General features: G+C 42.0%; 1 protein-coding gene and 1 long non-coding RNA gene across 5 annotated transcripts; one reads left to right on the forward strand and one right to left on the reverse strand.

Moving 5' to 3' along the window:
* Positions 1–14943: 14943 nt before the first annotated feature.
* Positions 14944–24565, reverse strand: LOC119001445 (uncharacterized). The gene is made up of 3 exons (XR_005069576.1): positions 24442–24565; positions 15827–15939; positions 14944–14975 (listed from the first exon to the last, which is right to left on the reverse strand). It is a non-coding gene; the product is annotated as an uncharacterized LOC119001445 (long non-coding RNA).
* A 4280-nt stretch (positions 24566–28845) lies between these two features.
* On the forward strand, positions 28846–91535 carry SOCS5 (suppressor of cytokine signaling 5). Of its 4 annotated transcripts, none has more exons than XM_037066531.1 (3): positions 28846–29055; positions 46321–46519; positions 87309–91535. In XM_037066531.1, exon 3 carries the CDS (start codon positions 87321–87323, stop codon positions 88929–88931), a length of 1611 nt encoding a protein of 536 aa, XP_036922426.1. In that variant the 5' UTR covers positions 28846–29055; positions 46321–46519; positions 87309–87320; the 3' UTR covers positions 88932–91535. The 4 variants fall into 4 exon arrangements, with proteins under 4 accessions (XP_036922426.1, XP_036922425.1, XP_036922427.1 ...); XM_037066530.1 differs by lacking the exon at positions 28846–29055 and adding an exon at positions 29205–29386; XM_037066532.1 differs by lacking the exon at positions 28846–29055 and adding an exon at positions 29205–29386 and having other exon boundaries at positions 46326–46519.
* The last annotated feature ends 52644 nt before the right edge of the window (positions 91536–144179 follow it).

The raw sequence follows: 144179 nt of genomic DNA on the forward strand, positions 1-144179 counted from the left end.
CTCACCCCAGTCATGTTCCTTCATTTGCCCTGAGAGACCCCTGCGGAGACGTGCTAAAGAGGGCAAGCACTTCCAGTTTATCCTCAGTGTGGGGAAATGATACACTGACTCATCCACCTAATACCTGGAGACCCCTTTTCATAGAAAGGCAATATCCCAAAGGCATGTCTAAAGTGAGGCAAAGAACTGGCTAAATTATTCTGCAGAAAGAATCGCTAGACATTGCAAGTGAAGGAGCAAATGCTCGTAGGGCCCTGGAGTAGAATGAATGATGAAACAGGAAGCTGGAGCCTTGGGGAAAAGTAGCCAGTAAGAGATTCCATATGTGGCATGGACTTCTGCTGTTCATTTTTAATTTGTCTGAAGTGGCACAATATGGCCTCTTCCTTGCTCCAAATCTTGATACATCTGTACAGCTCTTGTGGTGGTGACATCGGGGGTGGGAGAGCAGGACAACACACAGAAGTGTGGCCTGCTCCGCTCACCTCTGCTGAGACTCCTGTGGTGCTAGCAGCGCTGCATCTCGATTCTAGGCTGTCTCCTCCAGTTCTTGGTGAGCAGTGGCTACAAGCAGGGGTGGGAGAGCAGGGAGGAGGGCCTGACCCAGCAACAACAGCCCGGTGCACAACTCAGGCAGGGACATGCATCGTACCCCATTTGCTAGACACACTGGAGGCTTCGAAGGCGACTCGTAGGAGGTGGCACTGGGTTATTTCAGGATTCGGTGTTGCTACACTCCGGCCATCGGAGAGAATTGGATTCTCTTTCATTTGGATCCAATTAACTCGAAATCTGTCCTCCCCTGGTCAGAGTTTGGGGGAAAATTATCTTTCCCTTGTCTATGAAGAAACAAACCAGAAATAGAGACAAGGTGGTAGAGTAAATGTTTTACCTTTGTAAGGGAACAATTTAGTAATTCTTGCATTCTGCAAATTATGAAAACATGATTTGCAATACAGGCATTGATCATTTATAGGGGCTTATGGTTTTAGAGAAAAAATTTAAGTCCCCCGTCCTTCTTTGTACAGTTTGGTTTGAGGAGAGTTCCAAACCTCTTCCTAAGCACTCATCCTCCTCTATTCCTCCCAAGCAGACCTGGTGTGGAGAGCCAGGCTGCCATTTTTTTAAAACGCCCCCCAAAGCATCCTGGAATGGGACGTTTTCTTTCTCCTCTCCAAATAAGTGCCTGTCACCAGGGCTTTGATGGGCAGGATATTGCAGTGGGAACAGAAAGGGAGGAGAGGAAAAGGTTCTTGCGGAAACCATCCCCTTTCTTTGATTTGTTCCTAGTCCAGGAGCTGCTGGAAAGTGTCTCTCAGAGCACACCTTGATCCTTTTCCGGAGAAAAGCAAACTTGGAGGTGACTAGCAGGCCTAATTGTGTCTCTGCGGAATCCAAATTCTGGAAGGAGACAAAGAGCGGTCTGGAGGCCTCTGACTGCAGAGCCTGGTGGATTAAGTCCAAGCCTCGAAGAGTCCCAAAAAGCTGTCCGGGTGCCTGGGCAACGGGGAGCCGAGCTGGACAATGCATTCCAGATGGTTTGCCTTCTTTCCTTGGGTCTGGGACCAGTTGGAGCTCCCGGGCGGTCTCCCAAGGTGGATCCCCAGAGAGCCCAGGGCAGCTGTCCAGTGGGAGGGACTAGGTTCAGGATGACTGTGGCAGGCTCGGAATTAGAGGAAGGGCCCCCTCCTTTGTGTGGAGCATCTGGATATCATTTTTCAGGCTATTAAAAACACTAACTGTGCTCTGCTAAATACAGCCAATTCATTAAAAACAAAACAAAACAAAAAAACAAAACAAAACAAAAAACCACTCAGGGGACAATTGCAGGCCAAGCAGTTGCCCCCAAAGAGATCCAAATAATTTCGGGCTATCCTATATGGTGAAGCTCAGAGAAGGGCTCCATCCTTCTCCAACAGGAGTCCAGCCACCACCCCCATGCTGCTGCCCAACCTCACTAGCTCTTAAGCAATGTAGCTGCCCAGTGACTACAAAGACTCAAGGGCAATGGCAGGGTTTTGCAGTATATTTTGGTGTTTTGTTTTATTTTAGCTTATGCATAATGCACAAGACAGATGTAGAAGACTTTCTTCCACGTTCAAGTGTTTCTAACTAGTTTACAAAAAATTAGCATGAGCTAGAGAGAAGGGCAGGGACAGAGAGAGCATGTGAGAGAACAGAGAGAAGGCACGGACTTGATGCATGGGCCACCTGACAATTCCCAGCAGACCTCAAGGTCTGTGGATTAGCTTTTGCTGTGGCAGTTTTTGTACTGCGAAGAAAAGGCTTGTTTGCCTGTGGTCCTGTTGCAACCATGTGGTCGGATGGTAATCTGAGGCTGGTCAGCTAATAGCAGCCCCCTCTCCAAGGAGCCTGGGGTGGAGGCGGGAGGTGGGGAGTATGCCTCTGCCCTGTGAGTGTTCGTGGCTGCCTGGGGGAGAACCAGTCCCTGATCTGGGGAAATCCTGGTGAACAAGACAGCAGGTCCCAGAGCTGGAGAGCTTTTGGTTTACTAGAGAAGAATTACTGCAGAGCAATATGTGCTGACAATTCCAAAGGAAATGAGCCCGTGAATATTGAGGGGACACAGTGAGGGAGTGAAGAGAATAGGCTGGGGCTGTCTGGAAGAAGAGCTGCTGAAAGAAAACACCCCTTTCAATCTGACAGTCACACACAAAAGAAGTCCAGGGGGAGGTCCTACCCGAGCATTCCAGCGTCTCTTGTGTTGCTTTGGAACTGTGCTTTACTGAAACTATTTTGGACACGTTTCAGAGAGGTAAGTATCAGAGAATTAAAATCTTACACATCCAACTAATCCCCCCAAATTGCCTTATTTGAGGAGTGGAGGTGTCTTCTGTGTATATCCCCCGACTCCATGAACTACCTCTGATGGTAAAGCATGCTTCCTAAAGGTTTCAGCATAATCCACACTGGGAGAAAATAATGACATTAGTACCCACATCTGTAAATATGTATCAACCTACAAAGCAAGCTATGGATAGTCTAACATGTAAATCTACAGATGGCAAACTTCTGGTGATGCACCCCCGCAGAGCCTATCCATGTGCCTCTCACTGCTTTATCTTACTCTGTCCTCAGGAGTGGGACAAGAGGATCCTTCTCCCCATTATTCAGAGACCTCATTTGACCCCGGCCATCCTGGTGCCTCAGCACGCAATTCTACAACCTGAGGCTCAGATCCTCGCCCGTCTTGACAGGGATTTTCTGGGCGGCCAAACAACACCCTGCCGCATTCCAAGGTGTTATTATTAATGCTGCTGTCACTCAGGGCAGCGCCGCTGCGAAATGCCAGTCCTGTTAATAGCTCAGCATCGGGCTCTGTGCATATCTTTCAGAGTTATATCTCAGGCCTACCCTTTACCTTCTTTTATGAAGTTAGGACATTGATAGACTCCCAAATGCCAATAACAATAATTTTCTGAAACTCATCCATCTCGTGGTAGCTGGCACATGTCATGAGCACCAGCCAGTCCTTCTGGGATAATATTGATGTGACAGGCATACAAGGAAATGACAGATATTTTTACCTGCTGATTTAAATGCGAGGGGTAGGGGGGGTTGACATTGTTTCCTGGGCCAAGAGACTTACAGGGTGGTGAACTTCCCTGGACTAAATGTTTCTTGCTCACTGGAATTTTAAGAGAAACTTTCTCAAGAGGAACTTTCTCGAATCCTTTCTACGGAGCCGTGTTACTTTTCATCTTGTACGTACCTGGTAACCAGCGACGTTAGGTATTTCCCATCACAGTCGGACCGCTCCCCTCATGATTCATTCTCTCAACCACACGCTGAGCGGAGGAGCTCAGGATTGCCCCAATAGGCACATCTGAGATGGCCCCAGGTGGGCTTGCCTAAGGAGGAGATGCGGCAGAGGCGGGGCACATCAACCCCTGCTCCGAATTCCAGGGCCACCCGGTCCTCATTCCCTTTCCTGAAACTGCCCATAGGTTCAACTCGACGTAGGGGCTCCAGGGTTTGCTTAGGAGGAAGACACCTGGGGAGCTACTCCATGATGGAAACTGGAGTCCTTGAGGCTCTGCTCTAGAAGGGTTTGGTCTAGATTTTCTAGAATAACTCACTGTACTGTGGGACATGAGCTCCTCTGGTCATGGACCTGAGAGATGGCAATGACTCCGGTCAGAAGTGCCAAGGAAAACTCCCCGGAAGATCGCTGCTCCTCCCTGTGGCTTTGGTGGCAGTGCCACATGGATGGGTCTGTCCAGTGGTAGGTAGCCTTCTCCTACCCACAGAGTGTAAGCACCAAAAGAAGCCACATTCCCCGAGATCTGCACAGGGGAAGTCTGGGTGGGCCCCTGACCTGATTCGAGTCAGCACATGAAAATCCGTCAAAGTATCATTGGTGTAATGTGGAGCTGTTCTCAGACTCTGACCTGGTAGAGTCCACTCTGGGACTCAAGGGCTGAGGAAAGCTGGCTGCAAACAGCAAGACTCATCCAATAAGCAGGACGGAGGTATACCCATCCTGCCCTTGTGGCTGGCTGCCAAAGTAGATTGGCTCCAGAGAAGTCACTGGCAAAAAGGAGCATATTTCTCCCGGCTCTGCATCAGAAACCTGTGCGTGGGTCATGAGCTGCTGGAGCAAGGGCACGGTGTAGAATTGGAAGGACACCAGGAGGCTTTTGCAATCTGATGATATTCCTGGGCTCAATGAATTCTTCTATCCGATCTCCTGCTTCCAGGCTGGCTTCTCTCAGGTGCGGTGATGGGCCTTTCTGCGGCTCTTTCCACACGGTCTGTCCATGCCTCCATCTAAGAGAATTTGTTCAGTTCTTGGTTGGCCCAGTTGACCACAGTCTGGGCTTTCCCCCTCTCCCCTGCTTCTTTCTCTTGTGAGAAGTGAGATCACTCTGCAATGAGTATTTTAGGAGGAAGGTGCAGAGATTTGTTGTTACTAAGAGCATCTAAATGTAATGCTTCATTTAATCCATAGCAATTTATGTTAGGAGAAAAGGCATAGCAATTTTCCTTTTCCACAAATTTTCCTTCTGATCATTCATTTCACCATGTAACTCTCAGAATCATGGAGGGACTACATAAATTACCTCCCTCTGACAGCTGAAACAACACAGCCCCATGGTGAACTGTTTGAGGCAGTCCAGAGAATTGGTGACAAACTTGGCGTCTGGCCTCCTGATTCCTGTTCTGGGGCTCTTTCTACCAATCTTCCTTATTTCGTGTATTCAGTGTGGCACTAAAATGAAAAGGGGCCCACTACATGCCATGGAAAAAACAGGTTTCCAATCTCACCTCCCACAGCCCACCCACACAAACCATCTGTCCAGCCACACAAAAATAGCTGGTGTTTTCAGCCTCTGCACCTTTGCTCCTGTCATGTGACTTGCTTGAACTGCCTTCCTCCAATTCTCTGCTTAATGAAACTTAATCATCCTTTAAGCCCAAGCTCAACTGTCCTCTCCTATATTTCTCTCTTGATTATTGCAGCAGGAAGTAACTTCTTGCTGGGGATGAGGTTAATTTTAAAAAGGCAACTGTGATGCCACCATGTACTGCTTGGGATTATAATATTTGCAGGTGAATTTTATCTCCCCAAGGAAACTCTGAGCCTTAAGGGAGCAGAAACTGTTGCACACATCTCAGTATTCCACACAGAGCCTTGCTTATAAGAGAAGCTCAATATTTATCAAATGAGCAGAGACACGGGGAAGCTAAGTGTCTTCTCTCAAGTCTGGCAGAACTCAGAACTCCAGGGTCCGATCTCCATGTACTTTCTACCATGCTGAAAACAATGCAGTTTCCACTATGATTAACCTCCTAGACGGTCAAAAATGGTTGAAAGTAGGTTTTTTCATACAGCTCAGTCTCACATAAAGCACATTGAGTGGTTCAGAGAGAACAGAATAGTTTGAACGGTTGGGCTCAAAACACTGAAATTCCTGTGCTGTTGGCTAGTGTGAAATGAGTCGCTCTCTCCCAAGGATGCTTTCTCCTTTTACAAATGTGACTTGATTCTCACCATGAGTCAGTGTAATAATAAAGTACGGTGGGCATTAAGGTGCCTTCGTGGGCCAAAACAAGAGAGGAGAATCAGATAACCCAGTGTTATCTTCCTTTGATCATCCCTGCACTGTTTCCACCAGCATTGAGGAAGCACGCTCTGTCTGCCCACACTGAGTGAGGTGTTGTGGATACAGAAGTACCAGAAAATCTCTACCCTCATGGAATGCCAATCTGGTGACCATGGTGACTGCTGTAGTAGTAGCACTCTTCCTTTGGTTTCATCTGAAGAGTTGAATTAAGGGTGGAACTCCAGGCATCATTCTGCACATGAAATGTACACTTGGTCTGCATACTGAATCAGCAAGTATACTGAAGTGTAATGCAATAGAGATCGTTATGCTTACTAGGATCTTTCTTGGGGTGGGAGACTCCTAAAAGAGTTGATCAAGTAACAACAGAAGTCCACTCACCTGCCTTCAAAGAGGGACAGGGTGTAGTTAATTACAGAGATCTTCTGCTGAGCAGAGGGTACAGGTTTGGGTTGGAACTACACTGTTCAAGCCAATAGAGAAGAGACTGATCCACTTCCCCCTGTGGTTCTCAGGCTGTCTTTAAATAAATGGTAAGCATGTATTTAGAGAATGTGGGTTTAAGGCAATACCAAACTGACCTGTTAAGGCAGCCATCTGTCTTGGTCCATCCTAGTTTATCCGTGTCATTTTATTTATCAAAGGTAATGAAACATTTTTGGGGAATAGCGGAAGACACAGTGGAACTCAGTAGTTCTTACCCTAGTATCACATCCTACACATTAACATCCCATCACTATTAGCAATTCATTCCGTTTGTTTATTTATTAATGACAATTACCTGCATTGCTCAAAGGACTTCCTCATCCAAATTAAATATTAAGATATTAAGTCAACAACACCAACTTTCTGAAGGCTATACCTCTCTGAAATACAAGAAGGATTCAGCAAACCGAGCAAAGACCAATAGCCAACTTTCCACCAGGCACTGTGCTAGGTACTGGATGTCACAGTAGGTCAGACTTAGTATGGTTCATTCAGCAGACTACTCTGATAGACAAACCACAAAATGTCTCTGTAGAAGGATAAAAATAACCATAAGTACATTGTTTTTTAAAAAGTTATAGATATATCCTAAACAGCCCTAGCTCCCTTTAACAACTCATTATATGTTCTCTATCTATGTGTTACTTAATTCTCACAGCATTTATTTTGTTCACGTCACTGGCACTTCTTGGTATGACAGAGTTATAGCTCATCAAGTAGAATTTTCTCTTGCATGCTCTAAAATTACTTCTTCAAAGTTCAGGTGCTCCTTCTCTCCCTTAGTGGTAGTGTTGGTTAATCTGGTGGCTCGTTCTTGATTACACAGTATATAAACTTCATATTTTCATAAAATTGAATCATGTTTTTGTTCAGTCCTCTTTCCAGAGCTTTACCCACTGCAGTCAGCCACCAGCCCTCGAGTGATTTCTGAGGCCTTTCTGGAATTTTTCTAGTTCTTCTTGTTTGTATTGGTGAGTGTGTACTTTCCAAAAGAGCAGATGATAAGCATGCAAAGTATAGTCTACCGTGATCCTGTATATATCCAGGTTGGTGCCTACATGATTCTTTAATGATAAATAGGTCAGCATTTCACACAAGCATTTGTCACCAGTCCCTGTTTTTATCCAGGCACTTCCTTGCTGGACGAACTTCCTCACTGCAATAACAAACAAGAGAGCCCTACTGTAGCAAACACCTGCCTAGGACACGCCTTTAGAACCCTTTGCCTGGTGCTGCATTCTCTTCCCTGATTTTGGTTTTCTTTACACATTTAAGCACTCATCTATATGCTCAAAATAAAATTTAAAAAAACATGCAAAAATCCCTCATTTTCTTCTGCAAAATACTAAACAACAAGCTGTCTCCTTTCCCTGTATGCTTTATTTTCTCTTCAACACTTTCTACTCCCTCACTAAGTTCCATGTTCTTTTCTGACCACTAGAGGTTCTTTTTCATCTTTTTCTTACAGAGTAAATGTTAAAAATACAACAAGAAGAAAAATACGTCTCATTCTCCAGCTACTGTGTAATGAATGCAGAGAAGAGAAAATAGGTTTCTTAAGCCAAATAAATTTTAGCAATTAACAGTATCTTCTGCTGTGGAACTTAAAAATACAGTTTTTGATACATTATATTTTAGGGGGGCCAGCTGGGAAACCTGCATTTGGGTAATAATTAACTGCTTTAAAATTGGACTCCAGTGTTGTGGAGTCGAATTTTAAAGTAATTGATGTCTTTGATGGATGGATGGGGATGCCATGATGGACTGGTGAGGAACGGGGAGGCAGCAGGGTTTTAAGTTGTGAGAGGGTAATAATCCCTTTGGAACCTTCAAAATAATCTATGGGACAGTATTCTGTGGAATTAATACAACTATGAGAGCAATATACATTGAAATATATGAATTAATTCTAGAAATTGATGCCTTTTAATATTTTGTTGGAATACCTTCAAAAAGGCAGCACTATACCCCTTCATTCAGGAAAAGCTTTTTAAAAATTAAAAACAAAGTAGATGGAAATTGGTAGTATAGGCGATCCAGGATGTCTTCAATCTTTCCCTGATTTATTCATTCTAAGCACTTTAGTCTAGACCCATCACTGTTCTGAACACTTCCCAAAGAACGCCCCTATTGAGCTTTCAACCCGAGTTTTCTAGTGACAGGTTCAATGGCAGCAGGCCTGCATGCTGAGCGACTCTTCGCCTTCACATGATCAGGCCACTGAGTAGCTGGCATCGTATTTTGGTGAGTTGGGGGTCCACATAACATTCACAGGGACAAGTGTTGATCCAGGCACAAGGAAGGAGATTGCTGAGTCTCGTATTTTAAAATACTAGAACTCTTCCTTCCACACATCAGTCTGGAAAGATAAGTCAAACACAGAATGTTTTCTTTCTCTACTTTAAATATCTGTACTAGATGACTAGACGATAGTATGTGAGCTGCTCATTTTAAAGGTGTTGGACTCATTTTTACCTAAATAAGAGGTCCAAAACAAGCTGGTTTTTTTTTTTTTAGAAGCTAACTAAAAGTCCCTATCAGAAGCCACCTGTTGTTAATGAGATGCCTGCTGAAATAGAAGAATACAATAAAAACCAACTGTCCTTCCCAGCTGACTTAATTTTTGAAGAAAGCTGAAAAAACAGACATGTGACCTGTCGTTTGTGAGATGCCAAGTAAGCTCCGCCAACATATTTATACTCAAACTTGACCCTGCAGAGATCTTCAGCTTCTGCTTCAAAGACACTACGGCCAATAGAAGGGTTCATGTGCATCATCCTTCTGAATGGGTCTCTGAAAGTCAGCGTGCTCCCCATCCTCCAGCTGCATTCATCATCTCAGAGCAGCCCACGAACATTCTGTGATGGTTCTACAGAATTGAAGATCCTTCCAGCTCTCGTTTACAAAGCTGTTTGATACCTATTCACAGACTTTTGGTTCAGAATAAGAATGCACAGGATGCATGGCCTCTTCCTAGAACATTCACTATTTTCCTTTTGCTGATTAGGAATAGGAGTCTATTAATTTAAAGCAAATGTCCACAGGAAGCACATAATCCTACAGGTAGTTTGGTAGCATTTACCAAATTTTTAAGTTAGGAGGCGATTCTAGAAAGATGGAAGGGGTGGAAGCATAGCCTTGACTCTCCCCAGACCCCTGCATAAAAACAAAAGTAACCGGATAGTAAGACTAAAAAATTCTTGGAATATTTACAGGAAAGCTAGATGACACAATATCTCCATGAACTTCAAAAAACAAGCAGAATGGGGTAGACACAGACCTGGATGTTATCAGCACCCATGCAGAAAGAGGCAAAGGGAAGGAACAGTATATCCAAATGATTTAAGAACAGAAAAGCTCCAATGCAGCCAATGGGTACTCAATGGAAAATACGGCGGACCCATGGGATAACAGTAGCTAAATCTGGAGGAATTTTGCCCTCCATAGTGGGTAAGTGCGTGGAGCTCACGATATGAAAAATGAAAGGGCTTGAACTGTGTAAACCCTGTGAGCTCTTGAGACTGATAAGCCAGGGTATCTTTCCAGGACAGGGCCACCTACCCCGAGTAGAAACTTTGGAGAGTAGCATCAAAATTGTTCTGGATGAGGACAATAGAGACAAAGGAAGAGAAATTTCAGATAACAATGGGGAGAACAACAGAGTCAGAAAAATCCCAGAAAGCTGGCCACCTTGTTTTTCAACACTTCATAAAAACAACAAAAGAGGGGGACCCTGCTGGAGTTAGCTTTTCTAACTCCTGAGCCATGCTTTTTAACTAAACCATACCTCTTTCTAAAAGTTCAGAAAAACTAATCTTACATAGAGATGAACAACAGAATAAGATGAAGGTCAAATCCTGTGCAAATATCATTAGAGAAAAGAGAATAAGGAGCAGAATAACATTCCTACAATGAAATCCCTCTACTAAGGCAAGTCCTCAAGCAAGATAAAAACTAACCTACCATTTCAAAATGAAGTGAAAGACAGTAGGAAAGTTACACATGAAAGGGTAACATAAATCAAAATTAGAACAAAACCAGAAGTAGGTAGAACTGAGGAAAAATTAGAAATAAAAACAATTATTTCAGAATTAAAAATGAAATTACAAGAAACACAAAAGGAAATACAATGACAGTACTTTAACATAAATATAAAATAAAAGGAGAAAAAACTTTAAAATCTACATAAAATGAAGAAAGAAATAGAAAGGTTGCGGAGAAAGTGACCAGTACTGAAAATAGGCAAGAAGATCCAACATATAATAATAGGAGTCCCTAAAGAAGAAACCCAAAGCAAGGGACCACAACAAATATTTCTTTTAAAATAATTAAGAATCACCCTGGCTGGTGTGGCTCAGTGGATTGAATGCTGGCCTGTGACCCAAAGGGTCATCAGTTCAATTCCCAGTCAGAGCACCTGCCTGGGTTGTGGGCCAGGTCCCCAGCAGGGGGCACAAAAGAGGCAACTACACATTGATGTTTCTCTCCCTCTCCTTCTCTTTCCCTTCCCCTTTCTGCAAAATTAAATAAACAAAATCTCTTTTGAAAAATAAATAAAACAAAATAATCAAGAATCTTCCCTGAAATTAAAAAAATACATACAGAAAAAGCATACCATGCACCTAAGAATATTGATTGGTGACTTAAGACATGTTCTAATAAAATCACTGAATTTAAAAAAAAAAAGGTCCTTTGGGTATATAGTTTTTAAAAGACAGTATTATAAAGAAAAGAAAATTATGTTAGCATCAGATGTGTCAACAATAATACTTACCTCTGAAGAAAATGGAGTAACGTATTTAAGACTCATGATTAAACTGAGTATTTTTATATTCAGAAAAACTGACTTCTGAGTACAAAGAACACAAGGGAATGTGGTTCCTCTGAACCTTTTTCCTGTGTATCTACCAGAAAACAAGCTTCAGCATATCAGCAGGATTTATGAGGGTGAGAAGATACAGCTACCATATTTTTCAGACTATAAGATGCACCTTTTACCACATTTTTTGCTTCAAAAATTTTCCCCCATTTTCCTCCTCTAAAACCTAGGTGTGTCTTTTGGTGTGGACCCCAGATACACCTAGGTTTTAGAGGAGCAAAATAGGGGGAAAATTTTGAAGTAAAAATGCGGTAAAAACGTGCATCTTATAGTCTGAAAACTATGGTGCTTATATGAGTAAAAGTAAGGGATAAAAGGGAGAGAGTACTATGTGCAATGGCTATACACTCAGAAATGTAGATATAGTAGAAATTACTTTAAAAAATAGAAGTAAGTGTAGAGTGCAAATGGAAAAATGTAACTCTGAGCAATCATATTGGTGGTGGTGGTACTAGTATTGTTCTGAGCCTATTGCGTTTTTAAACCTATGGTTCTAAATTCAAATTAGAAGTGTCAAAATGAACTCACCATGTATTTTATTTAAATATATATATATTTATTATATATCTGCAGCACTGTTTGTAATTGCTAAAAAGTTGGGTTAGTAGTAGAAATGTCTGTTAAGTGGGGACTCATTGAATAAATCATGGTATATCACATATTGGAATATTATGCAGCCCAGAAAAATGAGATGGGTGTCTGTCTCAGACATATCATCAAGTGAAAAAAAAGCAAGATGTAGAATACTATGATGGTCTTCTGCATGTATACACATGCACACACATTGTATTTACATTGAAAATATTTCTCAATAAAATATTCCAAATGAGAAAACACGAAAGACAGAAAGGACCAGAGCAGGAAAAGCACGACAGGATGGCTAGCAAAAGTAAACCCCTGGTGAATTCCACCCTGAGAAAGCAGATTTCCTACCGTGTACAAATCAATCTCACTGTGTGTAAATTATACTAAGTAAACAAGCTCAACTCAAGGTCATCTTACCACTGATGGTTCTTTAGAGTCTTCAGGGCACAGTAATTCAACGTAAACTTGGAGGCCCGGTGCTGTTGGTGGACAGGAAATTCAGCTTCGGTCAGCTGAAGCACCTTGTGGGCACTCACTGAGGGCTCTGGCAGGGACCTGGCATCTTAAGAAGTACAAGAACATTTGGAGGTCCTTTCCATGATTACTCCACACAGGCACGTCCCAATCTGCGTGGTCCCCTGGGATTCACTCCTCTGCTATTGTCTAGAAAAGAGAGACTCTTTGGCAAAGACACGGCCTCCCCGAGGCATGCATATCAGGGGTGCTGTCAAGAGCAGGGTGACATCCTTGCTGCCTCTGGGAGGTCGGATCCTACAATCTGGGGAAGTTCAGCTCTCCCCAAGCCATAATTCTCCCCGAAGGGTTTATGCAGAACTAAAGCCTGGAAGTTCAGCCGCAAGTTTCTCCTGAGGCAAAGACACAGAACCAGTTAGCATGGGAGAGGGAAAGGGGAAAACACAGAGAGGGAGAACAGAAATAAACATTTCTTAAAAGCATTTCTCACCAAATGCCTTTCATTTTAGGGTTGAGGAAACTGAGATATGAGCATAATGACCAAGGCACGTGACTAGTTACTGAAAGAGCTAGCTCTTTCTACCGTCTTATAACGCCTCTTGACTTTTCCTAATTCCCAGCCTCTGTTCTACTCTAAATTGCCCTTATAAATTGGCACTTACATTTCTGCACCTAGAGTTTTAGACGTATTCGGAGACTTCTTTTAAACATGCTGATCCACTCAAGGGCAAGAACATTTCCACCCTGGGACATAGTCAGCAGGATGGGGGACTCAGGGATAAGTCATGAGGTATTCTATTCTTTCTGGCTTTTGATAGTTCCACACAAGATAAATCAGGCTCCTGAGAGAGCACAGGCCCCAAAAGGCCACCCTAAGTTGTCTGTGGAGGAAAAGGCAAAGTTCCATGGGTCCAGCATGGGTCACAGGGAAATTGATTCCTCCTGTGATGATGATGCACGTGGACTGGATGACTTGGGAGAGGTAGGTGAATGAGCTTTATAGATGTAGTTGGTCCTTCTTAGCGACAGTTGGCGAGACAATGCCCTTTTTCTACTGCCTCTGAGAATCACTGTTCACCTGCTTCTGGGCAGGAAAAGGAAGAAGGGGTGGTATTGCATCTCATTTTGAGAGTAAGCATTACTTTATCAGCATGCAAAAGACATGCTCCAATGGGCAGTGTAGGAGTGCACAGGATTGTCTAGCTATTTTGTGTATTTAGGCATGGTCTAACACTTTCTTCTAATAATAAAATGAGAGAGAACAGGATGTACCATGGAGTTTTATAATTCAAGCAAACAATACAGGTATTGGCTTGCATGGTTTGACATGCTTTTTTTTAAAAAAAAAAAAAAGCCAATCTGGCAGCAAAGCATTGGGAATTGCATTGGACCTTCCAACCTTTTTCCGTCCAGTCCATTAATCAACAGCAGAGTAGCCAAGAGACCATGTACTGTTCTGGAGGCCAACGAGGTCTGTGGTTGTGAATGAGGTGACTGGAAACAGTTATATTATTCCAATCCTGATTGATTAATGCTGGAGTCATTGCTAAATAATGACTACCAGTCCCAGTTTCCACAGACCATTCAGTGGGTTAATAAGGACTATGTTAGACACACTTGGGCCTGTGAACACAGAGTTTTCTTGCAGTGGAGGCAGAGATGGTGGGGAAGGGAAGAGAAAAAAAAACTGGATCTGACAATGAGCGAACAAGAGGGTTTGGGTTCTCGTGGTGCCTGGGGCACTTCCCTTCCTGCCGCGGTTGCCCTCTCTTGTGGCTGCATTCCCCTGCTCTCTGCAGTCAGATCGCCTCTGAATGCTGCCACTACTGTCACTCCCCTCTGCCACCCTTGGTTCCCTCCTTACAGATTCCCCTGACAAACCAGATGGAGTTACTGCCTCCTCAGATAGTTTAAAGCTCCCCTCTCTCAGGCTTTTCTACCCAAATTCTCTGACTCCCCTTACTTTTTCCCAATTCCTTGTTTCTAGCAAAGTACCTTATGTATCATTTCCCTGTCTCTTTCCCTTCGTGTCTCTTTTTTAGCACTCCCATGTCCAAGTATTTGCATGCGTGGAAAGATAACATTCTAATATTGAGTGCATTTCCACAAATTCTGAACAGAGCATAGGTGAGATATTAGAATCACAAGAATATTTTGGACAATGTCAATTTTAAATCTTGTTTGTGGTTCATTGAGACATATCTAAACAATTAATGGGAAAATGTTTTTAAATTTTAAGTAAGTTCTTGTTGCTTTGGTGTCCACAGCCTCTAATGTCCCTTCCTGATAGCTTTCTACTTGGTAGAAGGTGCCTCCTAAAGATGCATTTATGGGAAGTCAGAACGAGCATAAACTAAGCCAAATATCGGTCCCTTTTTGAAATTACAAACACATAATGTTTCTCTTCAAGAATGCCAGCATTCAAACTTCCAAGAAATGGAAGCAAGTGAATTTCTCTGCACCTTAAAGTAGAAAACGGTAATATCATATGGATTGGTAATAATACTATTTATGATTTCAAAAATGAGGTCCTTCTAAATTTATGCCTAGGTGTCAGTCACAAACTAATGCATTTCTTAATTTCCTACTACTTTCTTTCTTGTCCCAGAATTTCTGAATGATTACTACAGTGCTGAAATTTGAGTTGAAATGCAGTGTTTCAAAACTCAGGTAGACATAAATGATAATTTATTAATGTGAAGAACACATTATAGTTGCAATATCTCTTGTTTGGAAGTTGCTAAATATTCTAGAGATGACAAATAAAGATTTATGAGGTGTGATTGCACAAGGAAAAAGAAGTATTTTGATGAAAACTTCTTTTTTTGCAGGTAAAATAAGAAATCATGAGAGTATTTAGGTGAACCTCTGTGGAAATCATGTGCCAACTTAATCATACAAATGAAATTCATTAATCTTTAAAAATCAAACATGTATGTTTATCATTCAGTTTCTGGTGTTGGGTTCCTTCTATTTTTCTACAGAGTTGATTTGTGGGACTATTATTTTGAGAGCATGCTATTTTACTGTGGGTGGTCACTAACTTGATCCTAGTACTAGGGTAGAAAAGGCGTGAGGTCAGGCCCCGCAGGGCCCGAGTGTCATTGTCACTCTGCTTCCCACCAGGTTTGCGACTTCGGTCTTTCTCTTCTGTGGTCTGGACCTCCATCTTCTCCTCTCTTCAACAGGAATAAGAAATACCTGATCTCCTTGCCTCTTAAAGTTGTTGTGAGGATCAAATAAGGCCCTCATTGTTAAATCTCTTTGGAACTATAAAGTGTTATACAATACAAGGCGTTCTAGTCATTATCACCTCAGAATTCCTCTCGAATGACATTGCCTCAAATGCATTATTTAGGAAAAGTGCGAACTTGAATGCCATATGGAGTCCTTGTTGACACTGCAGATGTTGGTTAATTTTAGATTCTGAAAGAACAAAAGAACAGAAACACAACCAAGCAAATTATCCTCTTTAGCTTTTTCTTCGAAATCTCCTATTATACGAATACCAAACTAAAAATGGCAGGCTAAATATTATAGAAAATTACATCATTTGAAGCATTGAAATTCTGTATATCCAAGCCCTTTTGCAGAACGTGAGTTCATTCCCTCCAAAGCACATGCCCAATAAATTTAATGCTATCGGATAAATTATGGCTCTACCTTCAAAAACCAAGTAAAAGGAATTTAATTTTCAACTTTAAGTTCAAATAACACAGAGCCGAGGAAAACCTGTAAGTCTCAGAAGAGTCACAAAAAGATATGCAACCCATTTTGGTGGTCACAGTTGCTCTTGAACAAACGGAAAACTGAACTAAGCTCATCTGGCCCTGGGTTCCAATTCTGAAGATCTGTATTTGCGAGGGGGGATTTCTTTGCAGAGCAGGTGTGACAGACATTCACATACCCATGACAACTGCTTTCACAGCCTTGTCAGTTTGGGAGACCTGTCCTGCTCACGCGGCCATCTGCAAGACATCTCTTCACGTTTGTCAAAAATGATTTTCTGCTCTCATACATAATAAACAAAATGTGTCTTTGTAAAGTATGTAGATGGAATCTGCCATTCTAGCTCTTGTTTGCATACCACTAACAACAAAATATCCTGAAACAAGCTGAGCATTTTGTGTCTTAAAATTATTTGTATAGATAACATAAATATTATATAATATTATATATTAAATTATAAGTAATATACTTATCTTATATAAAATAAATATATTGTTTCATTTATACATATGAAGCAGTAAAACAAAGGATACTTCATATCAGAACATACCCATTAGATTACCTGAAGTAGTTTAAAAATTGTCCAGTTGATATTCTGAGCCTAGATTTTTAATGACATTTTCCTGAGAGTAATCCTGTCTCAAAATTGCTTACTAAGTCTCAGTGCCTTAAGACATTGACAGAGTATTAATCTAATTAGAAATAATTTTCAAATAGAGGCCATAAATACAGGGAAACTTGTTTCCCTATATAGGGAAAGTTTCTAGAGAAACTTGCTTCTCTGAAAGAGGCAAAAATTTCAAAAAGATCTTTCAACCTGTCTTTTAGAAATGTGGTTGATACTCCATGACACGATGTTTCAAACTGTGCTGTCCCGTGGACTAGAAATATTAAAGTAGACCCAGGGGTAGATTTTGTGACACCACTTACCATGGATGCAGTCTAGGCTGGTTACTTCAGCATTAACTACACTACTAACCACCTCCCTGTCCTGCCCATATGCTACCTCTGTTAGCACAAAAGGCCTAATAAGACAGATGCAACTTGATTCCATTTCACATACTTTTCTCAAACTGGAACAAAACTTTAACCCCCCAAAATATTTTCCCATGTGAAGGACTTTGTATTGCTGCAGATGATCACAGGCCTGAACCAGAAATGGATTCGAACAAATTTCATTCACTGCTGAAACTGAACTGGAACTGACCCTCAAAATAAATTGGCTTAATTCCCTGTAAGAGGAATATGAATCAGGTTGCCATCTGTTCCCTTCCTTCTTTAACATCACCAGTGGGCTGGGTTAAACATATAACTGAGGAGTCCTTGGGGGAGGGGGAAGAGGACTCTGGCTTGGTGCACACAGGGTCTGCTTCAATGGTAAAGTCATCCCAAGTGCAAGAAGAGAGGAGTCTTGGAATCATCTGGGGAAATCTTGCAATTTGCCAAACCATGGAAACAACATTAGTTTAATTTGCCTAATTTTGTTTGAAGGTATTGCATCAACAAAAGCTCTGTTGCTTGCCAGAGATGAAAAAGTAATCAAAACTAGCTTAATCAAAGGTAAATTTATTGACTCATGTAGTTGAATAATTTAAAGTTTCTGGTTCAGGTGAAGCTTGATCCAGAGCTCAGTGTGACCCAGGACCTGATTTCTCTCTCTCCATTTCTCTATTCAGCATCTTCAATATTGACTTCAGTCTTGGGCCAGCTCTCTCTTTGTGAAGCCAAAATGGATGCAAACCACTCGTTGCCTCTAGATTCAAATCCAGAGACAACTTTTCTACTAGGAGGTTTAGTGAAGAGGATAAACTAGATGAGGGAGACTGAGGCTCACGTCCCCCTCTCCAAGCTGATGGATTAAAGGTAAGAGAGAACCATAGTCCCCCAAACAAAACAGAGTGCGGTTAGCAGGAGCAATGTTCTATACAGAAACTCAGGGACCAGACACACAAATAATTTCATCAAGTATTGTTTTTTCTCTTAAGAAGAATTTCTGGCTATATCCTAAGGGTAGTGTCCAAGTCTTATCAGCTGAGGGGGAAAAAAGGTAAAGGCCAAAGTGAGAGACAATTATATGAGACATTTTAAAAATGAAGGACAGTTTTGACTAGAGCTGGGGCAGCTACTCTTCAGAGAGATTGGACAGTTCTACAATTTGTACGTGTGATTCCTAAGGAACGAAGCTTTAGAGCTACGAGAAACCTGGATAACAATTTGCTACACCTTGTAAACCTCATGAGTTATTTTAATTGCTTTCTCTCATGCTATAATTTTTTTAAAACCTCTACACATGGAACAAAACCAAAGAGAAGAACTATATGGAAAGATAACTTTACTTTCTAATAATAATAGTAATATAGCTGAGTTATGTATGTTAAATGACAGCCCTCACTGCCATGTCACTTGCACATATTTCTGCGTCCGTATATGTTATTCCAAATGCCTCATAAACTAACTGCCTTGGGATTATTCTATCATGCTCTCATGTACCCAGAATCTTATTTATTAATAAGAAAAAGTCTTTGGGCGGCAGCCAGTGTAAAGATATAATACTCACTTTACATGACTCAGTGATTAAGCACATTTTACCAAACCCTTAAACCTATTTTCCAAAAACAACTATGGGAAGATGAAGAATTACTAAAGAAAATGAAAAGGGACACTAATGAAAGGTAGCCAGGGGGCATTTGGCCCCGGAGTTAGGGTAGCACTAAAGCGGTTCGGGGCACTGTCCACCTTGCACGTTCTAGACTCCAAACCCATCATCCCCATGGAGACTTCATTCTAGAGATGCTTCTATATATTGAATTAAGAAAACTCAAGTATTTTCTATAGCTTGCAATTCATTAACTGGGGCAGTAATCAAACTGAATTTTATTCTGTCCTTTTTTTAAAAAACATCATGCCAACTACTTTTCAGGAGTGGCAGATTAAATATGAAAAAAATTTCCTCATTGTAAAAAATACAGACATAATTTATAGGCCCAAAGAATGAGGGCTATTCTTAATGGACTGTGACAGTTAATCCTTGGAAAGCTGAGGTGCTAATTTGGAAACTTAGTCACACTGTATTAGAACATCTCTTTGGAAGATGTTACTAAGTGTTTGGGAGACTTCTGGGAACTTATCCTAAAGATACACCTGCAGACATATGGGCCAGCTTGTTCATTACAGCATGGTTGGTAACAAACAGCAAAGCTTGGAAACACCCCAAGAGTTCATCAATAGGGGAATGGCTGGATAAACCATGGCACGTCCTGCAGTGCAGTGCCAGGCAGCCATTTAAAAGAGTGAAGTTCTCTTAGTACCCGCAGGAAAGCTCTCCGAGAGGGAAAGGTGAGATGCAGATCAGGGGATGCAGTATGCCACTCTTGTGTAAGAAGGAAAAAGAGAAGAAATAGAATAATTTCTTATATTTGCCTGAAGAAACACTGGAAGGGTACATAGAAAAACCCATAGGTGGAGAGTTACCCCCACCGATGAGGGTGTGTGGGTGTGGAGAACTGGGTGGGAGGAGCAGGGCAGGCAGAGACTGTTCACTGTATACCGTTTTCTTTTGACTTGATTTTTTTTAAAGATTCTATTGATTTTATTTATTTTTTGAAAGAGGAGAAGGGAGGGAGAGAAACATCAATGTGTGGCTGCCTCTCATGTGGCCCCCACTGGGGACCTGGCCTGAAACCCAGGCATGTGCCCTGACTGGGAATTGAACTAGTGACCCTTTGGTTCATAGCCTGCACTCAAGCCACTGAGCTACACCAGCCAAGGCTTGACTTTGATTTTTGAAACATGCAAATGTATCAGCTAGTCAAATATAAATAATTAGATAAATTCCAGAAAGAAAATAAGCTTGAGGGAAGTCATTCAGTAGTCCTATGGTAATTTTATTAAAGTTACAGTTTGCAATTCAAACAAACAAACAAATGAGCTTGAAGAAGGCACACAGAGGAAGGGTTTGAGCAGGGGCTGCAGCAGACGTCCAGGCCGTCCTGATGCCTGTTCTTGTTAGCTGAGCACCTCCTCTCTGCCCCGCACCATTAGCCTCCTGGCTCTTTTTCCCTATCCTCCTTTCCAGTTCTCTTAAAAAGAAATAACAGAGCAGAGATCCTGGAAGATGCTACTGACAACCATTATACTTTATCTATAGTTAAAGCTTTACCTAGAATGTGGATTCTGCACGTATTCACAAATTCTGAGAAGGTCCTTAGTTATGTTCCCAAAAGGCTGGGACTCCTGGTTCACTTAGCTGGACCAGGCTAGGGGCTCCTTCCTGATCTCTCATTGTAACCTACACATAGCTCTGTCATTGTCCTTATAGGGGTGTCCAAACTGTGGCCACCAAGCTGTCTGCGGCCCAGGGTGGCTATGAATGTGGCCCTACATGAAATCGTAAATTTACTTGAAACCTTGATATTTTTCATTTGTTTGTTTTCATTAGCTTTTGTGTATTTAATGTATGGCCCAAGACAGCTCTTCTTCCAGTGTGGCCCAGAGACGCCAAAAGGTTGGATGCCCCTGGCGGGGTAGGGGCAGTCCTTCCCCACTAGACTGTGAGCTTTTTGAGGACAAGGACTGGGTCTTATTCATGGAGCTTTGTATTACCAGAGCCTAGCACAGCACTTCTATCTATAAGCACTGTGTAAACTCGATAAGCTGAAATGTCATTCACCTGGTTGCTTAGACCATAGTCCTAAGAGTCATCTTCATTGTATTGCGTGCTCACCACCCCAGTCAAGTCTCATTCCACAACCATTTATTCCCCACTATACCCTCGTCTACCTCCTCCTACCCCACTTTCCCTCTTGTAATCACCATACTGTTGTCTGTGACTATGAGGGTTTTTTTAAATTATTAACTTTTATAGAGAGAAGGGAAGGAAGAGAAAGAGGAGAGAAACATTGATGTGAGAGAGATAAATGTGTCCTGACTGGGAATGAAACTGGTGACTTTTCCCTTTATGGGATGACACCCAACCAACTGAGCCACAGTGGGCAGGGATTTTTTTTTCTCTTAATCCCTTTACCTTTTTAACCTGGTCCAGCAGCCCCCCTTCCTCTGACAGCTGTCAGTCTGTTCTCAGTAAGCTGAAACTTCATCCAGCTAATTGCTGAGACCACAGACAGCCCTAAGAGTCAGCTGTAACGTCTTTCCCTCCCTCTGTCATTAAACCCACTGTTTAGACATGACAGTTCTTTCTGCCAAACAAACTCCCAAATCCACCGCTCTTCACCAATTTCAATACTACCACCCTGATCCAGACCACCAGCATCTCCAGGTGGGATCAAAAGAACTAGTTTGCCTTCTGTCCCTCTCCCACTGCCCCCAGAATGCATTCTCCACCTGCAGTTTAGGACAATCTTTTCAAAAACAAATCAAATCATACGGCACTGCTGCTTAAAACCCTTCAATGATTTTTATTACAATTAGAATATAATTTAAACTCTTCACCCTGAACTTCCAAGCCCCACATGATCTGATCTGGCCCCTGTATGCTTCTTTGACTGCACCTCCTACCTCTGCCCCTCACTCCCTCCACACCACATGGGCCTCTTTCAGCTCCTCACACCCACTTTGCCAGCTCCTGCCTCAGGGCCCCTGCCTGGGCTCTTCACCTGCCCTTCTTTCTGTGTGGTTGCCTCCTTCTTATCGCTGATGCTCAGATGCCACTTTCTCAGGGAGGCCACTCTGGCCACTCCAGCTACAGAGTCAACATTGTTCTATTTGCAGCACCTTTAACTACACAGACTGACATCTTTATTTGGTGGCTTCTGCTCATTGTCCTGTCTATAATGTAAGTTCTATGAAGTCTCTCCTATGACCAGTGCCTAGAGCAAGGCTGGGCATATAATGGCTCTAAAAAGTTTTGTTGAATAAATGTAGGAATTTAAAATTAATTGTGGATGGAATCTTTATCTCATTTCCTTTTATTGTAATTTTTTAATCATAAAGGCAATAAAGAATTATAAAAAGAAATGAATGTCATCACTGGCTTTTGAAGAAACATTGTAGATAGTAGGCTAAAGGAGTTAATTGTGAGAATGTGATTCTACAAAAAATGGTAACCTATGCCATAGGCCATTCTAGGTCACAGGCAGGCCTAGGCACTGTGTTTGGCAGAGGGACAAAAGATGGCCAGATGTTGGTTTTGGACTCCAGGAGTTCAAAACCTATCCCAAAATATAACTTTGTCATTATAATATCTAATAACTATATAATGCATATCACATTCACATTTTAATTACTCTATTTGATCACCACAAGAGTCATATGAGGTAGAGTATTATTATAATTGCTATTATTTCAATTTTATATATTAAATAACTGAGACTCAGAGAGGTTATGTGACTTGCCTTGGATGACACAGCAAGTAACAAACAAGATTTTTAAGTTAGACCCTGATATTTTGACTATCTCCTGTTCTATTCGGTGTGATAAATGTACATGCAACCTGCTATGGGAGGTCACACATAATGAACGGACTTTTCTCTGGAGAGGTCTGGGAAGGATTTATAGAGGAAAAATGAAATACATGGAGCTGTGAAAGGTTAGCAAAAGTTTTCAGGGGGAGAAAGAGGCATGTTTTAGACAGAGATCTGACAGAAAGGAAAAAGAGAGGAAAACGTATAGTGTGCTCCACGTGGTAAGGAGCAGAGGTGTCCACAAGGAGAGGTTGGGGCTGAACTGTGAAAACTATTCAGTGCCATTTTGTATGCAGTTGAGTAACGTCTGAATGCAGAAAATTGAAACAGGCAAATCTGGGTTTCAAAAGAAAATGAGAGTGGCAGATTGGTGGATGAATTAGAGCATGAAGAAACAAGTTAGGCATTTTTTTTTGTGATCATGCAAGCAAGTCTAAGTTCTGAGGGAGGATAGTGGAAATGGGAAAGAACAGATTAGAAAATGTGTTAACTTAGAATCACTTTTTAGGAAGTGGCAGAAAGGGAAAAGTAGAGATTATTTTTAACATTTTTAGCTTATCTGACTCGGTAGATGATGATGATCTCAACCAATTTAAAGAATACAGAAAAATGACGTGAGGTGGGAGATGTGGGTTTTCTTGTGGCTACGATTTATCTTTTACTCACTTTTGGTTCGAGGTGCCTATTTATCAAGTCCAGTTAGATACGTTAAGCAGGTAACTAAAATGACAAGCCTAGACCTTGGAGGCTATGTCAAAGCTAGAGATCTAGTTTTTGGAGTCATCAAATTATAAGTTGCATAAAAATTCCTATTGCAAAAGGGGCACAAGGGAACTTTTTGGCACGATGGGAATGTAACTATGCTCATAGTTGCAAGGGTGTACATGTCTCAAAACAGATCAAATTCTACACATAAATGGGTGTAATTTATTTTATCTTGTAAATCCCTTTAAAATCAAAGTGAACTGCTTTATACAACATAGTAAGTGACAAATCAATTGTTTTTTAATGGTTAACCTGTGGTTTGGGTGGGAGGGAAGAGAATGGGAAATTGTTCTGCACACATCAGTTAAAAACAGCTGACTGGCAGCATGGGAAGCTGCCATGCCTTCAGCTGTTCTGGAGCCAGTGCTAGCTGAGCCCATTTATGGGCCATATGGGAGTTCTCTGCTCAAAATTGTATTCTTTCCCCAACCACCCTCCTCCATCTCAGCCCACCTTGTACCACCTGCTTTGACTTCTCTATTTGGAAGGGCTGAGATAATAAAGGTACTTGAAGAATATATGACTCATTGCTGAACAAGAAATCTTCCCTTATTGATTGATTTTAGGCTGAAGGCCAATTTGGCCTCTTGTATGGCACCATTCCCTCAGCATCACTTCCGAATTGTCCTTTCAGTGCTCAGCTTAAAATCTACTTTGTACAAAAACCCATTTTTAATCTGACAGAAGGAGGTGCAGTCTGATATCTATATTCATCCACCAGTGTTGACACACCTACCATTAGTATACAGCTATTAAATTCGTATCTTTATGACAACGTTTACCTCTCAGCTCTGTCATTTACTAATTTTTGGAGGCCGTGAAGAAATGAAGGTAATAAAACCTACCTTTGTGGGGGAGGGGGTGTGTGTGGATTCAGTCAGAGAGCATAAGTGAAATACTGAATATGGCATTGAGTAGGCACTTAATGAAAGGAAGATGTCTTGTCAAGCCTGACTACACTTTCTGAATTATTTAGTCTGTATCAGAAGTTTTTTTAAAGTAAAAGCACTCTTACCTGCGCTCTGTACTCTCACCCTAACTAATACATCCTCAAGAGACATAAGGGAATAATGTTCAGGAAGTTGGCAGATCAAGAAGAATGTTGAAAAGGATTTACACCATTCACATATAGATGAGATCATTCTGGGGAGATGGAAAAAAAGGAACTCAATTCAGAGGTGGTGGCAAAGGTCTTTCCTTACATTTCCTCTTTCCACTTATTTAAAATGTTATCTTGCTAAAAAGAGGGCAGAGAAGGACTCACCTTGATGAGTGGAGCTGCGAGTCTGCGAGCCCATGCACCTGATAGTGGCTCGTGCCAGCTGGGAGAGCAGCCTGGCTTCTCAGTGTTTTGCTACTGTGGTTCCCTGGGCTGGGCAGCTGGGCATTGAGTAATGATAAAACCATAATAATACTTCATGATTATGTACTGCCCTTTGCCAGATCTCGGGTTTAATTATAACAACTATGCCGGAACTGGTGACATCTTCCTCCCTGTTGGGGTGCCATACCCAGGGGCCTGGAAACGCAAAGTGAAGTGGCAGCTGCAACCTTCTCCTGCAGAGACTGCCCTGGCGATTCAGCCGAAGTGCTCTGGGTTGGAAGCTGATCATCGGAAACAAAGATTACTTTTAAATTGTCCACATGTATTGTACTTGGCCCTGTCAAGTAAATAGTGTTTATGAAGCAACTACCACCACACATGGGGCACAGCGTCATGTAATCCCAGGCCTGGAAGGGACCACCCCAGATGACCTCATTCATTATTACTCTGACCCTGATTTGGGCAGGGGATGCTTTTGTGGCAGTGTGATTCAGGTGTCAGGGGATTCACCCACTCATTCAACACTCATTCTGTGAACTGCTAGTCTGAGCCAAGGAGCTGAGGAGGCACAAAGTTGTATAAACTAAGGTTATAACCCCGCCCTCAAAGTAGCTTATTTTCTAATTGGGGGATTTGTATTCAGGCAACTGTACCATAAAGACAGAGGAAAGTGCTGGCAGATGAAAGAGCATGAAATCAAGACCCCAGGTGAAAGGGTGTGGGGCTCCTTCTCTTTGAGAATAAGAAGAAAGGACGAGTGTTGGGAGTGTGGGGGCAGACTGAGGTGAAAAGCTCGGCAACAACTTCAGGAGGGTCTTGCAGGTGTCCCTGTCTTTTGTTGTGGTGGTGGTTGGTTTGATTTTTGTCTTCATAGCACTTAGCACCCCCTGAATTATCTTGTTTATTTGCTACTTTACTGACTTACTCTTGTACATGTCTCACCCCATTCAGGAACCTTGTCACTGTTGCTCATCACTATATCTTCAGCATCTCAAACAATGCCTGGTACATAGTAAAGCGCTTAGTAAATATTGGCCTAATGAATAAATGGCCCAGGTGAGGCAGTGGCTATTTAAATGGAGAGGAAAGGGCATATCGTAATTATAATCAAAAGGATAAGAATTGAAGGGGTAGGGTGTCTCACAGTCAGAAACAATATGCAGATAGGGACCTCTTTAAAGGTATACCCAGACTTCCAGCCAAGATGGAGGTATAGGTAGTGCCTCCTTGCACAAGTAAAAGGACAACAACAATTTAAAAACAAAGAACAACCAGAACTGACAGGAAATTGAACTGTATGGAAGTCCAACAACCAAGGAGTTAAAGAAGAAACATTCATCCAAACTGGTAGGAGAGGCAGAGATGGGCAGCTGGGCAGAGAGGACTCACAGCAAGGTGGTGGCTGGTGGACCCAGCGAAGCAGCGGATTGTGGAGTGGGGTGGGCAAGGCTGCAACTGGCTGGCAAGACAGCAGCTTGTGGACTGGGTGGTCCTACATTCATGTGCAGATAAACTGGGAGGAACAACTGGGGAGTGAGACAGACTGCACATCCCAGGGTCCTAGCTTGGGGAAATAAAGCCTCAAACCTTTGATTGAAAACGTCTGTGGAGGTTGAAGTGGCAGCAAGAGAAACTCCCAGCCTCACAGGAAAGTTCATTGGAGAGACCCACAGTGTCCTAGAACAACACAAGCCCACCCACCCAGGAATCAGCACCAGAAGGGCCCAATTTGCATGTGGGAAGTAGGGGAAGTGACCAAAAACCATCAGAGAGCAAGCAAGCACCATTGTTGTCTCTCAGACCCCTGCCCCACATATAGCGTCACAACCCAGTGACGTGAGTTGCCCTGCCCTTGTGAACACCTAAGGCTCTTCCCCTCACTATGTAACAGGCACGCTGAGACAAAACAAAATGGACCAAATGAAAGAACGGATCAAAGCTCCAGAAAAAATACAACCAAGCAATGAAGAGATAGCCAACCTATCAGATGCACAGTTCAAAACACTGGTATCAGGATGCTCACAGAATTGATTGAATTTCGTCACAAAGTGGATGAAAAAATGAAGGCTACCCTAAGTGAAATAAAGAAAAATCTACAGGGAACCAACAGTGACGGGAAGGGATTAGAAAAAAATTAGAAACATCCAGGACATCTTTAAAAATTCCAACATCCAAATCATACAGGGTACCAGAAGAAGAAGAGGAAGACCAAGAAACTGAAAACTTATTTGAACAAATAATGAAGCAGAACTTCTCTAATCTGGCAAAGGAAATAGAATTCCAGGAAGTCCAGGAAGCTCAGAGAGTCCCAAAGAAGTTGGACCCAAGGAGAAACACACCAAGGCACATCATAATTATCTTAGCCAAGATTAAAGATAAGGAGAGAATCTTAGAGGCAGCAAGAGAAAAGGAGAGAGTCACCTACAAAGGAGTGCCCATAAGACTGTCAGCTGATTTCTCAAAAGAGATCTTGCAGGCAAGAAGGGGCTGGAAAGAAGTATTCCAAGTCATGAGAGGCAAGGACCTACATCTGGGATTACTCTATCCAGCAATTACTCCATTACTCTTCCATTCTATATCACTTAGAATGGAAGGGTAGATAAAGTGCTTCTCAGATAAGGTCAAGTTAAAAGAGTTCATATCATCATTATCAATTATTTATGAAATGGTAAAGGGATTTATCTAAGAACAAAAAGATAAAAAATATGAACAGTAAAGTGACAGCAAACTCAGTTGTTAACAACCATACCTAAAACAAAAACAAAAACAAACTCAGCAAACAGCTAGAACAGGAACCGAGTCACAGAAATGGAGATCAATCACATGGAGGGTTATTAGCAGGGGAGTGGGAGGGGGAGAGGGGAGGAAAATGTTCAGAGAATGAGTATCATGGGTGGAAGGTGGAAAATGGACAGGGAAAGGTTGAGAATAGTGTCTGAGATGTAGAAGCCGAAGAACTTACATGGATGACCCATGGACACGAACTAAAGGGGGGGGGAGTGTGGGTGGGAGGTGGTGTGCAGGGCAGAGGGGAATAAGGGGTGAGATGGGACAACTGTAATAGCATAATCAATAAAATATATTTTTAAAGAAAAAACAAAAAGCTATACCCAGCCATCAAAATGATTAGATCACCTATGACACAACAGAATGACTAAGGATCAGATGCTGGAATGCTCTTCAAGAGCCAACAGAGAATAGATGATTTACATTAACTGAAGGGAAAGACAACCTGAGCGTTTACGGTTTCAGGGACACTGGGGTGAGGGGTATATTAGGGAGGTGAAAAGCTTCACATGTATAGTCCATAGAATCTATGGCAACAGAGATCAAGTAAGAACTAAAACGTGACTCTTGAACTTGGTTACATGGACATCACTGAAGCTTTAAGATAAGCACTTCCAGTGGTCTAGTAGGGAGTATAATTTAGCCTGTACCTGAAGCATGATTAAAATGAGAGCTAGACAGCATCTCTTAAGTAACGTTTTTTTTTGTTTGTTTTTGTAGTTGTTTGTGTTTGGAGGAGTTAGAACAGGATATTGAACATGCCTAACACAGATGTGGCCATGAATGACGACAGGTTTCTAGAAGGCCACATGGAAAGAGTCCTGGCAGTGTCATAATGCCTCAACTACGATGCTTCTAACCTTTCAGCCATTTCTAGTGCAGGCAAAAAAGTGGGAGAGAAACACCTGTCCCTCTGATCTGTGACTCATGTTTATGACAGCTGACAGAAGGGCTAGAAATACTTGAAGTGTCCAGGTTCCAGCAGGTCCCAGAATTCTATGATTTGGAGGCCCCTTGCTGGAAGCTAATGAGACTCATTCACATTTTCCAACCCGATGCTCACACTATCCATTCATTTTTCTTTTCCTTTTCCTTAACAGCGTTGAAACCAAAGTCACGTTTTCTTCCTTCACTTACTTCAGGTTAACCTTCCGTCGCCAAGCCCACCGTTAGCCTACTCCGACCACGTGACCATTCTCAGTCCCCGTGACTCGCTGCTGTCGACCCCTCCCCTCGAGCCTCAGTCCGCTTCACCCCGCCCCTCAAGCTCACGTGACCATTTCTCCCCCACCTAACTGGCTCCTCCCTGTCCCCTCGGGCTGGACCGGGCCGCCGTCTCTCCTTCCCGACTCCAAAATGGCAGCCGCGCACTGCGCGCACCCGAACGGCTGGACCTCCCTGACTCCCGGGCCACTCTCCTCTAGCTCCTTGCCACCCTCCTTCGGCCTTCACCTATATGCCTCTGGATTGGTCACTGGAAACCCCGCCCCTCCAGAGCCCCGCCTGCTATTGGTCACGGTAGGCTGCCCTTCAGAGAGGCGTGCCCCCACCGCCCCCCGCCCCGGGAGGTATTTTCCATTCCGGTGGGGGTTGGGGGGAGGGGGGAGGGGAAAAGGGTGTAGAGGGGGAGGTGGCCGGGGAAGGGGGTGGGGGCCTGGTGGGGGCATCCGGCAGAGCTGGGGTATCCGCGCTCCGTCCGGAGGGAGGGAGATTGCGCTCGCTCGGGCAGTCGGAGGGGACGGGATCGGTGGGGGCGGGCGGACTCGCCCTCTCGGTGACTGCGCCGTCCGGGCCCATCCTTCCTGGCCGCAGGTGCCCCTGGATGAGGCCGCCCAGCGCGTCCCGACCGGTGAGTGTCCCCGCGGCCCGCGTCAAGCCCGGTCGGCACCCGCTACCCGGCCCCTGTGCCGCCCTTAGCGGCCGCCTCTACGGTCCCTGGTGCTTGCGCCTGGCGCAGTCCGCCTCGGACCGGCGCTTCCACACCCGGGTGGAGGCAGTGTCGTCCCTCTGGCATGAGACGGCGACCCCTGTGCCGACCGGCACGGTCGGACCGGCGCGTAGTGGGAGCTTTTGCTTAGTAGGCTCTCGATGCATTTCTATGGAATTATTTTCTGGTTGGAAGAACGCGGGGTGCCTAAGGGGAAGTGGGTCGCCCGGGTCTTGTAGGAGGGCGTTCCTGATTCGGGGGTTCAGGTCGAGGTGGATTGGGGAGGCCACCCGGGACTGTGGGGCAGTGCGGGCGCTGCAGGGAAGGGGGTATCCGCCAACTCGCTTGGGGCTCTAAGGCTCTGATCCGGAGAGGTCCTCAAGGTCGAAGAGAAGAGGTCCACTGGGAGATGAGAGGGAAAACTGGGGCGCTTGGATGTGGCAAGTGCCTGTAGCACCTCCGGATTTTAACTCGAGATGGAAAGGGATGTGCAGGCGGGTTCTGGAAGACCCCTCTGCAACTGCTTGGGGTCCTAAGATTCTTGGGTGCTGGAATTTGGACATTCAAGTAGCTGAAGCTAAGTGACTTTCTGGGAGAGGGAGTTGCATTTAAAGAAGGATGTTAAGAAACAGTTTTAAGTATACACCTTGGTTTGGGTCTCAACTTTGAAGGCTGGGGGATTGGAGTCACGGGGTGATTTTGACATTTTCTTTTGGCATTCCCACCAAAAGGAGGCTCGCAGCTAGACCTTGTCAGTTACCTTATATTTTTAAATGTACGTATGTGTTTGGTGGTGTTATACCAGTTATTAGTTTTGCCGGAAATTTTCGAAACTGCACCTTGAAATGCTTGTAGCAGCCTCTCCATCTGCTGAAGATCCTTTCTTGAGATCTCTCCATTTATAACAGTGGCTTTGTTCTTCCCAATTTAACATTTAGACTGGACTGTACTATTATAGTTTGCTACTGATTTTTACTATACAAAATGAATAAATACTTCGCACACTTTCTTTCCCTTCCTTTCAATTGTTTCTTTACAAGGTCATGGAAAATCAAACCTCAAATTCTGTAGAAGTTTTAAGAAATTCTAACTTTGTGTTGAGCTGGGAAGCTGTTAGTAAGCTAGCAGTCTAGAAACCAATACTAAAATCAGGTTGAGTTTTTCTAACAGTTGCCTCCTTCAATTTTAAGAATCTTGTATTTGCATAACACTCTTGAGAGTGGGTTGGGAACCTAGAAAATGCATGCCAGGGTTAGGCAGTGGCGGTCCGCAGAATCTGCCTCTCTGGCAGCCCATAGAGGTTTTTCATGCCACTGAGAAGCAGCAGCTAAGAATTGCATGGCTAATCTTTTAATCTTGTAAATATTTCCTTAATTATATGTGTTATCTTACTAATTTCTCATAATTTATAAAATAAAAGCTTTTTAGGGAGTACTTAAAGGTATTGGAGAAAATTGTGCAGATCAGATTTTGCCTTTTAATGCAATTCATCAGTCAGAGAAACCACTTCTACAAAAAGTTAATGTTTTCAGTTGACACCTCCTTAGTTCTTGAATAATTAATGGATAATTACATTTTTTCTCCTAATTGTCCTTGAATTTCACTATTCGTCCTTAGGGAGAATGTACTGGCACACAGAACAGTAGCCTAAAATATTGAAACCTAACACCTTTTAACATTATAATACCTTGTACATTTTTCACTTTAAGACTCATCTGTAGCAAACCAGTGGTGGGAAAGGCTGTCCCCTATCACCTGTGTTTAGAATGGGCTGTTTTCTCCATTTGTAGAACTAAGGGAGAATGGGAAGCTTGGACAAAAAGTATGTGTGTATAGTCATACCTTTTCTTCTAGAACTGGAAGAGTAGATCATGGAGATGATTAATTTGCAGATCTGGAAACCATGGCCCAGAGCTGTGGAAGGAACAAAATTGCTAGTTAGTGATGCAGCCAGGTTTGGTGGACAGATCTCTGGACTGTAGTCCAGGGTTTTTCTATTTTATCATATTCACAGTGTTTATTTTGTTCTTTTTTCCTCGTTGAGACATTTTGTTTGCACAAATGTATTATATCCCTGGAAAAGGAATCCCAGGATTTTCCCCCCTGTTTTTGTCTTTTCTTCATGGTCTGTGATGCCCACTGAGTTGGCAGTACAGTGAAACCAAACTGGCAGGACCTGAGCAGGTTGTTCTTACATTTTCTAGGTCTTTGCACATTACATCTGGGGCTGATAACTCTACGCTTGTTTAACCTAACCTGCCCATGAGGTTCACAACAATTTCCCCAGCTCTGTGATCATCGGTGACTTCAGATTTGCCAGTGTAACCATGCTTCATCATCACAGTGAGAGACAGACGATGACTTTGGAGCACAGCCTAGCAAGAACCTGGAGTTTGGGCTCTGGCCCATTGGCTTAGTTGATTCACGAGTGTTGCCCTGATAGCCAAGGTTGCAGGTTGGGGCACATACAAGAAGCAACCATTGAATGCATAAATAAGTGGAATGACAAATCATTGTCATTCCCTTTCTCCCCTTTTTTCTCTCCCTCTCTCTCTCAAATCAGTAAATAAAAATTTGGAAAAAGAACTTGGAGTTCGCCTCTCTTTTCAGCATCGCTGATGCTCTTGAGAGCATCTGCCAGTACATTCACATTATGGTGGCATGGGGAGATGGCGGAAAAGCAAAATGTTATGTCTCGAGCATTCTAATGCTAACTATAAGTGGTTTTATATTATTTGTGATGTTCTCTTCTTAAGATGGGGAAGTTTGAGTTGACTACTTTTATACACAAAATGATGCAAAACTGGGTGAGTTTTACTGAAAATTTTAAAACTACACTGCATTGGTAGTGGAAGTGTTGGTATTTCTCTCTTATTGGAAAGAGACAAACTGTAATCTAAGTTTAAAATATTAGATAAATTTCCTAGAGTAGGCTAGTGTTCTATAATTTTTATGCTAAAAATTAATTGCTTAAAAATTTCAGATTTCAAAAGACTCATTTTCAAGATAAATTATATATTTAAATATTTTCAGTAAGTGTGGGGGTTTTGTTAGGTTAAAATGGATTCTAGTACCCTTTAACAAAGAGCAGTAGTAGAATTACATGGTGATTATGAAAACATAATTCCTGTTCTAGTTGTAACAGAGAAAAATTGGATTTGTTTTTCAGCCACTTAGTGACATTATAATCTCTGGCAAGTGATTTAACCACTGTGTACCTAGGCTTCCTCGTCTGTACAGTGGGGGTAATAGAAGAACCTGTCTCACAGGGTATTAGTGAGGATTACAAGTGCTTCCTTAGCACATGATAAGGGTACAACACTTACTAGACTATTCTTTATGGCTCCGTTGGTATATACAGGCATTGTATGCCCACTTGTTTCCTTGCTGTTAATGAAGTCACCTCGAGGCTACAGAAAAAATTCCTAGGTAAATGCATGATTAAATAATCTGCCTTGAGGGCAGTTAGTGCAAATGATGCTGTCTTTTTTTCCCTCCTTCCTCTGTTCACCTTGGACCTTTAATTAGATGTGCACATTCAAGGTAGGCTGAATGTGTCTGTTTTTCTGAATGGCATCAGGAGACCCTTATTACAGTTTCATTATTCTAGAACCAAAATGTAAAAATTGGTTTGCAGGTATTCTGCTGAGTTCCAGAGACATACTTGGTAAGCTTAGATAAGGAAACCAGGAATGTATAAGGTCTGTTACTCATTGCAACCCCTCTCTGCCAGTGGAACCAGGAGATCATTGAACCTTGCTTTCTGTTAAGTGAATATTTTTATGACTTCATTCATTGAACTGTTAGGTTTTAGTGATAAATTTTGTGTGACTCCAGTTTTGTAACATTTTGTTCTTTGGTTTAATTAGTGTTACGAGCATGCGGTTTAGCAAATGCTTTTTGTGGTGACAGTGGTAGATCTCTTTTGGATATTCTTTGGTTCTACCTTAGGAAGTTCCTCTATTGCCTTGATATCAGCTCTTCTGTTTATAGTCTTGTTTGATTTTCAAGCATCTTTGTGGTCTTTCCTTCTCACAACGTCTTCCTGTAACAACATGTAACTTCTTACCATCTGTCACATACGAGCTTATTTTTATGCTTCTTAAACATTAATTTCAATGATTTTTAAGTGTATTTCACATAATATTTTTAATTGTTCTTATTTTTAGAGTTATTAAATTGAATTTATTTTACGGTTAGAGATTAAAATCAGAAACAATTTATAGCTCCAGAGCCTATTCATTATGGCAATAGTAGATTCGTGCTGTGTTGTTTTAGATCTCAGGCAGGCATTCTGTGGGTGGTCCTTTGGATGAGGAATACATGGGGCATCCCTTTAGTCTGAAATAATGCTGGTGCTGGCAGGGCCGAGAGTTACATGGAGCCATCAAAGTTTTCAAGGTTGTATTATTGTTTTAACTGATAACAAAGTTTGAATGTATGAGAGTGACCAACCCCTAATGTTCTTTAGATAAACTATTATAATAAATATTATGAAATTATTATAATTTATGGTACTTTTTTGGACTCATGACATGCTTTTAGAAATTTTGTAGAATTTAGACATACAGATTTTTTGTTCGGGTCTGTTATGTTATCTAATTATATGAATAAAAATATTTAGTTAAGTATGATTTCAAAAGACATCAGAAATACCATGTTATAATAAATGACAACCACTGATCAGTACTTCATTAAGTTGGAATTTTCTTAATATATCTTAAAAAATATGGCATTTCGAGTTGCCTGGTACTCTTATTCAGAATTCAGGCATATGTGAACTAGGTAGATAAGGGCCATGTAAGTTATTATACTTTCTTAGCTTCAGTGTAGATGTTAGAGAATAACAGAAGGAAAATAGGAATCCTTTACCTTGCCTGACCTAATAAAGTCTTCAGCTGGGTTAGCTGGGTTAGCTGAAGATTACTATCCTCCTTTAAGGGGCGAAAGGGCTTTTTGAATCTGGGTGGAGGAGAAGTAGTCTTGAAGGATAAATGAGCTGTTGATTCATTTTAATATTAAGTAAATTTATATCTGAGTGCTTTAACTGAAAATTAGTTGCCTGGCTTTATTCTACATGTAGGTGACAAATTCTAAAGAATGACTTGAGAGAGACCACAAGTATACCATTGCCAAATACAGTATAGTGAGAATATTTTCACAGGTTCTCTAATAATTCATAAGCGTTTTACTTATATACTGTTTAACACCAAAATAAATTTACCTTGACTTTGATAAAATATACAGTAATCTTTTATCAAAATTAAGAGGAAGCAGTGATGAAGATAATTTTGAAGAAGAAATTTTTGAAGTGGGCTTATCTGCTCTGCACAATAGGACTTTTTTTTTTGAAGACTACTATAACAGAATACTATCCAGTCTTTTTACTGGGAGCAAGATTCTTCAGCTAGAAGTGGTAATCAAGTATATGATACGTTGTATTTCAAAGAATTGAAAAGCATAGAAGCTTATTGAAATACTATGCATACTTACACCAGAATATGAAAGACAGAACGGAGATGATTTGGGAGCTGAGGAAGGAATGGGAGATGGATAGAGAAAAATATTGAGGGAAATGAGGATTTTATGGGTGTGTAGCCTTGGCATAGATCCTGGGTTCTATAGATGAGCGTGTCTTTCAGGGAAACTGCTAAATTGTATTCTAAAGCTAAAGGATCAATTTACTAAACATTACATATGATCTGTTGGGAGAAGTCCAGGTGATTTCTTAAGGGTTAAAATATGCCTGTGGCCAAAGGGGAGTTGATTTATCTAATTATTTATTTAGTCTTTCACTTTGATTATTAATATGAGATACCAGTCCAGCCTCATTAACCTTCAGGTGATCATTGCTGGAACCAACTTGATTTCACATTTTTTAACAAGTGATTAAAAAAACAGACTGGCAGTAAAAGTTGCCAGATTCCCAACTGCCTCTGTGTGCTGTTCCAGGTAGTTAAACGTTAGGCCAGTAAGGAGAAGCTATGGGAACATCTTTTGATGAGTTTTCATGTGGCAGAGAACAAGGTAATGCATTGGGGAGAGGATATTTCAAATTATATTTCTAGAACCTGAGTTATGACCCAGGAAGGGGGTCCAGAGGTCATGGAAATAACTTCCTCGAAGGCATTTATTTTAGTTACTGCTGGGCCAGAAAAATCCAAGAACATGTTAAGGGTTTTGTGCATGGTTCTGAAAACAAATGATGTATATAAAAATAAGCATAAAAGGGTGACCATTTTTTGACTATTGAGTTCCAGGCTAAGGGATTTGCAGTTATTCTTTCATTTCATTTTCTTAATAATTATGAAAGGTAGGTGGCATTATCCAATTTTATCCAAGTGAAAGTTTGACTCAGGAAGGTTAAGTGATTTTCCCAAGCCAGCCAAATATGTGGTGGAGTTGAGACTGTGGACCTGGTCTTTTGATTGTTTATCCTGAATATTTCCCAGGATATTCAGAGGCATATCTTAAAACCTGTAATAGTTTAACTTAGGGATCATGAAGTGCCCTTGTGATCCTTTGCTGTGGCAGCCTTGGATGTCATTACCACGAAAGATAGTGTCTAGATATTTTCAGAGGATTTAGAGACATTCTGTAAATTCCTGATTTTTAAGGAAAGCCAGGGATGTTTTGGTATTCAGTTTTACCCTTGAGATTAGTAAATCATTGCTGACTGTGCATAAAATGTTTCTCCTTCTGACTTTATAAAATGCTGGATAATTAATGGGCATTAATAAAGGTAACACTAGTTAATAAGAAAAATATTGTTTGGTAGAAAAAAAACCAGAACAGGAGTTCAGAGACCTGTATCGTTCAGTGGTTTGAAATAGTGGTATGAAAACATTCTGGTAGCACTGAAACCCGCATAATGACCTTCTTCTGGGAGGAGGGGAAGGCAGCGGCTGTGTCTTAAGAGAGGAACAGGTGAAGAGGTGTTACGGAGCGTTGGGCAGGAGGAAGAGCAGTGTGTTAGATGGATCACTGAACTTGTTGAACTGCGGTTTCCTCAAATTTGAGTTAAAGTGTAAGAAAAGCATCTTACATTTTACTTATAAGGGCAGCATCTGCTGTATATAAGACTATATATGCATACACATATACTTTATGTTTGTTGGTTTTGGAATCCCCAAAAATGAGGCTGTAAGAACCAAGTGAGTAAGTAGATGTGAAAGTGCTTTGTGAAATTTTAAGTGCTCTGCTATTAAAAGTGAGAGACAGATAGTACTGATGTTCTTGTGAAGGGTGAACAAAGAGGATACAGCGAAAACTTAGCTGGAGGAGAAACGTGCAAGAGGAGACACAGAAGTGGGGAAGAGAGGTGTTAAAGATGAAAGAAAGGAAGTGGATAGACATACAGAAACTTTGTGCCTGTGAATCAGAAAACGGGCAATAAGCCTGTAACTGAAGATTTTTAACATTAATTTACAGTGAAGAAGAAGCTCAGCAGGTAGTTGAAACATTCACTTGTCCATTTAGTCTATACTGACCATGTTAATAAATAAGCCGGAGGGTGGCTGTATCATCTGATTGTTTCTTCAGGCATTACTGCCGTACAGGTTTAGCTAATGGCTTTAAATAGTGTAAGGGTGCTTATAAAAAATAAAATAAGCTGGACTAAGTTACTGTTTATTCTGGATTGTTAAAAAGAAGGGGCATAGTGTATTTAAGGAAAAGGGTAAAGTTTGATCTGCTGAAAAAAATTAGTGCAGAAAAAAATTAGAAAGTCAGACTAGAACCAAGGTAAAATGGGAACAAATTATGAATAGTTTTATATGCTATACTAGGAGTTTGGGTTTTTATTTTGTTTTGTAGTTGGGGCAGTGACACAAATATTTGGTGTTTTATAAACTGATTATAGCAGTAATAAAAAGAACAGTCTGGAGGAGCAGAGATTGGAAGTATTTCATCAAGTAGTACTAAGGCAGGGTGAGTGACTGAGGCAGCCTCTCTGGCCTCCGATAGGTAGATCACAGTCAAGGATGTCATTTAAGGTTCTGCCCTAGTTCAGGAAAGAGATAATGATGGTCTGAATTAAGGAATTTATAGTGGGGATAGAAACAAGAGCACTGATTTCACAGATACTTAGGAGTTTAAGTCTTTCAGGCTTGGTTAGTGTTTGCAGGAGACAGAAAGTTGAGAATGAGTCTAAGGTTCCTGACTTGGCAGTGGAAGCGTATGTGTAAGTTTGAGAGAGGGGAGATACAGAGTTTACTTTCAGATAACTGGTTATGCTTTTTACATAAGTAACATGATGAAGATCTCAGTTGGAAATAGGGGTCTAGCTCGGGAGCACGGTCAGGTTGATGATAGGTATGATTTGGAAGGCGTACCTGCTAGTCGAAAGTTGTGGAATTAGATGAGTAGTACCTCAGTAAAATGTGTGCAGAACAAAAAGTATTGGCACTTAGTGTGAGAGTAGAGGCATTTTTTGATATTTACCTTTTGTACACCTCCACTCAAACCTCCACCCCCCAACCTTATAAAGAACCCATTGAAATTAATTTGCTTCCAGGAAGCCAGAAGTATTGTAGTGACCTTGAAACAGTCTATTGCGTTCTGTCTGGCCATCCATTACAACACAGGGCGTTCATACTCAAACATAACTTCCTTATTCCTCATCTAAAGTCTCTTTTTGGAGTCTGTTTTGCTTCCTGGTGCTGGTGAGGTAGTCTGAACGGATACTGAAGCCTAATGGCTTTTTTTGCCATCTTTAAAATCTGGTCCAGAGTAGCCCTAATCATCCATCTCTTTGCCTTTCTTTCTCTTCTTCCGCTCCAGAGGTATAGAGTTTAAGCCTCTGGCAAATAGAATTCCAGAGAGAAAAGTAAAATCAGCAAAAGAGGATGAACCTTGAAGAGGACTGTAATGTTTCTCATTCATTGAACCCAAAGGTTATACTCTCTAAGCCAGGGTATGGACTTAGTGAGTCCATTAAAATAGAAGAGATGTCCAGATTAGCACTTAGTGAAAAAGATGACTTTTTGGTTCAGTTTTAAAGGAGGTAGAAAGACAAGTCTGTGCAGCGAAAAGTAGGAATAACACTATTAAAGAGGTGGGAAAAACAATACCAAGGAAGTGGAAGAAAAAGCAAAGGAACTGGTGAAGAGGATTCCTTATCTATTTATAATGCACAGAATGGGTTGGGATTAATGAGAATTTGGGGTAGTTAGTTGATTGAAGACTAAAATTTGGAATTGGAACTCCTTGAAGCATGTAAGTAGAAATTGAACATGAGAGGAGTATTGTAACATGATTTAAATGGCAATTAAACACGGAAAATGACAACTGTGATACATAATTTAAACGGCCTAAATTCCTTATGTTTTTTTCTCTTTGTTTTCTTATGTACTTCCACAACCATGATTCTCAAACTTTCCTGGGCATAAAAATTATATGAAGCTTTTGTTTAAAATATCCATCCATCCATGTTACATGTAACTTCTTTGTAGTTACTGACGAGTATTTAATTGTATGGATGTACTATAAACTCATTATTACTGCAGGAAGGGTTGATTCCAGTTTTCAACTGTTAAGAATAAACTTGCTATGAACATTCTTGCACAAGGCTGTTTGTGACATCTATTGTCGTGGATGAATACCTAGAAGAGCAGTTTCTGGGTTATAGAATATGTGTATATTTAATAGTGTGAGGAACTGTTAATTCCAAGGTGGGTCTACCATTTTACATTTCTACCAACAGTTTTCTTTCATTCTTTCTCGTGTGGAAGGAAGAGTTTGGATACAATTGATGTTCTTCCTTGAACATTTGCTAGAATTCATCAGTGAAGCCACCTGGGCCTATAGTTTTCTTTATGGAAAGATTCTTAATTAAGGGTTCAATTTTTAAAAGAATGGGTATAAGACTATTCAGATCTTCTATTTTTATGCTTTTTGAGCAATCAGTCCATTTTATCTAACTTGTCAAATTTATTAGCTTGAAAATAAATCATGTATTTTATGAAACAGTATTTCCTTTTTATGTTGGTAGGATCTGTATTGATGCTCCCTTTTCCGTTCCTGATGTTGGACTCATGTTCTCATTTTCCTCCTTGAGTAGTCTAGCTAGGGTTACCAATTTTACCAATCCTTTAAACTAACCAACTTTTGGTTTCATTGGGGTTTTTCCCCCCCCATGGTTTATCTGTTTTCTGTTTCATGATTTGAGCTCTCATTAATTCATTCCTTCTTCCTTATTTTGGGTTTAATTTGCTCTACTTTTTCTAGTTTTTAAGGTAAAAGCCTAGATCATTGATTTAAAATTTTATTTTTTAAAGATATAAATATTTGAAGCTAAATATTTTCATTAGCATTCCATTCAAAGTATTTTCTAATTTGTCTTGTTAATTTTTTTCTTTTTGATCCATGGATTGTTCTGAAGAGTGTTTTCAGATATTTGGGATTTTCAGGTATCCTTTTGTATTTTGCTTTCATTTAATGCTGTTGTGGTCAGAGAACAGATTCTTAATTTAGGGTGGGGCAAAAGTAGGTTTACAGTTGTGAGTTTCTGAAACACAGTTTTTCTTGTACTTAATTATTGTGTTATTTTTCATATGAACAACTGTAAACCTACTTTTGCCCTGCCCTATATTTTCAGCCTATTGAAACTTTATAATTGTTTTATGACCCAGCATATGGTACATGCTGGTGAGTGTTCAGTGTGGGCCTGAGAAGAATGTGTGTTCTCCTGTTGCTGGGTGGAGTGTTCTGTAAATGTCAGGTTAGGTCGGGCTTCATCTAACTTCTTATATTTTTAATAATTTTCTATTGACTTGTTTTGTCAGTTACTGAGAGAGGAGAGTCAAAATTTTCACCTACGATTGTGGACTTGTCTGTTCTTCCTTTCAGTTCTATCAGATTTTGTTTCATATTTCTAGCACTGTTACAGCATTTTAGGTGCATGCACATTTAAGAATGTTAAGTCTTATTGATGAATTGACCCCTCTGTCTTTATGAAGTGCCCCTTTTTATCCCTGGGAACTTCCTTTGTTCTGAAGTCTCTTGTTACTGGTACTAAAATTCCTTTCGATTAATATTTGTATAGCATATCTTTTTCTATCCTTTTACTGTTAATCTATTTATAGGATTATATTTTAAGTGGATTTATTGTAGAGAACAGTATTGGATCTTGTTTTTTATACATTCTCACAATATTTCTTTTAATTTGGTGTGTTTACACGGTGAGTTGGCAGACTTTGGCAGAACAAACTCTACCTACCACCTGTTTATGTAAATAAAATTTTATTGGAACATGGTTGTGCTCACTCATTTACATATTGCTTATGGTTGCTTGTGTACTACAGTGGCGAGGTTAAGTAGTTGGGACAGAAACCATATGGTCCTCAAAGCCTGAAATATTTTCTGGTTCTTTGCAGAAAAGGTTTGCTAACCACTAGTTTGGACCATTTATATTTTTATGTTTTTATTGTTGACACTATTATAGATGTCCCCCATTTTCTCCCCTTTACCTCCCTCCACCCAGCGCCCCTCTATCCCCTGACCTTCACCATATTGTTGTCTTGTGTCCATGGGCTATGCATATATACATATGTGTTCTTTGGCTAATCTCTTCCAGTGCCTCTCCCCCACCCACAAGATCTGTCAGTCTGTTCTGTGCATCCATTCCTCTGGTTTTATTTTGTTCATTGACTTATTTTTTTCATTAGATTTCACATATGAGTGAGATCATATAGTATTTGTTTTCTCTGACTGGTTTATTTCACTTCTCATAATAATAATCTCCAGGTTGTTGCAAAGGTTAAGTGTTCCTTCTTCTTTACAGCTGCCTAGTATTCCATTGGGTAAATGTACCACATCTTTTTTACTGTTCTTTTTCCTTTGTTTTCTGTCTGCTTTTGGATGGTTTTTTTAAATTTGTTTTTACTTGATATGACTGTTTTATTGTAAGAAACAAACTTTTTTGAGAAAATGGGTTATTTTTTATTACTCCATTTTTATTTTTTATTGGTTTATAACATCTCTTAAAATTTTTAGTGCTGGCCCTTGTAATTAATTAATTAATAACAGTCTGCCCTCAAAAATTACGTTACTCCCTGTGTGATGCAAGAATCTTACATAATAGTGTACTCCCAATTCCTCTCATCTTTTGTGCTTTGTTGTACATTTTGACTTTATGTATGTATGCTTTAACCATTGCTGTTCTTTCTGCTTTTCGTAGGCAGTTACCTTTTAGAGCAATTCAAAATTAAAAAATTAATATTTATCTTCATTTTAACAATCTTTTTCAGACCTTCATTTCTCTGTGTAGATCCAAGCTTGTGTGTGGTGTTATGTATCTTTTGCTGGAAAAAAACTTTCTTTTATGTTTCTCATAGTGAAACATTCTCTCTCCCCCCTCTCATTTTGTCTTCTGTTTTGCAAGTTATTATTAGTGCACATAGAATTCAGGGATTCCTCCCACTTTAGCACCTTAACAGTATTATTCCACTATCTTACTTGCATGGTTTCAGACCAGAACCCTGTCAGGATTCTCATATGTGTCCCTGTGTGTAATCAATGCTGGTTCCTTTTAGCTGCTTTTCAGGTTTTTCTACCACTTGTTTTCAGCAACTTGATGATGATGCCTCTTGGTGTGGCTTTGTTTCTGTGTATCCTTGGGGTTTATTGAGCTCCTTGGATCTGTGTATTTTCTTTATCATATTTGTAAAACTTTTAGTTATCTATCTTAAAGTTTTTTTATTCCCAAGTATTTTCTTTCTTCTCATATTCTCATGTTACATGTTTGACCACTTAATATTAACTCATAGATTACTAAAGCTCTGTCTAGTTTTCTCTCTCTCTTTTTTCATTTTCTTCATTTTTAAAAGTTTCTGTTGCCCTATCTTCAAGTTCACTGATTTTAAAATATTTCCTTTGTCTAATAATGCCGTTAGGCCCATCTAGTAAGGCTTTTTAAAAAAAGATATCAGTCTTTTTTTTTAGTTCTAGAATCACCATTGGTGTTTTTAAAAATAATGTCCACTTCTCTGTTGAGATTTTTTTATTGTTATTACATTCCTCTTTCCCTTTAAGCCTTTAAATTCTTTTCTAATAGCTATTTTAAAGTCCTTATATTAAAGGACTTTATCCCTGCCAGTTCTGGATTTTGATTATAGGTTACCACTTCTTATTTTTTATTATGTCTGGTAATTTTTTATGGAGTTATTATGTTGAATTCCTGACTTTTTTTCTTTCTTGAATATTAAGTTTTGTTTTGGCAGGCAGTTAATTTATTTGTGGATTAGCTTGATCTTTTGATTTTTGTTTTCAAGGGTTTTTTTGTTTTTTGTTTGTGGTGGTTCTAGAATAGCTTACAATTTAGGGGCTAGTTTCCACCTACTACTGAGGTGAGCTCCTTCTGCGTCTTCCTTGATTGCCCCATTTATTCATCCTGGCTGGTGGGAACTAAGTGATTCTGGTAGTGTGAGTTCTTGGAGTTGTTTGACTTAGAGATCCCCGGTATTTGTTATTTTCTTGGAAAATTTTCTCTGGCCTTTTAGATTTACGCACCACACATGCAGATTGGAATGTAGCTAGACACTCAAGGAGACCCCTTTTGCAGATATTTGGAGCGTTTGTTTAGTTTCTTCTTCATAGTAATATGCCCTGAAAATTCTAGCTGTCCAGATGCCACAAACTCTAAATTCTGTCTCCTTCATTCAGTGGCTGTTTTTGGGTTCCACCTCCCTGTGTTGTAGTTCCAAACAGAGTTGGGACAGTCTTGGGGGTCACCTCATTTGTTTCCTTTCTTTCAGGGGTTATGTTTCCACACTGCAAGTCATCCAGTGTCTGAAAACAGTGGTTTCATATTTGTCTAGTTTTCTACTTATTTATGTCAAAGGACAATTCTGAATGTTGTTACTCCCTTTTACTTTCATTTTTGTAGGATATTTATTCTGGGTATTGAATTTTAAGTTGAAAGCTTTTTTTTTTCTTGTGGTACTTTAAAATCATTTCAGTATCTTCTGGCTTAAATTTTCTTATTTACTTACTTATTTATTATTGGTCAACTACAGTTTTTCCCATTTTCCCCCCACCTTAAATTGCTTCTGATGAGAGTAGCGGTCATTCTTACCATTGCTCAGATGATGAAATTGTACCTCCCTGCCTCCCTCTGGCTGCATTAAAGATCTGTTTTTTCCCCTCTTTATTTTTGGTTTTAGCAGTTTTATTTTATTCTAGGGCTAGCTTAGCCTTAATACAGAGGCATGACCTTTCTGGGGTTTCTGTGGACTGTATGTAATATTCAGTGAGGTCTCTCCACTCAAGCTGCCAGGAATTTGAGTGACTCCCAGACCTTTGCAAGCTCAAATAGTTAGTTGTTCAGCTCACATTTCATAGGTGTTCTTTCTCCAGCATTTATTCCTTGACTGGTCTCATTGAACCTTGCTTCATGCATATGCAGCTTAATCTCCAGACAAAGAATTAGGAGATTTCTGTACAAATTTCTGAAACCATTTTTCCCCACAGTTCCCTAACCATATTTTATCCCTTAACTTATAGGTACTTTATAGCCTCAAACCTTGAGCTCTGTTTTTGCAACTAAGTGAGCTGTCTGCTCTTTGGGGTTTTCCGTCCTGGCCCCACCAGCAGAAAGCCAGGCATTAATGAGTATTCGTTTTCCTCCTCTTAGAAATTACTATCCTGTGTCCTATTGTCCAACACCTGAACATAGTGTTTTATGTGTATTGCCCAGTTTCATGGTCATTCACAGCAAAAGCTTTAGCCCAGTATCAGTTACTCCATCATAATGGAAACAGAAATGTAGAATTTTATTTTAATGATTCTTTTAAAACTTTTTAGAGTATGGGTTCATTAAAAAATATAATACTAACTAATATTTTGGTTTTTAAGCCATACAGAGAAATTCAAAGAAGAAAATTTGGAAAAAAGAAAGAAAAATATTCAGTATTCCAAAACACGAAATTTACCATGGTTATCTTCATCATTTCAGACATCTTTTATTATAAATATATACACAGAATTTTACTTTTAAAATGGATTTATACAAACAATTACTATTTTTAGTTCCAAGCATTTAAATTTAATAGGTAAATTTATTAAGTAAAAGTGACACTGGAAAAATTGCTCAACCACAGATAAATATTTATTTACTTCAAGATATATTACTTCTTAAAAGATTTTTCTCTAAGCTTATGAAATAAGATTAAGGAAAAAGCTTATAAAGCTAGAACCATTATGTTATAGATTACATGCTTCAATAGGTCTCATGTAAAAAAGAATCATGTGTTGACAAATATTTGCTGTTGGTGGGAGCTTAAATTGGTGCAACATTCTAAATAACTATCTTAGCTCTGACTGCTATTACAGATTACCATGAATTTATGGTATTATAAACAACAGGTGGCTTATAGACAACAGAATTTATTTCTCACAGTTCTCAATCTCACAAATCTGAGATCAGGGTGCCAGCATGGCTGGATTCTGATGAGGACCCCCTTCAGGGTTGTAGACTACAGACTTCCTGTACCCCCACCTGGTGGGAAGAGAGCTGGCTAACTCTCTAGCCTCCTGTCATAAGGGCACTAATCCCATTTATGAGAGCTCCACTCTCGCCCACTTCCACATACCGGCGCATTGGGGATTGGACTTCAACATATGAATTTTAGAGGGACACAAACATTCCACTACAATGGCAGTTTGGCAATATTCAGAATCTTTAAGAATGTTCATACCCTTTGTCCAAAATTCTATTTTTTGGTTATTGAAAGGAAATAAGAGACGTACACAAATTTATATGTGTATGTGTTACTTATTCATACCAGTGCTATTTATAATGTTAAAAAATTGGAAGCCACCTAAATGATTAAATCATATAACCACTACAAAGCCATTAAAAATGTTGTTCTTAGCCCTGGCTGATGTAGCTCAGTGGATTGAGCACAGGCCTGCGAACCAGAGGATCACGGTTCGATTCCCAGTCAGGGCACATACCTGGGTTGCAGGCCAGTTCCCTGCAGGCCAGTTCCCTGCAGGCCAACTCCCAGCAGGGGACGCACGAAAGGCAACCATACATTAATGTTTCTCTCCTCTCCTTCCCCTCTAAAGATAAATAAATAAATAAATATTTTTTAAAAATGTGTTCTTAACATTTTTTGTTTAGTATACTGTTGATACAAATAATTGGCAGTTGGTAAAAATCATGAGCTTTAGGATCTTAAGAGTATGTGGTATAATAAAATGTTTACATACAATAAACTTAAAAGGATGCGACTTGAGTTTCTTAGAAGGGAAATATTTATTAAAAAGATAGGATAGAAAATAAAATATGCTAACTTTGAATAATTACATTTTTCAGTCATCTCATACAGGGTGGGGCAAAAGTAGATTTACAGTTGTTCATATGGAAAACAATACAATAATTATGAAGAGTGATACAAGAATAAACTCTTTGCATGCCCACAACTATAAACAACTGTGAACCTACTTTTGTGCCACCCTATATGTTTTTTCATATTTTTTTACATTTTCTACAAAACACATGTATAGTGCTCATAGTCACCCCAAAAACCACTACTTTAGTTTTTAAAATTCTAATAAAATGAATAACAATTTTGAGGATAAGGGAAAATGGATTTAAATGATTTTAGTTTTTCTCATTTTAACCACGCCTCTTTTCCATTTTTGCAGATATTTTAACCTGAGCTTTATCAGTAGAGGTTTAAAGAGAGGCATTTGTTCTTACACTATATGTGTTATGTAGCTTCTAAACTTTTTCCAAACTGAGACAGTGTCCTGTGTTTCATAGTTTTAAAGTGTGGGTTTCTATTAAGTACTTCTTCATACACTTGAAGATATTTAATATTGCTTTTCTCTCTCCCTCTCTTTTTTTCCAGAGCAGTTTTTTAAAGACATTTTGGTCCTGGTTTCTCAGCCACTGTTACTGCCCACCTCCTTGCAGATGTGGACGTCCTTATGTTAAAGAAAGAATGGAAGTCATAGTCTCTAGTTTTTTAATAAAATAGTATATTTGCTGTCTCTGTCCCGGGCATCTTAAGCATATGGACCTGAGGCTCTTCAGGAATTCACTCTAAGGTAAAATTGTTCTTTTGAAGAATTCAGTAGTGTTTGCTTTTCCTATTCGGCATTTCTAAAACAGTTTGATATTTCTTGCAGAACAAACAAAGTCCAGATAACAGATTTAATAAGCTGTTTTACTCATAGCTGACGACTTAATGAGGCTTGTTTTCTATGGTTAATACTTCTAATTTTTAAATTCATAGATCGTGATGTTGTAAAGGACCTGATCCAGTTCCCTTTTAGATAAGCTAACCAGACTGAAATTAAGCCAGACAGCTGATGCATCATTGTGTGTGTGTGTATGTGTGTGTGTGTGTGTGTGTGTGTGTGTGTTGGGGGTGGGGAGGGGTTCCCTGGGACTGGGAGGTGCCAGTGCAGCTGGGCCCAGGACAGAGAGGCCCTTGATAGAAGAGTCTTTGCTCTGGAGGAGGTAAGGAGAGCTCCTTCTTTTGGGTGTTGGAGTCCTTTCACATGGTTGTGAGAAGGAGGTGGTGAATTCAAGCAGCAAGCTTGCTATAGTCTTGAGTTGCAGACATCCTGAGTGAGTCCCTTCTAGAAGGAGCCTCTGTGTGCCCCCTCCTTTCTTGTTTAGCTAAATCCAGATCAGTGGTGAATGAACCCAATGTCCTTTTTGTATCGGTACCATGCCTACTAACTGTGCACTGTGGAGCAGGTGGGACTTACCCAGGAGTTTTTAATGGCAGAGCTGAGACCGGTCTCTACTCCAGTGTTCTGTGCTCACTGTATTCCAGTGCCTGTCTACATCGTATGCAATTATTTTCTCAGTTACCATTTGACATATATATGTTTGACATAGAATGTTTGACAGAATATGTTTGACATATATGTTTGACATAGAATGTTTTCGTGTCTATTTAGATGTTACTCTGTAATTGTTCTCCATAATACTTTTCTTACTACAGTATGGTGTCTGTCTCATGGGTCTGTATTGTCTCCTCAGCTAAGTCCTTAAGGACTTAGACAATTTTTTATCTCTTTTGTATGACCCGCAGGACCTGGAATATTGAAGCACTCAGTAATTAACTTGTTTAGCAGTAGGTAAATTTTTGTTGTCAATTTTTTAATTGCTCCAATATTAACATACTTTTGGCTCTAGAAAGAGCCGGATTTGCTACTTAAAGCACATATCCTCAGAAGATTAAAGATTGAAAAGTTGTGAAAGTGCTGAAAGGAATTTGAAAGGAATTTGAAAGGAATTGAGTGCCCCCCCAGATACCTTACATTTAATGCTTTAAAAACTAGGACACATTTAGGAATGATGAGGTTGGTTACTTACTTAAATAAATGGCTTTGGTCATCTGGCTGTGTTCTGTTTCCTAAAACTACAATCTGAGATCTACCAAGTTTTGTGGCCGCCATCCAAAAATATATATAGTTATAGAGAGTGGCTATCTCAAATTACAAGTTCTTTGTGTTTTTTGGTAAACTGGTTTATTTCTTGAGGTTTAAAAAAAAACCAAATATTTCATGCCTTCTTAGAATGGTTTACATAGTGCAATTATAAGCAGTCTTAGTACTTGGTCCCAGTCAGCATTTCCTTTCCAGCTTTACTGAAGTATAATTGAGCAATAAAAATTATATACACTTAAGGTGGACAGTGTGGTGATTTGATACATACAAACATTGTGAAATGACTACTCCGGTCAAGCTAATTTATATGGCCATCACCTCACTGCCTTGTTTTTGTTTTGGTGAGAACATTCAAGATCTGCTTGTAGCAAATTTCAAGTATACAGGATAGTAATACTAACTGTAGTTAATGCCATAAATTAGATCCTCAGAAATTGTTCATCTTATAAGTGAAGGTTTATACGCTTTGACCAGTATCTCCCTACCCTCCCTCACCCCCTCCCAACTCCTGGCAACCACCGTCTACTCCCTGCTTCTGTGAGTTTGACTGTTACAGGGTCTGCATGTGCAGTGAGGTCCTACCGCACTTGTCCTGTGTATCTTGCTTGTTTCACCCAGCCTAATGTCCTCCAGGTTCATCCATGTTGTTGTAAGTGGCAGGGCTTCCCTTTTTTTTAGCAGCATAATATTCCTTTATAGAACTGTGTAATCCAGGTTTATATATATATATTTTTTTGTTTTATACTTTTTAATTTTTCAGTTACAGTTGACATACGATATTATATTTGTTTCTTTATGATATAGTGATTAGACATTTATATAACTTACAAATTGATCACCCTGTATATCACATTTTATTTATCCATATAGCCAGTGTTTTAGGGTGCATTTTGTGCTATGGAGGATCCGATGAGAAAATACGGATAAACTGTGTAAACCTGTAACTCCTATTAGAAAAAACAAGGAACATGTATAAAGGACACATGGACAACGCCAAAGGGGGTTAGGATCAAGGATTGGAAGTAGAAATGGCTGGGGTTGGGAGGAGCAGTGGAGGGAAAATGGAGACAACTGTACTTGAACAATAAAGAAATGTGGGAAAAAAGATACATAAAAAAAAAGAAAAAACAAGGCATATACCATAGTGATCATGGATAATAATGTAATTTCTATTCAAAGGACCAAATGAATAGTAATAATGTAGAGTCTCCATTTAGACTTTCTTTTGATTAGATGTACATTTGTTTTGTATATTATCTGTTTAATTTTATATAGTAATATTAAATGTTGATATTAGGTATTAATGGCCTCTGTGGTTGGTTGAAAGATACAGTTTCTGAGTTTAGAATTTATATCTGTGACATATCTTCTTAGGTGATTTTTAAAATCTTAAGTCTACCAGCTATCTTCATGCTCTCATTTCACTGATGTGCACATACCCAAAGCATTTACTTTTGAGCCTTAATTTATAAAGAATTAGAAAGTTCTAAGATAGTTTATGCTATATAATTTTAAAAGCTTAAAACTTTTAAGTTAACATGCAGTAAAATTGACTTTGGAGGGGGCAAATAGCCCTATCAATTTTAACTGAAGTATTGGTCTGTGTAACCACCACCACAATCGGGCTTTCCAGTAGTTTCATCCCCTCCCGTACCCCCTCGTGCTACCCCTTCGTGTCAGTCCCCAAACCCTGACTGCCCTGTCTTAACCTCTGACAACCACTGATACCACATACTGTACTGTTTGGACTATAAGATGCACTCCCCCCACCCCACCCCCATTTGGGGCCGAATAATGGTTGTTGGTGCTGCTGTTGAGTTCTGTTTACATTTACATTGGTGAAATATTATATTATTGACATTATTAAGTATTTTACCACATTCTTTGCTTCCATTTTTTTCCTATTTTCCTCCTCTAAAACCTAGGTGTGCCTTATGGTCCAAAAAAATATGGGTAAATGGAATCAGACATATGTAACTTTTTGAAACTGACTTCTTTCACTCAGCATAAAGCTTCTGAAATTCATCCAAGCTGTTGCATGTGTCAACAATTTATTTATTTGATTGCTCAACAGTATTCCATTGATAAACTATACTACAATGTGTTTATCTAGTCAGCTGTTGAAAGACATTTGGATTATTTCCAGTTTGGGGCAATTATGAATAGAACTGTTAAAACATGTACGTACACGTTTTTCTGTGAACGCAAGTTTTCATTTCTCTAGTGTAAATATCAAGGAGTGGGCTTGCCAGGTCATATGGTAAGTGTATATATTTAACTTTATAAGAAACTGCCAAACTGTTTTTTAGAATGGTTGTCCCAGTTTGCATCAGACTTGCGATGTATGAAATTTGTAGTTGCTCTGCATCTTCCCCAGCATGTGGTGTTACCACTTTTTTTTAACTGTTTAATTTGGGTTTCTCTGATGGCTAAAAATATTGAACATCCTTTCCTGTAGTCAGTTGTCTTCCATCTATTTCTCTTTGGTGAACTCTTTGTTCAAATCTTTTGCTCATTTTTAAATTAGGTTCTATGTTTTATTACTGTTGAGTTTTGAGATTTCTTTACATATTCTGTATACAAATTCTCTGTCAGATAGATCATTTGTAAATATTTTCTCCCAGTCTGTAGCTCTTGATATTGTCTTTTACATTTGTCTTTCATTCAAATGAAAAACAAATTTTTCATTTGAAGTCAGATTTATAGCTTTTTTTCCTTTTAGAGATTATGCTTTTAGTATCATGTCTAAAATTCTTTTGCCTTCCCATGTCATAACAATTTTATCCTATAGGTTTAAAAACTTTTATAGCATAGTGCTTTATATTTGGATCTGTGATCCATTTTGAATTAATTTTTGTGTAGGGTGTAAGGTATAGGTTGAGGTTCATATATTTTTGCCTGTACATGTGCAGTTGTTCCAACAACAGTGTTTTTGATGAAAGACTCCTTCCTTATAGGAAGGACTAAATTGCCTTTACATCTTTGTCAACAGTCAGGTGACCATATTTATGTGGATCTCGACTTTATTCCATTGATTTGTGTATCTCTCCCTTCCCTGATATCATACTGTCTTAGCTACTGTAGCTTTAGAGTAGGTTTTAAAATTAGCATGTTCAAAATGCTAATTTATTCTTGTTCAAAATTGTTAGGCTATTTTAGCTCCTTTGCTTTTGATTTTAGAGTAAGTTTGTCTATATTTACAAAAGATATCCTTGGGGGCTGGTGGTTTGATTAGAATTCATTAATCTATAAATCAAATGGGAAGAATTTACACCTTTAATATGTTGATATGTGATAAATGTGGTATGTCTTTCCGTTATTTCAGTCGTCTTTGATTTCTTTAATAGTGGTATAGTTTTCAGCAGTTCTTTTACATGTTTTAGTAAATTTATACCTTATTATTTCAATTTTTATCTATTATAATGCTTTTTTAAATTTTAGTTTTTAATTATTACTTGCTAGTATAAAATATGATTGATTTTTCTTGACCTTGTAATTTTACTTACTAGTTCTAGGAGGTTCCTTGTCAATCTTTTGATATTTCTATGTAGCCAATCATGTTGTCTACAAATAAGGCCTTTTTCTCTTTCTTATCTGTATGCTTTTTTCCTCTTTCCTTCCCACACTGGCAAGGCCTTCAAGTACAATGTTGAATAGAAGCAGTGACAGTAGATACCATTGACTTGCTCCCAAGTAGAGGAGGGAAATCAGTTTTTCACCATTGTAGTGTTAGCTGTGAGGATGCCCTTTCTTCTACTTGATTTGAGTTTATTTTGCTCTTCCCCCACCCTTAACTTCTTAAGGTGGATATTTAGATTATTCTTTTGAGAATATTCGTTATTGTTCACAGAAGCATTTCATGCTGGAGATTTTCCTCTGATTATTGCTTAACTACATTGTACAAATTCTGATGCATTTTAATTTTCTTCAATTAAAAATATTTTCTAGTTCTGGCTGGTGTGGCTCAGTGGATTGAGTGCTGTTCTGTGAACCAAAGGATCAGAGGTTCAATTCCCAGTGAGGACACATGCCTGGGTTGTGGGCCAGGTCCCCAGCTGGGGGCATGTGAGAGACAACCATACATTGATGTTTCTCTCCCTTTCTTCTTCCCTTCCCCTTGCTCTAAAAATAAATAAATAAAAATCTTTAAAAATATATATTTTTTAATTTCCCTTGAGACTTCCTTGACCTGTGCATTATTTATAAGTGCACCATTTCATTTTCAAATTTTAAGAGATTTTTCTGTTACTTTTCTGTTACTGATTTCTAGTTTAAGTTCATTATGGTCAAAGAACATAATTTGTGTTATTTTAGTTCTTTTAAGATTCATTTTTTGACCCCCATCGTATGGTCTGTGTACTTGAAAAGAAAGTGAATTGACCCTTTTATCATCAAATAAAACCCTTTTCTATGCCTGATCATTTCTTTTCTTTGATGTTTACTTGATATTAATATAGCCACTGCAGCTTTCTTTTGATTAGTATTTCCATGATATGTCTTTTTCCATTCTCTTACTACTAAACTATCTATATCAACATATTTGAAAAAAATTTCTTCCAGGTGACATATAATTGGATCCTTTTTGTTAGTTCATTCTGGTAAACTTTTATACTTGTTTTATCTTTCAATTATAGTTGACAAACGATATTATGTATGTCATATATATTATATTAGTTTCTGTACAACATAGTGATTAGATGTTTATATACCTTTGGAAGTGATTATCCCAATAAATGATGGTACCCATCTGACACCATACATAGTTATTACAGTTTTATTGACTATATTCCCTATGCTGTACTTCTAATTGGTGTGTTTAGGTGTTTTGCATTTAATATAATTACTTACATATTTGGATTTAGTGCTACCATTTTGTTATTTGCTTTTTGTTCTTTTTGGTTTTTGTTCCTCTTTTTTTTCTTCCTGCCTTATTTTGAGTTATTTGAACAGTTTTTAGTATTCCATTTTAGTTTATTTATTGTGTTTTTTTCTAACTTTATATCATTCTAGTGTCTTTGTGTGTGTGTGGTTGCTCAGGGATTATAACATACATATTTAAATTTTTATAGTCTACTTAGAATAAATACTTTTACACTTGAGTGGGATGTATAAATCTTCACTGTATATGTCTCTTTACCCTACCTTTTTTTGTTTTATTGTCTTATATATGTAGCTGCCCCATTGTATTTTCCTGAATCTCGTCAACAGTCTGTAATCTCTTCCCTTTCAAAGGTGATTTTAGTTTTGGGAAAAGCCGAAAGTCACAGGGCATCAAATCTGGGCTGTATGGGGGCTGAGTCACATGGATGATTTGATATTTTGCCAGAAAATTCTACATAAGATGTGATACATGAGCTGAGCATGTTGTGATGAAACTGCCAGTCACCAGTTGCCCATAGCTTTGGCCTTCGGAATCATCTGAATAGTTTCCACAGAGGAATGTTCATGCTTAATGCGAAATCTGATGCATATTTGCTGCTCTGCCTACTCAGTCGATTTGAATGCAACGGTCACACCGTACACGTGCTCACTCAATGGTGTCTACTGCCCCCATTAACTAGTACAGTGAGGTCGTCATTGTTCATGCATGTGCATTCCAGTCCATCCTCCTAGGCTGCCAGGTTGCATCGATGTCATACAAGCTGTTCTCATTATATTAACAATGGTCGGACTTTTTTGGATAGCCCCTGTATGTAATACATATACTATAAACATACTTACATTATTTTAATTCATAATATTCATATTTTAAATACCGTTATGTTGATTATAGAAAAGTGTAAATTTAAAGGTATATGTTAGCAATCTCATTAAAAAATTGTTCTTAACTCAGCTTACTCCCAGGTGTCTGAAACAATAAGAAGTTACTTCAGCTTCTCATGTTAAAGTTTTGCTGAGATAAGTCATACCTATGACTTGAGAAGTCCTATAGCATTGCGAAGTGACATCCAAATTTAGCATGTATCAGGATAACAGCTTATCAATACAAGTTATTGGACCCCAGTCCCAGAATCCTGATTTAGTAGGTCTGAGGTAGGCCCAGAGATTTTGCATTTCTAACAAGTTCTCATGTGATTCTGATGATGGTGGTCCTGGGACCATACTCTGGGGTCAGAAATACCTGTGTTTAAACACCAGCCTGTCAGAGTGCTGTGAATGTTGTGGTGTTGTTAGAGCCAGGTCAGACCAGAGCCCAAGTATTAGTATTTCAAATCATCCATGGTGGTTTGTACACCACAGAAATTAGCAAATGCTACATACTTACAGTCAGTTCTGCTATAATGGGATTTGTACATTCCTAAAAATCACCAAGCTCAGGAAAATGGGATGGACACAACACTCAGAAATTTATTAAGAAACACATTTTTTAAAGATAGAAACCTAATAAAAATGGTATCGCAGTTTACATGTTGAAATGGTTAAAACATAAATGTTATAATAAATATGGTGTTTTGCCTTGAAAAAGACTTGAAGCTTGCTTGTGGAAGTAGGCATGGGAAAGGTTGCCTCTTGTGAGTTACTGCTAAGTGGTGGAAGGAGGGTGTCTGAAATCTGAGGGATGGGCTGGCTCCTGACCAGGAGGCGAACTGCGGTGCCTGGGAGATGTTTGAGGTGTGTGTGTGCTGTTTATTCCTGTGCTCACAGCTCAGTGCGGCTGGGCACAGTTTTCTGTATTCATCTAGTGTTTAATGGCCGTAAGCAAGTGGGATTATGTTGTACTCATGTGGTTCCCTAATGTAATAAGCACATTGAAACAAATTTGAGGTTTCAAAACAAATGTTACAGCAGAACTGACTGGATTAAGGCTTTTTTATCCCCCTTCTGAGAGCTAGTTTACCAGCACACCACTGATGAAGGAGTTCTTCTGTCATCCTGGAGAAGTCTGGGAGAGCTTGACCGAAAAGGTGGCCCTTGATCTGAGACTTGACAAGTGAATGTGTAGATTTTGCCAGGTACAGACCGAGTAGGAGGATGACACTCCAGGTAGCAGGGACAGTAGTGCTGTGCAAAGCGTGTGGGGGTAAGCCTGGTGCGGCCTTGTGTACCACTTGAAAGAATGTGCATTTTAATCCCTCAGGGTGTGGAGATCACTGAAGAAAATCTTTTTAAAAAATTTGAGCAGAGAATTACAGTTTCTAACACTGACTTACGTGGTACTTCCTGGTGACAGTGGAGGGTAGATTGGATTGAAGGAGACCAAACCTGGAGTCTGGGAATCTAGTGAGGGGACTGGTGTGGATCTTTCATAGGCTTGTTCACCCCTTTGAGAGTATTATAAAGGTGTACGTGCTTATTAATAGCAACCATGATCTTTCCACGTTCCCATGTTTCTTGATTTCAAGGGTTAGGGCCATGAGTTAGTCTTCTGCATGGTGGTGGGCCAGCTGGATTTATAACCAGCTTTCACAGTAGTTGGTTTCACTGTTAGCTTCATTTTTACGATGTTTAAAAATGGTTTGGTGAATCATAATGGGAGAAGTTTTATTATTGTAATGTACATTCATTGAGAAATAATTATGTGGGTCAGAGGTCTCTGCTCACTGGATTCCTATGTCCGTTATAAAGCATAATAACCATTGTAGGGGACAAACGTCTGGTCAGGATTCAGGGATTCAAAAAATGGCATAATTACAGTCTTTCAAACAAAAGTCACATTAGATTATTTGAATAACAAGTGTCAGTTAAAAAAAACATCTATCCCACTCTTTAAAAAATTAAATCTTTCCTTAGTGTTCTTTAGCAAGTGTTTTGATACCTATTAATAGAGTAGGGTACTAATAAAACTCATAATCTGGTTCAGAATACCAAGTCACGTTCGAAAATGAATTGAAAATGAATATTAGAATGAAACATGAAAAATCATGTCCTACTTTTCTAGTAATAAACTCCAGTATCTCACACAGTATTTAGGATATGATCAGCATGTTGTAAATACTTGTAAAAAGGCTAAAACACAGTATTTAAATTTAGGAAGAGCTAGAGATAAAAATAATGGAAACATTTTGAGACTTTAAGAATTTTCTGATCTTTAAAATTTTAGAGAGTATAATTAATGAGTGATAGATGCACAGAGCCATGACCCTTCTCGGTAATTTGCCTCTCATATTTGTATGAGGTAATAGTTGCTGCCATTTAAAATTTTTCTGATGGAGCATACGATGTTTTTTAAATTATAAAATTATAAATTTACAAAAGTAATACATGATTTTTGCAGAAAAAGAAAAGATTACTACTTGCTTGAGTGAAAATTAAAACTCAACCTTAAGGAGGACTGATTTTTTTTTCCTCCCTCACTCATACTTTTAACTTTTCTTTGATAGGAATTTGAATCAAATTCCAGGTTCCTACCATAGACAAGATGCTGTTCAGCTATGACAGCTACTTGTGAAAGGAATCCTTGGGTGTAGGTGTATAATTAAAATGTATTGTGATTAGATGCTCATAGTTACACTGTATTTCATTGATCTCAGTTTACTTTAAAGGGCAGGTATTTCTAATGTTTACCTCAGCCAGACATTGCCAAATTGTATGTATGCTCCTTCTTTGCTTTGTTGTCCAGGTTCCTTTCCCTTAACTATCTCAAGAGTACTTATCTTTTCTTTTTCCCACATGTTATTTTTTTAGTCTTCTGCATTTGCAGAAGTATTAGTGCGCCTTTCTCTTACAGAAATCAGCTTTTCTTTTTCTGCCTTGCCAGAAAAAGAAATTGATTTGATTTGATTGCTTTCTGACAGGCATTTGGCTCTTCTAAACTATTCAGATGATCATCCGTGAATAGTCATTTAATATGACCAAGTACAGGAGTAAATGCACCTTTTTTTGCATGATGCAGAAGGAGACCCTTTAGGGGCCATTTTTCCCAACTTTCACGTTGCTTTTACTTCACTCCACCTGCTTTATACTTCATCGGCCTTAACCAGTCCTCATCCTTTGAAAAGCCAGACCCTTTCCTGAGTTGGTGCCATTGCATTACCTCTGCCCTGGGTTCCTTTCTCCACTTGTCAGGTACCTGTTCATTCTTCAAAACCCAGCTCAGTCATCTTTTCTGTGACGCCATTCCTGCCCCCTTGCATTCAATTCAGTAGGATTATGTACAGTGATGTAGCTGAACCACCAAAATAACAATGACCTAAAAACGAGAGAGAATTTATTTTTCTCCTATAAACATTTGGAAGTTGCAGTGTAAGGCTGAAATGACAGCCCTAATTCGCAAACTCACTAGGGAAGTAATTTCCAGCTTACTGATTTAGACTCTCTTATTTCGTTGTCCTTTAGGTCCATGATTAAGGTATCTTTGTTTTAAGCAGCGTGAGTACAAAGGAACGAAAAAGGGGATTAAGGTCATATGCAAGCTATCTCTTAAAGTTTCCCTAAAGCTTCCACACTAAATTTTTGCTTGCATCTCATTGGCCTAAAGGAAGGCTGAGGAATGTGTCTTTATTCTTGGTGACTCGGTGCCAGCTAATTACATTATTATGGAAGAAAGGGAGAACCAGGGGGTGTGACTAGCAGTGTGTCACACTTTCCCAGCTAGAGGTACTTGCTTTGTGCATTGTGCTCCTGGAGCACTCTAATTAATTAGCATTTAGGTTGTGTTGTAATTTGTTTGCCTGTTCTACCAGATTGTGGGCTTTTTAAAAAATCTGCATCACTTTACATAAAGTTTATCACCTAGTCTATGGTCATAAAGTGTTGAGTGAATGGATAAAAGTCATTCAAGAAGATTGCAGCAAATTTATCAGACATAAGCAGGTAATGGTATTTGTTTTTTAAGTATTTTTATTGATTATGCTATTATAGTTTTCCCCCTTTTATTCTCTTGTCACCCTGTACCCCCAACCCTCCAGCTTTCTCTCTCTTTAGTTCATGTCCATGGGTTGTACATACAAGTTCTTTGAGTTCTCTGTTTCCTGTACGACTTTTTATCTCTCCTTGTCTATTTTATGCCTACTAATTATGCTGCTTCTTTACTGCACCTTTCCCCCACTATTCCTCCCTTCCCACTCCCCACTGAAATCCCTCTGTGTGATGTCCATTTCTCTTATTCTGTTCCTGTTCTGGTGGTTTTCATTGTTTTTCTTTTCTTTAGGTTCATTTGTTGATAGTTGTGAGTTTGTTGTCATTTTATTGTTCATATTTTTTACCTTTTTCTTAGATAAGCCCCTTTAACATTTCGTGTAATAATGGCTTAGTGATGATGAATTCCTTTAACTTGACCTTATCTGGGAAGCAGTTTTAGCTTCCCTTCTATTCTAAATGATAGCTTTGCTGGTTAGAACAATCTTGGATGTAGGTCCTTGCCTTTCCTGACTTCAAATAACGTCTTTCCAGCCCCTTGTTGCCTGTAAGGTTTCTTTTGAGAAATCAACTGATAGTCTTATGAGCACTCCTTTGTAGGTAACTCTCTCCCTTCCTCTTGCTGCTTTTAGGATTCTCTTTGTCTCTAATCTTGGGCAACTTAGTGATGATGTGCCTTGGTGTGTTCCTCTTTGGTTCCAACTTCTTTGGGACTCTCTCGACTTCCTAGAGGTCTTATTTCCTTCCCCAGACTGAGGAAGTTTTCCTTCATTATTTGTTCAAGTTAAGTTCAGTTTTTTACTGTTGTTCTCCTTCTGGCACCCCTGTAATTCGGATATGGGAACATTTCAGGTTGTCCCAGAGGTTTATAAGTCTCTCTTCACTTTTCTGAATTCTTGTTTCTTCATTCTGTTCTGGTTGGATGTTTATCTTCCCCCAAATCGTTTCTTTGAGTCCTGGTTTTCTTCCTGTCACTGTTGGTTCCCTGAATATTTTGCTTTATTTAATTTGGGGTATCTTTCATTAGTTTTTTTCATTTTTTGACCAAGCTCAATCAGTTCTGTGAGCCTTTTGATTACCAGGGCTTTATATTCTCCACCAGATAGGTTGGCTATCTCCTCATCGTTTAGTTCTCCTTCTGAAGTCTTGCTTTGTTCTTTCATTTGGGCCACATTTCTTTGTCTCAACACACCTGATAAGTTGTAAGGGGGCAGGGCCTTAGGTATTCACTGGGGCAGGGCAACCCTCCATACTGCGCTGGCACTGCCTGTGGGAGGGGCCAGAGAGGGAACAGCGCAGGCTTTCCCGCTCAGCTCTAGCCTCACTTTCCAATGAACTCTCCTCAGACTGGGAGTTTCTCCCACTGCAGGAACGCTGTGGTCCACAGCCACTTCTGAGTCTCAGCCAGCCCGCCCACATGGTCCACCGCCTTGCCGAAGCCAGACCCTAATCTGCCCCCTCCCTGCAGGCTCTCTGGGACTGGTACTCCTGGTGTGCTGTCTCCCACGGTTTTTCTCAGTCACTGGGCCCACGTGGTGCACCCCCTCGCCATGGGTTCTTTCTTACTGGTCTGGTTGTTCTGGTTGACTGTTTCTTGAATTCCTTTGTTGTTGGATTTCCATGCAGTTTGATTTTCTGGCACTTCTGGTTGTTTATTGATTTTAGATTGGTGGTTATCCTCCTTTTGGTTGTACCAGGAAGTGAGGGGTTTCTACCTACACCTCCATCTTGGCCGAAACTCCCAGGTAATGATACTTAAATACCATGTGAACAAGGGTAATTGCTTATGTAGATGTTGATTTCTTAGACTTAATTTTTTTCTCTATTACATGGGGAGAAATGGACACTGCCAGTAATAGAGGGTGTAGCTTCTTCTTTTCAATAATGCCTCAGAATTGATTGATCATACACGTGAAACACAAGTTATTTAAAAGGTGGTATATTCTTCCTGTGTTATACTGGCTTTTTTGTTGTGGTAAAATATACATGAAAATTACCATTTTTATGTACACCTCTCTTTGGCATTAAGTACACTCACATTATTGTTCCCCAGTTACCACCACCCATCACCAGAACTGTTTTCCTTATTGAAACTCTGCACTGGGCACCAGTCACTCCTCATTCCCTCCTCCCCCTAACCCTCCACTTCCTGTCTGCAGGTGAGACTGACTGCTCTAGGAATCTCATGTGAGGGGTCAGACAGTATTTGTTCGTTCGTGACTGGCTTATCTCGTGTAGCATAATATATTCAAGGTTCTTTCTAAAGCTGAATGCATTTCATTATATATATATATATATATATATATATATATATATATATGTGAGATATATATAGATCTCACATTTTATCCTTTCATCTGTCAGTGGATGCTTGGGTTGCTGTGTTACATTGTTTTCTATAAAGTTTTTGTTTTCTACAAGTATTTTCAATACAAATAATGCCCTATTTCTCTACCACTACCCCCAAACAGTAACCATTTAATTACATATCTTTTTGTAAGAAAATTTTTGAAAAGTACAAAGATAACAAAAACAATCATCTACATTAGGAACTTTTTTTATGAGAAGTAATTCATACCTTTTCCCAATCATTAGTTTCTGAACTATACATTAAAAAATGGAAACGAAGTCATGAAAAACATCTTGGTGTCCAATCTGGGAAATAGGTATAAGAGAGGAATTAGACAGTGGCCTTTCACAAGGAAAGATTAGATTTTGCTTTAATGAAGAATCTCTTGATTATATGGTAAAGACACAAGTGAATACATCCTGTGAATTCCTATACTTTTGAAATATGGAGATTTTACCGTGGCTGGACAAAGAAATTATTATAGCTGTAGGTTGGGGGTTTTGCTTTTATAAAATTTATCTAACATTGAAGGGAAAAGGATGAAGAATGAGTGGAACAGGGAAAATTTGACCCATTCCTATCACTTGACCGCTTTTGTTACCAGATGGATGTTAGTTTAGTGACAATAATTATTGAATGGTTCATTGCCTAGTAAACTCTGAGCTTTGGCCCCTATCCCACTGGGCACATCTAAATTAGCAATTGAGTTTTTTTACTGTAATTCTCTTGCCAAGCTTTAAAATAATTATTTACATAGAATACATGCCCAGTGGTTTAAACAGAAACTCGTAGACACTTTCCCATTGCAGCTAATTGTTTAATGCGTTTGGCAGAATGATGAGTCATACTTCACTAGCCAACTCACAGACCAGGTATTGATTTACTTAGTTATGTGAGCCAAGACTCAAGGACCAGAATAGAACAGAGCACCTTGGCTCTGATACCTTTTTGTCTTTTCCTAAGAAATCTTGATATAAGTTTCTCTCTCCCCTTGGAGTACTGTTAGAAAGTTGACATGCCTGAAATGATCTAAGAAGAAAACAAATTGTGGTGTTAGTGGTAAACCCTTTTAGAGAAATTAGAACTTGATGTGGACATTAAAAATAGATTTGTGGAATAGATTAGTAGAATAGATTAGTAGAAGTGTTTCAGAGTAACGAAAATCAAATTCAGATAAAATGGGGACTAATTATGGAGAGCAGTCCGTGAAAGTCAGGCACAAGGTGTGTGTGCCTGTTGGATGTTGCTGAGTTGGTGGCGTCATGAGTCTAGGAAGAAGGGAGAGACTAAGGTGTTGTAGAAATCTAGGAATGTGGCAGTAGAAATCTGGACAAGGTTACTGGCCGTGAAAGTGCAGAGAAAAGGTAAATTTGAGAGCCATTCTGGAAAAAGAAACTGTTGAACTAGGTACCATTAAATATAATTGTGTTAAGTGGAAAAAGAGTAAAATATAGTTCTTCTAAGACATTCCATAGAAACATAGTACTGCTATTCCAGTTTGGGGAAAAATCTTAAGTTAATTTTAGGTATAGTGAATATAAGGTACAATGAGGAACAGCCAGGTTGAGACAGACTTTTTAGGCTATTAGCGGACTAAAAAATTGGTGGAATTGTGGACTGGAAGTGTGCTTCATATACACATCTAGGTAGCGATTGGTTCCAGAAAGTACCTGATTATAGCTGTAAAAGCAAGATCGTATGTTCTTACAGCTTCTAGATATATGTAAAAACTCTTGAAAATCATCCCCTGCTGGTGTGGCTCAGTGGATTGAGCACTGGCCTGCGAACCGAAGAGTCACCAGTTCGATTCCCAGTCAGGGCACATGCCTGGGTTGTGGGCCAGGTCCCTAGTAGGGGGTGCTCAAAAGGCAACCACACATTGATGTTTCTCTCCCTCTCTTTCTCTCTCCCTTCCCCACTGTCCAACAATAAATAAAGAAAATCTTTAAAAAAACAATTCTTAAAAGTCAAATAAAATTTTTTACCCCCATTAGCTTCATTTCAACTGATGGGACTAGGTATGTTAGATAGATGAAATTCATAAATTGCATCCAGGAAACTGAAGTTCTCACATACTAATAACAAGTAGCCAAATTGCCTTACATTGGCTAGTATGTTTCAGAATGGGGCAAAAACTTAGATTCTGTCATAAAGAACATCTTTGAATAGAAATTGGGGCAGGAAAATATCATATGAAAGAGAATTATGTTCTTAAATAATGTAAATGTTATTGAATTAACTACTTAACATGCAGTTTAACTTCATAACATTTAAAATAAATCTGCCACTATGTAATTGAATGTTTTATGGGTCATTTTTAGTGGAACATTCAGTTGAATCTGCTGTGCCAAATGTTTATAACTTTCTTTCTTGGAATGACTCTTTGTGTATATAGCAACCATATGGAGTCAAGTAGGAAAAAAACTTGGCAAAGGAGTATTTCTCCTATAATTAGATTAGAAATTGTCTTAAGATATAATGTTACAGTAATGATACTGGTAATACAATGAAATAAATAATAATCTAGGATAGAGATGGACTGAAGGTACCTTAAGTGGTTGTTAAGCAGCATTTTGCAACAAGAACTGCTACAACAAGAACTGCTTTCTGCTTTCTTAGTACTCTCTTGTGTGTGCTTTTTTTGCTCTTTATTTCCCCTTTTTAATAATGAAAGCTAACATGTATAGAACAACGAGTAAAATATAAAGGTACAGCCCTGGCTTGTGTGGCTCAGTTGATTAGAGCGCCATCCCGTAGACCAAAGGGTGGCAGGTTCGGTCCCTGGGCAGGCACGTGAAAGAGGAACCAATTGATGTTCCTCCCTCTCCCTTCTCCACTCTCTAAAATCAATAAGCATGTCATAATGAGTATTTACCACCCAGAGTAAGAAATAGAACATTGCCAGTATACCACAAGTGTGCAGTGTGCCCTTCCCAGTCACCCACCCCCCTGTCTTTACCTTGTTCATTCCCCAGAAGTAACCATAATCTTAACTTTGGTGATAATCACTTTTCCTTCTCTCTAAAGTTTACCACTAATGTGTGCATCCCTAAAAATGTGGTTTGCTTTTGCCTCTTTTATACACACATATACAGATACACAGATGTATGTCAACATATAAGTCTTCTGTGTCTTAATTTTTGTGTCATTTCATTCATGTGGTGTATATGGATAACATTTTCATTTCTTTACCAGGGATGTCCAAACTTATGGCATCTCTGGGCCACACTGGAAGAAGAGTTGTCTTGGGCCACACATTAAATACATTGTGACACATAATGACAAAAAAAAATCTCATAATGTTTTCAGTAAATTTACGATTTTGTGTTGGGCTGCATTCATAGCCATTGCCACATGTGGGCCGTGGGTTGGACACCCATGTGAGTCCATCATGCATATACTGTCCCACCGTATAAATGTGCCATAATATGTGTATTCTGCGTTGGTTCCTAATATTGAAAAACTCAGCTATGACCATGCCTATGTATTTTTCTTGGTGTGCATGGGCACCAGTATCTCAAGGTCTTTGTTTGGCAGTGGAAATGCTGGATCATAGTAAATTTATATCTTCTAATTCAGTGGATAATGCCAAACTGTTTTCTAAAGTGGTTATACCAATTTATTCTCACCCAACAGAATGCGAACATTCCTGTTGTTTCACATTCTCTCCATCACTTAGTGTTGACACTTAAATATTTTGGGCAAGAAAATGGTCTCTCTTGGTTTTAGTAAAGAGAATGAGCCCATTTTAAAAAATATTTTTATTTATTTATTTTTAGAGAGAGGGGAAGGGAAGGAGAAAGAGAGGGAGAGAAACATCAATGTGTGGTTGCCTCTCATGTGTCCTCTACTGGGGACCTGGCCTGCAACCTAGGCATGTGCCCTGACTGGGAATCGAACCGGTGACCCTTTGTTTCACAGGCCCGTGCTCAGTCCACTGAGCTACACCAGCCAGGGCCCATTTTTATATTCGGATTTCTTCCTGTGAACTGTCTGTCAAAGGTCTTCACCCATTTTTTTTACTTCGTTATCTGGTCTATTTTAACTCATTTTTAAGGAGTTCTTAATATTTTCTGTATATTATTAGTCTTTTAGTCTCTTAATCAGTTTTGTGTGTTGAGAATTTTGCTTCCTACTCTGTGTTCTTGATGAATACAGTAGTTCCTAATTTTTTTAAAAGATTTTATTCATTTATCTTTAGAAGGGAAGGGAAGGAGAGGGGGAGAGAAACATCTATGTATGGTTGCCTCTCATGTGTCCCTTGCTGGGAACTGGCCTGCAGCCCAGGCATGTGCCCTGACTGGGAATTGAACCACGATCCTCTGGTTCGCAGGCCTGCGCTCAATCCACTGAGCTCCACCAGCCAGAAGTAGTTCCTAATTTCAATGTAATATAATTCATCATTCTTTTGTCTTACAGATCATGTTTTTTTTTAACGTTCCAGTAGAGATTTGCAGATTTTTTCTTAGATTTGTCCTAGGTACTTAATAGCATTGATGTTGTTGCAAATGGTACTTTTTTTTTTTTTACATTTCATTTTCTCTTTGTTGCTGACATATAGGACTGCAATAGATATTTTGTATACTCATTTGTATCTACCAGCCTTTCCAGATTCTTACTAATTTTAATCATCTTTTGTAAATCATTTTGGATTTTTAAAATGCACAATTGTTTTATCCAGGAATAATAACTGTTTGTTCCTTAGAAAGCTACAGAGATAAAAGTTAATCAATCAGTGCCTTTTATTTCTTCCCTTTGCCACTGACAAGGACCCCTGTCACAGTATAGAGTAGAAGTGGTGGTAATAAGTATCCTGTCTTACCCCACACTCAGCATTTCATCAAGGATGAGGTTAGCTGTCATTTTTGGAAATGTTCTTTATCAGATTAGATAATGTTTATTTCTCACTTAGTTTGCTAAAATTTTCTCCACAAATAGATGCTGAATTTTATGGAATGCTTTTTTCTACATATAATGAGATACATTTTTTGTTCTGTAACTATCAGTATGCTAAATTATATTAATTGATTTTCTAATGTTAATGCAACCTTGTATTCCTAAGCTATATGTAACTTGACTATTTTTATATCCCTTGCTATTGTTTTGTTTAAAAAACTGCTGTCTATATTCACAACTGAGGTTGGCTTGTGCCCTTTTTTCTCATAGTGCCCTTGTTAGGCCTTGGTATCAGGTTTATATTAGCCTAATATATGTTGGGGAATGTTTCTCATTTCTGATCTTTGAAAGAGCTTGTTTAAAATTGGAAATTTTTGTTTTTCTTTAAATAATGATAGAATTCACCAATGAAGCCGTCTAGGCCCAGGATTTTCTTTTGGGGGGAAGAATTTGGCCACTGATACTTTTATCTCCTGTGGACTCTTGTTTTCACTCCTGTCTGCCATGTGCTTGTATTTGTGCCTACTGCTCATTGTCCGTACAATTACTTGTGGGTATTCCTTAAGTCCTAGGGTGATGTTGTCTTCTTTCAGCGAGGATTTGGTATGTACTTCTTGTAAAATATGTGCAGGTGTCACTAACCCAGGAATATTTCAAAAGAATTTCACAGTTGGAAGTCCCTGGATTAAGAAGTCCATGCAGACCTGGATTGCAAAAAACACTACCTAGGCTGCTCAGACTTCTTAGGAATCTGTAATATATCCTTGGTGCTCTGCCCACCACTCTTTTTCCTCTCACTTCTGTCTTGGCTAAAACAACTTCTCTGCAGTCTCCTGGGGGTGGGGTTAGAATTTAGGTTTAGTTATCGTTGACCTCCACCTGAGGGTATAGCCCATGGGACCCCAGTTCAATGTGGGAAAGAGTTCCCTTGGGCCCTCCATTTTTTGAGGAATCTGTACCTTGACATTTGTGCCCCTAATCCTGAGAGGCCATTGAAACCAAAGATCTAATTTGTTGAACTCTTTGTGCAAGTGCCCTCAGGGTCAGGGTCAGGGTCATTGTCTTTACAGGGTTCTTGTTGCCTCTCTGGGTTCCCAGTTGGCCTTCTCATTTGGTCTGGCTGTTTCCTACCATCTTGTCAGCTTTTTATTTTAAGGTGTTTGGGGGTTTTTTTATCTAAGGATTTTGTTTTCAGCTAGGAGGTTGGTCTGAAAGATCCTAGTGTGTCATTACCAGAAATGGTAGTCCCCTTGATTTTTTTTACCATGTACTCTTCTATTTACCGTTTGTTCTTCAGCCTCTGTGTTAATGACTTCATGTCTTCCTGTGTTGAGTATCTAATTCACATGTTGAACATTTAATCTGTACCAAGCATGACACAAAACAAAGTCCCTCCTTTCTTGAAACTAACATTGTAGTAGGTTCTGGATTATGGGAAAACTTGAAGCATGATTGAACAGATGTTTCCAAACTGACCCACAGAGCATTAGTGTCCTGTGAAATCTTAAAAAGGTTGCCATTGCCAAGGAATGTTGAGAAATAATGCTGAGGAGGACATCCTTTTTAGAGAGCCAAGGCATTAACTTATTTGAATTGAAAACTATTTGTAGAATACCCCTTAATATTGTAGCGTACTAGATTCCAGGGAACATGATGGATGAACTGCCAGAGTAGGACTAAAGCATTAAACATTCTTTATTATTACATGTTGTCACAGTAATTTCTGTGACAGAAAGCTCCTGCTTTCGCACACTCATGTCTAAAGGGAACATTTGCTGAGGGAGTAAACCAAGGTCATCCACATTGTGAATGACCTTCCCTTACTTGGCCATAGGTGGCTGGAATGATGTGAGCATCCACATCGAAGGTGCCAGTCATAGGTCAGCCACTAGCCAACCAGGTGCACCAGCACAAAATGCTTTGTCAAGCTGGGAACAGCTAAACCAGTTAGGTTCTCACTGGCTCAAGATTTCATCTGCCGGTTGAAAAATACAGCTCTTGGCTTTTAATCTTCTGTCTAGGTGTATTCAGGGTTGACAAGGGGAAGTGATGGTTACTATAAGGATATACAGTCCATGATGATATGGATCATAAAACTCAGGAAGAAACAAAGATTTGGCAGTTAAGCAGTGGAAGGAAGCAGACGTTTGAAAGTTAAAAGAAAGAGGCAGGAGGGATCTGTGAGAACTGAGAATTAGCCAAAGGTATGACAAAGTGGCAGCTGCGAGGTAGAAAAATAATAGAGTGTAGGAGCAGAGAGACCAGCTGTGAGTGAGTTGCTGAGTCATAATTATGGCAGGAGCACTAGAATGGGACCCACCAGCTCCTACTGTTTGGTCCCAGCAGCCTTGGAACCTGACCAGGCTCTCATTTCCAGTGTCCTTGAGGCCTGACTAAGCCCTCGTGTATTACTGATTTTGTTCTTGAGTTTCAGTGAGATTTCTTACTTCCCTTACTGTATTCGTACTTACAACCAGTACTTCTTCCCCACCACATACAGCTACATTTGCCAACATGAGTGTCAGTACCCAGCAGCAAGAAGAGACTGATACATAAGAGAAGAGTTGAATTCATAAAAAACTGGTATGTAAGAGTTGAATTCGTATCAGAGTGCTACTTTTTTTTTTATTTTAATTTTTTTAATTTAATTAATTTATCTTTAGAGGGAAAGTAAGCAGAGGGAGAGAAAGATCAATGTATGGTTGCTTCTCATGTGTCCCTTGCTGGGAACTGGCCTGCAACCCAGGCATGTGCCCTGACTGGGAATTGAACCATGATCCTTTGGATCACAGGCCCGCGCTCAGTCCGCTGAGCTACACCAGCCAGGGCAGAGTGCTACTTTTTGATTAACAAGTAGAAAACATTTTATAACAATGGAATGAATACCCACATTCCTGCCACTGCTTTTTTTCCTTCTCTTTTTATCACATTTTGGAAACTAATCTAAGCTCAGCTGTACTAGGAGTTTTAATGCTATATAACCACACAATCTATTTCTGTTGGTTATCTTATAAGTAGTATTTCCATATGCAAAAGAATGCACATTTCTTGCTATTTGTATGTATTCTTTTGGAAAGGGTGTTTTTTACTTCCCAGTCAAATGTTACTTACTGCTAATCCCCACTACTGTTTGAGAAAACAGGCTGGTTTTAGTGGAGATCTCTGTATTTGATACTCTTTTTGCCAATGATTGTGTTCATCAGCCTGTCTAAACCCCATTTGGGGGGTGTCTTTTCCTTCCTCACTGCTCCCCTCCCTTTTCTTAAAAAGTTTTTAAAAATACTTCATTATTTATTTCTTCTGCACTTTATACATAATTTTGGGTTTATAATATGAAAATACATTGATCTTTTTCAAGGTCTTTTTAACTAGCATTTTCTCCTAACTAGGAAATTAATATATTTGAATGTAATGTTTTGGAAAATACAGAAAAGAAGAGAATGTAAGTATAATAACCAAAACCCACCCAAGATAACCACAGTGGTGTTTCCTACCCATAATATTTTTATTAAAGTACATGTTTGTATGCATATGTGTGTTGAGGTCAAGTACATACTGTTTTAAAACTATATTCATTTAATATCATGAAAATTTCCAGAAAATTAAGTGCTTCCAGAAACATGGTTTTTAATGTCTTTCCATTCATTATTCCAGCATGTGAAAGTACCACAATTTATTTAACCAATCCTCTGTTAACTGAACACTACAGTTATTGCCAACTTTTTGCTAATATATATGATGAGTATTTCTTGTATATAAATCTTTCTGTCATCTATTTTTGGGGATAAATTTCTAATTGTGAAATCTGGGCTCAAAAATACATCTTTTTAAAGCTTTGATACATAATATAAAATTTCTTTCTTGAAATGCCACATGGATTTATATTCTCACATTAATACATGAAAATGCTAGTTTCACAATACCTGTGCTTAGATATTACCTTTAAAATATAAAAGAAAAAAATAAACGTTGCCAAGTTGATAAGTGAAAAATCTTATATCACATTTTAATTTGGATATTTTTCATAAATTACAGGAATGACCCTTCTTTATATATTGGCCAAGTGTATATCTGATTTTGTGAATTTTCTGGGCATGTCCTTTCTTGTTTTCTGTTGTGTTTGCATTTTCTCTTTTTCTTATAAATATATTAACATTTTGTTATATATCAAACATGTTTTATCTGGCTTATTAGTTGCCATTTAAATTTGTGGCATATTTTTGATGTGCAGCGGTTTAAAATTTTATGTCCTATAAGTATTTTTGTTTTGATCTTTGCCCGAGGATATATTTATTGATTTTAGAAAGAGAGGAGGTGGGGTGAGGCAGGGGAGACAGACAGAGAAAGAGAAACACTGATGTGAGAGAAAACCATCGATTGGTTGCCTCCCATCCATACCCCGACCCAGGATCAAACCCACAACGTAGGTATGTGCCCTGACCAGGAAATGAACCCGGACCTTTCAGTGCGTGAGGTGCCAGCCAACCAACCCACACTGGCCAGGACTCATTTAAGTATTTTGCTTTCCTTCTTCAGCATTTTTTTAAATAGGCTTCCCTTCTCCTCTTTGGGAGGCCATATTGTTTCATATAACATATGACTTTTTAATGGTAGGTTTACCTGATTTACAATCCATTGAAATTCTCACTTGTTTGGCTATAGGATATTTGAGATTATTTGATTTTAGGCTTAAAAATAGAGAGTTTTCAGGTTTCAGAAAACTTAACTGTTAACTTTATTTTTCTTTCCATCTATTTCCAAAAAGAAGAAGAAAAAGATGAGTATCTTCTAGTCTATCAGAAATTTATAAACTAAGGCCTTTCATTTTTGTATTTCCTATTGGTAATAGAAAAAAGAAGAGGAACACAATGGCTTACGTTTCTTAATTGTCTGCTCAAAGGAAATATATCATTTTTTAAGAGAGAAATCTTAGCAGTAAAGTCAAATAGGAATTTTTTATGTGGCTCTTTACATTAGGAATGATGTTTTTTGATACCATTTTTTGGAACATGAAATGATCCAAAGTCATTCATTTCATAAACTCAATAAAAGTTAAGGGCAGCATATTAAGATGTAATTCTGGTATAGTATATCTGTAGGGAGGCGTAATAATACAAACCACATAGGTCTCTTTCTAGTGGAGTTATTTGAGAAGGGACACAGAACACAGAAAGTCTTTGGATGGTTAGCTATTCCTTAAACTACCTTTCAACATAATAATCAAAATTTTTCAAAATCAGATTTTGATTGATATATGTTTATGATTTCTGGTTAGAAATAGCAATTGTGGAGGGTTTATCCACATTAGATCCAAGTGCTTAACTGAGAAGTGTGACATTTTGTTCTGAAAACTTGAGCCTATTGTTATTTGACAAGGTGGAGAATTATCTCATATAGGTGAGTTTCCAGGATGACCCACAAGCAGTAACAGACTATTTTTACCTATTACACATTTCAAACAATTGAAATGTGAACTGTTTAAATAAATAGTAAGTTGACAGAATGAGAATTTTTTGAATCTTCATGAAGCACTGCTTTCTTCATGTCAAAGAATACTGAGAATTGACGGTGCTTTAAAGTGCGCCATTCATCTTTGAAAGTATTTAAACTTACTTTTCTTCATCTGTAAAAGAATCCTCATTTTAAAGCTGTGTTTATGGGAAGTAACTATACCTTTAACTGTGGAGGAAGTTTTTTTTAGGGGGAGACAGGAAGGGGAAAGTTGGTGTTGACAGAACAGTATTGCTTTCATTAATATTTTTGCAGCTGGCACTAAACTTGTAGTGTTTAGATTGAACATTAAGTTACCACCTCACTGAAACTTGACCAGCTACAGGGTATAAAATATCAGACTATTTAGATCAGTGTGTCAGACCTTACAATTATACTTTAGTTTAATTAGACAGTAGTGTGGTCAGGAATTAGAGTTATAACTGTTAGACCTTTAAATGACTTGAGTCTGTTTGTAAAATGATATGCCTGTTTTTTAAAATTCGAATATTTTTTTAAAATCGCAGATCTTTGAGGTTAGCTAATTCAGTTTCTTGTAGAGGAAGAAGTACCCGGGCTGGCTAGAGACAGAGGGTTACTTATTCTCTTTAATGTCTTCCATGAAAGACTCCTCACAAATATCTTATGGTTGTTTATTTACATTTTTAACTATGTAAAATATTAAATTTTGTCTACTCGATTTTGGGGGGGAATCTTCAGAAGGATTGATGAGTGGCCAGTCAGAATTATCCTTTTTTATTTTTATTTTTAACATTTTATTGATTATGCTATTACAGTTGTTGTGATTTTTCCCCCTTTGATGCCCCTCCACCCAGCATCCCCACTCCCTCAGGCAATTCTCCCAACGTCATTCATGTTCATGAGTCATGTGTGTAAGTTCTTTGGCTAGTCCCTTTCCTATACTGTACTTTACATCCCCATGGCTGTTCTGTAACTGCGTATTTATACTTCTTAATCCCCTTACCTCTTCACCCACTCTCCTATAACCCTCTCCCATCTGACAGCCATCAAAATGATCTCTGTATTCAAGATTCTGTCTCTGTTCTTGTTTTCTGAGTTTGTTTTTTAGATTCAATTGTTGATAGATTTTTATTTTTTGCCATTTTATTGTTCATGGTTTTAATCTTCTTTTTCTTAAATAAGTCCCTTTAACATTCATATAATACTGGTTTGGTGATGATGAACTCCTTCAGTTTTTTCTTGTCTGGGAAGTCCTTTATCTGTCCTTCGATTCTCAATGTTAGCTTTGCTGGGTAGAGCGGTCTTGGCTGTAGGTGCCTGCTTTTCATGACTTTGGATATTTCTTGCCAGTCCTCTCTAACCTGCAACTTGCAGTTTCTTTTGAGAAATCAGCTGACAGTCTTATGGGAACTCCCCTTTAGGTCACTATTTTCCTCTTTTGCTTTTAAAATTCTCTTTTTATCTTTAACCTATGGCATTTTAATTATGAGGTATCTTGGCATGGGCCTCTTTGCATCCATCTTGTTTTGTTTGGGACTCTCAGTGCTTCCTGGACTTGCACGTCTATTTTCTTAACCACATTAGGGAAATTTTCCTTCGCTGTGTTTTCAGATAGATTTCCAATTTCTTGCTCTTTCTCTTCTCCTTCTGGCACCCTTATGATGCAAGTGTTGGACCTCTTGAAGTTGTCCCAGATGGCTGCTTATACTATCCTCAGAGTTTTTTTTTTTGTATTCTTTTTGCTTTTTGTTCTGATTGGTTGTTTTGTTATATCTTTTTGCTTCCTTATGTTCCAAATCATTGATTAGATAGATTCTTGGCTTCATCCACTCTACTGTTGTTTCCCTATAAATTGTTCTTTATTTCAATTAATGTATCCTTCATTTCTGACTGGATCCTTTTTTATGCTGTTGAGGTCCTCACTGAGTTTGTTGCATATCCTTATAACCAGTGTTTGGAACTGACTTTGTATCTGATAGACTGCTTATCTCTATTTCATTTAGCTCTTTTTCTGGAGTTTTGCTTTGTTCTTTCATTTGGGCCATCTTTCTTTGTCTTCTCAACTTGGCAGCCTCCCTGTGTTTGTTTCTATGTATCAGGTAGAGCTGCTTTAACTCCATGTCTTGGTAGTGTGCCTAATGTAGTAGGTGTCCTGTTGGATCTGGTGGCTCAGCCTCCCCATCACTTATGCTGGGTACTCGAGGTACGCCCTCTTTGTGTGCTGAGTATACTCTCCTCTTGTAGTTGAGCCTTGGTTGCTGTTGGCAGATCAATGGGATGGGTTTACCTAGACCAGTCAGCTCAAGGATTTGCTGTAACTACTTCGCACCAACCTTTGCCCTCTGTGGAGGATCAGCTGTACCAGGAAGGGTGGTGGTGCTCCATGTGGTTTGCAGCTGTCCACTGGATGAGCTGGCCCTAGGATTTCCCAGGTGGTGTGGGCGAAGGTCAGCTCCCACCACCATTTTGCCCAGGGCTACCCTGCCTGAGCTGTAAAGCAATCTGAGATGGCTACTATTTGCACTGGGCTTGGAGATCCCAGATGAAGCCAAGTTATGAATCTAGTCTGGCTATTGCTAGTGCTAGGTCTGGGGCTCACTGAGACCAGCTGCTGCTTGTTGGATGGGATTTAGGAAGTTGTGAAGCTTGAGCCAAGGTCAGCCATTCCTATGGAAAAGCAGCTTGGGTGGGCCCGTAAGTTGGGTGGGGCTAAGTCTCTGGGGATCTTCAAGGTGGCCAGTGTTAGCAAGGTTGGTGGGAGTCTCAGATATGGCACCAACCTGCCAGGTCTGTGGAGGGGCGGTGGGGGGAGGGTTTAGAAAGGAGACAGTGGCCTCTGCTCACCTTGATGCTAGACGATTCAGTTTCTCCCTGGTGCCTTTTAAGCTGCTACCTGGGTGCTAGAGCTCAGCGGGAGTGAGTCTGAGTAGGTGAGTCCATGTGTGAGTTAAGAGGAACTTCTTGGGGCTCCAGCAGTTTCTTCCCCCGACTCAATCGCTGCTGGTTTTTGTAGCCAGAAGTTATGGGGACTTGCCTTCCTGGCACTGGAACCCTGGGCTGGGGCGGCTTTGTATGGGGTGGGACTCCTCGCTCTCAAATTTTTATCCACTGCACATGGATGAGGGACCAGCCTGTTTCCCATCTACACCCCTTCTACCAGTCTGAATGGATATAATTTCTTTAATTTTGTAGTTGTCAGACTTCCATTTAGTTCAATTTCTTGACATTTCTGAATGATGACTGTTCTATATTTTAGTTGTAATTTTGATGTGCTTTTGCAAAGAGGTGAACCATGTCTGCCTGTGCCACCATCTTGACCAGAAGTCTAGAATTATCCTTTTTAGAGAAAGACTCTATATACACGCAAACAATTATTTGGTCACCTTTTTTCCCTCTGGGTGACATAATTTCAGGTATGTTATCTTTATATTCCTAAATTATAATACTAACAATTGTTTTGTTGCTTTTTTCATGCCATGTTCTTAAAGTTAACAAAGTAGTCAAACTCAGAGTCTCTTGACTTTCTTAGCTTGAAACCCTGGGATCAGTATTATGGAGGATGTTCTGGCAGAGAAGAAGAGTGGAGGAAGGTGGACTTTTAAAAGAGGCAGCTGTTAAAATAACTTGTACATACACCTGATGACGAAGACTGAACCTGGGAGAGGGCCTGTGGAAATAGAGAAGAGGGATGAACCTGATATGGCTACAGAGTGAACTGTGGACCACATTCTTACCTTGCATACCCCCATCTGAATCTCATCCTGCTTGCGCATACAGAAGTTAGGACTTTTGCTGAGAGAATTATTTTCTTTGCCCTTTAAGGTCATATTCTCTATTGTATCTCTTTAAATTTTTGTTTCCATGTGTTTTATTCCACATAGATATGGTTTGACTTTTTTTATTGATCTTGTATTTTGCGACTCTGCTGAACTTACTAATTCTAGGGTTTTCTTGCCTTTTTATTTTTTTAAGGTATCTTCAAGATTTCTATGTGGATAATCTTGTCATCTAACAACAGAGTTTATTTCTTCCTTTCTCTGATTTCTATGCATTTCTTAATTTTTTAGATTTTATTTATTTATTCTTAGAGATAAAGGAAGGGGAGGGAGAAAGGGAGAGAAATATCAATGTGTGGTTGCCTTTCATGCATCCCCTACAGGGGACCCAGCCTGCAACCCAGGCATGTGTTCTGACTAGGAATCGAACCAGTGACCCTTTGGTTCAAAGGCTCGCTCTCAATCTACTTAACTACACCAGCCAGGGCAGTATGCATTTTTTTTTGCTTGCCTTGTTGTGCTGGCTGTTGCTTCTCTTTTGCTATGACCACCAATGGTAAATCATAGTCATTAAGACAAATAGATTTCTGCCTGGAACACTTGCCTGGATTGGTGCTTTTTGTGTGCAAAGATTTTAAATTATTGATTTAAAGTCTTTAAGAGTTATGGGCTATTGATTTTTTATTTCTTCTTGAGTCAGTTTTGGAAATTTATATTTTTCTAAAAACCTAGCCATTTTTTGAAGTTTTTTTAATTTATTGGCATAAAGTTGTTCATATGGTCTCTTATTTTTTAAATCTGTTTCCTATATCTCTATTTCTTCCCTTTTTTTATATCTTACAGTTTATGTCTGTGTAATTTGTGATCCCAGGCCATTCTGCTTTCTAAGGTTTTTGGTCTTTTCTTGTTTTGGTCAGTGTACTTGCTCCTGGCATTCCTTTTCTCTCTAATTGTGCCTCAACCTCACCTTTTCTAATTTTCAGTTTCTAAATTGCTATGCACTTGGTACCCAGAAAATAAAGTTTACTTCAACTATGAGTCATTTGAGAGTAAATATGCATAGTGCAAGGGCTTTAAGTATTATCTAAGAACTTGAACTTTATTATAATGTCCTCCACATGTGGTATAAGTAAATGTTAAAATGAGTAAGTTTTATCATCTTTTTAGCTTGTTTGTCAGCTTTTGATAGGTGAGGTTTTGTTATGTTAATAAGTTGAAGGTTTTTTCATTTTTCTAGTTTTTAAAAATAAAATTATGTTATATGGTAATATATAACACAAAACTGGAGTGTGTTACTTGGAGTTATCTAGTCTATAATTTTGGTCAAAATGGTTCTCTTGGTATTAGTTTATTTTTAATGTTAAAAGGTATCCTTATTTGCCTTTACTACTTCTGGTACCTTTCCCAAATATCCTTCTAAAGAATAGACTAATTTTGAAATACTTAATTCTTTTTGTTATGCTGGTGGAAAACCTAGATTAAAAAACAGGGAAGTTGTCCTGATTATATATTCTTTATTTCCTTCTTTCTTGGATTCACTACAAGCTGCCAAATTGTTTAAAGACCCTTAGTTTTCTTCAGGCCTAAAATCTGACATAAAAGAGAGTGGTATCCTTTAGTTTGTAAAAGGATGATAAATGTATTCTAAGTAGTTTTAGATAAAAGGTAAATGGAAAGTATTATTATAAAAATTATTTTATTTTAGTCTGTAGAGTCTTTGTATTTCTTGTGCTGTGAAACTGCTGAGTGTGTAAAATGGCTGTCCTTAGAGAAGGAAATGGTCCAGGTTATAATTGCCTACTTACCATTGGTAACTGAGTATTCTTTATAAATTATTAGCAGGATCACAATGAGCTCATTGTTAAACATTTCCCCAAATTAGAAACTTTTTTCTGGATTAAGGCTAGCCAGTGTAGTATCTTGATCCACTAAATTGCTCAACCGAGAGTTGTTTTGCCCTTGTCGGAGTGTTTGAGATCTGTGGGAGGGTTTGATGCACTGTGCTGTAGCGAGCCTGCGTGGTCCATAGAGGCAGTGCCTGCAGCACTAATCACATGCAGTTGCAATGCTTAGAAAGTTGCTTGATTTGCTTAACTTTAGCCTCCCTTGAAGTGGAGGATAAAGGCAGGACTAACTCACCAGTAAGCTCTAGACGTACAACAGCTTTGATTTTTTTCTGCTAGTACCAACAAGTACCTTCCCTTGCCTTGGATTGGTTGTATAAGAGAAACTAAATTTTTTAGACCCTATTATACACTCAGCTGTTCTTACCTAATATCATGTTATCCTCTTCAAAACCTTTGTAAAAAAGGGGGGTAATTTTTTCTATTTTTACATGGTAAGACTGAGACTTAGATTTCACACAGCCAGTGAGGGTTTGGAATTGATTTTAGGGCCCTCAGAAGCTAATGCACATGTTCCTTATGTTCCATCCCAGTCTGTCAGTAGTACTGGCCACATAAGGAGCATTTCAATGACAAGTATATTTGTTAATGTATTCATAAGATACTTTCTCCACAGAAACGGAAGCATAACTCACTAGGATTTGGTGCTTCACTAGTGTGCAGTGTCTCTGTATGGTAAAACTTAAATTGTGGCAGTGGTTTTTTTTTTTTTTTTTTTTTGTAGACTAAAAAGTCATTGTGAATAAAAGAAAAGAGGAAGAACAAAGATTTTGTTCCTGGACCTTTTCCAGTACTATACAGATGAGCTGTTCTTCATTTAGGTTGTAGATCAGCTGAAGCTTCAGCTGCCCAGGAATATTGAAACCCTGTAGTGCTTCTAGGAAATAACCTAGAGGTTCACATGATTAATAGGACTTGAAATCTGTCAGATAGTATGCATAAGACAATATGGGCATTTGGGGTATGGCCCAGGAGAAATGAAAGGGAGAGTTATTTTAAAGGGAAGAAAAGCTTAAAGCTTCGTACTAGATAGTAGATAACATTTTTAAAGCCACTGTCTTGAGTATTTCCTATGAGCCGAAGGCTTTATAGATACATTTTCTAGTTCTCATATCCACCCTGTGAGGGTAGATACTATCTTTATTTCACCAAGAGACAAAGTTAGGCTCAGAAATATGGAGGAATACATTCAGGTTCACAGTATTCTTAAGTGGTAAAGCTGGAATTCAGCCTCCTCCCCCGGCATGGACTATCTTATTATGCTTATGCCCTAAGCAAAGCTTGGGCAGTATAAGTGATTTAGGCTTAAGAGTGGGATTTTGACGGCCTGGAGTGCCTTCCTACATGACACTGGAAGTTAGAACTGTGTAAGTAAAACCGGAGAAATGGAAACATAAATTTTAGATGCTTTATTAGATGTTTAAATTAAATTTTAGATGTTTTTGTTAGAAATTGCCCTTAAATTGCCATTTTGGGGGAGGTGTTAATTCAAGATCTGTATAACATTATGACTCTTAGTTTGATTTTATGTCCTCTTTTCTTTTTTAAAAAATGGACTACTATAGTTTCCTTAATATGCAGAAAAATATAAGAACTTCTTGAGCTTTATTCCTTGATTTGAGCATAAGGCTTTGAACACATTCTTAGCTGACCATGTGGTTAAAAGTAGTACTCAAGTAAAGAAATAAAGCTTAGCCTTATAGATCCATTAGTTGTAATAATATCAGAACATTTCTGAGTGGTATACAAGTCCACAAAGGGTGACTTGCATAATAGGTAGAGTGTAGACATCAGAATATTCACACTAGTGGGAGAATATAGCTTTTACTCTGGACTCTTGGTTGAAGTATTGTCACACATTATAATAAAATGGAACAGTAATATTCTTTTGAACGTGCATGTACCACCTTTTCAAATTTTAGTATAATTTCATTGGCTTTTTTGCTCTGCAGTAGTGAAAATGTATAGCAATGGTGTGTTCCTTGGGCTTAGTAATGATACTACTCAGACTTAGAGTTGTTAGCATACAGTTCCAAACTGATTCAAGAAGGGGTACAAACTGAGTAGACTACTCAGGAAAGAAACTTAAGTCCAGGTTATTATTAATCTTTAGTTGTATCAGTTTCTCCATCTACAAAATTGAGATAATTTTTACTCATAGAGTTGTTGGGAGAATTATCATGCTTGTACCAGTGCCTGGCACACGGTTAGCATTCAGGACTGTGAATTGTCATCACAGCCGTCGTTATCATTGTTACTCCCTTTTTCAGTTTTCCAAGGTTTGTCTGTTGTGTTGCTTACTCCAAATACTCTTGGATTTATTTATCAGTTTAAAAAATATAGCTGTCAGGTTTTTCTCTTTTACTAGTCTGATCCCATCTCTGACAGCTAACTAAAAAAAAGAAAAAAAAATACTGTTCAAGAAATGAGATGGGATATAATCACATAAATGAAGATTTTTTAATTATAAAGGAAGATTACATACAGTTTTTTGCATGAAAGAGAAATTATGAAAAGATGTTCACCAAAATAGTAACAGCAGTTAACCAGGGTGCTGGGATTTTAAGTGAGGATTAGGTTTTTATTTGGTACATTTATGTAGTGCTTTACTTCTTAGAGTATTGTTTTCCAGAATTGTACCCTAGAATGAACATTTGTTTTAGCAAATGTAGTATCAGAGGTTTCTGATGTGCTTTATCAGAGGTTGGCAAACTATGGCCCATAGACTAAATCTGGTCTGCTACTTGTTTTTATACACCCCCTAAGCTAAGGATGGATTTTACGTTTTTAAATGCTTGAAAAAAAATCAGGAGAATACTTTGTGACAGTGGAAATTGCATGAAATTTGAATGTTATTGACCATAGTGAAGTTTCATTGACAAACATTTATGCTTACTTATTTACATAGTCTGTATGGCTGCACTCCGGTCACAATGGCAGAGTTCAATAGTTTCCACAGAGAACATACGGCTTGCAAAGCCTCAGATATTTACTTACTCTGTGACCCTTTGCAGAAAAAGTTTGCTGACCTCTGTATTACATTAGAGAAACTGGTTTAGTTTAATGTTTTTTTCTGGCTGTTTTTTTTTTAACTTTGCTGGCTTTAGGATAACTATCTAGTCTAGAATAAATGATTGCCAAGCTAAGGAGTAAAAGCATTTTGATAAGTATTGCCAAATTGTCATGCAGGAAAAAATTGCAATTATTAATATGTTATTTTCTAAATAGTCTATAATTTTCAGTTTTGGATTTCTCTTTTACCTACGAATTATGAGAGCTTTCTATTTTCCTAGTGGCTTTTTTTGTATAATACTTGGTTATTAATTCCCACTGTGGTCAAAATGTGGTCTGTATAATTTAAAATTTTATTATGCAGTATATCATGTACAGGAACAAGTGTATAAAATGTAAGTGCAGTCTAAAGAATAGTTTATAAGTAAAAATCATGTCCCCAGTACCCAGGCTGAGAAATAGAAACTCACCAGTGTTTTAGAGGCTTCCCGAGTGCCTCTCCCTAATTCTATGTCCATCCTCCAAACAGGTAGCCATTTCTTTTTTATATTTTCATTGTATATGTATGTGTACTTAAACAATATATTTTGGGGTTTGTCAGTTTAAAAGGTAAATTAATTCATAATGCATGTATCGTCTGTATGATTTATTTCTCCAAGCATTATGTTTTTGAGATTCATGTGCATAGATGCAACTACCTGAAGTTTATCATCCTTGCTGTGTAGTAATCCATTATATGAATGTACACCAAGGGACTAATGAGGCTTCACTAGATGTCTCAGTGACAGCCTCAACTGCAGCATTTTCTAAATTGAATTTTTAACCCTCTACAGTCCGTCACTTGCCACATCTGCTCTATTGTTTCCTGTCTCCGAAATAGCATCTCCAGCATCTGTTTTCTCAAGTCAGAAACTTGACATTTTTTTGTTACCTCCCTTTTTTTCATTACCCGTTACCAGTCAATCAATCCTGTGATTTGACTTCTTAACATTTCAAACCCATCCCTACTGTTACCACCCTTGTGCAGCGTTTACCTGCATCTGCCAGTCTCCACCACACCGTCAGTACCCATTCCTGTTCTCTTATCGCGGGTTAACAGGCCACCTCTTCAACTTCATCTCGGCTCTCTTCCCATCACACGCTAGTCTGGGTCATTAACATCAGCCTTTATTCACGCCATGCTCATTCCTGCCGCAGAACCTTTGCAAATGCTGTTCCCTCATTCATTTTTAATCACCCCTCAGGACAGAATTTTGAAATACTACCTCACAAAGAAGTGGTTCTTGCTTACTGCCCCTTAAATGAGATCATGTCTCCCTGTTACCAATAGGACTTCGTATATACTACTCCCTCTGGCAGCACTGTCGACTCTAATTAAATGTTATTGAGGATGACCCTTGTCTGATTCAGTCAGGACCAGCAGCCTACAAAGTCTAATAAGGCAAGAAATCATAAAAAGGATACACACCTTAAACATTTTATTCTAAGAATAAAACTGCATGTTCATTTGTCAGTCCTTTGATTAAAGGCCAAAGTCTTTTTTCTTGGAGACTAGATCCACCTGTTGCAGTTTCATATTGTTTATCTTGCAGAAACCATACCCATAATGTATGATCTAAGATTTTCAGTTTGAGTTTTTTATTTTTATTTTTTGAAGATTTATTTATTTATTTTTAGAGAGAGGGGAAGGGAGGGAAAAAGAGAAGGAGAGATACAACGTGTGGTTGCCTCTTTTGTGGCCCCTGCTGAGGGTCTGGCCTGCAACCCAGGCATGTGTTCTGACTGGGAATAGAACTGGCGACCCTTTGGTTTGCAGGCCGGCACTTGATCCACTGAGCCACACCAGCCAGAGCCAGTTTGAAGTTTTACATAGAACAAGAATTTACATTGTTCTGATGCATTCTGAGTTTAGAAGTATTACAGATCTTTGCAATACTTTTCCTAATATTTTCACTATTTCTTGCTTATACCCAATTCAGTAGCATAAGTTGCTTTTATTAAGTGTTTCAAAGTCATTGAATTCAGTTTTTCCCACTCTCCCACATTTCATTTGGTTAATGAACATTTAATTAAGTCACGTAAATACAATAATAAGTATAAGTGACATGAACAGGTTTGAAAGCTAATATAACTAACTCGGTAAAAATACAACTCATCCAGTGGGAACAGAAGTGCCTGGGCATACTGGATCAGTGGGCTCCATATATTTTGGGTACGTACATACGTGGATTGGGTTGGTCAAAAAGTCCATTTAGTGTTTTCCATAATATAAAAGGCACATTTTTCATTTTCACCAGTAACTTACTGATTTGGATGTTTTGAGTATGCTGGCTATCTCCCATGTGGTATAATGTTGACTGTTTTCAGTTAAAGTCTTGATTTCATTGCTATCAACTTCAACTGGTCTATTCATCTGTGGAGCGAGAAATCTCTAGCATGAAACTTTGCAAACTACTTTTGACACGTTCAGTCATAGCACCTTCTTTGTATACACTCCACAAATCTTTTCTTGCATTTCAGTTGCATTTTTACCTTTCTTGAAATAATAAAGCATAACATGCCAAAAATCTTGCTAATTTTCTATCTTCATTATTAAAATGACTACACAAAAATTCACCAATTTTGATTAACTTATTTTCAAATGTGCCCTGATATGGCAGCTGTCACAATACAATCTAACAAGATTAATTTGAATGAAGTTAAAGACAAACTAAACGCTACTAGAGCCATCTTCTGGAAAAAAGAAACAAACGAACTTTATGACCAACCTAATACATAGTCTACTGCAGTGATTTTCAAACTTTTTTCATCTCACAGCATACATAAACTAATTATTAAAATTCTTGCCACATCAAAAAATATACTTTTTGCCCATCTAACAGAATAGGTATAATTTTGATTTATTTACACCAGATGGCCATTGTTGTTTTGGCTGTTGTCATTTTTTAATTTGACAGTCTATGAGAAAAGAGGTCAGTGCCCCTGACTAAATAGTCAGGTATCACATGTTTTAAAAATTCTTGAGGCACACCAGTTGAAAATAGTAGGTCTACTGTATAAATGCCATGTATGTTGTAAGAGTAGAGTTCTGAGGTTGAATTATATGACCACTTATTACCCACAAAACAGTAATTTTATGTGGGTGAACATAATATTAAATAGCAACACAAAAGATAAATAGACATCCAGTTGGATAGTCACAGTAAAGTGTGTAAATAATGATTAAAATATATATATTTTTAAACAGCCTACGTAGTTCTTGGTTTTTTTAAGGGACATAGCAATGACAGCCACATATCCCTGGATTTCTGGGTCAAAAGTATTTGACATGGTGTTATCTTTTTCTGAAACTTCTTGAATTGCCACCAAAATATCAGTCAAAAGTTGAATCCCCTAAAATGCCTCTTGTCACCTGAATTTGGCACAGAAGCATTTCCCTCAATCAGTGTGTCCCACGTTTTGTTACTGTAACTGAAGGACTTGGTGTTCTTCATGACTAAGGGGTCTGGATGGCCACACAGGAGAGGAGGAATTTGAGTTGGGCCATAGTCTTCCTTTTTTAGCACTATGGCATGCCACGTAGTCTTAAAACTGCTGAATTAATTTATTTCTAATAAAGTGTGGATTAAGTGTCATTGACATGAATTCCTGGAAACTATTTCAATTATTTTGTTTTGTGGAAATTTTGTAATAGATACAGTTTGGCATTAAGAGGGCCATTGACTGTAGTTGTTAATATCTTTATGTATGTACATTTTTTGGTAATGGAATTTGACCTCTAATTTTTTATAATTCTGGTTTATAGCTTATCCTGTTAAATGTCAATTTTCAACAAAATCTAACTTATAACGACATTATAAAACCAGTTTTAAATTATGATTGGCCTTGGAGGAAGGAATGAGTTTTTAGAAATTTGTTTTGGGTAGTTTCAGGATAGCCGTGCAAGGGTGGGAATGTGAAAGATTGTAATGGATGAGTCCCTTTTATTCTAGAATCAATACAGTCAAAATTTAACACTTTTTAAGCCATGTGTAACTGTACAGAAAACAATAGGGTTGTAATTTATGTCTCAAAGGGTTTCAGCTCAACATATTTCCTAAAATTTAACAACAAAACAACCTTAAAACCGACATTGTAAACATTTAGATAGTTGAAATGCCTTCCTGATTCTTACATGGACTCTTCTATGAATCATTATCAGAATTTTTTTTATTCCCAGTATTACAGCCGCCCACGTAGCATTTCCCACATCAAGAAAAATTCTGCTCTGTATCCCCAAGGGGTGTGGAGGCATAATTGTCTTCCTTTAAATTAGAATATTTTGTCACAATGCAATTTATTAACAGTATTCATATTAGAAATAGAGAAATCATTAAGTTTTATGCTTTTTATTAAACTGAAAGTGTCAGAAACTTCCTTTTGAACCTGGCAAATGCAATTGTTTTCTACACGTCCCACCTGTTTATTTGGTTTATTAAACATACAAACAAGTCTCTCAGGAGAGTGGTTTTGAGTTTGGTTGCTTTCTAAAACAGTCATTTTTCAAGCGTAATTTGCTTGTCAAAAAATATTTTTAGATAGCTACAAAATTTTTGTTGTAAACATGGAGAGACTCTGGAATCCCTGAATATTACTCTTCTAATGTCTACCGTGGTGTGGTTTATAATCTTACATACTGCTGACCAGGGTCTGCAAACTTTTTCTGCAAAGGGCCAAATGGAAATTATTTTAGGCTTTGCAGGCTACATGTGGTCTCTCTCAGTGTTCTTTGTGGGGTGGGGTTAAATCTCTTTAAAAGTGTAAAAACCATTCTTAGCTAGGGTCCATCCAGAAATAGTCCACTGGCCATATTTGGTCCTCAGGCTAATTTGCTGAGCCCTGTGAAAGACATAATTTGAATCATATATGTAATTTTAAATATTTTAGTAACCACACTGAAAGAGTGAAAGGAAGCAGATGAAATTAATTTTAATAATACTTAACCAATTATACTCACACTATTATCACTTCAGTAGGTTGCACTAGCCAAATTTTGGGGACTCGGTCACCACATGAATTGGACAGCACAAGCTAGAGACCAGAGCTGCTCAAAGTATGGTCCATGAGTTGGGGCCAGTCTGAGTTCATTGTCAGTCTGTTTCAAGTTAGGTATAGACATTAAAAGTAAGCATTTAAAATATTTGATAGCAATTTGACAGTTACTTTATGCCTGTTCAATCTAATAATGCACTTGCATTTCATGCTTTTCTTTTTACATTTTATTCCAGTAACTTATTCTTACTGTATCTTACAGATGAATAAGTCTGTGAAATTAAAGAGAAATTGGCTGTTCATTACAGATAGTTTAAGAGTCACAGTTCTTGATGGTCTCTCCTGAAATTCTGTAGGCCTCTGGTATATGTGACACAAGTAAAAAGGTAGGAAATGGTGATGAGGGTGTGGCACATAGTTTACCTAGTGTTACTCACACCCCAATGCAGAGCAGTGTCCTTTACTTGTCTCTTTTGGAGCTACCATTGGAGCATCACCCAGAGCTTATACAAAAATTAGCAAGGGTTCATGCTCAACTCCAGACCAGTTAAATCAGAATCTCGTGGGAGGGACCTGCGTATCATGCAGTTTCCACATGATTATATTATGTAGCTGATGTTGTTCCGTGGGCCCCTCATCTCAGAAAACTGCTCTTGTCCATCTAGAAAGACTCACTGATCTGGGTGGTGATTTTCTGTGTGGTACCATTTATCTCTTTACCCATTGGAAAGGGGACTTTCCAGTTAAATGTGTCAGATTGAGTGAATATTGGCATTTTTATTTTTACTCTCTTCTGGAACGGAACCCCCTAAAACAAAAGGACTAAAAAAGGCATAAGGCACGAACTCAGAAGTAGAAAGCAGATGAGAGAAGACAGAAATTGTCCTGATTGGTCAGGTTCTTGGTAAAATCAGGTAGCTAGAAATGAACAGAACTAGGAGAGGTGATCTGAGTGCCTACAAATGAGTATGCTAAGAAGCAAACCAGTTTGCACTGCTGGCTCAGAAATTAGAGGAACCAGTTACCTCAGAGGGCGAGGGTGAAGTTTGGAGCCCAAATCAGGAGTGGTTGAAAGTCTGTATATATCAGACTCCCACAAGTCCTCCCCTTCAAGGCAACCATTGTTCCTTTACTTTGGATGAAGCTAGAAGTTAGAGCTTGGAGAAGTTTATTCTGAGAGGTTTAGTCATAGTTGGAGTTGGGATATCTTTTACAAATAAGGACACCTTTTGAAAAATGTGGCCTGAAGCTAAAGTCTGAATATTGAGGTTAAGACCCCACTGTTCTCTTGCCCTGCTCTGAGAACACGGCTGTCAGGTATACACAGGGGTGGGCAAAGTAGGCTTACAGTTGTGAGTATGCAAAACATAGAGTTTACTGTGTGTTATTACTCATTTAATATGAACCTACTTTTGCCCACCCCTGCATGCCCCAGAGAAGATATAGGACCATTTCTCTCTGGGATGAGGACAGATTTAACAGGGACTGCTTTGGGGGATTCCTAATAAAGAACGTAACTCATTGACTCATCACCTGTAGTAAAAGCCAACTAATTAACAAACAACCCCCACAAAGCAGCCAGAGATTCTGATTAGTGTGTTAGTGCTGGATAGCCAGGGACCATCAGACATTTGTGGAAGGCTCTAAAATAAAAAAGAGACCTAAAGACTTAAAGAGAAAAACGGTACTGAGAAGAAATAGATAAGGATAATTAAAATGTTACAAGGAAGATATTAATAATGAGAATTTTTGTATCTTTAGCAAAATAAGATACTACATTCAAGTTAGACTAGGGTGATGTTTAAAAGAACATTCAGAGAAAAAGAAAGTGGTCTTGGAAATTAAAAGTATGATAGAAAATATTGCAAGTGAATTAGAAGAGTTGGGAAGTAATGCCAGAGAAATCCAAAAGAAAAGAAATACAATATTGAAAAAAATGTATGATAATCAAAAGACGAATCTAAGATATCTAGTATCTAGTAAAAAGGACTTCTGGGAGAGAAGGAGGGGGACTGTAGGAAGGACATCCAAAGGGCCCAGCACCATGAATGTCCACTCTAAGAATACAGAGAAAGTATAGTTTTTCATGAAACAAAATAGGTTACGTATAAGAAGATTTGGAATTGGTATGATATTGGACTTTTCAACAGCCACACTAGAAGCTGCTAGAACAGTGGAGTGATGCCCTGAAAATTCTGAGGGTAAAATATTTCTAACCTCGAATTTTATCAGCCAGTTCAGGTCTTCCCATTTCTTCTAACACCGACTTTCAGGTTCCTGAATGAGACAGTTGCCTGTCAGTGTTGCTTGAAATAATTCATTTGCAAAGCGCCGTAAACTGCTCACAGTTTTCTTAAAGGAGCAAGAAAAAAGATGCTGAACTGCACGTATTACTGTTTTTCTTTTGTTAATTATTACAGTATCATAACTTTTTTCTGTTGTTCTATTTCTTCTAAGCTTTTCTAGGATAAAGAATTGGAAACATAAAGACACCTTTACATTTAAACCCAAACACTGTTTTTTTTTTCTCCTATTTTTCTTTCTACTCAAACCGCTTCTTAAAAATCATGGATAAAATCTGATACATTGTAGAATTAGGGATTCTTTACAAGTGATTAACCTGTAAGCTTTAGATTGTTAGATGAGTGGAATAGCAGTTGGTAAGTAAAATTGGGAAGATAGCTCCTAAGGTTTTTTAACTAATTTTAATGTTTTACAGAAATGTGGTCCTGCTTACAACTTTTGAGAAGTTGAATACTGATATGTTTCAATAATACACGATGTATTTTCCCTTTTCATACCTGAGGCGAGTACCTAAATTACTCAAAGTAAGGAGACAATCAGTGTCATAGTGAAATTAGATTGATACATGAGAAAAAGAAAGCAGAGTTTAATTGAGAGGGTTTGTTTTCTTTCCCCCAAGTTCTGAGTATTCTCTCCGAAAGGAAACGGGAAGTGAGGACGAGCCTGGATAAAGCGGCAGTGCCACAGAGGGGCCTGGTGGCCTTACAGCCGCCAACCAGCGTGTCTGCCCCCTTAACAATGCAGAGCGAATGCATGTCTGCCCCCTTACAATGCAGAGCGAATTCCTGACCAGTGTTGCTGAGAGTCATAACGAGAAGGGGTGGGTTCTGCCTTTTCTGTTTTTGCATACCACTTTAACCTATTTTCTCCTTCTCCTGTTTTGTCTTTAGATCTTATAATCAATGGATAAAGTGGGGAAAATGTGGAATAATTTCAAATACAGGTGTCAGAATCTCTTCAGTCATGAGGGAGGAAGCCGTACTGAAAATGTGGACACGAACTCCAACAGATGTTTGTCTATCAAAGAGAAAAACGTCAGTATGGGAGACCTAGCTCCTCAGCAACAAAGCAGTCCCTTAAGAGAAAATGTTGCCTTACAACTGGGATTAAGCCCTTCAAAGAATTCTTCAAGAAGAAACCCAAATTGTGCCACTGAAATTCCTCAGATTGTGGAAATAAGCATTGAAAAGGATAATGATTCATGTGTCACCCCAGGAACAAGACTTGCAAGAAGAGACTCCTACTCCCGACATGCTCCATGGGGTGGGAAGAAGAAACATTCCTGCTCTACAAAGACTCAGAGTTCACTGGATACTGATAAAAAGTTTGGTAGAACTAGAAGTGGACTTCAAAGGAGAGAGCGGCGATACGGCGTGAGCTCTGTGCACGACATGGACAGCGTTTCCGGCAGAACCGTAGGAAGTCGCTCTCTGAGGCAGAGGTTGCAGGACACTGTGGGCTTGTGTTTTCCAGTGAGAACTTACAACAAGCAGTCAAAGCCTCTGTTTTCTAATAAAAGAAAAATACACCTTTCTGAATTAATGCTTGAGAAATGCCCTTTTCCTGCTGGCTCAGATTTAGCCCAAAAATGGCATTTGATTAAACAGCATACAGCCCCTGTGAGCCCACATTCAACATTTTTTGATACGTTTGATCCATCGTTGGTTTCTACAGAAGATGAAGAAGATAGGCTTAGAGAGAGAAGGCGTCTTAGTATTGAAGAAGGGGTTGACCCCCCTCCCAATGCACAAATACATACATTTGAAGCCACTGCACAGGTTAATCCATTATATAAACTGGGGCCAAAGTTAGCTCCTGGAATGACTGAAATAAGTGGGGACAATTCTGCAATTCCACAAGCTAATTGTGACTCAGAAGAGGACACAACCACACTGTGTTTGCAGTCACGTAGGCAGAAGCAACGTCAGGTCTCTGGAGACAGCCATGCCCACATTAGCAGACAGGGGGCTTGGAAAGTCCACACACAGATTGATTACATTCACTGCCTTGTGCCCGATTTGCTTCAGATTACAGGGAATCCCTGCTACTGGGGAGTGATGGACCGTTATGAAGCAGAAGCCCTTCTAGAAGGGAAACCTGAAGGCACATTTTTGCTCAGGGACTCCGCGCAAGAGGACTACCTCTTCTCTGTGAGCTTCCGTCGCTACAACAGATCCTTGCATGCCCGAATTGAACAGTGGAATCACAACTTCAGTTTCGATGCTCATGACCCATGTGTATTTCACTCCTCCACTGTAACAGGACTTTTGGAACATTATAAAGATCCCAGTTCTTGCATGTTTTTTGAACCATTGCTTACTATCTCACTAAACAGGACTTTTCCTTTCAGCTTACAATATATCTGCCGTGCAGTAATCTGCAGATGCACTACATACGATGGAATTGATGGTCTCCCTTTACCATCAATGTTACAGGATTTTTTAAAAGAGTATCATTATAAACAAAAAGTTAGAGTCCGCTGGTTGGAGCGAGAACCAGTCAAGGCAAAGTAAACTCTCTGTCCTAGGTCTGCTTTTCTGTGCATCAGACAGTCCGCCTACGGCGAGCACACATATCAGTGTTAGGTTTTCCAGTGATGTACGTAAGCTTAGTGTCAGTGTCTGTCAGATGCGGTCTGCTGTTACTCAGAAAAATGTGGTGCCTATTGATACAACAGGATAGAACTGCAGGTGTTCAGTGAGGCTACAGCAACATTGTGGCGATTTAGCTGTTTGGTTTTTAATGGCTGTAGTAATCGAGTGAGGCAGTTCTGGGGCATTTGCTATGAAGAATTCTATTTCTTACTGAAGAACAAATTGTTAATATTGGATGAGTATTTCAACAGTGTGACTAATGTTTGAAATTATTTTTTCTAAGAATTTTTCTATACCCTTCCAAAGTAGTGATGTTTGTAGTTACTATAAATCAAGCTTTGCGAGTCCAAAAAATAAAGACTGCCTTCCTTTTAGAAAAGAAATAAATGCAATTTTTTGGCCACAAGGGCATAGTGCAGTTCACTTAAGTGTTGATATAGTTTATAGTCAGTCTCCTTTTCTCTTCTGCAAAAGGTACTGTTAAGTAAACCAATTTTTCTGAATAGTAGTTCTTAAAATTTCAGACTTCTAAAGGTGGTAGGAGAATTTTATTTAAAGGCCTTGGGTGTTAATTTTTTTTTAATGAGTGCTTTAACTTAAAACACATTGGGAATAGCTGCTGCAGTGTAGTCCTGTGTGTGGTTTTCAGAGCTGGCATGTGCCGTCTACTCGTTGGTTTGTCACTGTCAGACCTTTCCCTGTGCCCGTGACGAGTCTGTGAACCGTGAAGACCATGAGACTAGAAGATGCCCAAACAAGTCAGAAGTAATAACTACAGTGGTTGCTGGTGTTGATATTATTGTTAAACTGTAATAATTTGGATGGCAGTATTTATCATTTCGTTGTAAATGCTCATAGCTGAATTGCTTAAGTACAATTTATAGAATTTCAATGCAGTTAATTTCTAATGGAAAATCTGAAACCTAAATTGCAGATTTAAAGGTACTGTACAACCATTGTATCTGTAAATAACTTTACTTAGCACCTTTTTGTCACTTAGAATAGTATGCAATACTACTTGAGTAAGCTATTTTGGAAGTAATACCAAGTTCTCGTGTTTGCTTCTTAGTATTGAACTGAATTTACAGTTCCGTCTAGACATTTTGCACTAAAGTAGTCGAGTCCATTCTTGTGTCTTTTTGTTAATGTGCTCTGTACCACTGGTGAGTGCTCCTTAGTTTCCTTACCTGCTGCTACAGAAAGTTATTTTACATCCTGATGGCCATGGCCAAGGCTACAGAAAAGAAAAGCTATATTTGTATGCAACACTAACCCTTTGACTGCTAATGTATGTTTCTGCTTGCCGTGCCTTGTTATGGCTGCTTTTTTGTGCTAATAAAGTATGTTTGGTGTTCTCCTTGTAGATCTGCTGTTTTATACATTTGCAACAATTTCTCTCGTAAATGGAATGGTTTGGGTTTTTTAAATCAAGCTTTACCTGACAGCCTACTATAGTCAGTGCAGCCCACTGTACAGTCTAATATTGACTTATTCTGAGTAAGCTAACTCTAAATTTGATGCCATACATATTTCCTATCATAATCACATGTACTGTGCAACAGTATATATAGTTACTGCAAATTACTGTACAGCTTAGATTATAACAAAATAAACAGAGAAATGCCGACTAAACCAATTGATTTCTCTGCTTATCAGTGGAATATTGAAACCATCAATGGCATGTCATAGTAAATGAGTGTCTATAGCTTCCTTCCGCACCAGGAACACGTTAAATGAAGTCTTGTATATCAGCACCATTTATTGGTTTGGGGACCATTTTAATTTTTAAAAAATGCCCAAAATGTAGAACTTTAACCAAAGATATATCCATTTTAAAGCAAAATGGGGATTGAAGGGACTCATAATTCCTGTTATTTCTAATAGACGTCCCTGAAGAACATATACCAAAGTGTTTGAGAACTTCATCCAAACCTACTTTAAAGCATTATGTGCAATTAAGTTGTTACGACATAATTATATTGCATAATCGTTGGGTTTGTTTTCTTGAGCTTATAATGTATCTGGAAAATTGACCTCTTGAAAATAAAAAGTCCACACTGCTTTCTGAAGACAGACTATGTATATGCAAGCAAGATCTTGTTTCAAAGTGGTAACTTGAAAGTCCAAGAAAGCACTTGATGTTTTATATGCTTATAGCAAATTGATGTTCTAATTGTAGTTTTTATAGAGAGTATTGATTCTTTTATGTGTTTCAGAACTTTCATACGTTCTATGGAGATTGTTTTAAATGTGTACATATTTGAGGTTATGTAAGCATGTATACAGTGTGCTGAAAGCCACCTGTGTTTCAGTGTGTGTGTAATATTAATATGCAACTTTTGGGTTAAAATTTTTCTTACAAAATGAGTGGCTTACATTTTAAAAAAGAAAAATCACCAGCATGAGATTGCACCTTAGTCTATAGTCACTGTGTCTTTTTCTAAATCCCGTTGCAGTCTGTCAACTAAATTTGTGTCTTTGTGGTCTTTTCGAAAGTGTATTTTAATACAAATCAGGAAATTCTTTATACGTTTGGACACATCTTCGGGGTGAAGTAATTGATTACCCAAAGACAGGTTGCTCTGATGCGTACACAAGTACATTCTCATCCTTTCACTCACTCATTCACTCGGTCTCTCTGTATGTGCACGTATGTGTGCACACATACTTATACTTATGATAATATTACCATCTGATTTAAAGTCATGTAGAAGTCTTATCTGATGTGTATTAATCCTTGTACCGTTCAAATTTGATTATCTGCACCTAAGGTTTAGTTTTGCTACCATTAATCTTGTTTGTAATACAGTCACCTCACAAAGAGAATGCATTCATCCGTATTTTCTGGCTAAACACAGTAAAGAAGTATTTGAAGAAGAAACAGTTTGGTTTAATAGTTATGAAGAATCATAATTAAATTGATATATCTTAGACAAAAATTTATCCCAATGTACAATAATTCTACCACACAACCAATTTGTTTTCTTAAGGTCTGTTAGAAGGTCTATATAAGATTTATAGTGGCTTGAGCCATAAAAATTGATATTCTGAGCATTTTGACAAATTGAAAGTTTATGAATCTTTTTATTTGACTTTTTGGTCTGGTTGCTATTCATTTTTATCCCAACTTTCCTTTGTTCCTTGGCACTAAACAGTAGTTTGGTAATAAGTTTTATTGAGATTGGTCTTAGACCACTTATTTTGGTAGCAAAGAGAGCTATCAAATTTCTTTCTGTTGGAGGGATGAGGGTATGGGTGAGTCAGGGTGCTTCTAAGAAAGACATAGAGACTCTACCCATCTCTGGGAGTGTGTTAACACAGCAAATTTACACCAGTGTGCTCATTCTGTACCCCAACACATACAGTTTCACTAGATGAAGTTAGATTTAAAAACACACACCAGGGACTGACTTAAAGGTGAGAAGAATTTCCAAAGGGGGCAAAGCTGCTTGGTTGGATGCATAAAAACTACATACCAATGAGGCCAGATTTTGTTTCATGATTTTTGCAGCAGCTGGTATGGACCTGACTTTCTAAATGGCATGGTCTAAGGAGGTTTGGGGTGGGATTTTTGTGGGAGGTGGTTGGTTTGGGGGGTGGTATGTGAAGGGGTTGCTTGCCATTGCAGAGTATGGGTCACTTGGAACAATTGTTTTGGTGCCCCAAATGTTTGATTGAATAGACTCCTTTCATCCATCCATTCAACAAATACTCATTGAAGACCTGTGTGCTGGTCACCATGTTTGGTGGTGGGTCTACATTAGGCTATAAAACGGTTACAGGGTCACTGAGAAGGCTGACCTTGAGGGCTAAGAAGAAAATGACCAAGATCAAAGAACATTTTGATGAACAGTAAAACAGTCCCCAGGCAAGAATGAGCTTAAAGGCTGAGAAAGAAAGTGACACTTAGACTGGAATCCAGTGCGGGTGGGGAGATGGGGCAGGAATGGTAGGTTCTGAGGTTGCAGAGAAGGGCGAGGGCCTGTCCACCGAGGACTGAATCTGTAGTGAGGAGTCTTGGTTTTATTCTGAATGTGCTGCTAAACCATGAGCGAATTTAAGTACGGAGGTGACGGGGTCTGCTTTCCACTCCTCTGGTAAAGGGAGAACAGGCTATAGTGGAACAAAATAAAGGAAACTTTTTGTTTATTTTCTAAACGCATGTCTTTTAACATTTAAAAGTCTCCATCATCCTGACAGCCTCACCAGGCGTGGCTACCCAGTAAATTGCACACACACCAGGTACTTGGAAGGCTGTCGCACAGCTCTTGAACTGATCCAGTGAAGGCCAAGGGGCCGCTTAGGCCACAATTGACTCCAAGTTCACTTTCCATGAGGATACCTTGCTCGCAACAGGCTGTGAGGCAGCTGCACTTGAACCTTGCTCCAGCTGATGAGACCAGTGAAGGTAGCAGGATTCTCATGGCTTCTTTCACTTCAGTGTCAAGGTTACTGAAGTGGAACTTGGTGAACAGGTGAGAAAAGGTGGGGGCCTGGGCGGGGTGGTAGTCGTAGGGAGAAGGCAAGGTCAGGATGTCTTCCTGGTGGTGATGCAAAAGGATTTGGTGATGGATTAGATGTGAAGAAGAAATCAAAGCCACCAGTGTTTGACCTGAGCAAGGATGGTTATGCCGTTAGCTAAGATTTTGGAAACCCAGTGGAGGAGCAAATCAGAGGGTGTCAATACGAATCCTGCCTTCGATATACTGAGTTCTGAGGTTCTATTAATTATCACAATGGAGGCATTGAGTAGGCAGTTGGAGGCGTGAATGTAAAGTTAAGGGGAAAAGTGAAATACGGGGAGTCACTATGGATAGTATTTAAACCCACAGGGCAGGATGGCGGTAGCTAGGGACTTTCTGTGGGAGTAAAGCATTTCTTGGGTGGAAGTAATTATGACAATGTTTATCTTATAAATTCAATATTCTGCATCAACGTTTTTTTTAAGCCCACTAAATGGGAGACTTGCCTTTCAGAGAGTTTTAAAATATTGGGATCGTAAATCTTGCACTCAATTGTAAAACGTTGTCCATGACAAGTTTCATCTTGCCTTCCATGTCAAGTATATTTGTGAATTTTTAGTACTAATTTTTATATGAGGAGTGCAAGTTATTATGAAATATTTAGAAAATACTAAAAATTATAAAGAATCAGAACCAAAAAAGAGAAAACCTAGTCCATACTATTATTTTCTCTAGCATTGCCCACCCCAGCCTCCGCCTCCCAACTCCCATTTGGTAATCTTCCAGCAGTGACTGCTGTTAACATTTATTCTAACATTTATTCCCTTCCACTGTTTTTCCATGCATTTTAACAGTTAATAACATACAGAGATGGGGAGGGTCTTAGGCTTCTAATCACTTTTATCTTTTTTAAGATTTTATTTGTTGAGAGAGGAATGGGGGAGCAGGGAAGAGAGGGAGAGAAATGTCAGTGTGTGGTTGTCTCTCTCATGCCCCCAACTGGGAACCTGGTCCGCAACCCAGGCAGGTGCCCTGACTGGGAATCAACTCAGCAACCCTTGGGTCCACAGGCCAGCGGCAATCCACTGAGCCACACCAGGCAGGGCTTGAATGACCTTAGAGAGTATACTCAGATGTGCTCGAAATTCTGCTCTTCGCCTGATTCAGTGTGGACCTTGGTCCCTTTGGTCACTTCAGACTTGGAGGCAGGTCTTTCAGTGGATAGAGTAACTGAGACTGCAAAGGCCTGGTCGCTGATGGTTTCCTGAAATAAAATTTCAGTAAAAGATGAGAAGCCTCACCTCACAGAATTTATAAACACGTAAGAACATGGACAAATACATAAAAGTATAATGATGCAGATATATGGAAATAGACCAAGCAAAGAGCAATTAAGCAAGAACTGGTTGCCTGCTTGATAAGGAAAAACAAACATGACGGAAATGGAGGCAGGGCAGTTTTGGTGTCTTGGATTTGTTTCATCACAAAAATGTCTAAAAATCTGACTTAGAAGATAGTGGGGAAGTACAGTGGTGAGTAGCAACCGGAGAGGGACAGGGTTTCCATGGCTTGCAACATTTGGACACAAGACTGAAGAGTCTGGACTCATCTAGACTGTTAAGCAAGCTAGAACTAGAAGTTACGACAAAGCTGCAGAATGGATTATAGCCAACAGAGGTTGGAGGAGGCAGGAAGCCCTGTGAGATTCGCCTAGATCAGACTGAGAGCACTGGAAGTGAACTGGAATGTAGATCTGAGGGAAGCTGCAAACGAAAAAAAATAGCACAATTTAGGGGAAGGAAAAGCAAGCAACCTGCTTGCCTAGGGGATTTTTTGTTGGACTTGTCATAGTTTGTTCAAATTTAAGCGAATCATGAGAAAGCCTAATTAATATCTCCCATTTAAGATGAGTGTGTGTCTTGTTTTAATGCAAAAAAACCCCTAATATTTGATCAAGTAAGGAAAACATCACCTCTAACTATACCTACATAGGGAAAATAGGAAGATTAGGTTAAAAATGTCAGAAGATTTACTTGACAAAAAATACTGAGAAGTGGCAAAGTAGGGTTTTAAGAGGGCGTTACTGAATTCTATCCCCCCAAACCTATTGTGATGGATGTACAGTAAGTTGTCACTTGTGAGGGAACCGATTTGACCATTGGCTAATTGATGTCAGTAAGAGTTGAGGTTCTCCAGCATCTCGACATCATAGGAAAACAGTGTTATTTGAGGACCTGCTATAGGTCTTCATTTAAATTTAGTAAGTGAAAACTGCATTGAATTTTTATTTAGCCGACATTGCACTTGGAAATGGATGGCGTTGCTGCCTGCTACAATCCTTTCTCTGCGCATTTACTAAGCATCCCTTTCTAAATAGAAACCCAAAATTTCAGGGTATTTTTCTAACAATGTAAATCAACCACGACACTTGAGTTGTTTAATCTTTTCTCGTCTGTCTTAAAACACATACAATTATGCATTTAATTCCACTTTTTGCTTCTATTTCTTAGGATGAATGATGTTAAACTCACAGTACTTTTCTTAAACCCTTTAAGATATATTTAAAAATCAAACGAATAATTTAAACCTTTGTCACCTAATTTTATAAATATTTTAGGTGCCCTTGGGTGTAATAGAGATTGAACTAATACCATTACGAGAATAGAGAAATATTTTGATATAGTAGTTTCAACACTGTGAATGATATAAATTTGTAAATTGTACCTTCAGAATGTTGTCCTAACTTTTAGCCATTTCTTTCCTAATGATAATAGGATTAGAAGGTCGAAGTTAGTTTCTATAGTTTGGCTATGCTAGATTTCTCATTCTTCAAACAGATAAGCTGAGAGGCAGTGCAGTTTAGTGATGACATGAACAAAATATCTGTAAGGACCTACATTCGATCTATAAACAGTTGGTCAGCAGCTGGGTGACGTGCCTCAAATAATGGCTTCCTGACCCAGCAAACAAACCACGTATGTCCTGGCATAGCAGATGGACGACTGTGTCCTATGGCAGGGTTACCTGAGCTGCCTGTGTCTAATCCTCTACTCATCTTTGGCCCCTTTCTTAGAGGGGTTAAGTGATTTGTCCAAGGCCACAGAGAAGGTGAATGTCAGAGATAGAATTCAAACACAGATCTAAGGCCAGAACCTAAGCTTTAGCCCACTGTACTTGTTGGATCCTAATTTTTTCAGGCCAAATTAATATTTCTTTGGACACTTTGTCCTTTTTTATCTCCAGATGACAATAGATTGTAAAGAACCAATAAAAATAGATTCTAGACCATTGATGCAAGGTGTTGAACAGGCCACTAGCATCTTTTTGGTCCCTACTGTCCCATCATCTAGGGGTGCCTCAGTCCATTTCTCCAACTTTCTCAGCACTTTCCCCCGATGCCTTGTGCACTACTGTCCCGTCTGGGCTTCTTTCAGTGACTCCAACACCTCAGTATCTTTCCCACCTCAGGGCATCTGCACACGTCCCTCCCTCCTGAAGTTCCCAGCTTCCCACTCATTCACATAGCAAGATAGATTCTTCTCAGTCTTCATAGCTAGGCTTAAGGGTCGCCTCAGAGGGAGCAGATTATGCCGTCTGAAGGAGGTTTCCTCTATCATTCTTTATCTTTGGCCCCTGCCTTTTCTTCATAGTTTTTACTACAAAAACTTGCAAATATTATTTTGGGTTTGGGGTTTTGACCCTCTCTTAAGAAACTCTGAGAAAAGATCATATTTATATTGTTTGCTATCTTATCCTCGGTGCCTAGTAAATGGTGCTTAACATAGAACAGTGCCTTTTGTTTGTTATAAATGACTGAATTGATCATTCACTTGTATTTATTTTTCCATTTTACGGACAAAAATATGACAGCCTTGTTGCATGTTCCACTAGGCTGCCCATCGTGGCTCCTGAGGATTGCCACTTGCCTTTCTAATTCTCCCAAGCTCTGCTGCCCTTAGTGAGCCATCCCAGAATGTGGCGCAAGGTTATCCCAAGTTCATTGGCCTACAGTTTGTGGAACCACCTGCCTTCCCTTTTTTAAGATAGGACTCAACATCTCTGGTGACAGCCTTCAGAGACCCTTACTGGAGACTTCGTTCTCTGGAAAACACTGATCCAGGCCAGGCTATTTGGTTGTATTTATAGCAGCTGTCTTTTTTCTAGACTCTTATCACCCATTGGGACCACTGACTCCTTCTTGTCAGTATTCATTCAACCTCTTTCAGAAAAGGCAGAAATGTCACAGGAATTGGGTAGCTGAGTTTTCCCATCAGCTAACCATTAACAGTATACCATTGCCTCGTGGGTTCTAACCAAGTGTGCGGCAGCATGGTTAAATGCAACAACAGTCGGAATCATTGGTAACTATGGGACCCATTATGGCACCTCCCTCAGAAAAATGGTGAAGAAAATTGAGATCAGCCCACACATCAAGTACACTTGCTCCTTCTGTGGCAAAACCAAGATGAAGAGATGGGCTGTGCAGATCTGGCACTGTGGTTCCTGCAAGAAAACGGCCACTGGTGGTGCCTGGACCTCCAACGCCACTTCCACTGTCATGGTCAAGTCTGTCATCAGAAGACAGAAGGACTTTGAAAGACCAGTAGGAGCTCCACAATTTGAAACATTGCTAGCCCGTAATAAGTGGGTTAATGTGTATAACAAACAAACCATTATATCTATCATCTACTTATCTCAAACATAACAAACCTTGTGTGTTTAAATCAAAGTACTTTTTTTGGTAGTAAGATCAGATATCCTTGTCATTGCATTTGGATCAGCATCTGCAAACATGCCACAGCAGTGTATCAAAATCAGATCACTAACATAGTTCCTCTTGAACAACTTGCACTTTAAAGGAAATACACCGTTGTAGGTGCTAAAAGTACACCTAGATACAGGCTTCCCCACTGTCCAAAAGGACAGGGTTCCTATGAAACGTTTCATAACCCAAAATGGAAGAAAGTGAAGAAACAATTACCTTAACATGTGTCTTGCTAATGGGCACACAAAGTAAATGGGGACAAAGCACAGACACACAGAGACACAGTTCAAAGCTCTGGCAGCTTGACGCCAAGGTGCTGTCTGCAGTCCCCGGGGCAGGAGCCCGGAGCACCATGCTCACCCCTCTGGGTGCTACCTCTGTGATCGCTCACTGCAAAACACGCTGCATGCTCTGTTCACTTTCTGTCTTTCATCATAACAGCAAAAGTCATCTTTGGATTGATTTCAGTGAGCAAAACCAGGTACTAATGTGGGTCTCTCACAAAAGCGAAGTGAGGTGCATGATATGGACTTTTGAAAATACCTGCATTTGAAAGAATGCAGTTAGATCTTTTATTAAAAGCAGAAATTGGAAATATGCCATATCTGAGATGTTTGGAAGTTGTTTCAGAGTAGATTTCCTACAAAAAATATAAATGGTGTTTTCTGCCTGAATACCCAGCATGCAGAGCACCAAGCGTGATAATATCTAATGAGCACATCTCTACTCCCCCTGCTCCTTCAGCTGTTTCCCCAATTTTGCTTTTCTACTCAGTGTTCAAGTCATCTTTCTTTTTTATATTTTGATATTTTTTTAAGCCTGCATATTTTTCCAATGTTTTTTGGGTAGCTTCTAGTGAGTTCCAATACAAAGATGATAGGTGGATAGATAGATGATTAGATAGATAGATAGATAGATAGATAGAAGTGATTGCTTTTATACTAACATCTTAAGCTATTTAGAATGTTTAGTAAAGCCACGAAAGAAAGCTGCTTTGGAAATGGAGAAACACTCACAGTATGGTGTCGTGTTTTCAAACACATTGTGATTACAGCCTCAGTTCACTGAAGTGGGAAGGTGTAGGATTACTATTTCTTCAGTTCTTATTCAAGGAGGGAAGAGGCCCAAAGGGATTCCTGATCATGTTTGAATGGACCCAATGGAGACTGTTCTCTCTTGTGGTGTGGGCACAAAGCTACCAGGTAGCTTTTTCAAAAGACAGGGACACGACTAATATGATGGCCTTCCTGTGGTGAATGGGGACACCCACAGATAGTGCCCAGAACAAGTGAATGCCTTAGGAAACGCCATGGCAACGGCCGGTCTGGTGTCCTTGGAGGCAACTCTATCATGGAACTACTTATGGGTCCTAAGTTAAATGGTCCGAAATGTCATTTTTTAGTGGAAAATAATGACCTTAAAGAAACATTGTACAAGATTTTATGAGATTTGGGGGAGTTGGGACGTGGGGGAAGTAGCAAACTCGGGTTCAGGTTAGAAGACTTGGCCACCGCTCGTGTCATTTTGGTCAAACCACAATGACCCTTGGCTTGTGTTTCTTCTTGTCAAAAGGAAATATCTGCCTATCTCAGAATCATATTTTGAAAATCACCTCAGCTAAGAAATGGCAGATAGAGCCCCGATCATCTTCAGAACTCAATGGCATTTAGAACAATGAACATTTTGTAATTTGCACGTATGAGTTAAGACAGATTTACTTAAAATAATTTTTAAGCTAAGAAAGTTGTTCTTTACATGACATTTTTCTTCTGATAAACTCAAATGTCATAGCAGTGTAGCTATTGTTAGACCGCCTGGGGTGCGCCTCAGCTCAGCTGCCTATTAACCAGTACATTTCCTAACTCTTCTCACCCTCCTCACTTACCCGCCTCGTGGTGCTGTGCGAGAACTATATTGCATAATCCTTGAGCCCTGCCTAGCACAGTGCCTGGCACATGGTAGGTGCCAGTACAGGTTGTTACTGTTTTCTTTGCCCTTACATCCATCCTGCATATTATTCCACTAGTAGAAATGCAGCACTGAAATCTAGAGCTGCTGATCACTATTGCTCTTTCTTTATTCTGCTGAGGGCTTGACTAAAAGGTAGTAAATTCAGCCATAAACACTGTTGGTTTAATATGGAGTTTTATTGAAGGGCAGAGTGAAAATGTTGAAACATTATCTCTAAACCTTCCTGAGGAATAAATCTATAAAAAAAACTTCTTGCTCAGAAATTACTTGGAAGCAGGATAAAGCCAATGAGAACTCTATTCAAACTTTTATTTCAATGCTCATAAAGCTTTAGTTTTTCCATAAAGTGAAAGACTCTGTTTCTGGAATCAATAGGTGTATAGTTATTATAAATTCAGTTCATGTTTTTACATCCTGGTAGAAATGTGGCAATCCACAAGAAAAGTTTTGTTGAAGTTTAATGATTTTTCTCTAAATGCACCCTTCTGTGTTACAACCTTGGCTATGACCATAGGACTGGCGCACATACATGTGCACACGTGTACACCACGTGTGCACACACACAGTTAAGACCTGTGTGTAGCCATCTTCTACCACCGATACAAGTGACTGCAGCCGTATCGCCCTGCGGGATGTCCACATTGTTATCAACTACTGGCTGAGACTTTGAAAACCAATATGACTCCTTTCATGATTGAAATTTCTGGAAAAAACTCCCTGTGTCCATCCCTTTTCATCATATTTGTTCACCACTCACTGTTTTATGCCTGAAACCATTGCTAAGTGGTTACTGTGGGCCTCCCAAGGGCGGAGCCCTGCCATTAGGGTCCCAGCTGCATGCCTGGTGCCCAACCCAGTGCTTAGCTTGTGGCAGGCACTCAGTAAATGGTTGAAAAAATGAATTAATTTTCAAAAATAAAGTAATTAAGTATCTATTAAGCATATATTTAATATGCTTAATAAAAAGCATAAAACATAGTCATTTGGCCTAAAACCCAAGCCTCTTTGATTTGGAAGAATTAAAGAAGACAGCATTGTGTAGTTGCTAGTTTTATCTTGCCTTATGTCAAAAGCTTTAATAGAAAGTCACTGTGCTTTATTCTGACCTTATGACTCAATGAGCTGATGGCCTTATAGTTAAAATTTCTAACTTTATTAATTTTCAAATTGACACTCAATAGTTTTAGGCACTGTTGCATCATTCTGCTGATTATATACCCTAACCTTTAAAGCATAAAAAGGCTGCATTCACGTCTGATTCTAGGACTGCTGGGGGTGTCAATTTGGCTTTGAAGGAGAAGCGCCCACCATTTGCTGAGAAGTGAGGCTCAGAAGACTGACCTGTAGCATCACTTGAAGGAGGAGAGTGCTTCTGCCTGATTGGCATAATGTTCCTTCTGAAAAAGAGACAAGCGACAGTGGGACGTAGGTAAACGTCCACAGAGCTGTCCCTCCGGAGGGCATTTATTCATGCTGGTGGATACCAGGGTGGTGCTTCCGTTCTCTAAGACAAAGTATTGAGGGTCTTGTCCTTGGGACCTGCGCTGGAGTGGTTCCTAACAACATTCTGAAAACTGTATTGCCCTTTTAAGGGTTGTAGCTGAACACTGCAATGTATAGATCAAGCCAAAGAAAGCAGTATTTTGATTTTAATGGTCTGTGACCTGTAGGGCATATCTTGTCCTTGGGTCCCAGCTTGAGTAACAGTGTGTGTGCTATTCAAAGCAGAGGCCCGCATTTCCCTCGAGTCTGCAGTGTGGGAAGGAAGGTCAAGGTGAATGAAGGGAATTCCAAAACAAACTACTCTGGCCATATGCTTGGAACTGAAGCTCAATTCTACTTTTAATTATTTTATTCTTCTTTAAGTTCAAGAAATCTGTCACCATGGGAGTTTTTTTGTTTGTTTGTTTTGTTTTGTTTTTTCACGTACACTAAAAAATTTTCGAGGAGAGCATAGTCCTGATCCCAGCTTACTAGTGATCTGTCATTTGGGTTATTCTAGTTCTTCTAGCTTTAAAAGATTTACAATTTTTGATCCTGTGGTTATTTTATTCTGTTACTGAATAAAAGATAAATATCCCAAAATATACTTCATTTGATTTTTAGTTAAATATATGAAGTGCTTAAAAATAATAATAACCATCTGGAATGTCCCAACCTCATATCGTAGAAAAAGAATATTCTCATCCTAGGAAATCTCTGTGCCCAATAAATGGCTCGTCTAAGAGGACATGTCCCAGCCCTACCAAGCTCCGCTCCAGTCCCCACCAGACAGTCCAGCATGGCAGTCGTGTGACTCTGACCTGGGTCTGTGTGCTCTTGTCTATTTCTGAATCAGTTGCCTTCGGCCACTGGAGTCTACTTCCCAACACATCCCAGGTTCCCATCAGTTTAGGACAGTGATTCTCAGGCTTTTTGGTCTCAAAACCCTATCACACTCTATAAAACTATTGATGACCCCCCCAAAGCTTTTATTTGTTGCTTTATTTATCAATATTTACCATATTAGAAATTAAAACTGAAATTCAAATGTACATTTCTTTTTAAAATAACCCATTATTATTTACATAACCCATTATAACAAATAACACTTTTTGAAAAAGCTATATTTTGAAAAATAAAATTGAGTGAGCAGAGCAACATCGTCATAATTTTTTAAAGTTTCTTTACTATCTGCCTTAACAGAGGACATCTGGCTATTCTTATCTGCCTCTGGATTCAGCCTGTGGCAATCTGTTGCTCTGGTTAAAGAATATGAAGAAAACCTGGCCTCACATAGACATGTAGCAGTAATAGTAGAGGAGTATTTTAGTAGACTTTTCAAATAATTGTGGATACCCTTCATTGATACTAGAGCGAAACTCAGCAAACAGAGATTTCATAAAGGCTCATCGCACGATCAAATCTGAAACTCTACTGGTGAACTTGTAAAATCATTACATTAAAATCCAGTGGTTCCTCTTGTACTCTGAATATGAAACACCATGGACTGGTTATTTGGAAAGTGTTAGTTCACCAAGTTATGCAGTTCTTCTGAATGTTTACTCATTTCAATATACAGTATTTTAAAAAAACACGTTTGGTAATAGCACTTCTGATGTCATCTTTAAGTATTGGCCAACTCATAATATTGGACACAAGTACTCCAGAACTCTGGTTTTCGCTTGACAGCTCACATTCTTCCACCGCATACTCAAGCCTGAATAACCGGAGTGTGCCTGCCAGTCAAGGAAGAATGGTGTCCCATTAAGTGGTGGCTACTTCAGCTTGAAACTTGAAACAGTCACACAGGTGTTTTCTTGGAGACAACCGTTTCAGGGTGCAGCAGAAAGCTTGGGTGCACTTCCAATTTTGTCAGTCAAGGAATTGAAACTTAATGAAACTAATCATTTGTATTATTTCATCAAAGACATTCTGAGCCGAAGCTGGCTTTCCCTGACCCCCTACCCTCACCCCAGTGCATGGTGGTAAAGGATTCAGTAACTCCCAGTACAGATCCGGGCCTGGATTGATGTGAAGGCACCTTGTCACCCACCGTGGCTTTTGCACCGTCGATGCAAATTTTGATGCAGTTGTGTAAGATACACCCTGAGATTCAAAGGCCTTGACTACTTCAGCATGTGTTTGTTTCCAAGCATGCATATAATAAGAGAGCTTCCGTGATTCATCGGGGCTAACATGGACAAAACGGCAAATCCAGCCATGTCTGCAAACTGTGCGTTTTCAAGGCACAAGTGCAGCTCTGCAGCCGACACAGTGATTTAGTCTTCGTGTCCACAGTACAGTCTGTAGTGTGACAAGTAATTGTGTCCTCGGGAAGGGGTACTGGGTTCCTCCCCCGACTTCTCGTCCAGCTCTGCAAGGCTTTATCTCTCTCTCTCAGCTGTTGTGTGCGCTTCTCCAGCCCCTGCAACACGACAACTTGCCCCGCGAGACAGTTCAGTTCCAGGTTGAAAACCTAAGTTGCTTTTTAGATTTTAAAGAGCATATCATGCCTGCATTTAAACTACTCCCTTTTCTTTGGACTCTGGTCAGTCTCAAAGCAACAACTTGAAGTTGTTTTGTTGCAGAAGACATATGAAGGTGAATTATTAGCATGCATAAAGGTGAGGAGAAGGTGGCTTTCATTGTGTTTTCATTTCTTTTTAATAGTCTTCTTTGATTTCTTTGAGGTTGATTGTTTTTTCCGTGGGTCTCTATTTGTTTCATCTTCTTCAGCATCTTTGGATATAGAGGTTACAGGTATGGATTAAGAAAGCAAGCCTTCTTTTCTCTTGTATTTAAGCCAGTAATCTGTCCTTAAAGATATGAAAAATATCCTCTAAATAATTTTCTCTTTATTTTGGAATAAAATAATGAATTCTAAACTAAGAACAGTTCTAGATAAACTTTGCAAAATTTGAAAAGTTTTTAAAAATTTTTAAATATTATTCCAAAAGCAGAAAAGGATACCTATTTCTTGTTGAGTTTCCAAACAGATGCAAGGAAAAGTTGGGGATTTAAAAACAATATATTGGACAATAATGAAGTTATAGGAATTATAGTAAGTATAATAAAATAGAGTAAGAGCATAAAGCATTAAGATCAAACTGAGTTAATCTCTAAAAATGCACATATTTATACCTTAAACCTATCACCTTAGAAAATTCTTGAAAACACAAGAAGTCACAAAACATGCATCCCATTAATTGCCGGAACAATGATGTCATATGCCATGCGGCCTCTGGAAAATTCCACTGCATACCAGTAATAGAATGAGAGTGAAAAAAGTGAATTATAAAGTAGTTTTGACATCATAGCCTTCCTGAGCCAGAGAGGGGGAGGTCTGGAATGGTACTTTTCTTCTTCACCCTCCTAGCCTCAATTTGCCTTTAGCTGGTTGAAGTAGGATAAACGTGGAACCAAGAGAAATGGGGGAGGCAGCAGAAGGAGGTGGAGGCGGGGAAAGTCCAGAGTGACTTACAATCAGCCGGGAGAGAGTGTCGTCGTCCAAATAAAACAACCGAGAGATCAGGGCACGTTGTCAGTGGTGGATGTGGAGGGGCACTGCCCAGATCCCCGTCCCTGCGCCCTGTCAGCCCCGAGCAGGAAACGTGGGCAGTAGCTGGTCTCCAGCTGTCAGCTCCTTCGGGAATGGCCTCAGCTGCAAAGAGCCACCTCACTTCAAAGAGCTGCCTTGCTCAAGGTCATGCTCCTTCTGGGCAGTTTGCAACTAGGAACAGAGAGCTAGGGATGCGAAGGCTCAGCCATTTTAGACAAATGCAGAACCCTCTGATGGGTTGGTTGACTGAGGCCTCATTGCAATCCAGTGTCTCCTTCTGTCCCACCTGACTGTCTCTTTTTTCTTCACAGGTGTTGACCCTTAAGAATATCTTGTACCCCAGCCCCAGCTGATGTGGCTCAGTGGATTGAACGCCATCCTGAAAACCAAAGGGTAGCTGGTTCCATTCCCAGTCAGGGCATGTGCCTGGGTTGTGGGCGAGGTCCCCAGTTGGGAGCACATGAGGGGCAACCACACATTGATGTTTCTCTCCTTCTCCTTCCCTTCCCCTCTCTCTAAAAAATAAAAAAAGTCTTTTAAAAAAAGAATATCTTGCACCCTAAATTCTGCCTTAGTTTCTGATTCCAGAAAATCTAACCTGTAACCATTCTCTCATCCTGAGCTGAATACCTATTTACATATATATTATGTATAATATACATGTATATGTTTATATTTATTTTATATATCCTATAATATTTATTAATTACTTTCTTCTATTCAATAGCACACTGTCCACCAATTTTCAGCAAACTGTATTTTCAACCCATTGGCTTATTTATTCTAAATATAGCTATTATATTCCTGTAATAAAAATCTTTGTTGCCAAAAAAGCTTTGCAATGGCAAAATAATTTACTTTTCCCACTAATCCCAATGTAATTTTTGCCCATTTTTGAGATACTAAGATCCTAAATACACACCATTTGTTCAGAACAATAGGGCGAGACACAAACAGATACAATCCGCCGATTTCCTGATCATCACGGGCCTTCGCTGCACCTTACACACAACCAGCAAGGAACATGGGCCTCAGGCTCTCGAAAGGAGCCTGGAAGGTGGGATAACGCTCACTTAGAACAGGGCTTCCGAGACTGAGAGTCTGCTCAGGTCCCTGCTCCTGGCATTACTGTTTCCGCCCCAGCTTACTGCACCGATCTGTTTGCAGGAAACCCAAGCAAGGTCGAGACTTTCCTGGAAGACCTGCCATCAAATAAGGAGTTGGACTACAGGATCCCTAAGATCCCTTCTTATTCTGACATCCTAGGTCCCAGGTCTGTGCTGTGTTGCCACGTAGGTTATTTCGGGTGCTGAGAAGTACATTATTGAATGATGGCTTTTATGTTTCATTTTAGGCAAGGCTTTTCATATGAAACAACAACAAGCAAATGTGACATACTTAAAATTCTTCAGGGGAAACAAGTGTTCCTTTCATGAAACCTAGGTGGGCAGGCGGGTGTGGGGGCAGTGCAACGGGCATCCCTGGGCCTGACTGTGAGGCAAGCAGGGGCTGTCTTCGCCTTGCCCTGGCTACCCCGGCCTTGTCCCTTCCCCAGCTCCCCACATCCCTTCTGCAGATCACTACCCCACTGACTCCCTATGGCCATGATCACAACCCAGACCCCTCAGGCTGATCCCACACAAGGGCCTCTGTGGTCTGACCAATGACCACCTTCCCAGCCATCCTGTAGCCCCTCCCCTACCCATGTACTCTGTGCTCCAGCCGCTCACAGAGCGGCTCACAGTCCTGGGCACAACAGTCCCTCTCAGCTCCCCGCCTTGTGCCCACTGTTCTTTCTGCTTAGACTGCCTGCCCTTCCCTCTGTCCACCCGCCCACATCTGCCTCGCCAAGCCCTGCTCAATCCCAGCCCTGTTATCTTCTCTCTGTTCTTTTCTCTGACACCTTCCACCTCCTCTGGATCCTGAATATTCTGTGCACACCTCCATTACCACTAGGGTCCGTCGGGGGTGTTGTTTTGCATTAGAGCCCCTTTATTTTTCCCTTGGTTGTGGGTGCCTGGAGAACGCCGTGTCTACCTTTGCACCGCCAGCACTGCCCCAGCCCCACGTGTGGTCGGCCTCAGGAAGTCCTGCCCGCTGCGAGCTGAACGGATGGCTTCCCTGCACCCCGGCCCCCACCCTACTGAAAGAATCATGTTTGTCTTGGTTTGTTTGCTTATTTGAGTGTCTCATTAGGTGTCCAGTACAATAAGAGGAGAAGGAAGGAGGCCCTCTTGACTTTTCAGCAGGCAAGCCCTAGGGTGAAACTGCACTTTAGAGACTTCTTGTTTTTTGGGTGCTGGTAAGAAAGAGAAAAAAGAGAAAGGAGAGAGGGAGCCAAGACCAGAACATTCGGGATCAGGCATGAAAGATGTAGGCAAGTAGCTAAGCAGCAGGAAGGCACCGGTATAGCCACACCTGTTCTATTAATATTGCCATTTCCATGACGGTTGGTCAGCAGTGGGACAGGAAGCATGCGCTAAATGAACCGCATAATACAAATTTGCGCATGCGTCATTTATCTCAAAAACTACACAGCAGTGCCATTTCAGAATATTTTTTCTGGTTTGGGCAGTGGTGTTCAGAGCTGGGGTATGGGGACAGCATGGAAGGACGGCGGACGTCCTGCTGTGTACTTCAGGTGTTGGGGACTTGCTTGTTCTCCATGATCATTTATGTTTCCAGAGCCTGCACCAGCAGTTACATCCATTTCCTCCTTTGGGGCTGGTGATATTCTTGTGGAGCAAGTGTGAGTACCCCTGCCCCCCACCAATTCAACTGAAGAGGGAAATGAGTCTTAGGGGTAGAGAGAGCTGCTCAGGGGTGGCCTGGCTGCAGAGCCAGCTTCCTGGGTCAGCACAGATGACATTAGCACATACAGGGAGAGCCAGCTTGGGGACTTTGGTTGGTGTGGCATGGTCTCTGTCCCACGCACATACCCTTGGCTCACCAGAGGTCACCTGTAGGCTCAAAGGACTGTTTCTATATATGCATGCAGATGACCTCCCACCCAGTCACCTGAGAGTCCACCTGAGGGCCTTCTCTGGTCCCAGGAGCGTGCTCTGTCCTCCAGTAGGTTGGACTGAAACTTTGGGGAGTTAATGGCTATCAGGGGCACCCCTAAGTCTACAGGGGACCAGAGTAGATAGAAATACCCAAGCTTCCTCACTGCTCTAACCCCTTTTTCATGAGTGAGGCCTCAGCGAAGTGCTCCCAGGCATGGTCTGCACTGACCCTCAGTAGGTCTTGGGCAGCATGACCTCTCAGTTGCCCAGAGTTCACTTGCATATCCCTCAGCAGCTCTCCCTTCCTTGTCTCTTTCCCTCACTTCCTCTCCATGCTTCTGAGAACCATCCCCAAGTATAACTGGAGCCCCCCATGTGGAGCCAGTCAGTGTTATGGCCGTAGTGGGCAGGGCTGATCCCTGGGGGCCAAACACCAGCTCTTAGACGCAGAGCTGTGGGGCCCAGGCCTGTCCTGCTCACCCTGATTCCTCGGCACCTGCCCTCTCAGGCCCCCACTGCAGCTGGCCTTTCTAACAGAAAGCTCTCTTTACCAAGCAGATTTCCAAGTTCTAGTTCTTGTGAGCAGTTCTAGAGATGACACCGTTTGGATGGGACATTGGAACTTGATCATATTGTGTTTCTCTGGCCTTACTGAGGCAGGACAACCTGGTGACATGGGATCAAGCTCAGGATCAAGTGCGACAGGTATCAAGTCCATCTGAATCTCTTAAAGCCCAGACAAGTGGCCAACTCTTTGTAGGTTTTATGTTTTTGTAATCTCCGGTGGCTTCCAAATATGTGATTTTGGATGTTGAAAGTGCTTGTTATTCCTTGTGTTAATACGGTGAAAGCAGCAGTAACAAAGTGTGGGCTCTCAGAGGCTGCGTGAGCAGCGCTGGGCTTCCTGCTCTCCTGACCTTGGGTGAGGCCCTCAACGGGGCCTTGTGGCCCTGTTGGCTCTGGCTCTGGCAGAATCCTGTGACCCTTCCAGCAGCTTTGATGCCCTGGCTCTGAGCTGTTAGCCTGTTGCTTCCCGGGGGTGGGCCCGGGCCAGGGAGCGGCTCCAACCCTTCCTGGCAGGGCTGCCTGTGGAGCTGAAGTGAGGGCCCTGTCCCACCCCCACTGATGACAAAGCCACATGGAACGGGGCCTCCAGTCCTGGATGGGAGAACTCAGAATCCCAGAGGTGGTGTAGTCTCCTGCTTGGACGGAGTAGGGCGGCGGTGGCAGGGGCGCGGAGAGACAAATGGGCCGTGTGTCAGCCAATGCCCTTTGTACTGGACCCCCTGCTTGTCTGTCATGCCCATCACGTTCAGGAAATTACAGCCTCGCCTGACCAGCATTTTACTCCAACCTTCTCAGTTTTCTTCCACGCAAGTGAGGATCTGACAAAGCGAATAATGGAACTCCCCTGCTGGAATCAGACAGAAAGGAGGACCTTTAGTAAGAGAGTCAGTGATAAATGTAATGCTGTTATGCTTGGTTCTCCAAGAAGGCAGTGATAAAGTCCTGTTCCCCTTTTCAGCCCTTCACAGTCTGAGTCTAGCTGTTGCCACAGGAACTTTTTCTCTGGGAATCCTCAAACGTTCTGTTTGTCATGGAATTACCCCGACCTTACCAATGACATTGGTCTCCTCTTGGGGAAGTATTGTGAGAAAGCCATTGCTAAATCCTCAAAAGAATGCCTTTGTCTCCGCTGTTCCCATTAAGGACAAAGACATCAGAGGAGAGGCCAAAGCAGTTCCACCCTCCCATGCCCACGCCCAGAGAACCTGTCCCTCTTCCCACCTCAGGTACAACTCACCAGACCAGGTGGGCCTCTGTCCTAAGGAACCCCTCCCTAGGCCACTGTGCTATGACCTGGTGAAACAGATGACCTGGGCCACAAACTTCTTCCTTTAGGACATCAGTGCAGGAAACCAAAAATGAGGGAGGTGGACAGCAGGGGGGAGGAGCAGGTGATCACCAAGATGGCCGCGTGCGGGCAGGGGACACGAAGGAGCGAGAGGGGCAGCAGTAGGAGAATGGAGCACAGTTGCTTAGGCAACCCATGGCCGCAGCTAGAGGCCATGGGTTTCTGGAAAGATGAGGAGTGTGGCCTCAGCTTGGAATGGCTTTCCCAGCTCTGCCTCGGCTCCCATGAGAGCCAGCTGGGTCGGGCTCCAGTTCTAGAAGTCCCCACTGCTTCCACACAGATCCCTGCATGAGCCCCCCTTCCATGAACCACCTCAAGGGGAGAAAGGGGGCCTCTGCTTCTGAAACACGCCTTCTCATCAGAGGAAGGCGTTTAGTTAATTTACATTTCATCTCATTATTTTCTATTTGTCTCAAAACTGTTCTGTGTTCCCTTTTTGTTCCTTTTGTCTTCTTTTGCATGACTGCTGTGGTTTTTTTTTAGTATTCCATTTTATTTGCACTATTGACTTGCTAACAACATCACCTTGACTTATTTTTCTAGTAGTTGCTCTGGGATTTGAAATACGCATGACTGACATGGCCTGACTTCATACAGTGTTCTACTGCCTTGCAGGTAATGATGGTGTCCTTCCGTCCCTGCCTGTGCTTTCTGCTATTGTCATACCCATTCCAGCTGCGTATGTTATCAACACCACAATACATTCTTTTGCAGCAAATCATTATTTTTTTAAACTTTCAACTGAAAAAACAAAGGACTTTTCTTTTTATCCACTTATTTACCACTTTCTGATCTCTCTCGTCCTTGTGTCCATCCAAGTTTCCATCTGGCATCCTTTCCCTACGGCCTGAAGAACTTTCGTGTTTTTTAAGTTCTGGCCTCCTGGCAACAAAAGCTCCTTCTCATCTTTTGTCTGTCTGAAAAAGTCATTTCACCTTCATCTTTGAATAATATTTTTGTTAGATTTAAAATTCTGGGTTGACTTTTTCTTTCTTTCAACACTTGAGATGCATTTCACTGCCTTCTGGATTGCATTGTTTCTAACAATAAGTCTGTGGTAAGTTTTATCTTTGTTCCTCAGTGCAAAGGTGCCTTTTTCCTCTGGATGCTGTACAGATATTCTCTCAGTCACTGTTTTTCAGCAACCTGATCATGTGTGGCATGGCGTAAGACATGTGGATTTGTAGATTTATAGTTTTCATCAGATCTGGAGGGAAATGGCCATAACTTATTCCAACACTTTTTCTGTCCTCCCCCCTTTTCTGTCTTTTAGACCATTTGATACCATCACACAGGTCACCAAGGCTATACTGTGTACTTCAAGTGTGTGAATTTTCTTATATGTAGATGAAAACTAAATAGAATTGGTTTAAATAAATGAAATAATGTATACAAGCTCCCAGCAGCATTCATGATACTCCACAGGTGCTTAATAAATATTTCTCTTCTCCCCAACCCCACCTCTTCAACTTCCCTTCTGCGCCATGCTTTTTACACACTCTCACCTCTTGTGCTTCTCATACCCTCTGCCTCTCCAAATTCCTCCCATCCTTCGAGGTACAGTTTCGATGCTTCCACCCTGAATGTTCTCCAGGTTACTCCAGGGCACAATTTAGAATCCTGAAGCACTTACCTCTTGCTTCCCCGGACTCAGACATGGGTTGCCTATTGACCTGTGTTGTTCACAATTTACGGATGCACCTGTGTCTTGCCTCACCATTGGTTTTGAATTCCTCAAGATGAGTACAATTTTTCCCCTCTATAACCTTGTCATTACCTGCTCCAATGCTGCCAGGAGGTGTTTCTCCTTGTCTGTTATCTGGAATGAAGCCCCAAAGGTTTCCTCCTCTGGCCAGTGAGTTGGGATGGTGGAGGGGGAGGGGGAGAGACTGGGCTAGAGAGGATGTGGTGCCCTGAAGGAAAATGAACTTTGGAGCCCTGTCCCCCTGACCTGAATCTCAACCCTGTTGCTGCCTACCCGTGTGATTCTCACCAATTTCCGTAGCCAAACTGAACCTCAGTTTTCTCATCAGTGTTGTGGGTGTGATTGCTGGAGCGAGATGAGAAAGAAGTGTATCCAGGGCCTGGCTAGCATCTGCTGTCCTTGAGAGCTGTCTGACTGGGTTCAGAACCAGACCCTCAGCCCAGTGGAGGGTACGTGGAGCAGGACTCCTGTTCAGAGAACACCTAGACCCGTGGCGTTTTGCCAGTCATGAACTCATTTCCCCAGAGAGAGAAACAGGCTGCATTGAAGGCTCTGCAACGCTCACAAAAGCTTGTTGTGTTCCTTCAGCCCCTTCCACACATCTGGTTGTACTCACTGATTTAAAATGCATCCATCCTGCTTACCATGTCACATTTCAGAACATGGTAAGGCCCAGGAGAGAAAAAACTCATAAATGCCATGCATTAAAAAAAAGTAATGCCATGCATTCATATTCTTCCAAAAGATGAAGGTCAAGGACAAGGAACATAGCACTGTGCCAGTAGCAGGCACGCTGACAGCTCTGCATAACAGAGGTTGTCATGCCAGGGTCCTCACACCTTGAGCCTGGTGGTCTTCAGCTAGGAAATTCCCTCCAAAACAGTGAGGAGAACTTCCTGGCTAGGGAATCCAGAAAATAAGAGGTCCTTTTGGCAGTCTCATAAAGGCTCACTTCCAAAGATGGGAGGCATAGCAAGGAGGTACCAAGAGCAAGGATACCTGGTTCAGTCTTCAGATTTTTGGAGTGACCAAGAGCACGCCTCCCATACAGTGTCCTTGGGCCTCTCTTACTCACCTGTGCACAGCTGCTCGCCTCTCCACCGCAGCTGCGATTCCGTGGACATCCATGAAATGAGCCGGGCAGAGATCTTTGTCTGTGTGTTGGATGTGTCCATGTTCTCAGTGCCTCAAACAGTGCCTGGCATGTAGTAGATTCTACACACTTGTGTTTGAACAGATGAATATTATAAGTTTGAAATCTTAAGACTCTACTTAGATATGAGCTTTGCCCTCCACTGCTGTGACACCTGGCAAGTGACTTTGCCACTGAGTTCCACTCTCCCCATCTGTAGACTGGGAAGCGAGGCGCTCGCTCCATGGTGATCAGATGAGGTGTCTGTTGAGTCCGTGAAGGGCGCCTCCTACAGAGCACGGGCTCACTGAACAGGAGCTTTCGTGGTTGTTGCTGCACCTATCACGATTCTGCTTGTCAGTTTAAAAATAATTGTAGGAGTTTCTCCTCTTCTTTTGCCTCCCCCTGCCCCCACCCCTCTGCCACTCTCCCACTCCCAGTATAATGGTGTGGAGCCCGGAATCTCTCTCTCAACGGGCTATCTCTGAGTCTCAGACCGAAAGAACTGGCTTGTGTTATAGTGAAAGATTAGATTCAGGTTAAAGCTGAACAAGAAATATCCAATGCGGAGAGTAGTTGTGAAAAAAATGGGGAACCTTTCCCCAGGAAATCCATTAAGTTACAATAGATGCTTTCATCCATGACGGGCTCCTATGCTGACCCATGAGATCATCTGGGATGCTATGACCTTTTACCTGATGGCCTCCACCATACGGGAACAGCTCAAAGACATTGCAACTGGGCTGCAGGCTCAGCCAGAGATGTTCTGCGTGTGATCTGCTCCGCAGTGACCCACAGGTCCTTGAGGTTAGAGCTGCTGCAATGCATTTGTGCTGCCCAGTGGCAGAGTGAAGAGAAGCAGAGCCCTCCTGAGCGCCCAGCAAGCCCTGATGCCTGGCTCTCATCCGAACTGAACTGACTGACTTGCGCTGAGCTGAGCTGAGCTGAGCTGAAAGGACAGATCCTACCTTGGAGTGAGGCGTCCTTTCTGTGCTGCAGTTGAGTGTGTTCTACTCTAAACTGCTCCTGGCAACTAAGGAAGAAAACTGCTTTACTTGTGGACAAAACAGCCAGGGTGATCCTCTCAAGGTTCTCTCTGGTCCCCAGAAGCAGCACTCCCGGGGGGGGGGGGGGCATGAAGCTCCTTCCTGCAGCCCCTCCCCTGACTGCTTCCATTTCCACTGGGCTTTCCGCCCCTGCTCCTCTTTCCAAAGCTTCCTCTCTGCTCTCGCTCCTCTTCCCCATGGGAACGACTCCCTAGAACCTTCCCCAAGGGCCTTCTGGAGTAAACCTGTGCCAAGCAGAGTATCTGCACTCACCTGATCATATGTCTCTTATGCTGACTTCTGTTCATTTGTTGTGTTATTCTGGGTTCACTCCCCTGAATAATTGTGAACGCTTTCAATGAGGAACTTGTAATTCTCTAGTGTCTCCCAGAGTTCCCAGCTCAGGACACAACAGGTGCTCCATACATGCTCCTTGACTGAAAGGCTCTATTACCTCATATCTAAAGATACACTTTTTAAAAGTTTGTGTCATGACCAGTGTGTACACTCAACTTATAACTTAACATTTGTTACTGAGAAATCTGGGTCTTCGGCTCCAGGCTCCAAGTGCACTGAGGTTGTTGAGAGCGCTAGACTAGGAGTTAGACATCTGGGCTGTGTCCCAGCCCTGCCACCAATTCTTGTGTGATCCAGAGTAAGTCACACAGCCTTTCTCCCTTTCCCTCCTTGTGCGGTGAGTCAGTCATCACTCGCTCTTGCAGTGTTATGAGCATAAAATGGGACAGAGTTTTGAAAGAGGTTTGGTAAATGCTGAGTAGATGAAGGAGATTATTTCTCCAAGGGGCTCATGAGGGATTCATGCAACAAACCTTTATTGAAAATCTGCTCTGCATCAGGTAGGAAACGTGCCAACGTGAAAGCACTGCAGAGCCCATCCCTGGCAAGACAGGGAGACAGACTCCAATATGAACAATGAGATAAGTGTTATAGCAAAGTGCCAGGAACATAAGGAAGAGGGGAAAGTGTCTGGGGGTGTGGAAGGGAGCACCCCTTGAAGAGACCTTGAAGAAGACATCAGATGTCACCAAGAAGAAAGGTGGATAGGCACTAGCCCAATTCTGATGGTGGGCTGGAGGCTGAAGGTGTGGACAGGAGCAGTGAATGGGACCTTGTGGCTGCGGCACAGAAGTAGGAGAGGATGATCAGAGACAGAGAGGTGGCAGCAGGGCTGGTGGGCTCTGCAGCTTCGGCGGGTGGGGCAGGGCAGCATGTGAGTGTGCGTGGTGGGGAGGAGTTTTCAGAGCTCCTCTGGGACTCTGCCGGGTGCAGGCACAGGCAGTGTCTGGAACCACCGGTGAGCAGGGACTCCGGGTCCTCCAGGGAGCTCTGCTGGGCATGGGCAGAAGCACAGGGTCTGGTCCTTTCCATTCTTGAGAAGCTCCAAAGACAGAAAGGGCCAGGAGGGGGCCCAGGGTCTTGCAGAAGGGAGGTGGGAAGGAGGCCCAGGGCCAGAGCAGTGTCCTGCTCTTCGGGATGCAGAACTCACCTCCACGACTGTGCGGACTTTCCCCCCATGTGCAGTGTGGTTAGTGCTCGAACCTGCAGGTCCCGCCCCTCCCCCGGGCCCTCCCTGCCCACAGGTCCTCCTGGCCATTCTCCTTTCTCTATCATGGCGCTCAATCTGTTTCTTTTACACAACTTGTTCTTCTTGGTGTTTTTTGTCTGTCTCCCCCTCCAAAGTGTCAGTGGCATGGGGGTAGGGACTTCATCTCTTGTGCCGAGGTGTCCCTGGTGTGTGGCACTCAGTCTCTGGCACAGAGCAGGTTCTGAAGAATGGAGCCAATGGCCTGGGTGTGCAGCATGACCTGAAGGGCATTGCGTTTCCATGTACAGGATGGTCCCTGGTTACAGAGGGCTCAGCATCCTCCACAGTAGAGATCCAGAAACTGGGGGCCTATGTTAGTTAGTCTTAAAGGCACATCACTTTACATTTCACAGTAAGTGACAAGGAGCCTCAACAAGGAAGCCCCAAGGCTGGGATTCTGGCTTTGTAACCCCCTCCAACCACTGAAGGACAGAGCATCAGGTCCTAAGTCTGAAATGCAGCTAGAGCAGAGAGTCCAGGGTAGACTCGGTCCTAAATCCAGCCTGGTCAAGGACACCCAGGAATGCACATGGTGGTCTCCCGCAGGGCCACAGCCAGCTACAGAGAATGGAAAGAACAGGCTTCAATGGGCAAAAGCTGCATCTCCTTACTTAGCGATACATGTGTCTTTTTATATAACAGATTTAAATAAGTAATGCAAACTGTGAAAACCTGTGGTTAAAAATGAACGGGATGGGGTGGGAATAAGGGATGTGACAGATGGCTGCCGTGCCTCCCTCCCCAGCAGGTGAGACAGAGTCAGCTGTGTGAGCACATCTCTTCTTTCTTATTGGCACGTGCGTCGGTATATACGGCAGAATGAGTCCTGCACATTCAAACTGCACAGTCGGCCCAGCCCAGCAGCCTTGGAACGGAGTTTCATGGCCTTGGCTGTGCTTCACCTACAGCCAGAGTGGCCCCTCACCAAAAGAAAGAAGAAGAGAGAGAGAATCATACAGACGTGGTCAAAAGCATGGAGATCCAATGGAAGGTGGGGAGGCAAGACCTGACACTTACCCTTGGGTGGCCGAGCTGGGTCCCCTTTCCCTGTGCTGCCTGTCGGACCCCTTGCCCTTCTCCCCGCTGCCCCACTTACATCTGCTCTCTGCCCGCCAGGACTGTCAGGCCCTTAGGGAGATCCTGCCTGGCCCACTCACTGGTTCATGTAGGAAAATCTTCTGCCCCCACTTCGGGGTGGAAACCAGCCCTGTCCTCCTGCATCCCCGTGGCCAGTCCCAGGCTGCCCATGTCTGAGCTGTCCCAACAGGCCTGGCACAGCCATTCTCATTTCCCCACCTGGACCTCAGTTTGGGTCCTGGCTCCATGGGTCGGGCCCTTCTCATCAGCATTCTGCCCCTGTCATCCCCATCACGTGCTGTGCGCTGGCCTCCTCCCCTGGCCGCCATTCCTGCACATGTGAGTGCTGAAGGCTGGCTACTGGTGCTGGGTCAGCACAGTGCACAGGACATCGTCCACAAAGCCCCCCAGGGGGTGACGGGGGCTGTCCCAGGAAGGAAATTGCAGTCTCCGGAAAGCCTGCCATGTATTAAGCACTCGCTGGGCCAACCCCCCATGCCAAACCCTTTAAATGCAGGATCCTGTTAAATCCTCACAGCTACTCTGTGAGGTGTCGTAGTTGTCATCATCGCCATCCATCCTCAGTCAATGTACAAGGTGCCCGAGACACAGAAAGGGCAAAAACCTGTCTGAGGCCACAGTTACACATGGTGAGCCAGGCCACGCACCCTGGCAGCCCTAGTCCACAGTTTCTGCTCTGCACAGCCTGCCCCGTCCTCACCTGTCCCACCAGGTCACAGGCACCGGAGCAAGTGCCTAAGCGCCGGCTCAGGTAGGAGGCTGCCTCCTGGTGGCAGAACCGTGGTCAAGACCCTGGTTTCTCACCAGCAACACCAAGTTCATGACTGAAGATGCCTCACAGGGCACAGGAGGGTTCAGTGTACTGACATGTGTGATGAGCTTAGAACAGTGCCTGCCACTGGACACACTCAGAACACACGAGCCTTCCTCACTGTCACTAAGGACACGATTGTTCCAGCTGGAACATTCCAGATCTCTGTCTGACCCCTGGACTCTTCTCCAGGGGACTCATGTATTGGCTTCCAATATCCAGTCTCTTTTCTGTTTATCCCTCCTTCTCCTTCTTCCACCATCTCCTCTCACCCTTCTTCCAAACCGACACGTCATCGAATCTGGTTAATTCATTTTTATGCTCAGACCCCTGAATGTGGCAGCACAAGGCGGTGGGGATGGAGGTAGAGAATGGGGGAGCTTGTGCAATGGGACATAAATAAACTTGCACAGGCGTCTCTTTTTCATTTCAGATGTTATCCCATCACGGGGCGATTTTTGCTTTGTCTTCCCTTGAATGAGAGGGAAGATGCTTATTCATGCACCTCTCCCCAGCACACAGACAGTGGGTGCTCAGTGGGTCTCAGTGCACCTGGTTCAGTTCAAGGTGACCTCTAGGCCTGAGGTTCTTAGCACCTCACAGGCACTATTTCTTCGAATGCTCTCATACCCTTTTAAAGTTGCTGGGCCTAGCAGATAATGAGCACACAGATGCCTGGCTAATAAAGGAGATGTGTTCCGTTTCTACCCTCTTAATAGGCACATCATTGTAGACGCCCAACCTGATCCCCGTGGCTCCTTACTGGCGCCTCTTAACCTCTGGTGTCGCTCCCCACTAACATTTAGGAAGGGGGTTTGAGCACAAACTTTCACCCTGGTGAATGGCGAGGCCCAGGTGACAAGGACAAAGCTGAGCAGACATCTAGAGAGACTTGGTGTTTTCCCACAGGGTTTGATTTGAGCAGCAACCAGAAATCCCCCCAAATTGTCTAAAAGCACCCCCCTTGCCGTGGGAAAAGGCATTCCTTTGCGTTACCTCTCAAGGTGCTTCCTGTAAACTACAGATCACGGAGACTTAGCTCACCACCACACGGCATGGCCAGATGGGCCCCGGTTCGAATCCTGGCCCCACGAGTCACGGAGCAAATTCCTTATAGTCTGCTCCTCAGTAAAGCTGTGGGGAGATCCCCCAATTCAGGGTCTGACATTTTGTGGGTGCCTTCCTCCCTCTAACAGCCCAGTGAGCACAGGCCACTGAGGGAAAGAAGAATTTTGAGGGAGAGAGCAGAGGGAAAAGAAAGGAAGGAAGGATGCTTCCAGAGTCTGGGTGGGACGGGGTGGTGGGTGGAAGCTGGGAAGGGAGGGGCTGTTTACCGGCGCCATCGACCAACAAGGGCTGAGAATATAAAGCAAGGCATTGTGCTAAGGGCTGAGGAAGTAAAAAGGAATTTTTATTTATAAGTTATACCCACCTACTTCCAAAGAGATTTTGAAGGTGACTCACAATGAAAACCACATACACAGCAAGATCACTGAAATAGAAAAATCAAATCCATGGAATTGGGCAAAAGACGCCAACATTCATTATCACCGTGCTCCAAGTTCTTGAGTGCATTCCGTCCTTTAATCCAACACCCCTGGTTTACAGATGAGGCCGGCAAGAGCCCAGGAGTGAGCCCAGGGCAAGCACAGGCACAAGGAAACCTCCTCTGTAAGGCTCCGCAGGCACGCGGCCCGGGGCCCACGGTACTTTCAGGCACCCAGGAAATGTTTTGCAGTTTCTTTTAAAATCAGAAGATGAAATAAAGGACATGTAGGTTGGAGGAAATATTTTATATATAATATTAATATATTCTTCTTTATACCAACATAATCACAGAATATAGTTTTACCAGTGTTTTAATGGAGGAAGGGCTCACACATGTGAAAGTGCCTAGGAACGTGCAAAGCTGGAACGCAGCCCAGAGTCACACATCCCACCTGCCTGCGCTGCGTCTGCACCGAGGTGAGAGTATCTGCCGTCCCCGAGAGCCGCATGCAAGTCGATTCTGGAACTGGAGAGACTATGATGAGATGATGCTCAGTTTCATAAAAACAGTGTGTGGCTGGGCACACTCCCTGACTTGATAATGTGCATATGGAAAAATGTGATTTTCTTATTTACTTTATAACTAATCTACTTTTTCTCAGCAGTTCCACTATGTATCAGGATGGGGGGGGGGTGGCTAAATTTTGTCTGGTTTGGTAAACTTCCACTCTGATTCACTAACCAAAACTGTCATTCCAGGTACCGGTGACTTGTAGAATTCAGGTGAATCTCAATCTTCGGGAAACTGCTTTCTCTGCCTGCAGAACCCAATGTGGTGAGTAATTCTGACCGGAGCCTCCTGGCAGCCAGGGAGAAGGTCCCTGGATTCCTGTTGCATGACCTGGATCCTCACGGCCATCCACTGCCAAAAGCAGAACTAGCCATCTTCCCAAACACAGACGGCCACCCTGGTGAGCGGGGCCCCATCTTGCTTTCTGGGGTACTGTGCCAGAACTGGGGGACTCCTTGGTCCCGTTGCCAGGCCTATTCTCTGCCACTTTGCTGATTCTCTCAGTACCTGCTCAGGTGTGCTGTCTTGGGCTCCCTTACCTACCACCACCTGCCACACCTCCATGCCATGGTGTGGGTGCCTCTCCTGGGCTTGCACGTCACCCTCACCTGCCTGGATAAGGGCTCCCAGCCCAGACACCCACTATCTCCTTCACGCTTCTCTGGATGCTTCAGAGCTCCTGACGTGCCAGGTTGTGCCCTAACATATCGGTGAGGAAGGTGGTGGAGGTAACAGTGGCAGTGATAGAGAAAACCCTGGTGCCTGTCCCCCTTCTCACAGTCTATCCGAGCAGAAGGGGTAGGCTTCCTTCCCCTCTTCATTTTCTAAAATCAAGTCAGGCAGACACAACTCTTGATATGTTCAGTGAGAGTTCAAAAAATTTAGAAACTCTCCCCCCCCTACTACGGTGCCCAGCAAGCAGCATGCTGCTCACTGACCCCACGTCCCAACCAGCCTGATGATCTCGTCACGCCTTGGGCCCAGACCTCACCAAGATGCCATCTCCAACGGAACACACCATGGAAACAAATTCACTGGGGAGAAAAGCTACTTAATAAAGGAGGACCTGAGAGTGCCCGTGGAAAGGGAGGTCTCTGGATTTTTGGAAAATCAGAAAGATCCTCTGGCCATGGACAAAATAATGAAAGGTCTGAACCAATGCCCAGATGGCCGTGTGGGCTGCCAGAGCTCCTTTTTGCTGATCTCTGGGCTCCCCATCACGTGCAATGACAACTCTGCCGTACATTCGAAGCAGAAGGGAAAGAAGGAGGCAGCTGAGCAGCTCCTTCCTCCCGGGTAAAGAGTTTTCCCAGTGGGTCGCGTAAGGAATCTCCGCCCAGCGGCTTCCCCGTGTGAGGATTTCATGAGCAAATTGGAACCCTTAGAAAATGTACAAATAAAATCCCACCCCACTTTGCCAAGAGAAAGAAAAGTCAATTAAAGCCAGATAAGCTTCTGATTTTTATATTGCTTGCATCCTCTTGCTCTCAATAAACAAATTTCTTTTTTAGTTCATAAAAAAGTTAGAAAATCTTTTATCTTAACAATGACTAGCTTTCCCATCTGAGAATCTTTCCATTTGAAAATCTTTCCATCTGAGAGTGAGACGCGGATGAAATCTAATCTGCGTATGTTGAGCTAGCGTCCACCTGCCTTCCTCTTACCTCCTCCCCCAAATGTTGCTTCAACAGACAAGAGACCCCAGAACAGTAAGATGTAGGATATGAAATCTCATCTAATAATATTCCAAAAATAATTCCACTAATTACTTCATGGCAGAAACATATTTATTCAACAGGAGAGACCAACTATGTTAATATTAAATTACAAAAAAAAATAGTATCCGGTGGGCCCTTACACCAGGTACATTGACCAGCCGGTGAACGCTATCTTCAATACCTATTCGGGGAAACTTCCAGTACTGTTCTATCAATCTTCAACACTGTAGATCAGAGCACTGGGCATTCCTCTAGTCAAAGGGGCCTAGTGTGGTGATTTCATGCTGCTGTTCCTGGTGTTCTTACACTTGACCGCTGTGTAGGCACCCAGAGGAAACAGCACAGCGTAGCACACCTCGGTTCTCTCGGGCAGGGTTTAAACACGTGTCTCCCGCTCTGCAGGAGGTCGGGGGGCATTTCGGAAAGGGGGGGCGGGCACAGTCAACTGCTCAGCCACCACGGTTTTTCTGAAGGTTGGTGGTGATTCAAAATGTGAACTAGAAATGGTTTGGAGTTTGGGGAGGAGCTGAGTTTCAGAGGAAATGACTCAGTAAGGATGAACTTCTGGAGAACGAGAAGGCAGACCCAGGATCTCCTAGATTTAGGCCAGAGATAGGCAACTCTGAGAGGTTTGAATACGAACTATGAGTCTTTCTCTTGGACCAGGAGAAGCATGAGAAGGCTGTGACTAAGAATATGATGGTAAGGAAAATCAAGATCTTCACGCTGCAGGAGATTATTCAGTCCAACTGCTGCCTTTGAGATGGAGAACAAGACAAGAACGGTTACTGTCACTACTTCTATCGACATTTTACTGGAAGTCCTACCCATTTCAGTGAAGGAAAAAAAAATGTAAAGGAAAAGATTGAGAAAAAAAGCAATGAAACTTTAAATATGCACAGATAATACTAAATATTATTAGACCTGGTAAGAGAGTTTAGCAAGATGGCTTGGTATAAGATTAATGTACAAAAGTGAGCTTATTTCAATACATGAACAACAATCATTGTGAAATGTAATATGTTAAAAGTGATTATTTACATTTACAATAAAAATGATGTGTTGATGAATGAGTCTAACATAATTTATGCTAGACTTCTATAAAAAATTAAACTTCATTGAGAAACATTAAAGAATGCTGTAAGAAATGCAAAGGTATACTATATTCGTGGATGCATGAGTCAGCATTGTACGGGTGTCATTCTTCCCAAATTATATATAGACTCAATGCATCCAAATCAAAATCAATCAAGTTTTGCATGTAGAATTTGGCTAAGTTATTGTAAAATTTATATGAAAGTACATAAGAAGAAAAACAAGGCGAAGGAATTGTCCCACCAGGTATGGTAGCTTCTATAAAGCCATACTAATTAGCACAGTGTGGCGGTGGCACCAGCTTAGAGAATTTGGTCAGTAAAACCGAACAGAGAGCCCATGAACAGATCCACACGTATATAAATACTTGATATATGATAGAGATACAATTACAAAGTGGTGGGAAAGAACATATTTAAAAAGAAAATGCTGGGGGGAAAAGAGCTTTGGGGAAATGTCAATGGGGAAGTCCCTGGTGGGGTCTTTAAAGATCATCCCAGCGCCTATGGAAGCTCCACCCAGAGAAGCCCAGGGAGTGAAGGAATCTGCTGTACTCACAGGTCCTAAGAGAGAGGCAGGCACAGCACGCCGCACAGAGTCCGTTATATCTCAAGTTAAAAGAAAAGAATGCAGAAGGTATAATACTTATTTACCACACCTAAAAATAGACTAAGCTCCTAGTTTAACCTCTATGAAATTGCTGACATTCAACCATTTTGTTTCCCCAAACTGGCAGTTTCCTACAGTTCACCCCAATATTGTGTAGGATGCATACATAAATGGTAAAACCATAAAGGAAAGCAAGGTAATAATGAGCAGAAAGTCAGGATATCATTACCTCTGGAGAGGGGGTGGAGTTTTGTGGGGGGCAGTGGAGGAGCAGGGACCCCTGCAGGTACTGGATATCTTCTAGGCTGTTTCTTGATCTTTTGAGTGGTAACAAATATATTTGCTATATAGTCCTTTTAAAACTATGAATAAGTTTCATGCATTTTTAAATTGATTTTTTTAAGAAAAATGTAGATGCTAATTCTGAACTCAGGTAAGGCTAACCAAGTTTCCTGTCTACAGCTGAGTGGCAGAGAGAACAGGAGAGCAGGAAGGTCCCCTCCTGCTGGAAGCCATGGGGACCCACATTCCAGATTCCCTGAAAGAGTTGCCCGCCACAATAGGCCTTGTTTTGTTTTCCCCAGATAACAACTGGCAATGCCTTTATTATTCCACTTATAATGATGCATTACTATAAATCATTTTTGTGTGTTCCCCCAATAGAGGCTGAGCCCCTTGAGGGCAAGGACTGAGAAGTTTTTGCAGCTGACCCAGTTTAAAGCAGAGCGCTGGGCGCACTGTAGACACTCGCCTGAAAGTCGGCTGAAAGGATAGACTCCAGATGAATGGATGGAAGGGTAGACGGATGGGTAGAGACCTCAAAGGTTGCAGATCTTTAGTAAATAAGGGATTTTATTTTCCGAACTAGTGAAGAGATTCCAAATCGTATCTCACGATTTTGGTGACTGGAACAATGCACGCCGTATTTTGAGTATTCAGCCACGTCTCCATCCATTTATGCTCCTGGCACTTGCTTCTGCTCCCTGACAGCCACCCAGGGCCTGCTGCCCCTACACAGCTCCATGGCACTGGCCCACGTTGCATTTTAGGTAAACAGTGCTCCCAGAGTCGCACAATGAGGAGGTTCAGAACCTGCCCTCGCTGGGGCACAGTGATGACCCAGGAAAGGGGTGTCGGAAAGTCACCCCATGTGCAGGCTGCTTCCTGATGTGCCCTCCTCACCCCTCAGTCGTGGAGCGTGGGTACTCAGGTGGCACGGTTTGGGAATACGTTGTTCGTCTTCACCCTGTTTCTGTCCTCTTACCTGCTTTCCTCTCTCCTCACCCCCTTCTCCCCCTTTTTCTCTTCTCCTTCTTTTTCCCTCTCTTCCTCTTTCCCTTCCTTGCTTCACTCTGTGTCCCCTCTGCCTCTCTCCATCTCTGTCCTTGTACCTCTCTTTCTAACCCCTGCACTTGGCAATCTCTCCAGTCCACTATTTATACCTCCTCCTGTCAGTCAGATGGCATAGTGGGAAGAAACACAAACATTTCAGCCGTCTTCCCCTTCCCTCCCCAGGACACTAGCGCTGGCTGTGGTTTTTAGAAGGCTGAATTCTCTCTGGGCCATTCACCCCATGTACTCTCCCCACCCCAATTCCCCTTGCAGTACGGACATCTCTGGGTGGCCTAGAACCTGTACCACCAGGGGACCACAAAACCCCCCTTCCCAAAGCCACAGCCATTTGTTACTTCTAATCGTATTCGTCCTTAGCCCCATGAGCAAACGCCCGCCCTCCTTCCTGGACCCCATAATAGAAACACACATTTTGGCTGCCCTTCCCTTCACCCCAAAGAAGGACTGCTTTCGCAACGAGGGGCATCAGAAGACTGTCGTCTGCCAGGAACGTGTGGATGTTTTCTCCGCAGTCTCTGCCCTGGACTGCTCTGGTCTGATTGACAGGAGAGCTGGAGATTATAGGGAGAGGAGGGGAGGATGGGAAGGAGTCTGGAGAGGTGAAACCCCGAGGGTAGAGAGAATCAGAGAAGGAAAGATCAAGTTCCTGAATTTTAGAACTGGACCAGCTAGAGGATCATCCAGTAGCACTCCTCCCCCACCCCAACACACCACCCATTTTTCAGAGGAGGAAACCAAGGCCTCAGAAACAAGAGGCAACTTGCTCCTCTGCGGCGGTAATTGGCAGAGTTCAGAGCAGCAGGCGGGTCTCCTGATTCCCATCCCAGCGCCACCCTCCGCCTGACTCAAGGCAGAGAAAGTTGACTGTCTTGGCAGAAAAATGAAACCTTTGATTTATGAGAAACTCTGAGATATCTTCCAGTTGACAGCCTGGAGAATTGCATAAGCCCACACTTTTGTGGGGGCAGCACTTAATGAAATGAACACGAGTTATTCATTTTTCATTATGGATGACATGCAGAGAGTCCATATCTGAAGATGAAAAATAGGTCCCAGCCCAGAGCCCCTTGGTCCTAGGGAGCACTTGTCTCAAGACACAGGAATGGGGGGGTAGGGTAACACCTTCCAGACACACTGTCATGTTCATTATCTCATGTAATTCTCACAGAGACAGAGAAAGCTAGGTATCATTACTCCAGTGTTGGAGATGAGAAAACAGAGGTTCAGAGAGGGCAAGTAACAAGCCCAAAGTCACCCAGCTAAGTGAGCGACATAGTCAGAATTTAACCCCTCAGCTGCTTTGGCTCAGTGTCAGTAGCTGTCCGTGCAGGACCGGGAGGCTGACTGTGCAGAGCCCAGGGGCCCGTTGTACAGACACACGCTCCAGCTGGATACTCTGAGACAGAGGAACCCCAGGGTCTGGCAAGGGGAATGCTGGGCCCTGGTGGTGAGCCAGGCCTCTCTGTACAGTGGCTGAGCTGATGAAGTCTGGGGAACAGTGGGACCACGAACATGGTGCCCAGTAGGGCCTGTTTTCACTGCCCTCCAACTCCCCAGCCTGGGAGCGAGTTAGCATCTGTGTCAGGAAACCCAGGCATGCCTCTGACTCAGATGTGTGTGCTGCAAGTGTGGGCCTTGGGATCAGGAGGACCTGAGTTTGTATCCTGAGCCTGCTGCTCATTGACTGTCAGCCTCAGAAAAGGCAGACAGTCACTCAATCACTCCTGAGCCCCAGTTTCCACACCTGCAATAGGTGTGGAACAATATCCACCTCTCAACCCTGCCATGAAAGCTATTACTATTATTAATACTAATAGCAGCCCTGGTTGGTGTGCCTCAGTGGATTGACCGTCGGCCTGCGAACCAAAGGGTCACGGGTTCAGTTCCCAGATCAGGGCACATGCCTGGGCTGCAGGCCAGATCCCCAGTAGGGCATGCACTAGAAGCAACCACACATTGATGTTTCTCTCCCACTCTTTCCCCTCCCTTCCCCTCTTCCTAAAAATAAAGAAATAAAATCTTTAAAAAAACTAATAGCAGCTCTCTAATAGCAATGACAACTCACAGGTTTTGAGTGCATTTTGTGTGCTAAGCCCTTGATCACATTACCTGAGCTAACCTTCGATAAGCTCCTTTGCACCTGAGAAAATGAGAATACAGAAGTGCAAATGTGTTATCTGTGCTTGGCCGGACCACTGAGTGCGCAAATGCCAGGGTCAGAATCTGAACCTAGGCCTGTACGCAGCCCCAGCCCATTCATGTGACCCTCCCCATAAGCAAAGTTCCTACCACATAGACCTGCAACAAACGGGAGTTCTAGTCCTTTCTTTCTCCCCCCAAAGCCCAGATTCCCACAGTGCCCTCTGAGATTTGCTTTACAACTTGCCTACATGGAGTTTTCTGGAAGTCAGGAGAAAGCTGAGGGGGGTGGGGTGTATCTCCCACTCCAGACCTTTCGCCCCTCCCCCAGCCTTCCTTCCTTATAGGGTTTGGCAAAAGCTGGCCTCGCTGGAGGACTCTGTGTTTCTGGAAACAATGCGCGTTTATTTTGGCACCGAACGGGCCTGCTTCCCCCCCTCTGGATGCCTCTGTGGGAAGAGGACCTGGGGAACGTGGCCCGGGCCTGTCAGCTCCCATTACTTCCCGGCACGTCCGCACCACAGTCCCCTCTATCACACGGAGCTGGGAGAAGGGAATGAGATAAGAGCTTTTTTTCCACTTCGCATGGATCGTAAGATTTGCCTGCCCCCGCACACCCCCCATCCCAAAAGAAGTTGAGCTGAGGACACGTGCTGCAGTTAACTGCCTGCTCTTAGCAGGTCCCCTCTCAACCCTGGGGGCACTTTGTCTGGTGGCCTCTGCACAGGGAGATTCAGCTGCCTGTGGCCATTGCGCTGATTAAAGTCAGAGATCCTCAGCATCTCAGAGGATTGTCACTGTCCTTTGGTCCAAGTCCCCACCTGACTTAGATTCACAGGCAGCCAGCGTTTTCTGAGGGCCAGTTCTGGGCCTGGCAAGAAGTGCTTTTGCATCTGTTGGCTCGATTTGGGGAACCCTCACACCATTTTTTAGAAAGACCTTATTTTCCCATTTTTCCAAATTCAGAGCCTGTGGCTCAGGGAGGTGAAGCAGGTGGCTCAAGGTCATGAAAAGTGAGCAGGTCAGCGGTGGAACCAGGGTGTCGTCCTCCAGCTCTGACACCAGCTCTGTCTGTCCCAGGCCCGGAGGCGTCCCTCTGCGCCACTTTCAAGGGAAGGCTCAGCCAGCCGTTGCTGAGTTCCTCTGCTGTCCCCTGAGGAAGCTCCACCTGGAGGGTTTGTTAGGGTAGAGCTGAAACCTGACTCCCTGTCACCTTCTTCCATGGGCCCCAGATGTCCTAAACCTAACTCAGGGGGGAAAAAGAGACTTAAATCTCTACCCTTGGCCATATAGGTGCTTCAAACATGGGAAGATGACCCAAATGACCTTTGACCACCCCTGTCCTGGACCCAGAATTGGTGTGCACGTAGGAGAGACTGCCCTTGCATGGGCTCCTCTGGCCCTTCTGACTACCCTCCTTGGCTCTGGGTGTGGGTTAAGGAAAGATAGTAATGCAAGGTGCAGCCAGGTGAGCCTAGCAGGCAGGCCCCAAGTGAGAGGGATGAATGGGACCCTAACCTGGAGAACCAGAAGTGTCCAGCAATGCTGAGGACTCCAGAGGTCATACCACGGGTTCCCTCTCGCCCCCACCCTCCACATCCCAGCTTGCCCCAGGCCAGGAAGAGGAGGCCATGACCCACCAGCAGTAATGGCATGGATGACAGCTTTCTGAGCTTCTTCTCCTCATTAGCCCCCTTGGTCCCTCAACAGCTTGGTGAAGGAGGTGGGTAGGGCAAGCTTCATCTTGGTTTACGGATGTGGAAACTGAGGCTCAGAGAGCTCATATGGCTTCCCAAGGCCACACAGTTAATGAGGGGCGGAGTGAGGCCCGAACACAGGACCTCTGGATCCCAAGCACAGTGAACTTTCCCTCTCTGCTGTGCCTGTCATCCTCTGCTCTGCGAAGATTCGAAGATTCATCCGGGCACGGCTGCAGGGGCGCGGATGGGAATAAGCCAGCGGCGTCACAGGACAGTGAGAAAGTGACCGACAGATTGCCTGGCTGATTGCTTGATGGAACCATTGAGCCCCCATCTTCCCGGGCACTCTTTGGACCCTTCTTGGATCACTCTCCTGAAATAACAAACCGCGGGGAACAGGCCAGCCTAGCTCAGTGCACCCTGTCTGCCACCACCCCCTCCAGGGAACTCTTTGAATAAGAGGCCAGATCTGCACTTGCAGTTCCCACCCAGGGTGAGGTTGAAACACTTATGGTTTCTATTTAAAGCCATACCTCATTCATCATTTCAGCACCACCTAACAATTAAACCTGCTTCAATCGAACACTGACAACTAATTTAAACTGGGCCTCTCAATCCTTCTGTCGTTGGCTATTTAAAACCCTCTCCTGGCCTGGGAGGCCCTTGGGACTGTTTGTTCTACCAAGAACAAAGCCCGCCTGCTGCATCCAGCATCCAGATCTATGCAAGTGTCCCTGTGGCGCCTCTTCCACTCGCCCTCGCCGGTCCGTGCAGCGGCCGTCTCTGCCAGGTGAGGACTGGCTGCTGGGGGATTCAGGGATGCCAGGTGGAGGGAGCAGGGGGAAGCCGCAAAGGCAAACACCCCCTTAAGGGGTCATATAAACCCAAGTTCACACACTTGGGGAGGTTTCTTGGCTTTCTTTGGGCCCTAAGCAAATGTGGACACCTAGGAGTTGTTAAGAGCATCCAAACCTGGACTTGAATTCTGACTTTGCAATTGACTACCCGGTCCTATGATCTTGGCCAGATCTCCTGGGCTTTCTCAGTCTCACTTTCCTCACCAATATAGTGGGAATAGAAAAAATGTCTCCCCAAACCATCTGCCTGTGTTGTTAAGAGATCCCTCAAATCTGGCCATTCCTATAAAAGCACTTGGAAAACAAGAAGACTTAAGACATGGAAGTTGTGAGTGGATCAAGCCTGAGCCCCTGCTGGGACTGTGGAGACAACATGGTGGATTCCAACTCATGGTCATAGAGTGATGCCTGGAGTATGCATGGCTCTCTAGGGCTGCAGAACACGCAACATACGGGTCAACAAATGCAGCTGGTAACCTCTCCAGGCTGAAGACTTGGTTCATACTGGTGTAGGCAGGGAGGTCTTTCCTGGAAGCAGTGGGCTTCAGCTGAGCTTTGAAGGTTGGGCAAGACTCAAATAAGCCAAGAGGGGGAGGGAACCGAGTTAGACAGAGCCACTCAGAGCTGGCAAAGAGCTCCCAAAGCCCTTTCCTATTTGATCCTCACACTCACCCCCATGTTATAGGATGAGGAGGCTGAGAGTTTAAGTGACTTGCCCCTGAAATATTAAAGCAGCCAGGTACTCACATGGAGTTCCTGATGCCCGCTGCCCGATCTCACTCTGTCCCCTCAAAGAGCAGAGAATACTAGAGGTGGGGTAGGGAGACTGAGGAGAACAGGAAGGCAGGAGGACTCCCCACAGGGCTATTCCCTCTCAGGTTCCTAGCGCATATTCTTCTCGAAGGAAGAAAAGCACAGAAGGGCAGTTTGGAGGCCAAGAGATTGTGGGATAAATTGGGGAAGTGGGTGCTGTGCCAGGGGCTAAGGAGCATGGTGACAGCACCCACAGCCACCCGATCCTGTCCCTGGGGGAGCCTGAGCTGCCCTGACATCGGGAAAGGGTCTTGTGCAGTCTCTAAGCTCTGGAGTGTGGGAGGAAACAATAGCCTCTTCTCTGGGGCCTTGGGGGTGAGGAGGAGTGAGATCATGTCTGGGGAGAGAGGGGCAGGGACACAGGATATGAGTGTGCTCCCAGGAGGCGCAGTAAGGCCAAGGCGCAGGGCCTTGAGAGTAGCCGCCTCCTTTCTGAAGTCCCCCAAGGCTCCGCCCCAGTGTCCTCCCTCGTCTGGGTTCCTGGTCCTTACAGTTAGGAGCATCTGACTATCTGGGATTCTTCAGAGGTCCTGCAGACCCAGCTAGACAGCAATCCCCTGGAGGGCAGGTCCATGATGCCAAACTGTGGTTAAGAGCTCAGGGCCTAGAGTAGGGCAGGCTTGAGGTGATCTCCAGCCCTGACACGAGCTGTGTGGTTTTTAAGCCTGTCCTCTAACCTCCTTGAGATTCTCCTGTGTAATGAAGGTAAAAAATAGGACCTATCTCATGAGGTCATCATGAAAATGAATGAGTTAATCAGAACAAGTGCTTCCCGAAAATATCTTCATCTGCCGTGTTCCCAGAGCAGCTAGTACCCATCTCAGTATATGACAGGGGCTAGACTATTAGTGGATTGCAAGCTCAGGGCAGCAGCTACGGCAGCAGGGACTGGGGTAGGACAAGACAGAAGGTCTTCCTGACCTGGAAAGGTCAGGGGCTTTCTGGGGAATTTCCTTCCCGGGAGGCCCCATGTCAGTCCACTCTGAGGTCTCACGGCCCCATCTCCTGGGGAAATTGGGACCCCCAGACTCTCTCTGGGATCTTCCTGGGGAGTCTGGGCTCTGCCTCATGGTTGGGGTAGAACAGAGGGCCCAGGAGCAGAGCCACCTTCCTCTGGCTGAAACTTAGCAACATTAGGGTGGGTCCTGTCTCCCTGGAGTCACTTCCCTGGGGTTCCGAGGGGAGGAGAAGCACCCCTAATTCAAGACCCTGCAGAGCCTGTGTGAGGATTATAAGCCATCATACATTAGTCTCTAGACCAGTGCTTCTGAACCTTTCTGTGAAGGATCAGTTTAAAAATATCCAATCAGGACTTCTGGCCAAGATGGAGGTGTAGGTAGATACACTTTGCCTCCTTACACAACCAAAGGAAGGACAACAACAAATTTAAAAGTAAAAAACAACCAGATCTGACAGAAAGCTGAACTGTATGGGAGTCTGACAACCAAGGAGTTAAAGAAGAAACATGCATCCAGACTAGTAGGGGGGTGGAGATGGGCAGCCACGGTGGAGAGGACCAGTGGCAAGGTGAAGGCTGGAGAACCAGGCAGTCCCACATTTGTGTGCAGATAAACTGGGAGAACAACTGGGGAGTGAGACAGACCACACAACCCAGGGTTCCAGCTCAAGATAAGAAATCCTCACAACCTCTGGCTATAAAAAACAAGGGGGCTGTGGTGGCAAGAGAGACTCCCGCTCTCATAGGAGAGCCTCTTTGAGAGACCCACAGGGTCCTAGAATGTACACAAACCCACCCACCTAGGAATCAGCACCAGAAGGGCCCAATTTGCTTGTGGGTAGCAGGGGAAGTGACTGACCGAGAGCCAATCAAGTGGCACTGTTCCCTCTCAGACCCCTCCCCCACATATAGCACCGCAACACAGTGGCATGAGTTGCCCTGCCCTGGTGAATACCTAAGGCTCCACCCCTTACAACATAACAGTTGTGCCAAGACAAAAAATGTGGCCCAAATGAAAGAACAAATCAAAGCTCCAAAAATAGAACTAAACCATGTAGAAATAGCCAATCTATCAGATGTACAGTTCAAAACACTGGTAATCAGGATGCTCACAGAAATGGTTGAGTATGGTGGCAAAATAGAGAAAGAAATGAAGGCTACACTAAGTGAAATAAAGAAAAATATACAGGGAACCAATGGTGACAGGAAGGAAGCCAGCACGCAAATCAATGGTTTGGACCAGAAGGAAGAAAGAAACATTTAACCTGAACAGAATGAAGAAATAAGAATTCAAAAAAAAATGAGGAGAGGCTCAAGAACCTCCAGGACAAGTTTAATATTCCAACAATCGAATTATAGGGGTACCTGAAGGAGAAGAGGCAGACCAAGAAATTGAAAACCTATTTGAAAAAAATAATGAAGGAGAACTCCCCCAGTCTGGCAAAGGAAATAGACTTCCAGGAAGTCCCGGAAGCTCAGAGTCCCAAAGAAGTTGGACCCAAGGAGGAACACATCAAGGCACATCATCATTAAGTTGTCCAAGATTAAAAATGAAGAGAGAAACTTAAAAGCAGCAAGAGGAAAGGAAACAGTTACCTACAAAGGAGTTCCCATAAGACTATCAATTGATCTCTCAAAAGAAATCCTGTAGGCAAAAATGGGCTAAAAAGTATTCCAAGTCATGAAAGGCAAGGACCTATGTCCAAGATTACTCTATCCAGCAAAGCTATAATTTAGAATGGAAGGGCAGAGAAAGTGCTTCCCACATAAGGTGAAGGTAAAGGAGTTCATCATCACCAAGCCCTTATTATATGAAATGTTAAAGGGACTTATCTAAGAACAAAAAAGATAAAAACTATGAACAGTAAAATGACAACAGACTCACAACTATCAACAACTGAACCTGAAAACAAAAACAAAAATAAAAACAAACTAAGCAAACAACTTGAACAGGAACAGATTCACGGAAATGGAGATCACACGGAGGGTTATCAGCTGAAAGTGGGAGTGGGGGGATGGAAGAAAAGGTACAGGGAATAAAGAGCATAATTGGTAGGTATGAAGTAGACAGGGGGGCTAAGAATAGTATAGGAAATGGAGAAGCAAAAAAACTTACATGTGTGACCCATGGACGTGAGTTAAGGTGGGGGAGTACTGGTGGGAAGGCGAGTGCAGGACGGAGGGGAATAAAGGGGGGAAAGGGGGCAACTGTAATAGCATAATCAATAAAACACACTTAAAAAATAAAAATATCCAATCAGGTCCCAGCCAGGTGGTTGAGTTGTTTGGAGTGTAATCCCATACACCAAAAGGTAGTAGGTTCAATCCGCAGTCAGGGCACATACCTGAGTTGCAGGTTCGATCCTTGGTCAGGGTGCATATTGGAGGCAACCGGTCAGTGTTTCTCTCTCTCTCCCTTTCTCTCTTCTAAAATCAATAAAAAACAACATATCTTTGGGTGAGGATTTAAATATACACACACACATATATACTCATATATATGTGTGTGTGTGTGTGTGTGCATATATATATATATATGTATATATATTCTATATCTAATCAGTCACTGACTGATGGTTTTGTAAAATACAATAAAAATGAATTACTAGAAAAAATAATCATACATTTGGATACTGCCGCCATATCAAATGGCTCTAAAATTTGTGTTTATTCACAATTTCTAGGCTTATCTCATCAGCAACTGGTGACAAATGATTTGTACCAGTCATTTGCAGCTACACTGCACTTGGAGCAGATACTCAGTGAAGGCTAATTTCCCTCTTCCTCCTCCTCAGTCTCACTGCCTGGACTGAATGGGGAGAGGGGTTCTGATAGCTCTTCACCATGTGGCCAGGTCTCCCCTGGTTATCTACGGCCATTATACCTCAGGTTTCCTGTGACAGTCCTCACTATACACGTTTTCTCATGGCAATGTGTTCTGTTTTTTTTTTTTTTAAATGATTGCCATACAATAGAAAAGTTCTTGAAAGGACAAACTTAAGTTCTGTGTTCAGTGCAAAAGAGAATGAGAACTGCCTGCTGAGGCAGCAAACACCTCCCAGGGTAGGGGTGGGAGAGCAGAGGGGAGTGGAAACAATGCCCATCTGTCGGAAACAGAGCAAAGAAACTTGAACAACAGTAGTTACTTTTTAAAATTTTTTTGAGCATCAGACTCTGAGTTCCATGAGCAAGATCTCTCTTTCCCAACAGTTCTGCAAGGTAGATATTATTATCTCGGGTTTTAAATGAGATGTTGCCACTCTGAGTTTCTAGAAGGAGCTATGCAGGCGCTACACAGTCCCTGCCCCAGGACTCGTCCTGAATGGCTTCAGAGCACCCTGGGGAGCTTTTTAGAAATGTAGGCCCTCCAGCGACACATCTGATGCAGAAGCCTGGGTGGTCCCCAGGGTCCCCAGGTGATCCTCATGGTCAGCTTTCTCGGGCACCACTGTTCTCACCACTGCAAAGGCCTGGAGTCAACAGGCTGTGGGGAACCCAAGACAGCCCACGTGATGACACCCTTAAAAATGAAGACTTTTCTATGCCCTGGCTGGTAGCTCAGATGGTTAGAGCACCATCTCCATACACCAAGGTTGCAGGTGCTGACCTCAGTCAGGGTGCACACAGGAATCAACCAATGAAGGCATAAAGAAATGGGGCAACGAATCAATGCTTCTCTCTCCTTTCCTCTCGCTCTAAAGTCAATATTTAAAAATGAAAACTTTTTTAATGACATAGGAACATACTTATGTTAAGGGAAAGGCAGGTAATAAAATTGTATATATAGTTTTACCGCAACTGTGTAACAAAAAAATATTGGAAGGAAAAAACAAAGTGTTGACGTCAATAATCTCCATAGAAAGTGATTGATTATACATGATTTCATTTTCCCCTCTGTAGTTTTCTATGTAGAGCACATATTACCTTCACAACTTGAAAAGCAGTAATTACACCCTATTTTTAAAAGAGAAACCCTCTCACCTTCAACCAACCTGAGTCAAGCTGGACATTCTGGGGTGAGGCAGGAACTGCTGGGGTCCTTGCTTGCTTTTCTCTGAGGTCAGGAAGTAACTATTTCCCACCGGGTTTCCTGCTGGAGTAGGAGGCTGAGAAAAATTCTGGCAGAAGACTCCAGGCGGGTACCAAAACACAGCCCTGTGAGGCCCCTTGTGAGTGACTCGGGCCTTGTCTCCGTGTCCCTCCCTCTTCACCTTCGGCTCTGGGCCGTGTTTCCGAAAGTGCTCTCCTTCCTCAACCTGCTGTCCACCCGGAAGCTCTTCCCTGTCCCCACTTGACTAACATCATCAGGCCTCATCCTTGTTCTCTGAGGAGCTTCCCTGACCCCCGGTACTGAGTGAGACCCCAGTGAGTACCCAGAACACCGTCTCCCCCTGTTAACAAAGGCGCCCCACCTGGCTGTGTTGGTGGCGCACTCCCGTGCTTCCCCACTGGCTTGGAAGCTCCATGAAGGCGGGCACTCTAGGTCCCCGACCCGGCACAGACCGGACATTCAATTAACGTTTGCTGAATAAATGAAGGAACCCTGCCTCGAGGCCCAGGTGGCTGGTGTCACTTAGGCTGCTCTCGGTACCTGCCTCCCAGAGCCCCTTAAGGGAAAGTAGCCCCAAAGAGTCCTTCCTGGGTGCATGGTTATGGCTGCTGCCATGTGGTCAGCAAAACCACCTTCTTCGAGGGCTCCGGCAGATGAGCGCAGGGACTGGGGCCCAGCTGCGGGCAGGGGGGCCAGCCTCTTCTGATGGCCTGCCCAGAGATTCTGCCCAGTATGACGCTTTATGTGGGATGGTGCTACTGGCCAATCAGATAGCTTCTTGAGAAGAAAGTCAACGTCACAGAAGTGTCATCTTGAAGGCCACTGAGTTTCATTTGAGCTCCCCAGCCCAGTCTGGGGGCCCCCTTCTACCTTCCTGTGCCCCAGAACCAAAGGAATCTCCATGTGGCTCCCTGCACATGGCCACTGGCCCAGCTGGCCACATCCAGGGAATGGCCTGCATACACACCGGCCCAAACCCTGAGGGGCACACTTACAATTAGGCGGTGAGTTCAGTGCCTTGCCGTCCTATCTCTCCGGCCTCCCCCTGCCTGGGTCATGAGGGATGAGGAAAATGTGACTGCCTTCCCTCACACACAGTATCTCTTGACAGAGAGAGGGGAGGCATTTGGCACCCAGGCTCACTTGGGTGGGTGGAGTGAGCTGCACCAGGAGACTGAGCAGAAATAGAAACTGGCTGCTGATGCTGCAGGAAATGTGCTGGGAGCGGGGGTCCCGAGAGGGCAGCAGGGGAGAAGCCTCCAGGGACCATCAGGGGTTGGCCCACACTTGTCTCCGGCAGTGCCCTTCCCCGGACAACCCTAAGTGCCTCGTGGCTTGTACTAGGTTGGCCTTGCTCCCACCCCACCCACCTTGCCCTCCCTTTCAACAGTTTCTCCTTGCTTCTCCTCCCCCTCTTCGGGGAAGCAGTGCCCTTGTGCTTCTGGAAACCACATGTTCCATCTCTGAAGGATAACTCAGATTGAAAATATCCTCATCCCACACCAGACCACGTGTCACGGTGCTGTAACTGTCCGGGAGCCTCCTGCCCGGAAGGGCACACACACCCACACTGAGGAGTGAGGTGGCTTGAGGCAGAGGGTGAGGAAGGGGCATAGGTCCAAGAGCCTCGCCTAGAACACTGCACATCACTAAAGAAACGAATCCCTTCCATCGAGATGGACCAGTCCATTCAGGGATGCAGCAGAGGCTCCACTCAGGGGCTCACCTTCTCCACCTACACAGGAAGGGCTTGCCCAGGGCCAGAAGGTGGGGAAGGAAGCCTGCTGGTCAGCACAGCATAGGGCACCCATTTCTCTCCGCACCTCCCCCTGCAGAAAATGAGCTGCCTCATCAAAGTACAGGTGGAAAGAGCTCTGAGCTGGGAATCCAAACCCCTCTCAGTTCTAGCCCCAGCCCCCCCTCTGAGGAGTGCTGCAACCTTGAGGAAGATACCCACAAGCCCTCAGTTTTCCTACTGGTAAAACAGGAAAATCTTACCTACATCTCACTGCTGTTTCGACCCCCACTGAGATAAAGGACTAGAAAGATACTTCCCTAGAAAGGGAAGTCAGATGTAGAACACTGTGAGGAGTGGAAGAGGAGGGAACAGAGCGTCAAAAGCTGGGTCTGGCTGTGTGGCCCTGGGAAAGTTGCTGCCTCTCTCTGTACCCAGAGTGGGCTGACCAGCCAATTGCAAATGTGGCCGGGCCTCTCTCATCGCTATCTTCATTTCAAAAGAACGACACTGTTATCTTTCATCTCCTTAAGGCATCCTTTCTGAGGAGATGCTGCCAACAGTTTCTACATTGTTTCTTATGATGGCTCAGAGCTGCTGCCAGAGGCCCTGCTCTGGACACTGGTCTTTCTGAGGATGTGGGGGGTGGGGGAAGCCCAAGGCAGGAGGAGGGAGGTGGGTCCTGAGAGTGGGTTGTTGCCTTGGACAATCTCTGGCTCTCTAGGTGGATTTTCCTGCCCTAGACTCTATGATCCCTGACAGCCAGCTCTTCCCTACCCAGGGACGCAAAGGCTGTCTCTAGTTGGTCCCTCTGGCTGGGCTGGACTTGGGGCCTGAACACAAGTCCTGTAGTCTGAGGCTCCCCGGTGGGTGCCAGGAGAAGACAATGGTTTCTTGGAAAGCTGCCTCCTTGCCCACTGCCTGGGTCAGATGGGATTTTCTCTGAGGGAAGGGTCTGGCAGTGACTCACAAATGTCTGGCAACTTGAAACTGATGTTCTGAGTGTGTGGTTTTCTTTCTCTCTTCATCTCTCCCTCCAGCCTCTGGCTTTGATTTCTTCTCCAGCCCGACACCCACACAGTTACTGTGAAAGGAGCAGTGTACAGTGTTGGGTGACCCCCCCCTGCTGCCCAGCTGCCTCTGGGGCTGAGAGGGGCCTCTGAGAGCACCATCCCTTCCAGTGTCTCTAGGCCTGGCCACACTGGACCCATCAGACCAGCTAGCCTGTGATCCAGGGCCTCGGGCCTGGCCCCCCTTTCAATGGCAGGTGAGGGGTTGGTTGGACTAGAGGAGAGAGGGCAGCTGGCTGAGACTGAGGGGGGTGACCCTGATGCCCAGTGAGCTGCACGGCACTGGAGGGTGTGGCTACCCTGTTTCCTGCCATTTCCTCCTCTCCTGGGGTTAGTTTGGGGGTGGGGAGTTGATCCCCTGAAAAGAACTGAGGCCTCCATGTCCTCTGTCTTCCTCCCCCTCCTCTCCCTCAGGCTTTCTTCCCTGTCCCAGCTCACATGCCTTACTTGGAAGGTACTATGTATCTTTTAAGGGACGTCATCTCTCTAGACCTTTGCCACTTTGTCCTCTGATTTCTGTCCCTGGCTCCCACTTCCCCTGTGTCTTTGCCTGTCCCCATCTCTGCTTTCTCTCCCACTCTGTGTCTCTCTGACCATGGTGGCATGTCTCTCTGTCCTACCCTGCCTCTCTCTGACTGGTTCCCTGGCTCTCCTTTCTCTCCACGGACCCCCTTTCTGCACTCGCTACTGTGGGCTGTGTACCCTGCTTTGCAGTCATCGCATGGAGAAAATAAAAGAAGGAAAGAAAAGGAACAGTTTGGTTTTCATCAGGGTAATGAAACCCTGGTGGCCTTGCACTGTGGCTGCAGGGCCTGCCCACCTCCCCACTGTAGCCTCCAGGCTTTGCCCCCCGCCAGGTCCTGCCTGCATCCAGAAACACTATGCATGGGGACAGAGCAGGACCCCACAGGGGCCAGGGCATGTTTCCAAGTGGAATTAGGTGTTTATTATGGACTGAATGTTTGTGTTCCCCCCAAATTTATATATTAACACCCCAACTCCTAGTGCAACAGTATTTGGAGGTGGGACTTTTGAGAGGTAATTAGATTTAGATGACGCCATGAGGGTGGGGCCCTGTGGCGGGATTAGTGTCCTCACACAAGAGCCCTGAGCTCTTTTTGTCTGCCAGGTGAGGACACAGCGAGGAGGCAGCCATCCCCAAGTCGGGAAGAGAGCCTGACCTGCACCAGGGCTGACCTTACTCAGAGCCTCTGCAGCCTCCGGTTTCTGCCACAGGGGCTCCCGCGGGGACATGAGGGAGGCCTCCGGCCCCAGGGCTGGGAACCTCACTGCCTGGACTTCACTTGGCTCAGAGGCCCCGCCCCTGGCAGGCCTAGGACACTGACCCACTGTGCTTCTGGGTGGAAGCGGAGGAGAAGCTGGCACTGGGGCAGTCCGGGGCTACCTTCCCCCATCCTCCCAGTCACAGTCTTGCATCCAAGGAGCACCAGTGTGCCTGCTTGCAACCCCTGGGAACCACTTCTTTGCTGGTAGCAGTTCCCTCCCTCCACTCTTGCTTCAGAAGGCACAGTTATGCTGAGCACACACAACTCACCAGTGAAATGATAAGGCACCTTTATTTTTGCCTTTATTCCGTTTTTTTTCCTGTTCACTTTTAGATAATTCAGACTGGTAAAAACACTGTTTTAATTAAGGTACTTAGAATATCCAGTCCTGCACAATAGCCCATGAACTTAATTAAAAATGACAGGCCCTCTCCTTCCCCAGCTACCTGCCAGGGCAGGGTGGTGAGACCAGATTTCTGCCCGAGCCTTGCCTGCCTCTGGGCACTGCCCCCTGCCACTGCCCCCACATTCTTCCAGCCCTCCTCCAGTAAAGCCAAGTTCCTGCTCAACGTTTCTCTGCCTTCCTGGAAAAGCCCACTCCCAGACTGTGGGACATCAGGTTCTCAGTGCTTTGCTGTGCTTGTCAAAGCGCTAACGTCGCTTTGTGCATCATGTAGTTTTGCTCAAATGGCAAAGCATTTTTCAGAAGGGTCAGAGACGCCCTGCCCACGGAGATCACCACGGCAGCAGAGGCCAAGTTGAAAGTGTACTGGACCTGGGAGCCAGGGTCCCCGGCCCAGGTTCTTTCTGACACTGCCACTCACTGGCTCCCTACTCTGGACCTGAACTTCCTTCCACAACTGTGAAGTCGGGGTGACCTGGGTGACCCCAACATTCCTCCTCACCCTGGCTCTCTGAGTCTTCAGAAGCTGCTCCAAGCTGAGCACAGCAGGGCCTGGGTGCAGCTCACCTCCAAGCTCTGCTTCCTGGGGCCTCAGCCAAGCCCTGGGCTTCCTGCCTGGTGAGACCCGGGCGCAAGGGGCCTTCACAGAGCCCTCCCGTGGTTTTCCTGGGGAGCAGGGCGGCGGCCTCGCAGAGCTAACACAAGGCGTCGTCTGTGTTCAGCTGAGGGAGGCGTGGACAGANTGAGTCTTCAGAAGCTGCTCCAAGCTGAGCACAGCGGGGCCTGGGTGCAGCTCACCTCTAGGCTCTGCTTCCTGGGGCCTCAGCCAAGCCCTGGGCTTCCTGCCTGGTGAGACCCGGGCGCAAGGGGCCTTCACAGAGCCCTCCCGTGGTTTTCCTGGGGAGCAGGGCGGCGGCCTCGCAGAGCTAACACAAGGCGTCGTCTGTGTTCAGCTGAGGGAGGCGTGGACAGAGTGGCCCCTGAGGACTCTACCTTGCCTCTGGATTTTTCCGTGGCCTTTTTCAGAGCCTTTCATTTGAGCACCAAATAACCCTGGGTAGGAGAGACCATGAGGACAATTAGCTCCACTTCACATTTGAGGAAGCAGAGGAGCTGAGGCGCCGTAAGGTGGTGATACCGGAGGATACAGTCTGTCAGTGCAGTCGAGGGCATCTGCTACTCTGCCGTTTAACCTAAGACTCAGACCTCTCACTTATAAAAGTAAATTCTCAACTGCTCGGGCGGTCTGCCCATGCTCCGCGGTGAGAGAGGCTCGGGGACACCTTTGGGCATGAGATGGGACCCAGGAGCCAAGTTAATGCAAAGGCATAGCCCTAAGAGATCCGTGATGAGCCAGGTGGTATTCTAGAACTTTCTGTACTTCATCGCCTATCGTCTTTACAGTGGCCCTGTCCGTCAAGTATCTTTTGGCTCATTTTGGAGAGAGAGAATGGAAGGCTGAGAGCCTACACACAGCCGAAGTCAAACTCAGGTTCCGAGTTATGTTCTTCCACCACCTTGTACTGCCCCCTCAGATGTGGGTTTGGCTCAAGATGCAAGTTCTGATTCTGCAGTCCCCTCCCTCCAACCAGACCGTTGGCCTGCAGGGGTTGGTCAGGCTGGGACCCAAGGTTCTGATTCAACCAAGAAAGCCAGGGCAGGAAATCTCTGAGTCTGAGAAACATATATGAAATCCCCTTCCTCAGACCAAAGGGAGTTTTTACAGAGAAATATTACAGAGATTAAAGAGTTACATACTTTTTAAAAATCTAGGGAAACTAGAAGAGAGACTTAAACATCCATCAAATCTCTGGAGGGAGAATGTCTTTTATTAAACTTGGAAATTATCAGTGAAATCACAAAGGAAAGATTAGCAGGTATGACTACAGAAAAATGTAAATTTTCTGCATTAAAGCTGACTGAAAAGGGCAAGTGGGGAGAAATATTGACAGCAATGAAGGGAGAGAAAGGATGATCTGTTTTTATTTATTTAATATACACTGCATCCTTCCTTGAAAGTTTTGAGGAGGGAATTTTGCATAAAAGCTCATACAAACCAATAGTTTAACAACAAAAAGACTTCTATATAAATAGGCAGGGAGCATTCTATGTAAGAAAGAAGTCACTGACATAAAACAAAGTATAACTGGTAAATGGACTTTCAGAAAAATGTGCAACCTAGCTAGTCACCAAAGAAATGCAAAGTTAAATAGGAAAATAAAAACCATGTCAAATGACACCCAGTGCTCATGTAGGTATGTTAACAATTACACCTTACAATTCGTAAGGAAGATAATATGGCAAGCAGCTACCAAGAACAAGGAAAACATTGGTTCCCTTCGACAGAGTAATCTTCCCACTGGGGGTTTATGCCAAAGATTCTAAAACGTGAAAAGAATTAGGTGCACAAAGATGCTCATTACAGCATAAAAACAAATAGTGGAAAACTGAAAATGGCTGAAATGTCCCAAAACAAAGACATGGTAAATTCAAGTTTGCCATAGCCACTCAACAAAGTTCATTGCCGCTACGAAGTTCACAAAGACCTATGGCAAATACAGACACAAAACAGCAAGAGCAAAACATTAAGTTTAAAGATCAGGATATATCATTACTTTTAAATAATGTACACAGTATGAATACAGCCTTGTAAAAAAGAAGGCGTGCACACGGCAATGAGAAAGGCAGATGTGCCCCCAACCTGGGCAGGATCAGGGCTGGGCTACACATACAGACCACATAACAAATGCCTAACTATGAAATAATTTAAAAGTATTGCTTATTAAATAGATATTTAATTGATTTAATAATCATAATTTAAGTTCACATAAAATAAATAGAAAGACACTAAGTACTTAAAGTTATTTATTACATGTTAAATGGTTAAATAATTCAAGCAAAAGTTGTCAAATAAAATGTCAAATGTCCTCCTACTTCATGGTAAGTTAAGCTGTATATTGTGATTCCTAGAGTGACCACTAAGAAAATAACTCACCAAGTATAGTTTTAAAATGAACTGAGGAATTAAAACGAGGGGCTGGAAGACTATCTACTGAACACAAAAGAAGGCAGCAAAGGAGAACCAGAAGGGGAAACCCAGTCATGGGATCTGTCAAAAACAAAGAACCAAATGGTAATCCAATCACATCAGTAATTGCTATTATGGGCTGGATATTTGTGTCCTCCCCCATATTCATATGTTGAAGCCCTACCCCAAGATGACAGTATTTGGAGATGTGGTCTTTGGGAGACATGAAGTTTAGATAAGGAAACGAGGGTGGGGTCACCACCAAGGGACCTGTGCCTTTACAAGAGAAGGAAGACCCAGTCGCTTTCTCTGCCTTGTGAGGACTCAGGGAGAAGACAGCCACCTACAAGCCAGGAAGAGTTCTTACCAGGAATCTGCCAGCATCTGGATCTTGAACTTCCCATCCTCCAGAACTGTGAGAGATAACTGTCTGTTCAAGCCACCTAGCCTACAGTATTTTGCTGTGGCATCCCAAGCTATCTAAGATGAGTGCATTGAATCATGGCAACATTATTTGTAAAAGCTCCAAACTAGATAACTCAAATGTCCATCAGCTAGTGAATGGATGAGCAATGGAATACTAGTCAACAATTAAAAAGGAATGAACTACAGCCCTGGCAGGGTGGCTCAGCTGGAGTGTTGAGCCATATACCAAAAAGGTGGTGGGTTCGATCCCCAGGCAGGGCACTTACCCAGGTTGCATGTTCAATTCCCAGTTAATCCCCGGTTGGGGTACGCTAACCCTAACCCTAACCACCTTACTTTGCAGGCCACCGTCAGTGCTGCTTAAGGCTCCAACAGCCTCCTCACTGGCCTCCCTGCCTCCAGCCTTGTCCTGTTTCCATCCTCCACACAGCAGCCAGATACTCCTACTTAAATTACAGCCAGCTGGGACTCCCCGCTGGCCAACCCCCTGCAGTTTGTGGTCTCCAGCCTCACATCTCCCTCCCCCCACATTTGGAGCAGCCCTGCCCTAGGGGCCATTGTCACCCCTTGCTGGCCAAAGCTCTGCATTCCAGCCTGCAGGAGGGAGAAAATGAGGAAGTGCAGGCCCAGCAAGTTCTTTTCAAAGAAGTAGCACAGAGTTGCATAACTCCTTTCGTTCCATTCCACTGGTAAAATGTTGTTCACATTTGGCTGCAATGAAGACCGGAAAACAGAGCCACTAGTTGGTAGACATCGAGACAGGCTGGTTCATGGGACATCATAAATTCTCCCATATACTGCTGGGAGCCACCAGAAGCTGCCTCCTGAACCTGACTCTATACTTGGGGGTACCAGAGGCTTGGCTACATGGGACTGTATCTGGTATCTGCCATCTATTTGCTAACCCCTCAAAACTTAGTGCAGCTCAGAGCAGCAGCTCTCTTCCTGACTCATGAGTCTATAGGTCAGCAGTTCGGCTGGGCTCTGTGGGCGGCTCTGCTGCTGGGGTCAGCCGTGCAGCTGCCGTCGTCTGGTGGTTTGATTAAGGTTGGCTGTCTGAGGTGTCCGCGCTCCCGTGTCCAGCAGTTGGCAATGAGGCTGGGACTTTCACATCTCATCCAATCACCTGGGGAGGTGAAGCACTGTTGTGGATTAATGGTGACCCCTCCACAAAAGATATACAGACATGCCCAAAAGATATGCCCATGTCCTAATCCTCAGAATCTGTCAGTGTGACCTTCTTAGGAAAAAGCATCCTTGCAGATGTGACTAAGGATCTTGAGATGAAATCATCCTGGCTTATTCAGGT

The sequence above is a fragment of the Sturnira hondurensis genome, unplaced genomic scaffold (genome assembly GCF_014824575.4).
Source record: "Sturnira hondurensis isolate 20B ecotype Veracruz unplaced genomic scaffold, ASM1482457v3 Scaffold0016663, whole genome shotgun sequence".
Taxonomy (NCBI): domain Eukaryota; kingdom Metazoa; phylum Chordata; class Mammalia; order Chiroptera; family Phyllostomidae; genus Sturnira; species Sturnira hondurensis.

What these genes read in the sequence shown, in the direction of transcription:
- SOCS5 (XM_037066531.1), top strand. Translation starts at nt 87,321, where the DNA reads ATGGATAAAGTGGGGAAAATGTGGAATAATTTCAAATACAGGTGTCAG.